This window comes from Hermetia illucens, chromosome 2 (assembly GCF_905115235.1).
Source record: "Hermetia illucens chromosome 2, iHerIll2.2.curated.20191125, whole genome shotgun sequence".
Classification (NCBI taxonomy): domain Eukaryota; kingdom Metazoa; phylum Arthropoda; class Insecta; order Diptera; family Stratiomyidae; genus Hermetia; species Hermetia illucens.
This window is the reverse complement of record NC_051850.1, coordinates 163,056,074-163,200,252: the sequence shown is the minus strand read 5'-3', so window position 1 is coordinate 163,200,252 and position 144,179 is coordinate 163,056,074. Positions and strand designations below refer to the sequence as shown.

Here is a 144,179-nt window from a genome sequence, read left to right as displayed (position 1 = left end):
CGTAAACATACTGATTTCCACCAATATACATAGTACCTGCTCGAGAATTAGAAATAAAGAGTTTTGGCCAATTCTAATTTCTTATTATTTCTAATTTGCAAACGCTTTTGTTAATGACCAAAATAAAGTCCGTGATCATATTTCAAAAGAGTTTCATTAAGATTAGAACTTGCAGAAATCATTCATTTTAGCCTTTTGCCAGCTTTCTATCTTTTTTGGTGGAGGTGGAAATCTTAAAAAGACGCTGCTGCGCCAGGTTGCACCAGGGTGTGAGATTCTCACCCACCAAAAACACCCCCATTTCTCCGCCCATATTCCCGCGGGACTAAGGTGAAGTATTTCTTCGCAAGGAGGACTGTGGTTTATACTTGCACAACTGAGTCCCTCTTTCATTCGCGAATTTCGGACAGTGGAGCATAACACGCTCCGGATCCTCGAGCGTAGCCGCGCATTCGGAACGGTGTGAGGACTCATCCAATCCGAAACGAGGCAAGTACTACGTGTCCCCTAAGGAACTATGTTAGGTGGTAATTCAATTCTCCATGTTTGCGCTCGACCCATCTCTCAAAACACGGGACCTTTTTGGGAATTATCCTACCGTTGCTGCCATCTCCTTCCTAGTGCCCCACAGTTACTTCGGCCGGATTCATCCTCCTTCTCCGATGGAGACAGTGTGTCTCATTCGGTAGAAGATTCAAAGGAATCATCCTCGCAATGACACACACTGCCCCATTAGATACCATCCTATATGCATTGCACACCCTCAGCGCGATTGGCCGGTATGCCGAAATTACCTTCCCTGGTTCACTGGGTTATCCATACCATATCAAAGAAGTCTCTCCGAAAGGTAACTCTCGATTTTCCGAGCTAAGTAACGAAGGGCACCCAGTTTAGCCAGTGTGTCCTGAATCCAACCGCAGTAGGCCGAGTTTAAGGCATTCCTGACATTCAGTGTCACCACCTCGCAGCACTTATCAGCGGCCGATGCCTCCCGGGCAAGATCTACGACTGTCGCAATGGCATTGACTGTGAATCGCGATCTGGAAAACCCATACTGCCGCTCCGATACACCTCTCGCTAGCTCGACGAACAGAAGCAGCCTGTTTCAAACCAGCCTCTCCAAGATCTTCCCCATAGTGTCTAAAAGCCAAATAGGGCGATATGGAGAGGATCCACGAGGTGTTTTTTGGGGCGTCGGTAGCAGAACCAATCGCTGTCTTTTCCATTGCGCGGGAAACACTGCTTACACCATGCACGATTTAAATGTGCTTCTGAACCATGCGGCTGCCAACTTTAGGGATTTGTTCATACAACCCCAGAGCCTTATTATCTCCAATTCGCCTACAAATCTCCCCTAGTTCCTCCTGGATAACCCCGGGGATTGTGAAGACGTCCTGTTGCACCGTTGATTGAGGTCGACTTTCTTTCTGTTGTGGGAAAAGAATTGCGATTATTTTAAACAAGATTCGCGGGAACGTCACTTGGGGGATTTTCGTCCTCGAATCTTGTTCATTACAACCTTGTAAGCAGCGTCCCACTGGTTCGTATTTGTCTCAAGTAACAACTGCTTCTAGCAATTCCGCTTACTCTTCCGTATAAATTCGAAGATCGCGGTATTCCTTCTCCGACTGCCAATGTTCAGGCTTCCCGCTGGTATTTTGGCAAAAACTCCTCACTCGCAGCCACGATGCCCACAACAGCGCGAATTTATGGTTCCACCGGTAGTTTGGTTCGGTCGCGGCATTGTAGAGTCGCATACCTTAGTTACCGGTTGACATAATTGACTCACTTTTTCCAGCGTCATTTCTTTCGGGTCCTAACCTCCTTCTAAAACCGCCAGAAATATCTTTTCCTCGAAAGTTCCAATAGACCACCCAGCTATCCTGGTTTTTTGGTTCTGTTGCTCACTCGACTGTCACCCCTCCCTTTGCAGGTGTTGAGAAAGATGGCCTGGTGGTCACTGTGGGTGTAGTATTGACTCACCCTCCAGACCACCACTAACCAAACCCATAAAGCCCTCTCCCCAACAAGGTACTGAGGTAGGCTTAGCCCTCTGCCTCGAAAAGTTGGCACGCATCCAACTTTGGCTAGGATAATGTCCAGCTCCGCGAAGGTTTAAAGCAAGACTTAGCCCCTGGTGTTCGTTACTCGACGCCAAGCCGTCCAGCATCTCCTCATATTGCGCTAATGTTGCACTTGGAGGAGCATAACAGCTGTAGATGTGGACGCCGTTGACTTTTCTCCTTACAAAGCCGGCTCCTGGGAATGCTAGTTCCTTAAATGACTTGCCGTCCAGATGCCCATATCGCTGCGTTTCCCGATGAGTCGTTCATCCACGTAGCACTAACGTAATTTCGGTAAGGTTTACATATTATCGCCACGTCCCCATTCGACTTTCGAATGGTATGCGAGAGCAAGTATTGAGCTGCCTCACAACGGTTAAGGTTGATTTATATCAACCTCATTTAGCCCTACGGTTCAGTTCCTTCCTTTATGTCGGGCACCTGTCATCACTTGCAACATTCCGGTTGTCCACTTCCTTTTTCCCTTTGCACAAGACGCGTCGTGGACCTCCCGCGCAGTCTTTGATAAGATTCACACTTCCTACACCTTCTCGACCTATCATACTCACTAATACATGCTACGGCAAAGTGACCGAAATTGAGGCATCTGAAGCATCTCGAAGCATCTCTTGAGAGATACTTGCTCCCTAAATCGGCACACGACCCAACCTATTCTTACCTTGTCCACGGTAATCAGTCTAATCTCTGATTCCACCGGCAAGCTAATAATAGCGGCCTGTATACCTCCATATGCCTTCTTCATCCTTTTGATGACATTTTCTTCTATTTCGCTAAGGTTGAATTCTTCCCTCGAAGCACAGATATCTTCTCGTAATGTGACCTCGTCCAGCTCTTTGGACTCGATCACTATCTGTTGCTTTCGAGCTTTCACGTTAGCTTGCTCACTTAGCACCTTTTCCATCTGACCCTAAAAACTATCCACTGTCTTCTCCCTAGATTTGTTTAGCTCAAGCATCAGAAAGAGAAGAAGTAATCTTACTTCCGTGATTGCCAACCATTAAGAACGTCAGAAAACGACCTATGTACACTTCGGAGTCACCAAACTTGGTAAAAACTTCACGCTCAATCGGTAAGCAGAAATGCTTTCATAAGTTTCTCGTAGATAAAACACAGGCCAATTTATGAATTTACAATAATGCGGACCGGGAAACAAAGGAAATGATCGTTGTTAGCCGAGCGGTCCAATAAAAAGATCTTTATGATCAAATTGGAACTCGGTTCTGTATCGACTTGTCAGAAGCCATCACCATTGCATACAATATGTAGCACGGCACGATTCGCGGTATTCGAAATTTATTTCCCCTTAAGTCCTCACCCACTTCTTTCTCCTACTCTCTTAACGGACATTCCTTATCCTGTTTAAATTCCACTCAAGACCTCGGAGTCACTTTCGACAATAAGCTCCGCTTTGACACCCATTGCCTCGAAGTCACCAATCGAACAGCAAAATTGTTAGGCTTTATACTTCGCTCCTCCTCTGATTTTGACTATATCCAAACCTCCGTAGCTCTCTTCAATTCCCTCGTGAGGAATACCCTCGAGTACTGCTCCGTGATCTGGTCACCTTCCCGTAACTGTGATTGTCTTGCACTTGAAAATGTGCAGCGTAAATTCACCCGTTCTTTCTTCTTTAAGAAAAGCTTCCCTCGTGTGGACTACCCCTCCCGCCACCGCTTTCTGAACTTCCCCATCCTACAACAGCGTAAATCCTATCTGGATTTATGCACATTTTTTAAACTTTCCTCGGGACTGATAGACGTTAACGACATCGCCTGCCATCCTACGTCTTATAACACATGTAACGCAGACATTTTCAATATGCCCTTCCTCGAAGTCTATTTCCATTCCCCGACTTCTAGGCTTTGACGAAATTGCAATGCACAACAGCTTGCGCCGTTTAACTTCTCTACTTTGAGTAGTTTTAAGTATAAGATAAGATTATTGCTTTCTCCTCCTCCTGAGGACAATAATTAATTAGAGTTTACTCTGTTTGTTGTCCGTTAAATACATAAATATCATAGATACGAAGCACAAACTGTTTGGTTTCCAGAATTTAGGTGGGGACCAACTTTGGACTATAGCCAGGAATAGGAATAGGAGACAGGAAGAAATTACTCTATTCATCCATATTATTGAGACAGCATAGAGCACGTAAATAATTGTCCACCCAATTATTGATTAATTATTAACGCTTTTTCCGCATTTCTGTTTGTAGTTGGTATTTATCTTAAAAATTTAAAAGACCGGAGTCGTAAACCAACGACCTGTGTGTGCAGAATTCAACTGTTAAGAAGCATGTAGACAGTATTGGTCAATTTGCTGAAATTAAAAATCCGCAACTGTTCTCTAACAAACTTGATTTACCCTCGTTTCGCCAATAAAGTGATTCATCCATAAACCGCGAATTAACAACCGATAATCCATTTACTTACAACATCAAACAGGCCATCGTTCCACTGCACTTGTCCTATTTCGTGTAGGTCATCCTCTGCGAGCTCTAAAAGGTGAAGTGTGCCTGCACCACATAATCCATAATATTGACTGGAAGCCACGACCAAGATATCCGGATCAAAAGGTGAATATCGAACACTGTAGCCATGTCGGTTTGCAGTCGTGAAAGAAACCATTTTCCAAGAGTGTGCAAGACAATTCCGTAAACCAAATGCGTCAAAGGTGGGGTGTACTCGCCTAGAAAGAAAACATCCTTTTATATAACACAGTCAATAATCGGCTTTTACTTTTATTTAGAACCAAACCCATAAAACCAACCAAGAAAACAAGACATAATCGAATTAATTTGTCATATTCGATGTGTTAAATCCAAGTTCGGAAAAACTATCTTTTAGGGGAGGAAGAAAGTTCAGTCCCAGTTGTTGCCTTTGGAACATTCTCTCGGAAAAGGCCTGCACAGTAAATGAGAGCAAAGACCAAATTAACCTTTATTGCCACCGGCTTTGGGAAGATAACGACACTTTTCACTATATCAGCTAAATGGGAGCTCAGTAGAAGTCGGAAGATTGTCTGAAAGGCTTCCCTCCTGGACAGCCGCACTTAATCCGAAAATCGATCATGAAAAAAATTTCCTTCATTGTTTGAGTTCAATTGCTGTGACTACCCGCATGAATTGAAGGCATAGAAGTTCAGATTCAAGGGAAAAACTGTTATGATTTTGTATTTAGGGAAGTTATTATTGTCCATTATGAGCAACTACTTTTTAAATGAATTCCCAAGAAGGAGGGTTGGAAGTGTTATCTATTAATTAGAGGGAATAGAAATAATCGGAATAATTACGATTAACTTTTTACTATGTCCTGTTGCCATTTTCGTTGCGGGATGAGCTTCATTGCTTCAACTAGTGTCGTTTTCAAGAATCATTCAGCCATGGAGGAATTGCTTTTCTGTGAAAAGGATGGACGGATGGAGAAAAACCGTGCTAAAGTTAACTTCTCCAGCATGGGACTATTCATTTGCGACTACGAGCAGCTTAGGAAGTGCAGAAAGGTCTTCATCATAACAACATTAAATCCTATTGACTAGTAGCTCTCCCGAATGGAGTAGAACCACTGAATTTTACTTTTGTCAGCAGAATTATTCCAGGCACCTTTCACCTTATTTTGAAATCCTACAAATTGAATCCGCTTCCGGGAGATAACAACGGCCTTGCGGATGGTAATTTGTGAGTATACTTTGTACCATCAACACCTTAAGAATTATGAATTATGAATTCAGCAATATTTATACCATGGCTTCGTCTGCTATTTAGTGATTTCACCAATGCTTGGAAGACAACGTTAGCACCTCCCAATACTGGTCTGGTCCAGTTGTGGGAATGACTTTTATTAGCGTTGCGTTGGGCGGTCAGAGGGTAGTATAGGTCCCAGGGCGAAACGAGGGTTGGTACCCACGATGCAGCGCAAACCTGGGAAACGTCTGCTGAACCAACACCTACAGCTCTACTACCAAACTCTATCTCCACGTAGACGTGGTGACCTCTGGGAGCGCCTTCTTAACGAAAATCTGCAGACGGAGAAGGATGAAGGCGTGTCTCCTGCGCCTAAAAACGGAACAAATTGTACCAACTGGTCCTCCAGGTTGGAGGTTGGGTAGGGCTGGCAACCCTACAAGGAACGTGGTCTCCATGTACAGAGATGGAGCTGCCAAGCAGCTAGCCGATACCCTGTCCCAATATAGGGCTGATGTAGCAGCGATACTAGAGATACTTTGGACAGGGACCGGTCAATACACGAGATATTATTGTGACCATCCAGAAAATCATGTGCACGGAGTAGGTTTGTTAGTCAGCCAAAAAAATGAAACCTGCTGCTATCGGCTTTGAAAACATAAGTGAACGGCTATGCACTCTGCGCTTGCAAGACCAATTTAGAAATATAAGCCTCATTAACGTTCACCCCTCTACAGAGGAGAGTGTAGAGTCGGAGAAGAATACCCTCTACTAGGCAATAGAATGAACCCTCGAAGCCTGCTCCAGGTATCATACTTGGGGATTTTAACAGCCAAGTAGAGACGGAACCCGTATTCAGGCGATACGTTGGCTCCCATAGCTTACATCAAAATACAAATGATAACGGACTGCGGATTATTCAATTAGTAGTGTTACACGAAATGGTTGTTGGAAGTACCTGGTTTGCGCAGAAAGCGTTCTACAAACATACTTGGGCCTCTCCAGACGAGACCACTTTCAACCAGATTGAGCACGCGCTGATCGAACGCCGCTACCTCTCTACCTTGATGAATGTAAAAACATATAGGGGGACCAATATTGACTCGGTTAACTATTTCGTTGGTATAGTGCTCCGGGCTCGAATAACAAAATCAGAATTTTCTCTGACAACCAGATCAGAGTTAACACTACAGCCATCCACAGAACAGCCCCCCGCAACACCTATAATTTAGTGCCGAAAATCACAACCGATAACAGCTATGACGATGAAATCCGCGCACGGTTGTTGGCAGCCAACAGAATCTATTTCAGAATCCTCCGAAGAATTTTTGGTCCCCTACATGAGGATGGACGATTGCATGGTCTGCATAACGACGAAATCTATGAGCGATACCATGACCTTCAAGTAGTGGATAAAATCCGGGTCAATAAGTTACGGTGGGCGGATCCGGGTCAATAAGTTACGGTGGGCGGGTCACTTAATCCATATGGATGACGATGATCCAGCCCGGAAAGTCTATAAGGATACCATCTATGGTAGAGAAGGAAGACGGGGCAGACCCTGCCTGAGATGGAGGGATGGCGTAGGCAAGGACGCCAAACAGCTTTTAGGGATATCAAATTGGTGGACCTCGGCGCAAATCCGGGATGTCTGGAGTTCCTTATTAAGGCAGGCCTAGACCGGATACCGGTTGTTGCGCCGTTGATGATGATGATGATGATGATAATTAGGTAAAATCTGGCATCTGCCGAGATTATGATAACTCGGAAATAATAATCATTGGTGCAACAATCCAGATTGGATCAGGGCCTTGAAGTGTGTTAGAGCACTTCATTCAAGACCGTAATAGTTCTCTACAGCACACTGTAGGTGCCAATGTGGTTAGCATTGCGCTCGCCCGAGATTATTACCCTGATTTGACTCAGGTACTGGTTCACAACTGAGTCGACAGGTATCCGACGTCAAATACAAATTACAAATTTCACTGCCGGCAGTGATATTCGAACCTTCCGTATGACAGTCTAGCCCTCTAACCACGCAGCTATCCGGACACTGACCACCATATTTTGAAAATGCTGCGAAAATTTGATCAATACATAATGAGAATCTTATACCTTCTTGTTTCAGCGCCAATACCCTTCGAACAGTTTGCAGTCATGCTGTTGAAACTGATGGATGGATCTTGTATGATGACATCAATCTACCAAACTACAATAGTGAACATCATGAACAGCTTAAGATGAAACTTCTCTTGGCAGTAAGTATACATGTCAAATTTTGTCTCAAATCGGTGGGTGCACACCGCAAAATGTCTTTGTTAAACTGTGCCACCGACGACATTAGTGGCGCAGGTAACACTGCTCCTTCTTCAGCAATATGTGGGAGGGTGCGAGGCTAACCGTGAAAATGTTGGCAGCTACTATTTAACAAAGGTTAAAGGTGTGAAGCAGAATGACGTTGAGGTCTACAATAATTATTTGTCTAGAACAATCTCAACATCATCAGTTGAATGCTGCTAAATAATAGATCGACAAAAAGAGCTTATATGCCGCATGCAAAAGGGTTCGGAAAAATGACTATCATATTACCCCCCAGAGGAGATACAGTCCAGGATAGCAAATTCCACTGGCTGTGATTTTTGGGAGGGCATAGCCTGAAAGTGTAGGCCAGCATCTGAATGAAGTTCCGGAATTGGCAGCGGTCCCTTACTCGACGCACAACAACAAGATCAGTGCGACAACTACTAAGGGAGAAGTAATGTGGGCAGTGGAAGATAGAACACCAGAGGATAATATCATTGTTAGAACGTTCCCAATTTCCTGGCGACTAGAGCCGCGCAGGTGTTCAAAGAAGAGTTTATTCACAAAATTTAATCCTATTATAGAACATATACATCGTTTCAGGGGAAGTAATTTTTTAGAATCAAGCGAGAATTAACAAAAGACTCGACTCCATCGAAAATTTGTTGAAATTTTATGAAAACGGAAAAGCCTTGCACACGTTCGAACGTGACGGGAGTTTCGCGAACAAAATTCTTCTTATAAGTGTAGGTGTTAGTGCCGTGTATGGGATATAGTACATTGGTGTGGACCCAGGTGATTGTAAATACATTGCTGCGGGTCACAACACTACATATTGCACAGTTGTTTATAGGTTCCCATATTCCAGCGGGAACCAAAGGCAGAGCTTCCTTAAAAATTTATTTCGGATTAATGTTATTGGATCTTGGAGAAAGATGCTTTTGTCTATGGGAAGCTTAGTAAAGACACGGCAATAGATCCAAGTTTGCTCTCCTAGGAAATGAGGAGGAATTAAGTATACGCATCAAAATCATTATTTTCTGCTGGGATAAGATGAAGAAATACACACAAGAAAACCATCCCTCCGGCATCGACACACTGAAGGGTGCACAATGAGATTAAGTGCCCTTTTGCGCTGAAGTTGTTCCTCCTGTGTATAACTTTCTTTGGGTGGTATATAGTAGTAACCGGATGGTGAATATCCGGGGATGTAGAATCATCTTTACTTTTCGCAACGAAGAGAATTAAGTGCCACGTTCTCCAAACGGAAGTAGAAAAGAATAGTATCTATCTAATTTTTGGTTTAATTTTTTAGCAATTGCGATCACTGAAGAGAAACCACTTATACAAAACTCTTGAGCTTGCTGCCATGAATAGATTTAGTTGCTCCTTTAGTAATTTTGAATATTCCTTGGTGGAAAGAATGATTCATGCCCAATTAAAGGAAAGAACTTTTGAATACCTAAATCTTAAAGACTATCAACAAGAGAAAACCTAATTAGAGCGTTCTTTAGCAGTCGCAATAGCAATAATTGTAATCTTGGAATACTTTGGACGCAAGAAATATTCTACTCCCTCGCGATATTAGATGTCCTTCAATATTTGGTTAGTTTGATCTTACCCTTTTCTCTATGGAACGAAATATATATTGAACTGAAATTGTAAATGACTATGATATGAGCAAGCCGCAGGAAATCACACCATTCGAATCTGTTAGGGACAATCAATCGGCATTATCAAAACCAAACTGCAACAATTGTTTCTAGCCAATTATTATAGGGTTGGCATCAGTTACTGCTGAAATTGGGATAACTCAACGAGACGGTCCTGATATGTGCACCAGGGCACACTGGTAATATGGCCTCTGGCAAACTAGCTGGCCAGAGATCTCACTCCGAACTAGAGCCGATTTTTAGTGTTAAGCTATCAGCTGTCTTCTCTGACAAAAAGATAACGCAAAGACTGACGCTGACAAATGCTGAAATTTAAACACATGCCGGCAAGCAAGGCTGCTTACTAGAGCGCAATTTATTCGTCCCTTAAAAAAACATAAGTAACCTAATCGTAATTTTAAAGGGCGCTGTTCCCTAAACTGCCTGTTGAAGAAAATTAGGGTGGTATTCTTAGTTTTATGTAGCCAATATGGACATGATAGCCCTGATACCATAGACTAAAATACTTTGAAAAGATTTTCTCTACCAAGAAATTTGCGCCATTGGAAGAGGTCCTTAAATTTGCAAAAGCAGACAGAAGACAACAGTGGAATGGACCTAATATTATAAGGCCTACATAACTCGAGTTGTGGTTCCTCCTTCTCCTCAGCCTAACCTAACCTAACCTAATGATTAAGCGTATTACCACCGATGATAATATTTCATTCAATTTCGTATCAGCAAAAGAAACTTACCCTATCCTCTATGAAAAATAGTGTTTCATTGTTGCATCACGGTTTATCGAGCAAATTGAAGATACCCAAAGCATTTATTCGAGTATTATTTAAATAAATATAGAACCACACCATTGTTGCCCTGATAGTACCTCAATGAAGGAACGCGTCACCTTAATCCCATTAGAACTTCTATGAGCGTAAGGCGTTAGAAAATGCAGAAAGTAGACGAATGGAAATCCTACAAGTGCATTTTCCACAAAAGGTATAAAAACTCGACAACTCCTCAATTTAGCACACTTCTGATATTTCAGTTGTGGAACGAACTTTAAAATATTTTTTCCGAAATCAAACATATAAATTAAGTTAATTATTACAATTAAGTGTTAAATTAGTGCTTCTTTGGTTCTAATCTAAACACCCAAAATGGTTGTGTCTGTGAAAGTTTTTAAAAAGACTACTCCAAATGGAAAAGTTACGTTCTACCTGGGACGCAGGGATTTCATAGATCACTTGGATTATTGTGACCCGATCGATGGCGTTGTCGTCGTGGATAAGGACTACTTGAAGGAACGTCGCGTCTTCGGACAATTGATTACCACCTACCGATATGGACGCGAAGAAGATGAAGTTATGGGAGTTAAATTTTCCAAGGAACTCATCCTCTGCAAAGAGCAGATTGTTCCTTTGGTTAATCAGAATATGGAAATGACTCCACTCCAGGAGAAATTGGTCAAAAAATTGGGACCCAATGCATTTCCATTCACCTTCCAATTCCCACAAGGTGCTCCTAGCTCAGTCACTTTGCAAGCTGGCGAAGATGACTCAGGCAAACCTCTCGGTGTTGAATACACCATCCGCGCTTATGTCGGTACCAATGAAGATGACCGCCAGCATAAGCGCAGTCAAGTCAGCTTGACCATTAAGAAACTACAGTATGCTCCAGCATCTCGTGGTCGACGTCTTCCAAGTTCATTAGTTAGCAAGGGATTCACCTTCTCGCAAGGCAAGATCAATTTGGAAGTAACATTAGATCGAGAAATTTATTATCATGGGGAGAAAGTTGCGGCTACAATTCAGATTACCAACAACTCAAGGAAGGCCGTGAAGAATATCAAATGCTATGTCGTTCAACATTGCGAAGTTACTATGGTCAACGCTCAATTCAGTAAACATGTTGCTTCTCTGGAAACTCGTGAAGGTTGTCCAATTACACCTGGAGCTAATCTGACCAAGACTTTCTATCTGGTTCCATTAGCATCCAGTAACAAAGATCGACGAGGTTTGTATTTGGTTTTATTCGATTAGTAGAACTAGTCCTGAATTTTGATTGAGTTATGGGGACTGCTTCAGAATATTTACTAAAATTTCGGTGGAAAGTATTGTTCGAAATTTAAAAAATGATTTGATATAGGTATTGCTTTGGATGGACACTTGAAGGATGAGGATGTGAACCTGGCCTCCTCCACTTTGGTCGCTGAAGGAAAGTCAACCGCTGACGCTATGGGTATTGTGATCTCCTATTCCGTTCGTGTTAAAGTCAACTGCGGAACACTTGGCGGTGAATTGGTTACAGATGTACCATTCAAGCTGATGACTCCAGCACCAGGTAATTTTCGCTCTAATTATGGAAAACTATTTCCAAATCACGAATGAATATTTGAAGGCATAAAAATGCTGACTGGTCACCACTCTATGCACTACACTGACCTTAACCTTAATCAAATAATCACTTTTTCGTTATAAAAACACTCCCAACGCCAATATAAACCACTCCTTATTTTTTCAGGAACAATCGAAAAGGCCAGAGTTAATGCAATGAAGAAAATGAAATCCATCGAGGCTCATCGTTATGAAAACTCTCACTACGCCGACGATGATGATAACATTGTTTTCGAAGACTTTGCTAAGATGAGGATGAGCGCAGCGACTGACTAAATATGGAAGGAACCACTCATAAGGAGATAATTAACCTCACGAAAATGAATAATGCATTATAAAGAATCTCTACGAAATTATTAAACTGCAAAGATATAATTTTATCGGCTTCAATGGACCAAGAAGCAAATATAGGAAAAATAATACGAAATAACCTCTACTCTATGGATTGACTGTTAACGTTATCTACTAAAGATTTTATTTAAATGTTAATGAAACACAAGTGCATATCTGTTAAGCAATCTGAGGAAACTGCAAAGATTGAATAAAAGAAATTTTCAATATATTTACTATACGACGGTTAAATGGTTTTCGTTTTTCATTTCAAGTTATTAACCTGGACAGACAAGGAAGAAGCCAAGATACTGGATTTGATGAATGAGTAATTAATTGGCGTACATTTTAGTCAAATTATCGGAAGTTGGACTCAGTCCTCAATAACATAAGTGTTAATTACGTAATTGCTTTCACTAAAAATCTTAAAAATAATATACACACCTTACACGTAAAACTTTCAAGACTAATTCGTAGACACTTTTCTTCTGTAATTAAGATTATTCTAAAGATTTCCAAAAATGATTTTAACCAAATTTCAAGCTTTATCACAAATTCCCAACGGTGTTGAAACCAAAACAGTCAGGAAGTGACTGAGAACTTCTCATAAGGAAACCCTTAAATCTTCTTTTCTACCTGTTTTTGGCCACGTACATAGATATCAAGGTACATGACCTCACAGAAGGGTGCAATAACGAAGGGTTTGGAATCCTAGCCAACCCTCGTTGAAGGGAGGTTCTTCGATAGTAAATAAAATACATTCACGCCGGGGAAGGATCTGAAAGCCGTTGTACGCATTTATACGTATATGTGTTATTTCTTGGAGGGAAGCAATGTACATTTATGTAAATTGAGAGACATATTGGTCAATAAGAATATGGAACTTCTCAAATTTACTATTTTGCATACGAGTGGTCTGAATAGCATGAACGTTGCAATATCCAGTATATTCTTAACAAAAGCCTTTTGAATGTTTAACGGTTCAAGAAGACTCATTGAGATATGAAAATAATATGTATTACCTTTCAACGGTCATAAGATGTTTCACTTGGTTTTTTTATCTCGATCCTTATATCTTTGAAGTTTTTCAGATGACCGTTATTTTCCTATATTGAAATAATTCGAATAACGTGATTTTGGTGGTCGGATCATTATAAATATTTTCGGCAACTCATTTCAGTTAGCAATGCCACTTGCAAATTAGATCATTGAACCAGTTGAGAATCAAAAGATGAATATTTTAGGCATTATACTCATCCTCCCTTTATTTATTCAGGATCTTGTCATAGCAAAAGTCATATACTCATTAGCGCATTAAATAGCTCTGCTGCATAAAATATCTTAAATTACAATGGATCGAACTATTGGTGTGCAAGGACAAGGGACAGAGTACGAATCAGCTAAAAAGATACTCCGCGCCGTCATAAATAAAATATGGGCATTAATCGCTGTGCATCCTTTCAGCTTGAAACAGCCTGAAAGAGGAATAACAGAGCTGGAAAAAGTAGTCCTCTTTATGGAAAATAATAAGGTGCCTGGACTTAACCGTATTCAGGCATAGGTTTTATAATCGAATTTACCGAAGGAGCGCTTTATTCATTACTATTGAAAGCTGGCAAACAACGATCTGATCAACATACTACCGTGTATGCTAGACCCAGCCGATAAAGCGCTCGAAAAGCTCATCAGGGGTAGTATTTTCCCCAAGGCAGTTAAGTGGTTGCAGTTTAACGAACTGAGGCGTTTAGCCGCCGATTTCAAGAGGCAGTGTTCCTCGTAACGCTCGTTGTTGCAAATGCCTCTAAGTTCTTAAAGTGGACAGATATGTTAGACACAGTGAAAAATTATTTCCACACTGTCGAACGGGTGCCCATGGTTTTAGTCTTACGTTCAAAAAACAGCGGCGATTCGAAAGACGCTGCCTCATCTGATAAGTTGCCTCTGCCCTGGTACGCAAACGTGAAGCCATCTCTTACTTTTAGAAACTTGGATACTAACCCCGAAAGGCAGGAAGGATTTCTTTCAGAAACTTGGCTGCTAAGCTCGAAAGGCAGGAAGGCTTCCAACTCCATCGTTCATATGAGTTCACCTTATATGGCAATGACGTCATAAATGTCTTAGAGTGGGGGGGGGGGGGGGGTTTCGATTAAATTTCTAAAATGTGGGTAATATGCTACTTTTAACTTTATTTAAGCAGATATCGGAATGGGATTCATTTTGAGGGCTAGATTTCGTATGAGTGCTCCATTGTGATTTTTTTAGATTTTACATTTGAACCAGACCTGTTACACTTTTGGGACACACATTTTCAGCCTCTACTCCTCTATGTTTCAGCGGATATGAAAAATATCGTCAAATTCGTAAAGTACCAATTGAGTCCCTTTATTTGACACCCCACAGGATCACGACCCGCCTTACACACATATTGGGAAACTCAACAGAAAATGGTGCCACTTCCTGTATGTAAAGGGATTCACAGGCTACATATTCTCACCCAATTTTGTGACGATTGGTTTAGCCATTTCTGAGCAAATCGGGGGTGGCAAACAGATAGACATCGAATCGTTTCTAATAAGGTTTTGTTTCATATAAAACATTAAAAAGAATCCCTTCCCATTTCCTAGCGATCGTCGAGGTAATTTAACATTTAAGTAACCCGCGGTGCAGGGTAATGCCCTTAGCAAAGGGATGTATCGACAGCGCGTTCCACAAATGCAGAAACGGAGGGCTTTACGGTATCTTTTAGCTACCGTGCTGTGATTTTGATCACAAATTTGGGAAATTTGGGCCAATAACTGGACCAAACACAAGTTGAAACTGATTATTTGATTCCTTACTCAGCTTGTTCTGGCAGGCTTTCAATCTTCATCATTAACGGCGCGTCATCCGGTCTAAGCCTGCCTTAATAAGGAACTCCAGACATTCCGGTTTTTCGCCGAGGTCCACCAAATCGATATACTTAAAAGCTGTCTGGCGTCCTGACTACGCCATCCCTCCATCTCAGGTAGGGTCTGCCTCATCTTTTTTTCCTGGGCTGGATCAGCCTCATCCATACTGATTAGGTGACCCGCCCACCACAACCTGTTGAGCCGGATTTTATCCACAACCAGGCGGTCGTGGTAACGCTCATAGATTTCGTCGTTATGTAGGCTACGGAATCATCCATCTTCATGTAGGCGGCCAAAAATTCCTCGCAGGATTTTTCTCTCGAACAAGGCCAAGAGTTCGCAGTTTTTTTACTAATCCAGGTCTCCGGAGAATACATAAGGACTAGCAAGATCATAGCCTCTTACAGTAAGAGCTTTGGCCCTATGGTGATGCGTTTCAAGCAAAACAAGTTTTTGTAAGCTAAAATAAGCTCTGTTGGCCGCCAACAACGTATGCAGATATCATTGTCATAGCTGTTATCAGTTGTGATTTTCGACACTAGATAAAAGAAATTTTCAAACGGTCTCAAAGTTGTAGTCTCCTATCTTTATTCTTTTCATTTACCCAGTGCGATTCGATGTTGTTCCTTCTTTGGTTTTTGGTGTTAACATTTTAGCCATGTACTTTGTCTTGCCTTCATTAATGTCCAGTCCGAGATCTGGCGTCAATCGCCGCCTGCTCGATCTGGATGAAGGTAGGCTGTAGATCTCGGGTTGTTCCTCCCATAATGTCAATATCGTCAACGTAGGCCAGTAGTTGCGTGGACTTGAAGAGGATGGTGCCTCTCGCATTTACATCTGCATCGCGAATCATTTTCTCTAGGGCCAGGTTAAAGAGGACGCATGATAGGGCTTTCAATCTTACCGGCATAAAATCGTTAAGGCACCATCTTTGATTGTTCGGTCTCGTAAAGAAGGCGACTTTTTTAGCTTACAACTTTCTTCCTCTTCTGTTTGTGCAAGGAATTGCTTGACTAGAAGCAGGGTAATGTGCCAAGCGGCCCTAGTTAGGATAATTTTCTGATGATGCTGAGATGTTCCCTTGGGAGTCTTACCGTTGTGAAAATCTAATACAGGATGAACAAACAAATTCATCCAGTCCACAAAAGAATAAATAAAAAAAAATTGCTTACTTAATGGAGAAAATGGACACTGTTAATAGAATTTAATGATAACGTAGGCAGACATCATCCATCCAAGAAACTCGGTGAACATCAAGCACCGTTTTCAATCAAATATATGATGATAATGACAGTTTTCCTAACCCATCCCATCAGAAACATCGTTCTTCACCGAGCTGACGCTTGTACATAATTTGTATCGAACACAAATCGGGCATAAATTAATAATAATTAAACAAGTCGGAAACCGGAAGCTCAGTGCTTCAGGTGTGAAACGTATTTTTTATTCATAAAGTGAAAGAGTGGATAAAATCAACAAAATTGAAATTCAAACTTCTAGAGTACATTTTGAATTGAACGGTTGAAACTTCTTACCCGGCACATGACCATTGTCCGCCCCTGCTGCGTAACTCATTCCACTTTACAGTTGATATGTAGATATTTCTTGAATACCTCTTTCAGGAGCGACGACGAACATCAAACAAGATCGATACGAGACGTCACGGCATGCCTGTCGGGCTCTCCTGTGTTTGTGTTTGATCATTTATAAAAAAAATGTTTACCAGTGATGAAGTAGCACAAAAAATTCTCAGTCACTGCCTAAAGAACCTGTGAGCAACAACCGTTGACAGAGCGTATCAACGCAGACACCTACTAGCTTTTCTTATCTCCTTTGGGGTGGTCGGTTGGCTGAATTGTTTTTCATTCGAACACCGGTCGCCTGAACAGTCCAAACTGACAAACCAGCTGCATCCAACCCACGTACCAGCCGCCGGTCCACTATGGCCTAACTAGACGGAACTGATCGTGGATGGCGGCCTTTAAGCACACAGTGTTGCCCCAGAGCCCACGCTACTTTAATGCAATCAGTGCTAGGTGCAAGGGTAGTTCGGTAGGTATCAGGGGCTCCTAAATGGAGCCCAAGTAGCACTGTGGTGCGCCGTTTAGATGCCACAAACCCCATAGAATGTGACTGCTGTTATGAGAGCAAAGAGAGGAAAGTCCAGCCGGCTCAAATCTTCAGAGCAAGTCTGTAGCATTGCCAAAGGAAAGCAGCTTTTCTACCCTGCAACTAAAAATCTCTCTGAAGTTCCTAAAGAATGGCTTACCTAGTGTCCGCATCCTGACTTTAACTAAAGCTGGGCAACCGCAGAGGAAGTGCGGATTTCAGGGTATGCTGATTTCAGGGTATGGTGAGCCTGGCGGCATGGTTCTATATTGCAGACCGCCGTAATCTTGTATGTATTTGCACGCGTCTGGCACAAGACCAAGCAATAAGCAGGCCAATTCCTCTTTGACTTAGTACAGGTAGTGACCCTTCGCCATCTGACGTCCGCGGCTACCAAGTAGTGTGATGAAATCCGCCGGAGGACTGCCTAGAGCAGAACCCCGCCTGGTCAATCCGTCAGTCGCTCATTCCCCCTATGTTCCTATAACCGGAAACCCAGAGGAACGTCACCTTGAGCGTGCCGCTCCGCATCCGAACTCACGTAGTCCGACGGCGCATCCCGCTACCGCGTATTTGTATATGAAGATCTAGGGGGGGGAGATGCAGGAGTACATGGAGAACATCTGCAGGCAAAACTGCAAAGCCCCGGTAGCACCTGCACACGCGGTTCTTTGGACCCTGTTAAAATTCGTTCCATTCTACTTTCTGCTCAAAGCCTGTCACCTTTCAATAGACCTGACTTCAGGATGGGGCGTACCACAGGTGTGCTCAGCCGGAGACTTCATGTCTTTTTAAAGATTCCCCATCTTAACCCACAGTTCGATGTTCAGCGTTCAACCTTTGGATCCTGCCGTTGCAAAGATAATAGCCAAAATAATTCTGAAACGCATCAGAGAACACCTCGCTTCGGATCCTCCTGTATTCACTACATTAACACCGCGCGAATCATTTTGGAACAGTGCATGGAGTTTAGATCTTCGCTTCACATACTCTTCATCGATTTCGAGGAAGCTCCCGATAGTGTGGACAGGAGATATATGTACGTAAGAGGGGCATTCCGGAGAAACTAATATATATTATCAGAGCGACATATGATGGCGCAAAATGTCATATCAAATCATAGATGATTTTAAGGTCAAAAGCGGAGTCCGCCAGGGTTGCGATATTATTTCTTCTTGTTATCGGTGACGTTCTTCATGCTGCCTTGTCCGGAGAACATGAAGGAGTTCAATAGACTATGATGTCTTCTCTCAAACATCTCGTCTATGTTAATGACATCTGTTTGCTCTCTCACCGAGTCATGGACCTTTGCCAAATGGCTCTAGATTTAGAAAGAAAATTAAATTAAAGATTAACATCAACATAACCAAGATTCTCAGTCTGACGAATCATCACACTCTTTCTATCTGCAGAGCACTAAGAACGCTAGATCCGCTTTCGCTGCTTTGTCTAAAATCTGAAAATGCCGTTATCTCAACACCAAAATCAGGTTGCGACTGTTCTACGCTAGTATTTTCTCTTTGTTCGGGTAAGGGGGTGCAAAAGCTGCAAGCCTTCGTCAACATCTATTTGTGCCGGAGTACCTGAAACAATAGTTTGTAATAACAAACGAAAAGCTTTTTCGGCGCATAAGTCTGGCACCCGTAAGCGTTGTGATCAGTAGGCGTAAGTGGCAGTGGATAGGTCAGACATTAAGAAGAGGCGGCCATGCTATGCAGTGGAAGCCACTCTTCCAAGATGGCTGATGAGTGGATCGCCCCAACAGAACTTGGCGCAGAACAGTAGAAAAACAATACAGACATCTCAGGAAATCGCGAATAGAGATAAAGGACATTTCTGGTAACTGCGAACGGTGGTGCGTAGGTGTGGTTGACACACTATACCCCACCAAAGGGTAAAAGGCAACCATATATATGCTCATCGGATACAGCATACCTTTGATTAATCCAATTTAATATTAGCAAGTAAGGTATACTCAACATACCATATGGTGGCATACATATGGATTTACCAGTTTTTTAAGAGCTGGAGCTCCCCATTTAACAATTACAAGTCCTGGTCTCTCGGGAAACGTATCATCCAATCCATGAAGGGATAATAGTGCGTCCCAGCTTGTACTCGATTATTATAATCAAGGGAAAGACAAATATAAATTACGAATTTGTTTTTCCAAAAATCATAGTTATCAGGAAGATGGACAGGTAATTGCTCAAATCAATCACGTCATTATCACTTTTGAAACAAAGGAACTCTTTCAAAAAGGAACTGCGGGTTTTATCTTTCATTTATTTTAATCGGGGCCATTTTAAGTTAGGTAATTCTAATGTGAATAATATCTTAAAACAATTGAGGATGCAAAGTTCATACATGTGCCAAATCCCAGTAATGCTCTCCGTATCCTCCATTTTTGTCTGCCCATTTCACCTATAATGAAGAAAATTAATCCCATTTGCTTTTCAATCCGAGAAAAACGTACTTTCTTTTGGAATAAGTTGAGATTCTTCAAATTTTTTTCAAATGATTGAATATTATGATCACGATTCCCTTTTCCAAAACCGAAAGCAAAGGATCCATCACCATAGTTGTTAGCAAATCTTAAACGGCCAAATAGATAGAAAATTATTTAATGAATTTAGGATAGTTTAGTACTACATTGACATCACATTATGCTGTGAAATATAATTTAAAAATATATAATATATACATAATTGATTGAGTGCAGATTTAAATAATTGCCGTTTGCGAGACTAATTAGTTGAGAATCAAGAACCATTTTTTTTTATAATTGAAAACAATTTACTTTGCCCTGATAACGATTGTCTTGCATGTCGTTGCGTTCATAACGAATTTCCCAACCACAAGGAGTTTCCATGATATGTCCAAATTCGATTTTATTCGGAGAGGGTTTTTCAACCAAGATGTCTCTTTTATGAATTTTATTTTATTAATGTAAATATTAAGTACAAACAATTAACTTATTTTTAAAGAAAACTCACTGATAGTAACGCGCTTCCCTGTTTAATACTTTAAAAGGACTTGGCATCTCTGCGGAAATACGAGTTGGTTTTGGTGGTAGAGCGGTTGGAGGATTTTGCATTTGTTGCTGATTGGGTATAACTGCCATCGACACGTCTATAAGGATTTCATACACATTCTATAGATTCCACTTTTCCATTTATAAAAAATTCTCCTGATCTACAGAATGCATAACGAATAATTCTAAATTTACATTTAAAATTCTATTCCTGGCGGCGCCTGTAATAAAACTTGGTACAAGATTCTTACCTTCCTCACCCAGGATCATTCTTCTCATAATTTGAACCGTTTCTGGATTTTGAAGGATATCTGAAAAGCGGATGAATGCACTTTCTCTCTTTTGAAACGGACTTTCATTGCGGGGCAACAGCTCAACAACAAGTGCGGCAGGGTATGCTGGTATTAGATAATGATATGCGAAGTTCTGGGGCACTACATATTGATTGTAAGGAACTCTTGAGTACGCTGGGAAAACTTCTGGTAATCGCCTTTTTGGTGCCCGTTCTATATTAAATAGTTTCAAAGCTGAAATGAAATGTTCGTTGTTTGCAAACGGTAATACAGTAATTTTGAAGAGAATCTTTCTTACGGAACTGCTGTGTATAACGACAATCCGGTTTCGCACCACTCGAGGATAAGTCAGCAGGTTGAAACTCCTTCGGAACCATTGTTGTAGTTGGAGGACTTTCAGTTTCTGCGTCACTTTCCATCCAATTTACCATTGAAAAAATCGGTGAACTTTGAACTTCTACACTTAAGATGCAGAATAAAGAATGAACGACAAAAATCTGCATCTGCATGTTGATAACAATGAGTTTCCAACTTACTTAGATATCAACGGATCTAGGCATGGTATTTATACTTTTAAGATGCTAACACCACGCCATACTGATAAAACCACTGACTTAACATAAGGAGAAGTTTGATCATGCGTTAAATGACTTCCCGATAATAATATCTTTTCATGGCAAAGGCTAGATTAATACATTTCTTTTGTTCCGAACTAGTGAAAAGATTCCGTTATTTTTATGTTCCCTACAAATTTCTAGAAAGTAGATTGGTTTTAACCTCTGCAAGGCATTGCTCTTTGATATGAAATGGAAGGAACTTGTGAAATATGTAGCGAATCTTCCATACAGTGAATTTAACGAAAGTTGTACGCTGATACTACAGGCCTACTTCGACTTGATTTGCCATTCCTTAAAAATTGGAATATCTTTTTATTGCAGAACATTAATTAATGCCCAAGCACAAATTGTGAATTGTTACGAAGTGCGCTTTTCGCGTGCGTTTCTTTGTAAATTCCAAGAATGAGCCCACATCAGACTTAAGTATCTGCATTATGAATGCTACTGATCGGATAAATAGCAAGAGAAAGTTTATATTTAATATTATTTAATCTATGAATCTATCTATTCCAACATAAAATGCGTGCGTAGGTATTGTAGCGCAATTGATGTTAAACGAAGTGTTCTTGTAGCATGGAAAAATATCCGAACCTAACTTCGGAATAAATTAAATAGAAAAATACATTCTGCAAACCAATGAAGTGAAACTAAAAAAAATTATAGTCAGTTTTTATAATGTTTCCATTATTCTCAGTTTTATCTTGCATTCAAATTAAATCTACTATTTCGTATCTCGTTGGCTTATAAAATAACAGTAGTCGTTAACCCAAAGGACTAACAAACATGAAGCACCGCTTGCTGATCGAGTTAATCCTGTGTCTATGGATCAGTATCACATTAAAAGCAGAAGATATTTTACATATAAATGAAGGAGGTAAGTATTGTATTAAAAATTGAAAACTTTCTATCGAAACTATCTCTATCCTAAATCCTTTCAATTAAAGCTCCTCGGAATTTATCTCGGACTACGGGGCCGGTGTTTACGTATGTGAAAACAGACCGTCAAGCCAATGTGAAATGGGGTGTCCGGCATTATGTCGGAAAGAAATATCAGTGATTGTGAGACTCTTATATAAATCTCGGCATTTGGAACTTTTTTTAAAAGTTATTCATTTGTGTAGTTTATAGCATTGAAAATAATTTAAGGTTTTTAATGAATTAAAATATTTCTACAGTTTCGATTTTCCTTTGATTTGTTAGGACCAATCGAAATCCGAATTCTACGAAATTCGCGTAAATTATAAAGTTTAAAGTGAAAAACTATTCCTAAAGTTAGGTTTTTTGTTTTGTGGTTAAAAGGACATACGAACGAATTTTCTAATGAGAAATATAAAAACTAACATTAAGCGACCCATGTATCATTTTTTTAATTACTTGTATTAATCAAGGAATCAATATTTGCAAGTTTTCTATCAACGCAGGTCGCAGTCACTAGTGAAAACTGAGACCGGAACCCAAAACTTCACACGTCACGTCACCATGCGTGGGAACATTAGCTGTTGCATTCATTTCCGTAGTTAAAAAAAAGTCACGGTGAATCACGTTACGTCACCTCACCAAACTGCCCCTCAACTTGCGTCCGACCTATGCGGCAGGATACTGGGCAACAAAGTCTTATGGTCATATTAACATCCTAGACTACGTATTTCCAACAGACGACACCAAACTCAAGCTGAATTTAATTCAAAAGTTTATGATAGGGTATCTAACCAGGGCAGAGTGGAGGATCAACTATGTATTACGCGATTGCGATACAATATTCTTTAGCGCATCAGGATCGTCTGCGGAGTCAAAGCAGGAGTATTCTCAGATATGCTTAGTGTAGTCGAGTCATACGATCGGTTCCAAGATACGCCAATGTATTCTAAGTGGATGACTGAGCATGATGTGAGCCCCAACCGTAACTTAGTCGTTCTGACAGACATCTAAGCCAGCGTCAAGACCAAGCGCTCAATGACAACATCCTTCAGGCAGGTCAGGTAATGCAGACTTGCGCTAAGCGGCCTGGATGACAAGGCCTGGTCTCTCGACTGATCAGGCGAGCTCCATTCTGGAGAGTCCTTCGGCGGGAACAGTCAGCATCCCCTGCGACTGTGAAGATTTAAATCTGCTTACACTGCTGGACAGTCGCTGACTCCAGACGTCGAAAGCTCACCACCTGCTCTAAGTTAGGAAAAAATCTGCCCGTCCTACAGTGAAAGTCGGTCTAGAAATCTTTTGGGCTAGGCATGAGCAAACGGAGAACAGGATTATGACTTTTCGCACAGGATACTAGCCTATGGGGACCATGCCACTAGGATCAGCATACCCTGCAATTTCCATTTTTGAAGTTGAGGAGAGCATTAGGAGACCCTTATGCATACAGTTGTAATTGCTCGACTCTTGTTAGAGCTAGACTGCGGACACTATGCAAACAATTTTTTTTTGGCAATTCACGGTCAAAAAGGGGCAATATAACGCCAATTGGGCTCTTTCGAGGGGTCGTTTTGCCCACCTATTAACTGCATGTATTAGTATTGTCAAAATTTCAGTTCGTATTCTCTTGATCAAACGGACTCGATTAAATTTCGAAAATCAATAAAGCAGCAGTTTATAGAAATTGTTGACGTAATAGCGATGTCAAGACGTGAGCAAACTAGTTCAAATTATGAGAGCCACTACCATTGTCTGCACCGGATCCGGAATAAATTGGAGAAACTTTTCAGAAGGGACGTACGGACATCCGCGCTTTAAAAGAAACAAGTTCGGCCCACCAAGCATACAATATGATGTCCATATTGCCATTAGACCGTTAGTCAAACAATTTGAATTTGAAGATCACTATCACTATTTATAGGTGAGGAAACTAGGCGAAACTACTAGGAATATAATAGTCCACGGTGTTCATTGATGATACGAGGGGATTTTTACACCAAATTTTGACCACCTTCAAAGTATTCGCCTTTGTCTACAACGCACTTCTCCAAACGATTCTTCCATTGTTCAGAACATTTTTTAAATTCACTCATCGGGATGTCCTTTAAGCCTTCCAGCGATTTTTGTTTCACCTCCTCCACAGTGGCAAAACGCTTTCCTTTCATATTCCTTTTGAGTCGTATCCATAGCACCGCGATTCTTCACCAGTAATCACCTTGGAAAAAATTCAGGGTCCTCTTCGAGCTGATTTTGAAGCTCAAAACATGCCTGAAGTCGACGCTCCCTTTGCTCATCTGTGAGAAGGCGCGGGACGAATCTAGCTGCAACCCTTCTCATGTGCAAATCTTCGGATAAAATTCTCTGAATTGAACCCCATGACATTTCCGACATCTCACAGAGTTCATCAATGGTTCGGCGATGGCCTCCACGAACGAGGGCATTGATTTTGTCGACGTTTTCATCAATAGATATTTCTCCATTTTTAAAACCAATCGTAAACTCTGGTTCTACTTAAGGCAGCATCCCGATAAGCAGTCTTATGCATTACAATAGTTTCCACGGCCGATTTGCCTAACAGGAAACAAAATTTCACAGCCGCGCGTTGTTCTCGACAATCTGCCATTACGTTTTCGCCGAAATGTAAAAAGTTGTTTAACTAAAAAAAATTTCACAGGCGAACCGATGCACTCACACCGACACAACTTCGCACACTGACGCAGGTGGCATAACACTAACGGACATGTGGTCAAACAATAGGTTCCCCCAATCACCCTCCCCACCACAGCGTAATTCCCGGAACTTATGGGTCCCCCCTCGTATGATCACAAGTGCTGACAGGATTATTTAAACCTCACCAAGAGGAGCCTTGAAATCACAGTGGGTCACTGTAGGCTAAATTACTGTCTATGGAACGGAGTATCTGCTATCTGAAAATTGTCAGGAGAGTGAAAAAACTTTCATACACACTAGATTAATATACCCGTTATACCTGAAACTGAAATACCTAGAATTAGAGATGTCATCGGTTATAGGCTTAACTAACATACTATAGCTAATAAGTACGCTATAATCATTAAAAAGAAACGCATAATAGTTCTCCTCGCCGAGCTACCTGCTTTTTCTGCGCCGTATTGCCGTAGAGCGGCCCACTTGTCGACCATCCTGGGACAATAGGTTCCACTACACGACATGACTAGAATAAAGTTGTCATCTTTTTAATTTTGTAGCCTATCCACTGTCTCATTTACCTTCTGGTCAACATGTCTACAGGTATCTGGTGCGTATCCAGTGCAGTTCTTCATTTTTTATTATCTGAGTACCCCGGTAGCATTAGACAAACAATATCATCCCGATAGGATACTCCTCCTACGATTAGCACTCCAGATACACTTCCTGTTCATAATGTTGAAAGCTTTCTCGAAGTCAATGAACAATAAGTGAAACGGAGATTGTAACTCCATGCAATGTTCCATACAATGATTCAAAAGCCATTAAAGCAGAAGGATTTTCAGAGCGGTAACCAGCCTGGTCCCTGTCAAACAAGCTTATGAAATGCTCTTTGGTTTGTTTCAGGATTCCTTTACCTAGTACCTATGAGAAAACAGGAAGCAAGCAAATTGCCCTCCATTTGTCGCCCATCGGATAACCATTAAAGCGCCTAATTTATTCCGTTTGAGCTTGTGGATAGGAAAAATTATTTCACTTTTATTTGAAAGACCAGTCCATATCCAAATGTTGTGAACAAACATTTCATTTACGGGAGGAGCGGAATGGATGTTATATGCTTATATGCTCGACCGGACCATCGGAAGTTTTGTGACTACCAATAAGTTCTTTCATGATGCGAAAACAACAACACCGAAAAAACAATGGTATAGGCAGGGAATTTAGTATGACAGCTGTGATCAAAAATATTATACTTTCCCCCACTTACGACCCAAAGGCAATAAAGTCTTCACCTCCTTACCTTCATCACTCCGCTACCAAAAGTCATAGGCAAGGGTAAGCAACTATTTAGTGGTAACCTTTTTTGAAGTCTGTGTCTGTGCTTTTCGTAGAAGACAACTATGCCGTTTGCGTTACAGTCACTCTAACTAAATTTTCATTGCCAATCAGTTGAAATCCAGAAACCTCACTGATGTTGTGGCTGGCTCTGTTATTCAAACCACTAACCACCATCCCAATATCACCTTTAGCAAGCTTCTCTTGGACTACTGTTGCTGTTACCGGCCGAAAATCCGGGGTACAGTGTCTATTACTGTAGCATAAAATAATGCAAGTTTTGTAATAAATTTTTAATCCCCAATTCACTTGATAGTCACTAGCTCATTGTGGCGACTATTTCCTGGCTTAACAGTAAATAATATTAGCCTGGGTGAGGAGTACCCAACATCTATCTTGATACGCGTAGATATATCTTGAGATGTCCACATGTTGTTTTCCACGTCTCGTCTTTCAAACAAGCTCGGAGAGATCTATCAGGAAATGCATTAAATCTTAAACCTACTTCTTTTTAAATGTATTTTAATTTACCTTGAGTTCTACGATAACTAATCCATCATCAACGATACGAACGTTTTCCTAGTAAACTGTAGAAAATGACCAAATTTGTAAGAGATTACATTGAAAAGCTAAATTTATCATTGGGATGATATCGGAGCGAATCTGATTTTATAGATTTGAATAGGCTTTTTTGGAAAGGTATAGTTTGTGTTAGGATTTACTCAAAGTAAGGAAATATATAAGTTTCCAACCGACTGAATACGAATGGGGGATCCCTTGACGAATACGATTTTCGGTTCTAAGAAGAAAAGAATCTTCATTGGTGGTTAACATATAAATTCTTTTCCGTAAAATTCGTTACAGTTTAATGTAGAATAATTAAATCATTATAGCACTTTGAAGTGGAGAAGGAACTACATATTTCAATTTCTATAAAAGCGACACTTCGAATATTCCCTTTCCAAAGGTGCCAATATTATCGAACATAATCGCACAATAATGGCACACATTCAGTTATTTTGTCAAAACTCATTTTAGTGTTATCCTTGGAAATATTCGCTTGGCGTTACGAACACTTAGTTATAACGTCACGTTGCATTCACTACCACTTTTAACACTTTTAAAAACTAATTATATTATATATATAATATCTTCTTAAAATAAAACATCGTCCTCATGAACTATATATTTTATGAAGTTAAAAACAGTAAGTATTATTGACCATAAGATTGCAAATTTGGACTAAATCTTAAAAAACATGAGGTGAAAATTTCAAATAAGTTCATGCAAGTTCTTATTCCTAAAATGAATTGAAATTGATTCAGAAAAAGAAATGGATGAACGACTGCATATTTACATAACAAGCATTAAAAAACCAAAGGTCCGATAATGAAGGAATTTTTTTCCAGACACTACCCCACTTACGTTCTATTTTCCAAATGCCCATTTTCCCAGACTTGTCTTGTACCATGCAAATTCAAAACCTTCAATCGTCCGTTCTCAAGTCCTAACAAGAAATTATCCTTTTCCTTCATGGTCAATATTCCGGTCAAACCGGTTTGCTCTTCCAATTTTGCATATATTATGACCAGCAAGGACTTCGGACGACTGACAACAAATATCAGGGATACCATTTGTCTTCCTATTACGAATGATTGCATGGGAACGAGCTTTAAAAAGTACACACAATCTTATCAAGGTATCCTGCTTCCTATCTGATGGAATGTTGGTTTTCGAATGACCCTTTCTTGCAGGCATAAAAAACCGGTTCTGGACAATACTCCGAAAGTGACCCAGAACCCTCATGTAATATGTAACCATTAGCATTTCACTTGCACTGCTATTGTCTCGTGAATGCCTGAACTATGTGTGACTTCGTACGGTGCAACTCCTGAAAAGTACTTGGAACTGACCATTAGCAACTTATATGCAAATATTCTCCATTCTATTTTCAAAAACCTTTCTAAAACATTCCAATATATTTTAAAATATTCCATAGTTATGCAACCCTTTCGGTTGTCTTATCTCCATTACAAAACATACTCCTTAATATGCATATGCATGCGTGTATGTATGCCGGAAGGACAGCAGGGACATTTTTCGGGTCATCGTTGTTCCACTGAAACAAGTTTGCTGTGAAGAGCTGAGAATTATTATCCTTCCGCATTGACCTTTCTTGTGCGGAAGGGTGAAAACTGGACTGGCTACTTTTCGTGGGAAACTGATTTGAATATTATCATATCTTCCTTTACAAGAGTGCATTCAGGAAGAAGGACTTTGACGTCTTGAGGAAGGGACATTGAAAAAATAACAGTGTTCAAATTATGATATGTAGCTGAGAAGATAATCCATGCATTCTTTGCAATTATAATTTATGGTTAAGGCTCCGAATGGACTGCTGGTTAATTCATTAAATTTTCAGAAAGTCACGTTTCTGCTGCTATGAAGGGGTGATAAACATTCACTTTTGTTTTGGATCAATCCAGAGTTTATTCGGTAAGATTTCTATTCTTCTCATTTCCATTCAAACGCATAGTTTATTCCAATTATAGTTCATATGTCAAGATTTAGTCAAGTTTTGAAAAAAGGAATATTCGCATCATTACCAAATATACCATTCTAAATTATGAAATAATAAAGAAATGAACAGAAATCGTTTGCACAAATACGACACAGAATCTTTCATTTTAATTCATCGAGAAAAGTATCCCTTAAATATTTCGGCGCATAGATTTTTCTCAAAAAGAAATAACAAATATAATTTTTTCAATATTTATTTTTCGTAGATTTATTACAATTCGTGACTAGGACCCATAATATAAAACCGATGAAACATGTTGGACTATCATTTATGTAAGTGACAATTCTGACTAGAATTATTTTTTTTTATAATTTCCAGGATTTCACCTATGACTTCTTTTTATTTATTCCATTCTATTATAAATGAAACATTATTTTGAAGCGAAATAAATCCCTTTACTCGAAATCCTCGTGAACATTTCCCTCCTTTACCACTATTTTGCAATAAATTTCGGATGTTGATTCATATCCAATCATCGTTGTACCTCTAGTACCCTCATGTAGAGATGTTCTAATCCAGTGTGCAAACTTACAAGAAAAGTAAAGAAAAAACTCTAGAATTCTTTGCTGTCTGTCTTTTTTTTTTATAGATGGAGGTGAAAATGCAAATTGTAGCACTGTATGGGAAACTCACCCAATAAAACCACCCCCACATTCTCCTTCTTCCTTCCCCACGGAGCTGCCGCAAAAAATTACTTCGCGGGGAGGAGTACGCTTTAAGTGACCAAACCTTCCGTTCTCCGCTTCTCCTTACGCGCACCGCTTTTCCAGGTTCCTCCGGTATACTTTTGATTGCGAAGTTCACCGTACACTAGTTTCCCTCCGACTTCAGCATTTCCACGACGATGTTCTGCGGGCTTACGTTGATTTTCAGACCGTGTCCCATCTGAATTAAATTGTGGAAAGTAGAACATAACATGCTTCGGGTTCGCAAGTGTGCAACCACATTCAGGCCAAAGGGGAGAATTATCCAAACTGAACTAGTGCAGATACTTCCGGTAACCACCGTGCCCTGACAGGAATTGCATCGGCTGGTGCTGCCAGTTTTTTGCCGCGTTTCGGTATTCTGTATCTTTTTCAGGTGGATTCAATCTCCTTTTCTTAGCGTGCCTCAGTTGCCAAAATGCCCATCTGCAATAACACACGCTGCCCCGTCTGCTATTGTTCTGAAGACGCTGCACACCCTTAGTGCCAGTAAGTGGGAAGACATGTTTACTCTTCTCCGATTATTCTCACACGCTAGTGATTCCTCCCAAACTGGTGCCGCGTATTATCGTGTAGAGCGAACCACTCCGGCCACAAGTAATCTGCGACTGTATCTTGGGCCTCCAATATTAAGCATCATCCACGCTAATAATACGCTGGTATTTGCCGCTTTCTCACAGAAATAGTCCAGGTGTCCCTTGAAATTGATTTTAGCGTCAATCATCAACCCCAAGTATTTGATAACCGGCTTCCTCTTCCTACGATTGGTAATCAAAACTCCTCCTACTTTCGTTCTGCAAGGTCAAGTTGAACTATCTCCAGCTACGCTTTTATCGCGTTAATGGTTCCGTTAGCGTACACTTCAACGTCTTCAGGTTATTTCACAACGACAACCGAAACCGATTATCATGGCCTACTTTGGCAAGGGAAGGGCAGGGACCCCTTAATACTGTGTATTTCTTGGATTCCTCATTCGTATCGTATCAAAGTGTCCTCTCCTAGAGGTAACTTTTGAGGAGATTAGTCAAATAACTGAAGACACTCGTTTTAACCAATCAGTTTTTTATTCACTCCCAGGTGACTGAATTGAAGACATTTTTGACGTTCAACGTCACCACGGCACAACCTTTATTAGACGATATCGCATCTCGAGCGTCGATCGTTGAGTGGGCTTTTCGAAATCGAAATCGGGCGGTATGAAGTCTTAGTTACTTATTCGACTTCGGAAGCAAAACTAGTTTTTGCCTCTTCCAACGAGCAAGTAAAACTCCCTCTACTATGCTCTATCCGGGTCTGATTGTATGAGTATAATGCTTTCTGACAAACCATGCCATTCTCCTCGCCAATGTGGTACTCACATATGTCAGATTGGCTATTGAACCCGACCCTGTCCCACGAAAGGTGGACACATTTCCCGTATGTGCAACTCGTAGTTCAACTGCCCCAATCCACAACTCAGGCGTTGAAATCACCCGCTATGATCTTGGGGTTTCGACTTCTTGCATCCGAGACTAGCATATCTAGCATTCCCTCGAAGTTTGCTATCGTCGAGCTTGTTGAAACATAACCACTATATATGTAGTTGCCAGCCATCGGATCGGATTTGACGTTCCTGAGGATATCGGCTGGCTAGTCTGACCCTGACCAATGTGCGAGGCCAGATAAAAGCAGCAGGATCACTCTCAAGACCATTCGACATCAACAACGGTCTACGGCAAAGGGATGCCCTATCATGCGTCCTCTTTAACCTGGCCCTCGAAAAAGTGATCCGTGATGCTGAGGTAAATGCAGGAGGTACGATCCTCTTTAAGTCCACCCAACTACTGGCCTATGCTGACGATATCGACATCATGGGAAGAACCACCCGAGACGTACAAACTGCCTTCATCCAGATCGAGCAGGCCATAATTGGCGCGAGATCTTGGGCTGCACATCAATGAAGGCAAGACAAAATATATGGTGGCAACGTCAGCACCGAAAACCAACCAACTAACAACATTAAACCGCACTAGTCAAACGGGAGAAATAAAGACAGGAGAATACAACTTTGAGACCGTTGATAATTTCTCCTATCTAGGGTCGAAAATCACAACCGATAACAGCTACGATGATGATGAAATCCGCGTACGGTTGTTGTCAGCCTATTTCAGCTTACAAAAACTGTTCCGCTCGAAACGTCTCACCATAGGGTCAAAGCTCTACTGTACAAGACTATAATCTTGCCAGTCCTCATGTATTCCTCGAAAACTTGGGTTCTTAGCAAGAAAAATTGCGAACTCTTGGCCGCGTTCGAGAGAAGAATTTTTGGCCCCCTACATGAGGATGGACGATTCCGTAGCCTACACAATGACGAAATCTATGAGCGATACCATGACCGTCCGGTTGTGGATAAAATCCAGCTCAATAGGTTACGGCGGCGGGTCACTTAATCCGTATGGATGAGGACGATCCAGCCCGGAAAGTCTATAAGGGCAATATCTATGGTAGAAAAAGAAGACGAGGCAGACCCTGCCTGAAATGGAGCGATGGCGTAGGCCAGGACGCCAGACAGCTTTTGGGTATATCGAATTGGTGGACCTCGGCGCAAAACCGGGATGTGTGGAGTTCCTTATTAAGGCAAGCCTAGACCGGATGCCCCTTGTTGCGCCGTTGATGATGATGATGAGGATATCGGCACATGTCATATCACCTTTTTTAAAGATGTTAATCAATTCGGTCCTTTGACGTTTTGCATTCTCTTTCCGCCAACTTTGGTTCCTTTTTGGAGCTTTACCTCGCTTGGTTTGATTGGAGCTAGCGCGGCTGTTTTCACGATTTTGGTCACTTTGTTTGTCTTCCTCACTCTACTCTTTCTCTGATCTAACACTTTAAACTCTAAGGGCATTTAACCTCGCCTTAAATGTAGTTTATAGCATACTGAAGAAAGCAGAATCTGGTTCCCGATATATCGATATATACTAAAAGTAAATAGACCGTGTTTGTTCCTTGATATTGAATTATTTATTGTTGGCAAAGTAAAACGGCGAATCTGATCTGAAAGTAAAGCCGAAATTCCGCCGCGGTGAAACTACAGTTTCTTGTATTCTTAAAAAAAAAATTCAGTCAATGCAGTCAAAAGAATCCAATAAACCGGCTAACTAAAGAAAAGTAACAGTCGTCAAGATATATTATTGATTCGTGTAGTAAAAATTGATCAAAAAGTGACAGGTGCGGTGTCGCCTGGTAGGTAAACGATCACCTTGGTTTTTTTAACAACTGAACCGTAAATCAAACATTAAGTCGTACCGCATTATACATTGACTTGTTCCTCATATGATTTTGTAAAAATTCATCAACATTGGATAATTAATGAATAGAGTAACGCATAATTGAATTCGTCACTCAAAATTAATTTGATAAATTACAAAGCAATTCGCTGGATAAAATGAAGATTGGCAAAATTGAAAATGCAAATTTCATTAAACTCTATTATAAAATTGAGTCGATTCCATGCTTAGATAGTTTTCTAAGTAATGATCTACTCTAATATCATAGATGAACAACGACTGCTAAAAATTGTCGTAAGTCGTAGCTTTTCTCCTATCTTCCGTTTTTCGCATGTGGATTGATGCGCTCACTGATTTGACCACATCCCAATCCTCCTCGGATGTAGTATTCTCCTCACCACATTTTCCGGTGTCAGTGCTTCACCTAAAGTTCCCTCGAGGTTTCTCTTCTCGAACCTAAATCTTGGACAATGGACGAATACATGCTTTAGCTCTTCGGGGGCTCCCTCACAGTTTGGATAATTGAGCGAATTGTTCAATCTGAACCTATAGAGGTACTGGCGAGAGAATAAAATTATAATTAATATCCCCATGTTGTCTCCCTAGCCACACACCAGTGTGTCCACCGGCCTTGTCCCGAGTACTCCTCTCATCTGAGACGGTTCTGAAGGCATAACACACTCTTAGGGCTGTCTTCCTATATACCGCACCCAGTTTATAGGCATTACAAGATATGTAAAATGGTTTCCCTCAAATATCTGTGGCATCAAGCAAGATCGAGCTCACCACCCAATCAATGAGTAAACTAGAAGTATACTCCTCCCTCAACCTTTCGACATTGTCCTTACCAGGGCCATACTCGTAGTGGATCCCTTCTCATAAGCATACTACACGTGTTGTTTGTTGCTTAAAACTTAACTTCGTATCTATCATCACTCCCATGTATTTGATAGTTTGGAAATGATGATATGATTGCCAATTGTAATTCGGGAGTAATTTCGCTTCTGGGATTTTTCCCGGCGGTTTGTGATAAGGACCGCTTCTGTTTTCTCCTTCGCAAATATTAGTCCACTGCTAGACAACCGGGCCTTAACAGCACTGATTGTTTCGCATGAGTACACGACAACATCCTTTTGATGATGAATGACTGGGAACAATCTATTATAAATTGGCCGCTCCACCATTTTTCCCATAGTGTCTAGAAGACAACTAACCTAGAGCTTTGCCAGCTTAAGCCAACAGAAGCAACTTCTCTCGCCCTCATGTTGTAGGGAGTATCTCTAGGACATGCACGCTTCGAAGAACCAGGCGAACATGTCCAGTCTATTTGTTATTCCGTCCAGACCCGGGGCTTTGTTGTCACCTATTCTACTGCAAATCTCCAACAGTTCGTCTATGGTTACTGCGGAATTGCCATCATATCCAAAATTCCCTGAGTGATGTCAAGAGCAGTAGGACACGTGATTTGCGAGAAGGAAAATAGTTAGTCCAAAGAACCACCTGCCGATCCTTTCACCGGTTGAATTTAATCTTTTTCGCACTTGATCTTCGTAACACGGTCCAATCTATCGATACTCCTTAGCATCTCTCTGACAATGTTTTCCAGAGAGAGTTCCTCTATGTATGCATAAACTTGCTAACAAGCCCCATCCCACGTTCCACAAGCAAAAAAGATGTGGCCGGCGCTATCCGCCATCCCATTGCAAAACACATAGTCGCAGAATCGTGCCTTCTCAATATTGAGCAGATAAGTCTGAAAACCTCCATGAACGGTTAGAAATTAGCCAAGGAAATAATCAATGTTGCCATGCTTTCAGTTAAACTATCATACTGCAACTGTTGCCGTTCCTCAAGAGCAACCACTTCACTTGAGTTCTCTTCCTTAGACTTGTAGATGACTTTTCACGTTCCTTACTAAGAACTGCGATCACCATCAAAGCCGGTTCTGAGACAGCGCGATAGGCAGACTTTTCTCGCAAAGCAAATGTACAAGATTGCCCATAGTATCAGTCCATACTTTCGGGTTGTAGGGCAGAATGGGCTTCGTCGTACTCATGAGAATACGTCTCCTTTTTTAGATAAGACCCCAAGCGTTAGCCATTAGCGGAATTTGGATGGATGGAGTTTTATCAGCTGCTGCTTTGATTTGCTTGAAAAATTCACCTTTGCGTCGAACGTCACTCCAAAATACTTAACCATTTCTTTGACTCTAAAATCGCTCCCATCATTATGGGTTGCAGGGCCGAAATTCTATTTCTGGTCAAGATGGCTACCTCAGTTTTTTTCTAGCACAATGCTGAAACCATGAACGGCCATCCATCCGCTTACTTGTCTCATCAATATGCAGAGTCTGCTTTGAGCATGTTTAACTATGCCTCCGAACGGCTCGTCTAGCATATTTAGTCTTAGTAGAATATTATATGATGTGTCTCACAGTTTCAGCACTAAGATGGATCCTTGTGCTGCGTGTATGTGTGTCTATGTGTGTGTGGTGGGGGAGGAGCTCCATTGAGCACTCAGGCCATATTAGGCCATTGTACTCGCTACCCCCATCTAGCGGAATATTCCGGATTCGTTAACGTATCGCAGGATTTCCGTTAGTGGATGTGATGCTACCCATCGCAACTGGAGAACATCGGCACCAAAGATCTGATGCCTGATACGTCCATAGGCGGGGCATTCACGTAGGAAATGCTCTGTGGATTCCGCTTCCTCATTACAGGAGGGACACGTATCATCTTGAGTAATTTCTATTCGGAGCATATGTCCAGCTAGTGAATTATGGTCTGTCAGACTGCCCACAACACTCCTGCAAGTCCTCCTGCTTTTCGACAGGATAAACTTTGAGGTACGCATGTTCGATTCTAGTAGGAAAAGTTTGGTGTGTCGGCTCTGCCACCTGTCATTGTGGGAAGCTTGTTCCCAGTTTTTGAAGACAGCCTTAGCCAATGCTACTGATACTCCAATTGCTGGTTCCGGTCCCGGTATAGGGGAGATTGACCCCTCTTTTGCTAAAGCATCGAAGATTTCATTTCCCTCTACGCCACAGTGACCAGGTACTCAGAGTAGTTCCACCGTATTGAATCTAGAGATAGAGTTCATACGGTTTCTGCATTCCTGAACGATTTTCGAAGTGATCAAAGGACCACTCAATGCCCTCTCGTTTTTAGTTGAAAGCTAGTACTCCTCATCTCAGGGAGGCAAAGTCCATCCAGTTTTCTTCCTTTTGTGAATAATACCATTGTGGTTTTATTTGGATTAACTGAAACGCCATGCCTGAGGTACCAACTATCTATCAAATCAACGCCACATTGTATATTCCTGCACACCGTTCCAAGATCCTGCTCTACAGCAAGCACAGCCACGTCATCAATATAAGCTTGAGCGTGTATTCGCAAATTTTGTAGTTCGCATAGTAGTGAGTCGATCAGCATACTCCACAAAAGTGGCGAAAGTACACCTCTTTGGGGGCAGCCCTTCGTTGCTTCTGCAGTCAGACAGCGATCGACACCCACCTCAGCGCACAGCAATCTCTGCGTTAGCAAAGCATGGATCCACCTAATTAAAGCATCATCAACACCATGCTCTCTGGCGGCATCACAAAGTTTTTGAAAAGGCGCACAGTCAAAAGCCCCTTCAATGTCCACGAACACCCCCACCGCGTACTCACAATTCAAAGTTGCATCCTCTATCTTAGTAACCAAAGAATGAAGAGCAGACCCACAGGACTTTCCACGCTGGTAAGCATGTTGGTTTTCATTAAGTGGGTGCGGCCTAAATGCGTTTCCATGAATGTGACGCTCCACTAGTCTCTTCAAACTTTTCAGCAAAAATGAAGTCAAGCTGATCTGTCTGAAGTTCTTTGGATTAGAATAGCTATCTTTCCCAGGTTTTGGTATGAAGGCTACCTTAACCTTTTGCCAAGAGGAAGGCACGTAGCCCAGAGCAAGACATCCTCGAAAAATATTTCTTAGAGGTTGCTCTAAGTACTCCATACCCTCCTTTAGTATTGCCGGATAGACGCCATCCATGCAAGACAGTATGGCAGTTCTTGTGCTACTCCCAACGTGATCTCCTTCCTCCACTGGCCATTCACCGACTCATAAAGCGGGAAGCGATCTCTTAATATCCGCAAAAGGTAGCCCTGATTCAATTTTGATTGCTTCTCACATTCTGCCCTTCTTACGAAGTTGGAAGTATTCCTAACTCCCTAGCCAGCATATCAACTAGATTTCTCTGTTCTAAAATTTGTATTAAGTATTGCATTAGTGAGTTTACTCTTAATGAGCTTTTTGACCCCTTTTTGGTTCATTCTGTAAGAATGGTCCTTATACACACTGCAGCTCAGGGTCATCTTTACCTTTGATGTCAGCGCGAATCTCAGCACTTTCCAGTAATAAGGGAAAATTCCCTTTTCACGGGAGCGCTGAATGCTCCGAATAGTATGACTGTCCAATGGTGAAACACCAGTTCAAGCACCCACCAAAGTGACCAAATCTCAGCGCTTTCTGAACTCGCTGCCCTTCTGTCAACCACATTAGTGATTCTGATGCGAATATTACTTCGAAAATCCTTACTTCGCAACCTGGGTACCGGAACATTTGTTGGATCTGCTGTTCAAGAATGTGAGTTTCATTTTCGATGGCATTTCGAGGATCTCCTTCCCTTCACCACCAACCAGGGCCCGTCCATCCGTGTCTAAGGCAGCGTCCTCCAGAGGATAGAGCTTGCCTCAAGGGTCCGGTGTTTGGTAGACGCTGAAAAATGTTATCCTTAAACTCGAATCGAGATAAAGCCTTCCCCTCGGCTTCATAAAAATATAAATTAAAAACTGGTTTCCAATTTTCAGCCCAAAGTTACATATGTATGCAGGTCATCTGCGAATCCAGATAGATCAGTTTCTACTGCTTTTTTATGTACCCATGTTTAGGTTTGATACTATGATCAAATTTGTAGAAAGGTATCAGTGCACATATCTTACATCATCTTAATTCATCTACATAATGCAAATACACATTTTACACATTAAACACTCAGCACACAGTGGAAAATACCTTCGTCAATGTAAATTTTGGTATTTTTGTATGACACGACCTGCATTGGCAGTGAATACTTTTATTATTCAATTTCTCGTAAGACCTGTTGCCATTACATAATAACCGCCGGCCAAGCCGACGAAAGTTGCAATTTGACTTTATTAAAGCACTCATTCGCGCTCAACAATTGAAATTGAATTAAGAAGGCAAACAATTAATCGTTTCGGTAAGCCGTCATGTAACCGTATCAATATTAAATCTTGCGGTTCAGAAAATTAGATCGTTTTAATTGTGGAGTAAGATTAAGATTATAACGTGTTGTGGCACGGAATCGCCGTTTCTTCGGCCCTAATAATCAATCCGTGAGAAATTATCTGGAACGAATGGAGTAACAGGACGGACCTCCCCCGCCCCGTGACGATAGCTCGAATATAGTGTAACTATCGCCAAATAATAAACAACCTTGGTTAATACCGGCTCTGAATACCAGACAGTAACTGAGATCCAGCTAATTTTGTGATTTATCGGAAAGTTGCCACTAATCGCATTTGACTGCAAACATTTAGAGTTTGGAATGGTAACCTCAAGCGAATGGGGTAAGCTCTTTGAAAATTATGAATTCCTATTTGGGTGTGTTAGACTATGACCGTGCTGCAGACGTGGAAAGACTGACATGCTTCAAATAGATAGTGCAAAAAATATACAAAATTAAATACAAATTTTACACATTTAAAACCATTAATCACCTTTAAACTGCAAAGTGCCAGTGTCAAAACGAACGCAATGTTAACAGGGAAGCGATCAATGCGATGGATTAGATGCCACATGTGCCATATGAAGTTGGCCTAACAATCTAATCTCCGAATCGAATAGCAAAATTGATAATTGAGTTATACCTGCCTACCTAGGCAGTGATCTTTAAAACTTTTACTTAACTCGGAATGACCTTGTATTTAATAGTGTGTCTGCACAAAGGCGTAAGAAGTACATGCCTAAGAGATTTTCTTAAAGTCAAGCGAGTGAAGGTGTGGTTTTGCTCCATTGTACGTATGTACTGGGTACCATTAGCACATAGCAAAAGATACAAGGAACTCCTGAGAATTGCAACGGAGATTTGCAACGTTTGGATTATGATGATTCATTATTACATAGACATTTATGGTTCCAGCTAGAATTTTGAGAATCGAGTGTAATGAGGCCATAATGTTAGATTTTAGCTTTCGGGGGAATATGTAGATATGCAAGTAATGTACTCGCATTTCAAATATGCGGCGCAGGTCTAGGGAAATTCATATACATTCGAGAGTATAGATAATAAATGAAAATATTTTTTTTTCTATCATGGATCGATTTTTCGAAAAAAAATAAATATTTGTTTTTCACACATTTTATAACTAACTGTTACATAGTGACCAAGGAACTGAAATGGAAGGAGGTATTGAGCCAAATAGAATGCAAATTAAAAATAGTCAATGCCAATTGGCTACAAAGTTATTACGGAAACAGAACAATTGATCTACAGGTCAAAATTGAAACTCCTGCATCATAATTGAAATATTAGTTTCCGCCTTTACGGGCCTACCATCATGTTTCAAAGTCTCGTACATTCACTCTAAGAAACAAAAGTTTAATTGCATCATAAACTTATTTATTTCTGAAACCAGGATATTAGTTACAACCTCCAATCATTAAATGAAAATAATAACGAAAATGGAATAGGGGCCAGCACACTTGGTACGCTGGAGGGGGTTTGAAAGCCTCGAAATTGCACCCAGATCAGGCATTCGATAGAGCCAAATGGTGAAGCCAATCCCGACGAGCCGACCCCGCTTGTGAACGGGGCAAAGGCTGAAGAAAAAAAAGAAGAAGATGCTTGAAATAAGCCTTCAATCGCAACATTCGAAGTTGGACAGATAAACTTGTTAACTGTATCATTCAACAAATTTCGGAAATTTAATATTGGAAATAAAATCTGAAAGGTATTAAAATAGGTTACTTACTGAATAAATAGCTAATATTCAACATGGAGTTTTGTTCCTGATTACAGATACATTGTAGTCCTTTCTTTGCATGTACGCACCCACATGCAGTGAGCAAAAATGAAAGTTGGATACAATGCAAAAAAGATTAATGAAAAAAGACAAAATTAAACCCTCGCTGAGGGCGAAAAACAAAAGAAACTCTATTTCCGTATGCAAAATTGAAATCTGGACAGTGCCAAAAAATCGTAATAATGTCATTAGAAACTCAAATAAGTCGAAATGCCAGAAGCTGGACACTTTGGGTATAAAAGTTTTGTGTTTATCTTGTGGCGATAAACTCTCGTGAAATACACAATTTCGATCTTCTATAACTTTGTTAATAATAGTTGTATTTTTATCAAACTTTCCAAAATTATGCAATATGTTATTAGTTGTACTTCTATGATGAACTTAAGGGAGGCTTCGTGGAAATTTAAAAAATATGGTAATATTCTGTTATTAATTTTATTTAAGCAGATATTGGGATGGGATGTATTTCGAGGCCTAAATTTCGTATGGATGTACTATTGTCATTATTTTCAGATTTTTCGGTTGGATAGGTTCTGAAAACATGACCGGATACACTTTTGGAGTTTATATTTTAAGTCCTCACTTTCCTATGTTTGAGCCAATATGAAAAATATCATTAATTTCGAAAAGTACAAATGGAGTCATTTCATTTTGCTACCCTACGCGACCATATACTGCAAAAAAAATAGCACCCCCCTTTCACGTGCATTGGGAAGTCTATTTCATATAAATCTGCTGGTCCTCAATAATACGACGATTTTGGTGAGGTTTTGAATAGCTCCGGAATTGAACTCAACCGCATGAATGTTTTTCACACTTTATGTTTTGGGTCACTGTTTCAGCGTATCTTGAATGTTTGACGAAAACCCAATTTCTCTGCGTTGGCATGTAGATTTTTTAAAATATCACCGTACATATTCGCATCCATACCCCCCACTACGAATGCCACATTTTTCTACCCAGTAACAGACACCCTAGCATAGACTTTCCCTAGTCATGCATTTCACGAATAAAACTTATGTTAAAGAAGTCAATCAAGGAAAGTGATTTAAGTTTACTCAGAACTATCTTTTGTAGTGGGGTGATGTCGCCTTTGTCGACGAGTCCTAATTTAATGGTTTCTCCAGCGATGGAAAAATAAAAGCGTAGAGAAATCCTAAGACAAAACTGGAGCCAAAAAAAGTGTTACGGCGCGAGCGGCGTGGGAAATGTGGCATTGATAGAGGGGAATATGAATGCGAATATGTACATTGATATTTAAAAAAAAACTCTGCGTCGTAGAGAAATTGGGTATTTGTCAAACATTCAAGATATCCCGAAATAGTGTCCCGAAATATAAAGCGTAACAAACACACATGTAACTTAAGTACTGAGGAAGAGAGTAGCTCTCGAAATACGTATTTACTAACTATTAAAATATATTGTAGTGGGAGAAAGCTACCTAATTTTATTTTTATTTAGAATTTAATAACATTTTAAAGACCTATTTGTTTATCCTGAAAGAGGAAGAGGTTTTTAATTAGTTTTTAAATAATGATGAATAGCAATTGCCTAGATCTGAATTCAGTCTAGTGTCTACCGGCTGTTTGCTAATGAATAAGTTTTCATTGGCGTCCAACTGGTTAGTTTTCCTTGCCTGTTTAAACACTTTCAAATCGTCGGCGCTTATTTTATGGCCGTATTCCACCATATGTTTAGCCACCATAGATTTTGCAGGTTTTCGGGAATACTGAGTAACCAACTCTGCCTCCTTCGTATGCTCCCTAAATCTAGTAGTTAGGCATTTTTATATATACCGCTCATCTCCTCTACCGTTTTTCGATCCTTTTCTCTAGCCAGCAGGGATTTCAGCTGGTAGATACGACTTGACTCTACTAATTGTATATCGAACCTTTTCAATGTCCGCTTTATATGGTTGGATAGATTTGAAAAGGTGATACTTGATCTTTTTACATCGCTACACTCTAAAATAACCTTCACTCATGAAATTGAAGTTAATAACCAATTGCCTTTCTTAGATATTTTAATCAAACGTCAAAACGGACAATTTTCCTTTTCTATTTACAGGAAACCCACCAGCACCCAGCGGACAATCCCGGTCACTTCGTTCCATAGCTACCAGCATAAAATGGCAGCTTATGGCACGATGATCCACCGCCTTCTAACAATCCCACTCACAGAGGAAGACTACCAGAGCGAAAAACTCCACATTATGGGCTCTGAAAGGAAGAACGGGTACACCAGCACTACCATAGACACGATGATGAGGAGACACGCACGAAGAATAGAACGTAGTAATCTCACTACACTGTAAACCCAACAACCGACTTATAGCGCATTAAAAAGATCAAGTATCACCTTTTCGAATCTGTCCAACCATATAAAACGGACCGTCAAAAGGTTCGATACACAACTGGTAGAGTCAAGTCGTATCTACCAGCTGAACGCTGAACGTCACATTCATTTTTTAAGGTTTTGTGTGAAACAAAACCTTATTAGAATCGATTCGATGTCTGTCTGTCCGTCTGTCTGTCTGTCTGTCTGTCTGTCTGTCTGTCTGTCTGTCACACCCGATTTATTCGGAAACGGCTGGACCGATTGTCACGAAAGTTGGTAAGAGTATGTGATCTGCTGTTCCCTTTACATGCAGCAACTGGCACTATTTTGTGTTAAGTTTAAGGGGGGCTCCCCATACAGGTGAAAGGAGGCTACAAATTTTTTTTTCACAGAATGTAGCCATGGGGGGTATCAAATGAAAGGTCTCAATTAGTACTTTTCGAAACTGGTTCAACATTTGATATTGGGTGAAACATAAGGGAGTGAGGGCTCAAAATGTGACCCCCAAAAAGTGTAACAGGTCTCGTTCTCAGAACCTATCCAACCGAAAAATCCGAAAAAAATCACAGTAGTGCATCTGTGTGAAATCTAGGCCTCAAAATATATCCGGTTCCGATATCTGCAGAAATAAAGTTAATAATAGTATATTTCCATATTTTAGAAATTTACCCGGCACCCCCCTTATGTTCATCGCAGAAGTACAAAATTTAGCATAGGTATAATGAAGGGCATGGTGCACAATTTGGTCAAGTTTGAAGAAAATCCGACTATTATTAACAAAGTTATAGGGGGTGAAACTTTACAATTTTTTGTGAATTTCGTGCACTCTACAACCTGCATGACGTCATCATCACATGTCAATTCGTCAATACCACAACGAAATGAGTTCTTATGGATGGGGTCGGCAAGAATTATTTTGTTTTAGTTTTTTAGTCATTTGTATATGAATATCAATTATTCCAACGGGACATGTGTGTATGTAGGTATATAGTATATGCGTGCTAATGAACTTTGCGGGAGGTGCCTAATTCAGATAGATATAAGAAGTAAATCGGAAATATGGGTACGATCAATTTATATGCGTGCATATATGTGTACAATATTCGGAAATAGGCAGTTTGTTTGTTTAGGGTGAGCGCAATATCTACGGCTGTAATATGGACGTATGTCGCGTAGTTTGGAAAAATATGAAGGAGTATGTTGGATTTGTAACTATATACGGATAGAAAAATGTGCGTTGAAATTTTTTAGATAAGATGAACACAAAACCTTTATACCCGAAGCGCGAGCTTCCGGTATTCCGACTTGTTTTCCTTCTTAATGGAGATATTCACTTTCTCTAAAATTCCAATTCGCTCGCATTCTAGCCCACAAAATAACGCTATCCCCTAGAGTCTATGTTGGATTTTTTCGATCGGTGTAGCGTTCGCAACACCATAGCATATAATACGACCCGTGGTAGGAATCTTCCAGCAAGATTCGCAAACCCAATGTCAAGAGCATTCCCTTACACGAATGTTCCCCAGAAACGTCTTCTACAACTCCAACAAAAAAAATCGACCTCCTGAATATGTATATAATACAATTTTTACCTTTTACTGTATCACGGTAGTCTTCATTTGAAATCCTAAAACCATCTATCTCTTTTCTGATCAGTAAGGCTATTGATTCTCCGTCAGCCGATCGATCCACCAACACCAATCAGCGCGTGTAACCGGCGTAATGACCAATGTTCTATGCCAGCTAGGCTCACAGCGGTACGTACACATATACCTGAATATTGGCTTGATCCAACTGGACTTAGGCATAATGCGCGTAGTGCAACTTCTATAGAACCAACCAAACTAAACCAACTAGTTGCATCACAAAATGTCAGCATCTAATTCTTTTATCAAAAGGAATGAAAGTACATCCTCGAAAATGCATAAACATAATATATATGGATACAATAGAAGCATCATGAACCAAATTAAACAGAAGCTACGTCAAACGTCCACACTCCCCAAAAAGGAAAACATGGAACCGCTTCTCACTACGCACAAAAAAAGAGCTTAAGCTCAAGTTATTAGCGCCACCGAGATGATCAGCACCTTAATGACAAAGTATCAAACGTTGGTGACGGTTACTGTGCAGGAATACCACTCAGCTCCACATAAAGTTCCTCTCCAGAAAAAAGTTCTTTATGGTTGAAAAGGTTCATATAGCCTCCTGAATTTTTAAAAGGTAACAAAACCGGTTCGAAAGTTGCACAAGCCCAAAATAATAATAATAATAATAATCGTTGGCGCAACAATCCATATTGGATCAAGGCCTTGAAGTGTGTTAGAGCACTTCATTCAAGACCGTAACGAACTCAAAATTGGGCAGCAGCATCAACATGAATACCAACAATTAGATCAGCGATATTTTAGAAGCCATATACTTAGATCCCATAGACTTAACAACACCGGCTCATTGCACAAAAATAGTGGAAAATTTTAGGGAACTTCCTTTCACCAAACCTCCAGAATGGTTTCTACATTCACTAGATCTGAGGTTAGTGTATACCATTTGAGAAATTTGACAGAGAAATTTTTGCGCTAAACCTTACAGTTTGGCGAAGTAGACAAAATCGGCCAAAATGTGCTTCGTGCCCAAACTAACCAATTCTCGTGACTTCTTAAAGCCTGTATTTAAGAAAATTAAGTAATTTTAGAAAATGCCAGTTTCTAAGTGAAATTTTTGTGTGTGTTTCTGTTGGGAGAGAAGCTATAGCTTCTGAGCACTCAAGTTGTGGTGACCCATTGTGCTCGATATCCTCAACTTCAGAAAATCCCGGATTCATTAACGTATCGGAGGATTTCCGTTAGTGGATGTGATGCTACCTATTACAACTGGAAAATATCGGCACCGAAGATCTAATATCTGATGCGTGCATAGGGGGGGCATTCACAGAAAATGGTCCGTGGATTCCGCTTCCTCATTACAGGATTAACACGTATCATCTTGAATAATTCCTATTCTGAATATATGTCCAACTAGTGAATTATGACCTGTCAGAATGCCCACAATACTCCTGCAAGTCCTCCCGCTTTTCGAATAAACTTTGCGGTATGCATGTTTGGTTCTGACAGGAAAAGTGTGGTGTATCTAGCGGCATTTAGGCTCTGCCACCTGTCATTGTGTAAAACTTCTTCTCAGTTTTTGAAGACAGTCTTAGCCGATGCTACTGATACTCCAATTGTTGGTTCTCGCTCCGGCATGGGGGATATTGATCCCTTTTTTGCTTAAGCATCTGAGATTTCATTTCCCTCTACGCCACAATAACCAGGTATCCAGAGTAGTTCCACCGTATTGAATCTAGAGATAAAGTTCAAATGGTCTCTGAATTCCCGAACAATTTTCGAGGTGATCAAAGGACTACTCAATGCAGCTTGGCTATTACTGCAGATTGCGATGCGCCTGTCCTTCAACCGCTCGTCAATCATCGAGTTTGCCGCCCTTAGGATCGCATATACTTCGCCCTGAAAAACCGTTGCCTATTGCCTCAAAAGAAAAGCCCACTTCTCATTTTTATTCGAGAGATGGACTCCGGCTCCAGAGCCCTCTTCTGTTTTTGAGCCATCGATGTAGAAGATTTCCGTATATCCAGCCACGCATTCCTCTGGGACTTCCCAGTTCTCTCTACGCTTCTTATCTTCTACCAAACAGATGTATGGGAACACGAGAATCGGAAGGAAGTGTAAGAATTGGATTCAGTACTCCCAGTATTTCTTCCAATGCTCTGTGCCCCCTACATCCGTTGTTTCCCCATAGATCTAATCGAATTAGTCCATGAGCTGCTCTCACTGCAGTGCTTGCAATATATCCAGGGGCTGCAAATTGAGTAGCGCATTTAGAAGTACTCCGGATGGCATGCTCATGGCACCGGTAATACTCAGACAAACAGATCTTTGCATTTTGGATAGTTTAAGGTGAAAACTTTTTTGTTGTTGAAAAGTTGTACCCTTGATCTCTGGGAGGTAAAATTCATCCACTTTTCTTCTTTTTGTATATAATACCATTGTGGTTCCAAGATCCCGATCAACAGCAAGCATAGTCACATCATCATCATAAGCTTGAGCGTGTATTGGCAGATTTTTCAGTTCACATAGTGATGAGTCGATCAGCATACTCCACAGAAATGGCGACAGCACACCTCCTTGGGGGCAGCCTTTCGTTGCTTTTGCTGTTAGGTAGGGATCGACACCCACTTCAGCACACAACAATCTCGGCGTTACCATAGCATGGATCCATTTAATTCAAGCATCATCAACACCATGCGTTTTGGGGTCATCACAAAGTTTTTGAGAAGGCGCACAGTCAAACGGCCCTTCAATGTCCACGAATACCGTCATCGCGTACTCATCCTTTAGAGTTGCATCCTCTATTTTTGAAACCAAAGAATGAATAAATGCCTTCCCACGAATGTAATGCTCAACCAGTCTCTCCAAACCTTCCAGAAAGAATGAAGTCAAGCTGATCTTTTTGAAGTTCTTTGGATTAGAATAGTCATCTTTCTCAGACTTCGGTATGAAAACTTCCTTAACGTTCTGCCAGGAGGTAGGCACAGATCCCAAAGCAAGATATGCTAGAAAAGTATTTCGTAGCAATCGCTCTAAGTGCTCCATACCTTGCTTTAGCTTTGCTGGATAGATGCCATCCATGCCAGGTGCGTCGAAGTGTTCAAAAGACAGAATGGCATATCTCATCTTTTCGTTGGTAACAGTCGCTTGCGCAGTGTTCCAGTTTACTTTGCAACACTTCCATGTTGGAAGGGTTCCAAGAACCGTCAACTTTCCCCGTACCACTTCCCACACTTGTTCTCCCGAATAGTGTACTTCCAGGGGGTCTGTACTGATTCCAGTCTCGTAAAAGTATCATCGGGTTTTCTAAGAGAATCGAATTTGGCTGACTTATCTCTCTTCAGAACTCTACACAGCCTCTGAAGTATCTCTTTCGCCTTCCAGTTCTCCACAGTATGCTCAAAAGGAGTCTTGTTTCGAACACTTAACGAGCCTCTGATATTCGCGCTGTGAGTTTCGAAAGCTTAACCAGTCTTCGTTCTTATTGCTTTCACAAGCACAGTTTAGAAGTCACCTGGTTGGTTTCCTGAGTTTTTCCAGTTCCCGGTTCCACCAAGGAAGACTTTTAGCACTTTGGCCTCGGAAAATAGGACAAACCTTTTCAAAGCACTCTTAAAATGTACAATTCAGAGTTTCTAATTCATCTTCGAACGCCAAAGGAGTCCTTAGTCGCCTAGGGAGTTGCACTTTATCACCGTTCATTGCGCTTTGTCAAATCCGTTTTCCTAGGGTTCTGTTTTTGTATTATAAACTGTTTGCCTGCAATAGTTAGAGTAAATTCTAGGTATCGGTGATCTGACAGTGAGACTTCGGGTAGCACCCACCAGCGTGTAGTCAACGCTAACACTTTTGAAGTACAGATTGATAGGTCAATTATTTCACTTCTTCTCGGTCCCACGAACGTGGGGGCGCACCCTATGTTTGCCGTCATGAGACCAGCTGAAGTGAGGAAATCAAATGGCTTTTCTCCTCTAGGATTGCATTTGCTACTGCCCCAACAAGTATGTTGAGTAACCGCATCGCAAGCTAAGTGAAATTGAATTCAATTTGTGTCAAGCAGCTTTCCCCGAAGAAGGCTGATAAGGTCAGTGTGCTGTCGAGGCAACACTTTCACAAGACTTTTCTCGTCAGATAAATCAGAATCACCTTTACAACTTCAGTTACTGCTTCGTGCTGGCAAAAATGTATGAAGGAACCACATGCCAAGAACTCATTTTAAGAAACTCTGACAACTTTACCTCAATTTTCGATAGTTAAATCTGATTAGACTTCCTGTTGAAAGCAGCATCAAATCTTTTTACCGTAGTTGATCATACATCATTACAGTTTCACTACTGATGATATAATTTCTTTTCTAATTTCTATTTTTTGTCGGTCGCCTTTCTCTTCAAAGCACCTCTACTCTAATAGAGAGCCATTTTATATGTCCTGCAAAAATCTTCCCACATATTAGACATGGTATATTTTCTGTATCTTAGGGTCGCATGCGTTAAAAACAACTCTTGTATAAACGAAACATATTCACCATAACTGGTTTGTGTACCTACGAGTACTTTTCGATGTTCTTTGCCTCCAATGCATGACCTGCCTATCCTCTGGCCTGATTATACTCTGGTTTGACTAGATGCTGATACTATTGGCTTGGCTAATCGAAGAGTCATCTTACCATAGAACATACAAAATAATTTGTATGAAACAATTACTGCCATAACTATTATCAATTCGGCTAATATCTCCTACATGCAGTAGATACACGTTCTTCGTTCCTCTCAATTTTTTTTCATCGATATGTACATATGTATGTATGTCAACGACAGCACAAATCGCTCACTCTCCTCCACTTTTCACGTACCTCAGAAAACCTTAAAAAATCATCATACACTTTAAATCTATCCTGAACTAATCGAGCCCCACTTAGGACTGGTCTAAACCCGTCACATGTCTCCCCAATTCGCGCTTGAACCCCCAACAATTGTTCCATATACGTAATACAACAACAAATTTTTAGCTAGTATATAAGGTGAATAAGCAACTTCCAGCCACTGTCTAGCGATCTGTAACGGAACCGGCGAGTGGCTGTGATCAATACGCAGTTTTCCATCTATAACCATAGTCGTACTAACATTTGTATTCCTGTACTAGTGCACAGTGAAATTGAAAGTGATCGTTCTTGTGCTGTTTGTGTCGAACTAAATCGTGAACTCCGCATCTATTAAAATGCGATTCATTCAGAAGATCGTGGTTGTAGGAACCCTTATTTCTACCCTATGTTATGCCCAAGAAGGGGTTGACCCTGCCTACCTTCAACAGTACTACCAACAAGTAGCATCTCAAGCAGGAAGGGCTGCTGCAGGAGCGAAACAAGATGCCACTCCTATTTTCGAACCCAATTCGGATGTATCTCCACAATATGTACAGCCAGGACAACAGCTCAGGGTGAGGGATAATGTACAAGAACAGGTAATGGGATGAAAGTTTCTCCTTGCCAGTCACACCCTACGGTGATATTTGATATACGTATGTAATTTGTAACTTATCCCAGGTAAGGGCGCAACAACAACACCAACAGGCGCAGGCATATGTTGCTCCTCAAGTGAGACAGTACGTCCAACAACCTCAGGCTCACCAGGTAAATATTATACAACATCCCAAAATCTTGGGCTATCTATGAGGTGTTGGGCTCGTTTTTATGTATCCTTCGTTTAATCAACAGGTTCAATATGTTCAGCAGCCTCAAGCTGCTCCCAAGGCGACACTTCTCCGTCAACCACCACCCTCTTATGCCGCACCGGAAGGAAAACTGAACAAGGAAAGTCCTGAAGACTATGATGTAAGTTAGAAGATGAAATTGTTGATTAAGTTCCATCGCGAGATTGTTGCACTGTTTAGTTACGCGCATTTTTCATCCTATCTTTGCTCTAAAAGATCCTTTACGATCCCCAAGAAATTTCTCAATTCTTGAATTCCATTCGAATATTATAGAGGCAGCAACATGGCTCAATTAGTAGCCTTGATATATGAAGTGGCATACGTTGAGCATAATTAGCGATTATATCATTTTAATTATTCATGTAAGTGCTGTCTTCCCCGTGTAATTATTGCGCTCGTTATGTGAACCGATCCGACATCTCTATCGCCAGCGATTAACTTAAGAAGTGAATTGAATGAAAATGATTCACGCATCTAAGGTGGAAGTGCACTTTTATACGAGCATCTGTATCTATGGAGATGTCCATAGATATGTATAAGAATGTACGTGTGCATTTGAAACTGTGCATAGAGTTCGGTGATCAAATGGGAAGAAGTTGGCAAAGATCATATCGAAGAAAGTGCAAGGCCGTTGAACGTGCAATCGGTTTATGGTAGTCAATAAAGTTTAATACTGACTACCAGGGTAGGAACGCTTATAACTACTACTCATTGCATGCAAATAAGTGAAAGCATGGAAGAAGCTGGATTCAGATACTGTTTGAAAGTTGATGCACTCGTTAGAAACGAAGAGAATGAATTATGCTTATATACGTATGTATGCGAGCATACCGGTATCTAAATTGCATGACTGCGAAGTCAAGATTATCCCAACTGCGAGTATTGAATAACTAGCGACTCAGAAATGCCACAGCAGATCACATACTTCAGATATTTGTATCTTGGGCTTGAATTTATTCTTAATTGCCAAATAAAGTATAATTAAAAATATTAGCTCTTGGCAGGGATCCAAAGATACGTGTCAAATATTTGGAAAAAAGGACATACAAGGTATGCAAATAAGATAAATCCATTCAAAAATTTAGAAACTAATCAACCAAAAGATTCAAGTATTTGTAAACCTTGGGTCTGTCTAGTGTTTCACGGGATCTTTTTCACTGCGAGGGAGGTAAATTTTACAATTTTAACTGTTCAAGTGACTATTGCAAAAGTGTTAGCTCCAGTTAGGTTGAATGAGGTTGATGGTTTGATTTGGTAGTTAAAATTGCTGTTTACAAGCACTAACTTCGCTTAACAATACTATCTGAGACTTTTGCAAAGTAAAATTACTGTTTATGCACGTAACATGCAATTACAACAATTATAGATACAAAAACAATATCGAACATCTGTACTTGCGCTACGAAATACACAGTTTACTCTTTCGGTATAGCACCACTACTATAGGCAGTATCTGATGGATTGGAATGATTTACCTAAGGAAAGATGTTAAGTCCATTCATCTTCCTCAGTTCGACTTTTGCCTTTCTTTTTTATTGTTCGGAAAAACATGCATTGCATTCATACATTCTCGTAGATCTGCAAAACCAACCAGGTCGGTACCATTGCCCACAACACCGAACCACTATCTGCGATTGTTACATTTAAAACATTTACCTATGTTGCAATTGCCATTGCGTATGCGACCAGGTAAAAGTAGGAAAGTAATTTAAATGTACGGAGTCAAACTCGTTTGGTGAATTTATTGGATAAATGATATCTTGAATCGAAAAGCAGTATAATGACGTGATGTAGAGCACACGACCAGACAGGCACAAGTGACATACAGAATATCTAAAAGGCGTTACGTGGTACGTACTTATGAGAGGCAATTTCGTTACGCATTTGCATAACACAATTAATCAGATCCAGTTTTGAAGAGAGAATGAAGGATGCCAATAGAATCCGTCACATAAATTCCATGATAGCGTGTGGTTTCGTATGTAACATGTGGTTACTTAGATACCAGTTACACTTTCTTTCGTGTTTGATGATAACAAATAAATAATAACCACGATCACATTGCTAATTAGCAACACATTCCTAAAGAGTTCCAGTTGAATGATTTTAACGAACTGGGAGTTATTCCGTTGTTCGATCAAATTCCACTTATTGCTGAACTATGAATCGATTGCGCTGGGAACATAAGAAAGTGAAACCAACAAATAACAATTTCTCATAATAATACTTTCCACCATTTTACCATTTCATTCCAGCCAAATCCATCATACCAATTCGGCTTCGACGTAAAAGATGATGAATTCACCAACTACCAAAATCGCAAAGAATCTCGGGATGGAAATGTGATTACAGGAAGCTACTCGGTCGTAGATGCTGACGGTTTCATCCGAACTGTTAAATACACAGCCGATCCAAAGGAGGGTTTCAAAGCAGAAGTTATTCGAGAACCAACTGATATTGTTGTCAAGGTTCCTACTCCAGCTCCACAAAGTGCAGATCAATATTTGAGACAAGTATCACCGCAAAGATTCCCCTCACAACCAGCACCACAAGCAAAACCATCACCACAACAATATCAATACCACCAATGAAATGACTGATATCCCCGTCATATTCAAATTCTCATATAGATTAAGTTGTATCTATTTAGATTTCCTATTTTACGTTTTTAATATTTAATTCAGCTTGTTGTCAAAATTTTGCAATAAGAATAAATGATACGTATATGAAATTAGATAGAGTTGTTGATGTTTATTCTGTTGAATATCTTAGGATTTTTTTCTGAAGACAGGAGGCTTGTGAATACCAATGCTTCCATGTGAAGATTGGAAATCGGACAGCAAGTCACAATCTCCTCAAGATGTTAGAAGAATCAATATCAAGTAATCATCATCAACGGCGCAACAACCGGTATCCGGTCTAGGCCTGCCTTAATAAGGAACTCCAGACATCCCCGTTTTGCGCCGAGTTTCACCAATTCGATATCCGTAAAAGCTGCCTGGCGTCCTGACCTACGACATCGTTCCATCTTAGGCAGAGTCTGCCTCGTCTTCTTTTTCTACCATAGATATTGCCCTTATAGATTTTCCTCATCCATACGGATTAAGTGACCCGCCCACCGTAACCTATTGAGCCGAATTTTATCAACAACCTGACGGTCATGATACCGCTTATGGATTTCGTCGTTATGTAGGCTACGGAATCGTCCATCATCATGTAGGGGGCCAAACATTCTTCAAAGGATTCTTCTCTCGAACGCGGCCAACAGCTCGTAATTTTCTTTGCTAGGAACCCAAGCCTCCGAGGAATACATGAGGGCTGGCAAGATCATCGTCTGGTACAGTAAGAGCTTTGACCATATGATAAGACGTTTCGAGCGAAATAGTTTTTGTAAGCTAAACTAGGCTCTGTTGGCTGACAACAACCGTGCGCGGATTTCATCATCGTAGTTGTTATCGGTTGTGATTTTCGACCCTAGATAGGAGAAATTATCAACGGTTATAAAATTGTAGTTTCCTATCTTTCCGTTTGACCAGTCCGGCTTGATGTTGATTTTTGGTGCTGACGTTGCACCATACACTTTGTCTTGCCTTCATTGATGTGCAGCCCAAGATCTCGCCCCAGTCGCGGCCTGCTCGATCTGGATGAAGGCACTTTGAACGTCTGGTGTCATTCTTCCCATGATGTCGTTATCATCAGTATAGGCCAGTAGTTGGGTGGACTTAAAGAGGAAAGTAACCCTGGCATTTACCTTAGCATCACGAATCACTTTCTTCAGGCCCAGGTTAAAGAGGGCGCATGATAGGGTATCCCCTTGTCGTAGACCGTTGTTCACGTCGAATGGTCTTGAGAGTGATCCTGTTGCTGTGGGTTCGCACATTGGTCAAAGTCAGCCTAGTCACTCTTATCAATTTCGTCGGGATACCGAATCCTCTCATGGCCATGTACAATTTTACCCTGGCTATGCTATCATAGGCGGCTTTAAAGTCGATGAATAGACGGTGCAGCTGATTTTCATATTCCAACAGTTTTTCCATCGTTTGCCCCAGTGAGAAAATCTGCTCTGTTGCTGATTTGCCTGGAATGAAGCCTCTTTGGTATGGGGACGTTCTGAGCGTATGGGGCTATCCGGCCTAGCAAGATAGTGGAGAATATCTTATAGATGGTACTCAGCAACGTGATACCTCTATAATTGCTGCACTGTGTGATATCCCCCTTTTTATGTATGAGACAGATAATGCCTCTCAATCGTCAGGCATTGATTCGCTATTCCACACTTTGAGCTGATGAACCACTGGGTGTAATTGATCACCTCCATATTTAACCAATTCGGCTGTAATTCCATCGCCTCCTGACGACTTATAATTTTTAAGCTGATGAATTGCACGGACTGTTTCTTCTATACTTGGTGGTGGCAGTATTTGTTCGTCGTCTTCAGTTGACGGGACCTCCAACTCGCCGATGTTCTGGTTGTTCAGTAGTTCATCAAAGTACTCAACCCATCGAGGTGTGTAAGGGTTCATCCTGCTGATTTGTTGGTAAAACTTCCGCACCTGGTGCGGTTGCTCCCTGTTATTTTCGAGTACACAGACTTGTTGGTTCTCCCAGGCTTCCTTTTCCGTCTGTGAAGTCGCTTCTCCGCTTGCCGGAATTCGTGGTAAGGCTCCGCGCTTGCCCGCGTCCTTTGAGAATGCAGCATTACTCAGTATGCAGCATTCTTCCGTTCCGTTGCTAGCTTGCATATATCATCAAACCAGCCGTTCGGCCTCTTTTTGCGGCTGGGCCAAGTATGTTTGTGGCCGTATTTACGATAACGTTCTTCAGGTGATTGTGAAGATCATTTGTTGATGCTTCATCTCCAGGATGTCTGTTGACTGCGGTTACTACGGCATCCATTTTCTTCTTATAGGTGTTGCGGAGGGCTGTATTGTGGATGGCTTCAGTGTTAACTCGCACCTGATTGTCAGAGGGGATTCTGGGCGGTGTTTTTATTCGAGCTCGGAGAACCATGCCAACGGGATAGTGATCAGAGTCTATATTGGCCCCCTATATGTTCTGAAATTCATCAAGGCTATGAGATGGCGGCGTTCGATTAACACGTCTGGAGAGGCCCACGTTTGTTTGTGGACCGCTTTCCGCGCAAACCACGTACTTCCAGCAACCATTTCGTGTAACACTGCTAATTAAACAATCTGCAGTCCGTTATCTTTTGTATTTTGATGTAAGCTATGAGAGACAAGGTATCGCCTGAATACGGGCACCGTCTCTACTTGGCTGTTAAAATCCCCAAATATGACTTTGATACCATATCTGGGACAGGTTTCGAGGGTTCGTTCTACTGCCTCGTGGAAGGTATCCTTCTCCGGCTCTGCAGTCTCCTCTGTAAGGGCGTGAACGTTAATGATGCTTATATTCCTAAATTCGCCTCGCAAGGGCTTATCTTTTCAAAGCCGATACAGCAGGTTTCATTCTTTGGCTTACTAAGAAACCTACTCCGAGCACAAAAATGACTGCTATTATATATGGTGTAGCAACTCTCTCAACCGGGCCCTGTCCAACGCATTTCCTGCAACGCTCTTACATCAGCCCTATATTAGGACAGGGTATCGGCTAGCTGCTTGGCAGCTTCATCTCTGTACAAGGAGCGCACGTTCCATGAGAAAATGCGCAAATCGTTATTCCGTTGTCGTTACCGGGTTCGTCGTTGTAAAATCCATCCAGTCCGAGGCACTTGTTGTGACTTCGTAACAAGTTGCTTTCCGTGTACCCTTTGACCACCTTATGGCGGCCGCAATACGATCACCAGTGGAGATAGAACTGTTTAGCTGCACTTATGCAGCTCCTTAGAGCTCGGATTGGGTGTAGTCTACTGTTTAAGAAAACAACTTCACTAAATAGTTTCAAATGCTTCGTGTTTGGACACTTAGCAAAAGCATGAACTAGTGGCACCAACTGCTCCGCTCCGCACGATGCAGGAATTGGAGGATAAAAGGACGATATTGTTAAATAGTGCAATAAGAACCCCAAATAAATATTGTGCGATGGAAAGGATGGGCAGAATAATAGACATTTTACCGGAAATCGCAAATTTTGGTGTGTCAAGCAGCATTTAGGCTTCGCCACCTGGCATTATGGGAAGCCTGGTCCCAGTTTTTGACAGCAGCATCATCCAATGCTACTGGCACTCGAATTGTTGGTTCCGGTCCGGGCTTGGGGGAAGTTGAAGCCTCCTTTGTTAAAGCATCCGAGATATCACTTCCTTCTACACCACAATGACTAAGTACCCAGAATAATTCCACCGTGTTTAATCAAGAAACAGAGTTTAATCGGTTTTTACATTCCTGTACGATTTTCTAGGTGATCAAAGTACTACTCAACGCCCTCAATGCAGCTTGGCTATCGCAACAGATTGCGATTTGCCTGCTCTTCAACCCTCATGTCGAGACAAAGGTCCGCCTACACAGTCCATAAGCTGTGAGGGCTCGTTTCATCTTTACCTCTACATGTTTTTTTCCAAAGAAACTTCTTGTCTAAGATAACTCCCAGATATTTCACTTCTTCGAAGAGTTGAAGGGTTGTACCCCTCATCTCTGGAAGGCAAAGACCATTCAGTTTCCTCCTTTTTGTGAAGAATACCATTGTGGTTGTATTTGGATTTACTGAAAGGCCATGTCTGAGACATCAACTGTCAAACAAATCAATGGCGCGAGATCTCGACCAACAGCCACATCATCCGCGTAAGCTTGAACGTGTATTGGTGAATTTTGCAGTTCACATAGTAGTGAGTTAATCAGCAAACTCCATAGAAGTGATGATAGCACACCTCCTTGATGGCAGGCTTTCGTCGCTTCCATTGTTAAGTAGCGGTCAACACTCACTTCAGCACACAACAATCTCTTCGTTAGCATAGCGTAGGTCCAATTTCTTAGAGTTTCGTAAACACCATGCTCTCTGGCGGCATCACAGGGCTTTTGGAAGGGCACACAGTCAAAAGCCCCTTCAATGTGCACCAACACTCCCATTGCATAATCACCCTTCAGAGCTGTATCCTCGACCTTTGAAACCAAAGAATGAAGAGCAAACTCACAGGACACAAAGATAAGCATGTTGATTTTCATTTAGTGGGTCCGATCATAGCGCCTTATCACGAATGTGACACTCAACCAGTCTCTCCAGATATTTCAGCGAAAATGATGTTAATCTGATTTGCCTGAAGTTTTTTGAATTTGAATAGTCATCTTTGCCAGGCTTTGGTATGAAGACTACCTTCACCTGCTGCCAAGAGGAAGTCACGTAGCCTAGAGCAAGACATCCTCGAGAAATATTTCTTGGAAATTGCTTTAAGTGCTCTATGCCCTCCTATAGCATCGCTGAATAGATGCCATCCATTCCAGGTGCTTTGAAGTGTTCAAATGATAGTATAACAGCTTTCGCTTTTTCATTGGCAACCACCGCTCTTGCAGTGTCCCAATTCCCCTTGTAATATCTTCGGGTTGAAGGATTTGCAGTAACCTCCAATTCTCGTGTTCCCACTACTGAGACCTTTTCTCCCGGGTGATGCACTTCCAAGAGGGTATGTATAGACTCAACTCTGGAGTTCGAGAAAGTACCATTCGGTTTTCTAAGAGAGTCCAACTTGGCCGACTCATCCTTATTAAGGACTCTTCACAGTCTCCCTTATATTCCCTTATTTTGGTTACTACCGGCAAGCTTTACTAGCATATACATATACATACATATGTCTACCTGTTTTAATTGACACTGGAATGTATGGAAATGACTAAAAAAGTCAAAAAAGCAAAATTAAAACGTTCTCACGAATTCGCCGTTCATATAAGTTCACTTTATATGATGACGTCATACATGTCTTGGGAGCTTAAATTTACCTAACTTTGACCTACTATAACTCTGTTAATAATAGTCGGATTGTCTTCAAACTCTTCAGGATTATGTCCTATATTGTCGTCTATACTGATGTCAAATTTTGTACTCCTGAGATTAACTTAAGGGGGGCTTTCTGGTAAATTTCCAAAATATATTGTAGTAATACACTATTATTAACGTTATTTGTGCAGATATCGGAATGGGATGTATTTTGATGCCTGGATTTCATATAGTTGCATCACTGTGATTTTTTCAGATTGTTCGGTTAGGTAGGTTCTGAGAACAAGACCTACTTCACTTTTGGGGCATACATTTTGTGCCCTATCCTCACCCCTAGGTTTCACCCAATATTAGAAAAAAAATCAGTTTCGAAAAATAGTCGAATAGTAATTGAGTCCTTTAATTTGATATGCCACATGACTAAGTTCTGTGAAAAAAAAATTACATCCTCCTCTCCTCCATCCTCCATGTATGGGGCTCTGCATATAAAGGGACGCACAGACCACATGTTCTCACCAAATTTCGTACCAATCGGTTCAGCCACTTCTGAGTAAATGGGGTGTGACCAACAGGCAGACAGATGGACAGTCGGCAGACAGACATTGAACCGATTTTAATAAGGTTTTGTATTACACAATAAGGTTTTGTTTTACACAAAACCTTAAAACCGGGAAAGATTGAGAGGATTCGATCTGGAAATAATGATCCAATGGCGTCCTAGGAAGCTTTTAGCCATTTTGTATCTTCCGAAAATGCAATATGTACCTATCAGTTTAAACCTCGAAATAGCGGCTGCCGCGTTGAATGTTCCTTATCCTTAATTAAATAATTAAGTAAATTTTGGGGAGAGACAACTGCAGTAGAAAATAAAGTAATTAAAACAATTCAGGAGGCTGCCGACTTTTCCCTTAAATCGGGTAAGTGTTTGAAAGTAATTAGCAAGCCCGCAGTTTAAACTACTAAATACTTGGCAAGACCTTTTGATTGTCAGTGGACATTATTGAGGCTCTACACGAAACGGCGAAGTTAATTGCAGTCATAAGTACACGATTTTATATCTTGAAGTCATGAGAAACAGCAAAGATTAAGAAGATTGCGTTTTTCCCTAGACCATGAAAACAAACAATGATAGAAAATTGACGGGCAACTAAGATTTCTCTCACTGCATAAGCTGCACCCTTATCCAGTGGCAAAGTGTAGGTATAAAACCTTATAGTGGTACCTTGAAAAATGTTTGAATTTGAATTGAAAAATTCTGATTTTGGAATGAAAAATTCTGAATTTGAAATTGAAAATTCTGAAATTAACCTGGAAAAGTCTGAGATCAGTTTGGAAAAATCTGAAATTGTTTGCAAAATTCGGAATTTGATTTGGAAAACTCTGAATCAGACTTGCAAAACCTATATATATGCTAATATTTTATTATTTGAAGGAAGTGAAACCGAATGAATATATGCTTCTCGTATGATATGCTGAGACCAAAAGGGCAAGTTAAAGAACTGGCACATGTTGAACTATGTCGCAGTTACCACATAGCAAGCTGGATAGCTTTCAAATATCAAAAAGCAGTTACACAATATTATGCAAGTTGTGCATTAAGTAGTGTCCCATTTATTATCTTCAAAAATAGTACATTGTTCAGGATTTGTTTAGATTCAAGATCACTTTCATTGTTTTAGCTATATCGCCTACGAAATCTGTTTTCGCTAGGATTCGATTTCAGATGAAAGCCACGATCATCCTACTTGGCCTAGTTCACGTGAATTCCAATTGAAAGTTCAACATGTGCTTTCGTAATTATCTAGAATGCATGTATTTTCGGAGAAAATTTTGAGTTCATTATGAAAGCCAAGAAGCCAAGATAATTTTCAATTGAAGCTTACCAAACTTAGGATCATGCGCTGTACATTGAATAAGTTTCATCAAAACGGAATTGTAGAAATTGTAGGATATTTTTCAGAATGCAGTGGCTTAAAACATTCGAATAAAGCATGAACATTTTGGGCTTTGGAAGATTTCTATAATTCAAACATGTTTTCCTGCCAGGTATGGAATAGACATTTTGCTACCATATTGTGAAAAATGTTTTTATTTCATTGAGCTAATAAAATTGTTCCTTATTGAGTTTAAATATAGAATTCTTTAAATTAGCTCTCTTATTTAATAATTCGATAGGTAATCCTGAAAAAGCATTTTATGTTATAGTACAGGAAGAATTATATATTACTGTATAATTCTAAAACGGATGGAATATAAAATGTAACCTGAATTCATTGAAGACATTTTCCAATCAGATACATATCCTAAACGTCTTCAATTACCAATGTTGATTGCCCCCGATCACTAAGTTCTCTTCAAAGATCAGTAATTCGAATATTATCCCTACGTACGTATATGCTTACGTATACGAATACAAGAACGAAAATCTTTCCTAAAGTTCGCTAGTTGCGGATTAAGTTTCTTTTCCTCACATTATCTACAAATACGTTCAAAGTGGTTCCTCAAAACGAAATTCTTACTCAAGTTTCCCATTTTACTGCATCCGTCATAAAATTAATCTATTGCACGCCGAATAACGAACAAACTTAATTGAATTTGAATATCTACGCGGTGTCAGGAGGCTTATTCAGGTGTAGTGGTCCTTCACAGGTGTTTTTCGTAGTTTAACAGATTGCATGTGTGTATATTGAAATAATGCAAAGTGATACAGACTACGATTACGGGAGGCCAGCATTCTGGAGATTACCTAAAACCAAGGAGGATCGGTTTTACATTAGAAAGAAGAAAGTTCGATTTGACGATGAGGTAAGTGGTAATTCGTAGGTATTGCGTAATTTTTAAAATTACTTATTTTCCCGCTTAATTTTCTCCAAAAATAGATTGACCAAGTAGATCATGCAATAAAACATTAGAATCAAGATAATTGTAAAAGCTTTAGCCCGAGTATTGGTCTGTCTGGGTACATGGCGACGCAAATGAACATGCGGTTCCAATTATTTTCGGTGAACTTTCAATCATATTGCTTGGCAATAAATCAATCTTGTATTCATGTTTGTTCCGTAGATACTTTCTTCCGGTTCATGTCTTCTCGACTGCATATAAATTGGGAGCCAAATGCTACTTAATTAAACTCTTTGAAAGGACGAATTTGAACCTAAAAACAATTTTAGGCATTTTCAAAATTAAGATTATCTATGGAGTTGCTTTCTTATTGCCGAGCAATTGCAAAATATCTAGATTAGAACTTTTTCTCAATTCTATATCTTTTAACTTTTCCATTAAATTGACGTAAAAATGGTGTCAGATCGACGGATAATGTATTAATTATAGCGCAGCCGTCGCTGGCCGTAAATGTTTTTTAGCTATATGCAATCTTATATATCGTTGAACCATGTGGGATGCAACTGGCGCCAATTAAGTCTGTGTTATATCATAAATATGAGCCGTATTGGAAAGGTGATGAAAAGGAGCGGCAATCCCGAGCGATTTATTGCCTATACAAATGTGGGGATCAAACTATACAAAATTCTTCCTATTTAAACTTTTCCAATGTGTAGTGCCACGGAAAGCCTAAGGAGTCTACTATAGAAGACACAGCAGCATGCAGTCTAAGCAACTTTCAAAACCGCCATAAGTTCTATCTGAAATAATCAGAGGCAATTATGACAGCAGGTATGCAGTTGTGTCTGCTTCGAAAACCATTCTAGTTGAACTTGACCAACCACGACAGCCGCCATAAAAGGTAAATTCGGCCTGTGAGATACGCCTGAACAGTCCGCACTTGGCCGGCGACCGGACCGTGGATGGGTTATATCATATCATGGATGGGTTGTAGCTGGGCTATCAATTTCGACTATTCAGCCGCCCGGTGATCGAAGGAAAACCGACTTGACCAACCGGCCACCCGAGAGCTAATAAGGAAAACCTGTTCGGCTGTGCGTTTATGCCCCTGTCGACAGTCGTCGCACACAGGCGGTTTACGCAATGAAATTCATGTTGTTCCTGTTTGTTTAGGCTGTGAGAGGGAATTTTATGAGCATCTTCATCGCTGGTAAACCTTTTTAACTTTTCAACAAAACCTTATTAAAATCGATTCACTATCTGACTATCTGTCTGTCCATCATTCAATCTCTCTGTTGTCTCATGCACTTTTCTCAAAAACGACTGTACCGATTGACTCAAAATTTGGTGAAGAGGTGAGACCTGTGAACTCCCACATATGTAGTGAATGACATTGTTGCACGGTGAACATAAGGCGGTTCCCCATATACCCAAAAGACTTGTGCAAAATTTTTTTCAAGGGAATATAGCCCCGTCTGGTATTAAATTAAGGTCATCCTGTGTGTCAGATCCTCGGAATCGAATTTTTTTTTGGCATCAATTGTATCTAGATATAGTGTAGAATATATGATCAAAGTGATTTTTTGATATTCGGAGTCGTTCGGAAATTATAGTGTTAAATACGTGATAAGTCATATGCCAGATTTATGTCGAACGCCGTAATAAAGCTCGTATTTATCGGTCCGACTAACGTTCAAATGACTTCGCTAAAAGGAAAAGAATTGAAGCCAAGGCTGTACATGTGTTTCTTGAAGAAACCTAAGGTTTAAGGATTAGGTATAGCAAATTAATTGTCAGTTAAGGTTTTAAAGCTAAAAATCGTATTCTACTTTTTAAATGCCTTTTTCTCGAAACCGCATATTGAAAATCGGCTGCCACCATAGCCCAAAATTTATCAAACGAAATTCTTTGAAATTTTTACGATATTTCTACGGTCCGCAAACTAGGATAATTGCGATTCAGTCAGTAGTTTTTTTTTTTATTCATTGAAGAAGCCGTGAAAAAACATCAAAATTCTCAGAAAAAAGTTTAACACGGCACCAAAAATTTAGCTCTCATTTTTTAATAATCCTAGTTTTCGGATTGTAGTTAAGTCTGTACTTTAGAACGCCGTTTACGTTTTTCTTTAAGATGATCACAGCGCCATCTAGCGTGTCAGCAGAAAAGCACCTTTTTTTGGAGATGAGTGAATAAATTGCTCTGTATTTCAATAACGAACTATGTGATCGGGCACGCTCAAGATATTAATAAGTCTATGATGAAAAATTCGTATTTGTATATTTATCTAGTTCTTCACAAAAAAATTCTAAAAAAGCCAAAAAAACCCGCCTTCACACGGGATGACCCCCTTAAGGGCCCCGATTAGTACGATTCAAAGCAGATATTAGTTTCACCATTAGTTACAAAGGAGGAGAGTGCGGGGGTCCGAAAAGGTCCATGTTCTCCGACGGATGAATTCAGCTTAAGACTAATGCAATCGTCCGTTCAATTCCCTGAAGAACTTTGTTGGAATAAGAAACGTATTTCAAGCCTCACTCGGCTATTCCGTACATACAACGAAATAGTAATGAACCGTGGCTCATAGAAATAACAACCTTTTTTTTTATATGCTTTTTGGGTACGTAATTATTGTATATATGCATTGTGTCCGGATAGCTGACTGGTTAGAGCACCAAAACAAGCCGTCACACTCCAGACAGTAGAATCCATCATCCTTGCCCGAAATAAGAAAAAGTCAACCGACCCTGACCACATCCCTATTATCATTCTAAAAAATGCGCAAAAACCCTAAGCCCTTTCCTCTCTCAACTCTTCAAGCTATACCTCCTATCTGCACACTTTCCCACTCCATGGAAAGAATCCCACATTGTCCCAATCCTAAAAAAAGAACCTTCAGCTCCCCCGGGCAGATACCGCCCCATTCCCCTCCTCAACGTGACATCGAAAATTTTCGAGCACGTCATCCACGATATCATGCTCCAGAATGATGTCACGTTGAGGAGGGAGATAGGGCGGTAGCTGCCCGGGGAAGCTGAAGGTTATTGTGTTAGAACACATCACTGACCACACCATTATTCCCCCATTCCAGTTTGCTAACAGGCGCGGCCACCGCACCTCACACGCCTCCTAGTCCTCAAAACTGACATTCTCTCCCAGTTAAACAGCAACATCTCCACCACTTACTTGCCTCCTCGATAACCAGAAAGCTTTCGACGCCGTCTGGCACGAAGGCCTCACCTACAAATTCACCCACACATTCAAATTTCACCCGCAACTGCGTAGTTTATCCTGAATTACCTTCCAATCGTCAACCTCTAGTCCGCACCGATGCCGCCCTATCCGGCCTATACAGTCCCCCTGCAGGCATCCCTCAAGGCTCAACTCCCCCCAAGCTGTCAAAACCATTCAATACGCTGACGACTTGATTCTCTACACCTCTTCCCGAAGCATCCACTAAATACCTGGGAATAATACCCGCTTACCACCCCCCCCCCTCATCCTCAAGAAAGACACCACCATCCTCCCCAAAGTCAAACTCTTCTGCTATAAGCAGCTTATCCGCCCCTAATCACGTATGGATTCGTCGCATGGTGCGACGTCTCCTCAGCCCAAATGGAGCGTCTACAGGTGCGCGAAAGGAGGTTCTTCCGCCTGTCCCTTTCCCAGTCCAATCTCCACTCCAACCAAGCCGTCTATGACGAGATAAATTGCTCCCGCATAGACCAGATCCTCCTTACCTCACTAACCAAATTCCTCATTAAATGCCAGTCCCACGGAAATTACCTCATCCAGTTTTACACCCACGTACGCAGCCATAACAAGTACCCCTCATACCGGCACCATTCCCTCCCTACAGATCTCCTAACCCTTTCCATGCAGAATAGCAGCTATCGCGACGATAAGCTGATTATATTCAACCGCCCATACGATCAACATCGTCCTGGCCTCGTTTACTCCATCGCCCAATAACACCACCGTCCTTTATATGTATCCTTCCTCCATCCGTTCATGTATCCTAATAATTTCTCTGCGCAAACAACAATATAAGAGGAGTTTTTCCTGACTTTCCCCTCTATAGCATAAGTTCTAAGATAAGTTAGAATTACTTTTAATTAAGTCTAGTATTAAGCCAAATGTTACTCTCCAGGTAAAGCTAAGCTGTTAGAGATAAGTCTAGTATTAAGTTTAGTCATAAGCTATGTGTAACCATATAAAGAAAACAAGTCGGGAAACCGGAAGCTAGATGCTTCAGGTATGAAAGGTTTTGTGTGTTTCTTTTATAAAGAGATTTGAGTGTGCATTTGTCTCATTAATATGTAGCATGTAATACAGGGTGCGGCAGCATAACTTCCTTTTTTAAAATGCGCGCCACTCAGTTAGTTGATGTCATAGCGGAGCGCTAGTGGTCTCGTTCAAGAGGGGATACTGTAAACTTTTGTCCCGACACGGTTCAGTCGCCATCATGCGTTGGAATAGTGAGGAGCGTGCCTTTGCCGTTGAGGTTTACTTTTCAAGCGGATGTTCGGTTATTGCAACACAACGTGCATTTCGGAATCGCTTTAATTTATCCCCGTTGGCTCCCGTCCCAGACCGCAAATCAATTGTTACATGGGTCACTACATTCAGACAAACTGCAAGTGCGACAAAAGGAAGAACTAGAGTCCCTCGGCCCGTTAGATCACCTGAGAACATTGAAGCAGTGAGAGCGTCAATGTTGCGATCGCCACGGCGTTCTGCGCGCAAACACGCATCTGCCCTTGGACTATCCGATCGTTCTGTGAGAAGAATTCTTCGTGATGATCTTCATTTTGATCCCTATAAGATGGCGATAGTGCAGGAACTTTCAGAACGTGACTTCAATTCTCGCATGAACGCGTGTGAGCTTCTTCTTGATGTCGTTCCCGAGGGTGCTATTGTTTTTTTTAGCGATGAAGCCCATTTTCATTTGTGTGGGTCGGTTAACAAACAAAACATGCGCTACTGGGCTGGCATCAACCCTCGAGAATTGCATCAAAAGCCTTTGCATTCACCTAAAGTCACAGTGTGGTGTGCAATTTCCTCAGCTGGAATTATTGGTCCCTGGTTTTTTGAGGAAAATGAGGTTACAGTGACAGTGAATTTGGAACGGTATGTAAGCATGCTACAGAATTTTTTTTCCCACGGCTAGAAAATTTGGATTTGGGGGACACTTGGTTCCAACAAGACGGTGCAACAGCACACACTTCAAGAGCATCGATGGCTGTTTTGAGGGAACACTTTCCAGAGCGCCTTATCTCAATTAGAAGCGATTTTGAATGGCCGGCACGCTCTAGCGATCTGTCCCCTTGTGATTTTTTTCTATGGGGTTTTTTGAAATCCCGTGTTTATGTGAACCGTCCAAGAACCCTACAAGATTTGAAGATCAACATCCAAGAAGAAATTGCCAACATAACACCTGCTATGCTAACAAGAGTCATGACAAACGCCAGAAATCGGTTCACGCAATGTATGGAGAATGGGGGACGTCACCTAACAAACTTGATCTTCAAAACAATGTAAATAACAACTTTAGACATGTACCTACATTATAAAAAATAAATAAATATTTTCCGATGCATACAATAGTTTTTATTGAGTTTTGAAAAAAGGAAGTTATGCTGCCGCACCCTGTATATACATACATTATGTGCAAATATCCAATTTCAAGTGATATTGACATTCAAAATCTTGAATTTGCACAGAAGCGACACCTTTGACCTAGCATAACTTTGCTAGTAATGGGGCAATTTTCGCCAAATTTGGCAGGATCATGCTCTATGCTTGGAGATTCTAGGGTGGACTTAAGGGGATTTTTCTGTCAATTACCAAAAATTATAGTAATTATAGTAACTTTATTTGAATAGGTATCGGTAAGGAGGGTATTTCGGAGCCTAGGCACCATATAGTGGCAGCCTCTTGTTTTTTTTTCAGATTTTTCGGTTGGATAAATTCTGGGAATAGGTTCATTCAAGAAATGATCACTTTCAACCCCCCGCACTCCCCACCTTTCCAACAAATGTCAAAACTAAGATCGACTTTGAAAAGTAGTAACCGAGACCATTAATTTGATACCCCACATAACTATATTTGATGAAAAAAAATGTACACCCCCCTTTTGCATGTATGGGGACCCCCCCCCCTTAAATTCGACGTTCGAGCGTTCACATGTTCCCACCTTTGTACCAAATTTGGCGTCAATCGCTACAACCGTCTCCGAGAAAAATGCGTGTGAAGGACAGACAGACAGACAGTAAACCGATTTTAATAAGGTTTTGTGTTTACCCAAAATCGAATCTTGATGGAGAGAAGATAATCTAAGGATATAAGACATCCATTAAAAATAGGAAAGCAATTATACTTATCATCAAAAAGACATTCAATTTCGTCTACATATATAGTGTATAGATTTATGTCTACATACTCGAATGAACATTTCTACCCCATGTTTTTAATTGCAAATGGTATTCAACCGTATTGCAGCGCATGTCTGCATCTGCTGTCGCCAAATCTTGTTATATCAAAACAATCTTAAAAATAACTTGATGTTTTAAACATCTATGGATTGAGACAGCACAAAATCAGAATGTTTTATACTAAACTTATGGAATATGAATACGAGGAAAGATATTTTCCCCAAAAGATACAAAATGTGAATTTATGGGGTTATGCCTACACAAAATGGTAATGTCGAAAAATGAGGACTGTAAACAAAATTGTATAAATAAATGCTTATATTAGCTATATCTGTAACGCTGCACGAGTAGCCCACGCTGAATGTATTTGTGGATATCCAAATATACAGATTTTGTATATTCGCATTAATCTACGCATACTATACAACGTCGAAATCAATGTAAGCACTACCTCTGGTAAAATCTGTAATTATAAAGATCCCTTTCTAAGAAAAAGTTGAAAACTACATAGAAGCTGTCATCGCCAATATTTTTTAAATTATTCTATTTTTCTATCAAATCAAATATAAATTTCGGCCTTTTTGAAGTTTTCCATTTTGTTTCCTTAAATTTTCCTGTATTTCGGATTGGAAAAAAAGATACATGCTTGAGATGACTCAATCGAGATGAAAGTCATTTGAAGAATCCGCACGGATCGAAGTCAAAATGATACTATAGTTGCCCTGAACCGCACATAGTAGCGCATGTCGTAGAAGAATACAGTCCTGTATATGCAAATCTTCTAAAGTAGCACACAGTTTCTTAAATTAGTACTTGGGCAGCACTCAGTACGAATAAATCCGCTAATTAAGTTGGACGATAACCAAAAAACTCTAGTACGAGACTTATTCGAAATAATCGATTCTAGCCTTGCAAGTGTTTGTTGAACATTACCCCGAAAAGTGTTTATAATATTGCATATATCGTTATTAAAAATTTATGAATCGAATATAAACAATTGCGAACTAGTGCTCTGTGCTTTCCGTGAAGACTAGTCCGAATAGTTTCGAAGCTCGGTTTCAAATCCAAACGGGGTTCAAAATGAGCCCCAAACTACACGAATTCGTGGTTGTGCTACAACGTGATGGACAACAAACGCCATGGGGAATCCGGCTTGTAGGCGGCAGCGATCTGGATACACCGCTAATTATCACTAAGGTGAATAATCTTGTGGAAAACATTTGGTTTTATATGCTGGGAAATTAGAACGGAAAAGTGTTTTTTATGGATTCCAACACATTGTATTTGTACGTACCAACCATACACCGAACATAGATACATCCCAAGAAAATACCGTGAAATTCGAGACATTCAGCACAAGATCACTTGGTTTAATTGAAGCGGATTTTTCTATTTATTCTGGCGATACTTGCCAAGTTGTTTTGCTTAATTTTGGCATTGATCTACTTAACTTCACATCTGCAGCTTGAAATTTCACTAATGCAGTATATAGCATTCTTCATGCAAATGTAGGACCCGCCAATTTCCTGATTTATCACTTCAATCGCATACAGACAGAGTACATCCTCAGATGATAATCGTTGCTTCCTTTGAGGAATGCTCACTTCAAAATGATTACATGTTTAAAAGTAAAATTTATCGATTTCTGCTGGGTTTTCTATTTGCTTTTTACACTCTATTAATAAACAATTCCTTTTATTTAATTGCCGATGGAGCATCTGTTACTTTCCATCAGCTACTCTGCGAATCTCTTGATTTTAAATACTTTGAGACTAAAGATTGTTTAATTTTTGAGTAACTTATCTTGTCATTTGTTTCCGTCTCTAAGGTTAACAGCAAAATCTTTTTTTAACAAAGTTTGCCTAGTTTTCGGGAAGGTGTTATTGCACCCAATTGTATTTTGACAAAATGTCCTTTTTGTTTTCCTAAATGCTGTTTTTAGTTAATTATTTATTTAGCTATGGCGCTTCAGTTTAAAAGCGTACTTTGACCTCCGATAACGTCTCGTACCTTGATCCTCCGACTGGGTTCTCAAGCTGCGGATCTCCAGTACCGAATTGCTAGTACTTCGGAAATTTTAGTGACCGTTTTGCTTATGTTTGACCTTTTAGTAAACGTCTGGGCATCCTGTTCAGTCCCACCATAATGCCCCCTCCAGCTTGTCAATCGTGATTAATTTGGATACCGATGATTCATCGTATACATATATATAGATTGCAACTCTTTGTTGCACCGAATTCTTCACTCCCTCCGTTCCCTTATGAGTCGGAAAATCCATTCCACCAGGTTTTGCTGTAACATAAGAGTTTTGTAGATTTAAAAATTATTATTCCTGTGCATCTTGCTGGACTTGACTGAATAGTATGCTTTTCCCCTTGTGCCAATACGCTGTAATAATATTTCACAGCTTTCGGGTTCATTTATAATGAAAGTAGATATTAAGGGATTACCCATGTTGCCATTTACGATAGCCTATAATGAAGAAAAGCTATCCCCAAAAAAATCGAAACTGCCAAAAATTGACCGTTCAACTCGATCAGCGACTAAAGCAAATTGTACCACCATTTTGGGGTTGGGTAGGGCTGACAACCCAATACGGAAAACCGAAGTTACGAAGCCACAGAAGGAGCCTCTGACTGGACTGACAATACCACGACGAACCCGGCAATAACAACGGAATAACGATTTGCACATTTTCTCATGGAAAGTGCAGAGAAGGAGCCGGCAAGCAGCTAGCCGATACCCTGTCCCAATATAAGGCTGATGTAACTACGATGCAGGAGATGTGTTGGACAGGGACCGGTTTCCTGGAGAAGTATCACAACACCATATATTATAGTGGCCATCCAATAAACCATGTGCTCGGAGTAGATTTCTTAATAATAATAATCGTTGGCGCAACAATCCATATTGGATCAGGGCCTTGAAGTGTGTTACAGCACTTCATTCAAGACCATAACGGTACACTACAGTATACTGTAGGAGGCAATATGGTCAGGTTTGCGCTCGTCCGAGATTATTACCCTGATTTGACTCAGGTACTCGTTCACAGCTGAGTCGACTGGTATCCGACGTCAAATCACGATACAAATTCCACTGCCACCAGTGAGATTTGAACCGCGACCTTCCGTACGACAGCCTTGCGCTCTAACCACTTAGCTATCCGGACACCTGCTGTTATCGGTGCCCCCAGTATCGCCCGAAAAGTCTATAAGGACAATATTTATGGTAGAAAAAGAAGACTAGGCAGACCCTGCCTGAGGTGGAACGATGGCGTAGGCCAGAACGCCAGGCAGCTTTTAGAGATATCGAATTGGTGGACCTCATCGCAAAACCGGGATATCTGGAGTTCCTTATTAAGGCAGGCCTAGATCGGATATCGGTTGTTGCGCCCTTGATGATGAAATATTACTTCTTTTATTGCTATCCCACAAAAGCCATATGATTCTTCTGAGTGTGCTTGGAGTTTCCTGAGATTTAAGTCAGTGGCGTTATAATAGAAATTTCCGAAATGCCTCTGCAGATGCGCCCATAAATTGGAACTGTCTTGCCCTGTCCTTCGTTTGTTTGTTGTTTGAGGGTTCAGGTCTCGTTGGAAAACCTCCTTCAAGTCTTTGGAATATAGGTGTGCTCATCTGGAGACTGAAAGGTTGTGCCATCTGGCTTTTCGGGAACTGTGTCTCTTTTCATTCATGCCGATGACAGTTCGTTTTGTGATTTCTAACACCTGGTTACAGATCTCTTGTTGCAAGGAGGAAGTTTAGGTTAGAAACAGAGGATTGTAGCGAGGTACTTAATTCTTCGTATCCTATTAGCTCCCTGTATGAAAACACGGAGGAAATTCAGACATACCTTCTTCTGTTTCCGGTTAAAGAAACGAAGAAGGTCTAGGCATTATTTTGCCCAGCAGTCTCTTAATGCTTCTTTCCTTCTAGTTTCGAACTTTGGAATATAGAAGAAGAAATGTTCGCATTTCACCGCGTCTTTTTTCGCTGTCAGGACGGTTAGAGACGAAAGTTCCATGCATCGCAAATGCCTAGCTGACCTCAATAGTTTGTTTTTTTTTTCTCTTCACATTATACAGTGGAATCCCGTGATTCGTACATCAATTATTCGACTAATTCGTGCAAATTTGCGGTTACTTAGAGTTAATTTTCTTTATTTTGCAATACCGATATTTCGTACCAAATCGTCAGTCCCTTGACCATACGAATTATCAGCATTATACTGTTTTAGGTTTCTTTTAACCCTACCAAGTTTCTAGATAAACAACATTCCGTGGCTATCTGGAAGGCCTTTCCGATAAATGTCACTCCGGAAGTCCGACTGAGCGCCAGCTTTGGAACTCTCTTTCATAGTGATGAAACGATACATATATCCTTCTGATTCTTTATAAAACGCTGCAAATGTTGCTGAAAGAGTCGTATTCGATTCTATTTTTATTCCATTGTTACCAAATGTGGCACCCATGGTGCATGTAGCTTTTTGAAAGACAAGTTAGACGTAGATCCATACGTCTATACAACATCTACCTCTGCTAATAAATCGGTGATCTTTCAAAACCAAATCCTGTTTTTTTGCAAAGCATTCTAGTGTTAATGTGATCTCTGGGCATCCTTATACACTTTGTGCAATCGTTCAGAAAATGTTATCATATTTTTAAACTTCACACCTATTCATCCTGCGGTAGTACCATCTGGTGCGTAGACGTGGTGGGTGCGCTATGATCCACCAAGGGGTGACTGGCAACCATATATCATATTAAGATTGTGGGGTCCTGAGGCCACAGTTGCTTAACGATGGACCGCATCAAGTAGCGGAAAAGAACGTTGTCTCCCACTTTTTGGTTCGCGGGTCTCTCTTTTTGGACTACTACGGACCCAACTTTTTAAAAAAGATGATTAAACGTCTAGTCCTGAAAAAAGACAGCTCTTCAAACGCTCCCTTATCTCTCCCTTCCTAGGAACAACGTGGCCGCAAGTGATTCTGATATACTGATTGCTGCCTTATATACAATAAATTCACAAACACGACATGTGTACGCTATTATCTATTTAACATATAATATGTGTAGGCTTAACCTTGGCCGAAGCCAGTTTTTGTGTCTAAGAAGATCCGTCCAGTCCTCTTTTTCAAGTAATATTTATAAAAAGTCCTTCCACCTATATTGGGAAATTGTGGTGAGGCTATCCAACCCTTTTGTCATAGTAAAGACCTTTCCCGTTACAATGATAGATTGATGAAAAGTCGATAAACGGATACCTCTCTTCAGTAAGGTAATTTCAGAGTCCAGCATGAAATTCAAATGACTCAATATAATTACAATATCATATTAATGGAGGCTTTGTATTGAATTCCTTCCATGGGAGGTTAACACTGCTTTCTTCTAACGACCAGAATTTCTCCATCAGGATCCTGTTTGAATAGACATTTGTAACACTCAGAACCTAGATTTATGGTTACTTCGCTAAGACTTCTCGAGGTACAACTATATAGCAACCGTTTGAAAGCAAGTCTATTCTCTGAAACTCTATAGTTTTCTCTCGCTTAAGGGGGTTGCTTGTTTTTGTGAAAATTAATAATAACTGAGAGAGGCTGTTAGAATCGCACAAATCAAAATTCTGAAATTTTTTTTAGGACAGCATAAAGACATCTCTATTGAATATTGGAAAAATTGGAAAAATTATATAAATATTTTTAGCTTTTCTATAAATACTTCTAGTAAAAGACATTCCACGCATTTAAAAATCAATGAGAATGAGAAAAAGATTAAAGAAACATACAAATTTGATCTGCAACATTAGCACCGTAAAACTCTTCATCTTCATCATCAATAGACCCTATGTGGCTTTGTTTCAGGTTTCTCATACTTACAAGGAAAAGTATATATTTACTGCGCTGTAAGCAGTATAATCGGAAGTGGTCATGCACGTCCTCAGCTTGATCCGGTTCATCACCAAGTGGATACGAACTAAGGACTCCCTCAATATAAAACGAAATCAAATTTGCTACAGTCGGTTTAGGTCAAAATGTCCAATATAATTCGCGCTCGTGTCGAATATATTGCTTGCCAAAAAAATAAGGTCCATAGGTGAAAATTGTGGGAGGTACTTTGGTCACCCCTTTTATCAAATGGAGACAGACGCAAAACTTCCTCAATCCAGAACCCACAAATTGATCGATAAAAATGAAGGTATACCTATAAAGCTCGCGTATCTCACCTAAGGGATCTTTTTTCCAATCAAGATTCAAGTCCATTGTTTCCAGTTTTGCACATTTAATGTTCCTTTCTTTCTGACGAGAAACGTCAAAAGTGGTAGTTTAAAGAGCAATCTACGTGAAGTTTTGTCGTCAAGGTTAAGGAACTTTGACTATCAACTCAGTTTATTGTTTATTATCAATCTGAGTTTTGACAAATGGACAAACCAAAACTTAAGTTGCGGTGAACAAACCGCTATAGGTACAGATAGGCCACAGAATGGTTCAAGCTGCTAGAAAAATTGAAACAATGTCGGAGCAGCCTGATGGTATCGAGCTGCCCCATTTGGTAACTCTCTACACTATTCGTTAAATTTGATCCTTCCTCTCTTGTGATCCACGGACCCTACTTTTAAGTTAAACACCTAAGTTGTCCCTTTTATATACAATCCCAAACACGACATGAGTGCAAATTGTATTATATATATTATATTCTAGACATACCTAGTGAAAATAATAACACGGCTCCTCCACATTTTGGCTCAAATTCATGACTATCTCCTTGCATATGCGGCTCCTTTTTAAGGTTTTGTGTGAAACAAAACCTTATTAGAATCGAGACGGTGTCTGTCTGTCCGTCTGTCCGTCTGTCCGTCTGTCTGTCTGTCTGTCTGTCTGTCTGTCTGTCTGTCTGTCACACCCGATTTATTCGGAAACGGCTGGACCGATTGTCACGAAAATTGGTGAGAGTATGTAATCTGGTGTTCCCTTTACATGCAATAAGTGGCGCCATCTTGTGTTAAGCTTAAGGGGGGCTCCCCATACACGTGAATGGAGGGTGCAAATTTTTTTTTCACAGAATGTAGCCATGTGGGATATCAAATGAAAGGTCTCAATTAGTACTTTTCGAAACTGGTGCAATATTTGATATTGGGTGAAACATGGAGGAGTGAGCGCTCAAAATATGACCCCCAAAAAGTGTAACAGGTTTCGTTCTCAGAACCTATCCAACCGAAAAATCTGAAAAAAATCACAGTAGCGCATCTCTACGAAATCTAGGCCTCAAAATATATCCGGTTCCGACATCTGTACAAATAAAGTTAATAATAGTATATTTCCACATTTTAGAAATTTACCCGGCACCCCCCTTATGTTCATCCTAGAAGTACAAAATTTGGCATGCGTGGAATGAAGAACATAATGCACAATTTGGTCAAGTTTGAACAAAATCCAATTATTATTAACAAAGTTATAGGAGGTGAAACTTTACAATTTTTTGTGAATTTCGTGCACTCTACAACCTGCATGACGTCATCATCACATATCAATTCGTCAATACCACAACGAAATGAGTTCTTATGAATTGGGTCCCAGAGAATTATTTTGTTTTAGTTTTTTTAGTTATTTGCCAGCCAGACATGTGTGCATGTAGGTATATAATATATGCGTGCTAATGAACTTTGCGGGTAGTGCCTAATTCAAATAGATATAAGAAGTACATCGGAAATATGGGTACGATCAATTTATATACGTGCATATATGTGTACAGTATTCGGAAATAGGTAGTTTGTTTGTTTAGGGTGAGCGTAATATCTATGGCTGTAATATGTACGTATGTCTCGTAGTTTGGCAAAATATGAAGGATTATGTTGGATTTGTAGCTATATACGGATAGAAAAATGTGCGTTGAAATTTCTTACATAAGATGAACACAAAACCTTTATATCCGAAGCGCGAGCTTCCGGTATTCCGACTTGTTTTCGAATTGGCTTTGGATTTGGCATTAAGTCATTTCCTTCTTAAAAGTAAAAAGTTTAAAGTTATGTAACTGCGTACCCTGCAAGTTCTTTCTTTAGACTGTTAGGCAAAAACTTTAGCATTGAAAATTATATGACCGCCTCTACCCCTAAACGGAATCAAAACGTGTCCGTCACATCTACGTGTTATCGCTAATAGCTCCCTTAAATGTATTTCATCTTTATCCAGGACTTGAAGTTTACAATCCTCCTTAACTGTTCTGCGCCATGTGATTCTGTGGCCGTTTTTTAGTGGCTTTTTTCTCTGGCTTTCGAAAGCATTTACTCATTTTAGACAATTTTCTTATTCTTTGGCGTATCTCATTAAACGTGCATTTAAGGTACACTTGGCTCGTTTGCATGCACAGCTCCACAACTTGTTAGGCTGAACACATCTTAAGCTGACCTTAAACGGTCAGTATTTCATCAGTCTGGCGTTAATATGAACGACAAAATTATGGCAAACTGACGGTCTGACTGGCTGGATTTGAGTGTAGATTGACTTATGGCAGACTGATGAAATACTGATCGTGTATGGTCAGACTTAGCTTTGTAAACAATTTTGATACAGATTTGCTGTTGATATTGAGCTAGGACTATTTTCAAACTAAAAACGTTGCTTCGTATCGCGACAGTTTTTACCTTAGATTAGTATCCAGATATTTTTCTGTCTTTGTTTGTCAAATGCCATACCTATTCTATACAATTTGGCAAAAGGGTAAACTTTTCTATTTCAGTTGGCTTATGTTCACTACGTTTTTTGCAATTCCTCTTCTCTCTGCGCAGTCAAGGACCTTCTCTTTTACATTTCCTTGTGAAAGAATGGCACTTATTGAAATATCAGATTCTTATTCCATTTGCTGCACATTGAAACCCATCCATGTTTGATATGATACCAATTAAGATTCGCTTGGTCTTGTTGAACTAGTCAACTAAGTAATATTTCTTTTTCTTTAAGGGTTGAGGCGTGGCTTTTAAATTGCATTTCCAAATGAAAGCCTCTACTGTTCTATGGTATCAAATATGTCTGATACATACATATGTTAATGGCAACCTTTGCCCTGGGAAAAGTATGATAGAGATGTTTGCCAAATACTACTTGCTCCTCTATAAACAATCCAAAGTTGGTCTGATCCGCCATCAAGTGGATGGAGACTTATGGCTCTCTTAAACAGAGACTGAATCATATACGTTCCAGCTAGCTTAGTCCGAATCCAGGTGATCTTCGCCCAATATATCTAATTCGCAGCCATATCAAATTCTTCAATATATTGAAAAGGACATCCAATACCTGGTAACAACTGCTTTTTTGTCCAACAACAACAAAGGATCATGAAAAAAAAATGAGAGGCAGCATCCTCCGATTGATCCGATCCATTACACAGGACTCAGGACTCCTTCAATTCTTCCATTCCACAAAATTGGACAGTTACTTATCAATGAAATTGAACCTATAGCTCGCATCTTCCTTAACCAATTTGAAATGATATTATTTATCCTGTAAATAACAAAAATCTCCCATAAGGGAGATTTTTTACAACTGCAATTCAAGTCCATTGTTTCCAGTGTTTCATACCTAATTTTGTTTTCTTTCTGACATGCTATGTAGCACTACAAAAAGCAATCTGTGTTTTGTAGTGAAACTTGAGTGATTTTGAACAAACTGCTATCTTTAGGCCTGGATCCAATATGGATTGTTGCACCAACGATTATTATTATTACGACCAAAAAGGACAAAAATTATGGAACAGGTATTGGCAGGCCACTAAATAGTTCAGGTTATTTAAAAAGGAACCATATGTAATGACCAAATAGGATTATTTATAATGACAAAATGTGGTTGCGATGGTCAAAAGCCATTCTAAGTGGCCGGAAATTATCAAAGGCGGAGAGTTATCTCAAAAACCTAAAAAGATGGCTACATTGATCGTGAAGGTCCGCACGAAATTACGGAAGTTACATCGAAATGCTCCGTCTACACGTCCTTGCATGTCTCTGTGCTAGCCATGCTCGGCAATGTGGAGGTTGGAGGTGGTTTTTGACCAATTCGATCCCTCATGTGTCATTCTACAAAAAATTATCTTGTCTCTCCGTCTGGATCCTGATAATTCCACAAACAGCGCGAGACTACCGAATGACCATCACGCGAGCTAAATCTGAAAAACCAGAATAAAAAAAAAAGTAACGGTTCAAGCACGCACATGAACCCGTAAGACTCCGGACCCGGTTGTCGAGGTTCCCTCCCTGCTTTGGCATATCCCGGCCATTCAGGATGTCATTAAAAATGGCGCCCAAAGTGGGGCCTGAATCTAGGAAATGTTAGTCCCCACATTGGGCGCCATTTGTAAGAAGAGATATTTGAAAATTGAAACAAGCCGCCTGCCTCCCTTCTTTTAAATTATCCTTAAATATTTACTTACAAGTCTAACTTTTGAATAAACAACGTCACCGATTAAATATTCACTGCTACTTCCTATGTATGTGTACATGCATATAGAAAGAAGACTAGCAACAGACAGAAATCTATCTACAATGTGTATTTTCTTTGTTCAATCAAGTTGAACATTGATCACTAAACTATATATATACGTAATTTTTGTAAATTATTTTGTAGAGATTGATCTAAATTTAATCGTCATTAGGGTATTATCTAAAAATCTAAACTATATATAAATGATCGCGATAAGCAATTGAATATTTTCAAGTTCAATTGAAATTCGTAGGGAACACTCAGACCAGGTAGTAGTCTATTTATTGCTATCTATCACATTAAGATATTGCAGACTTAAAAATAGATTACCCAAGCATAACAGTTGATACAGTAATGAATTACTCATTGTGAATTGTTTATAAATGTCCAACATTTTCAATTTTGCACATGTGGTAAATGCGGTTTATAATTACTTCATATACCTTTGAGTTTGTTTAAATTACACAGCCTAATGTATACAGTACATCCTTATGATACGATCGTACATATAGGGTGGACAGAAATATCTGCTGATTTTGTCGGGAAACACTTTTGCAGGACGTTCCATACATCATGTGTATAACAACGACAAAATATACTGGAAAAGATGAAAAGATGAGTTTTTTGAAAATTAAAAGTTATTACTTATGAAAATTTGTCAGGTCAAATTTAATCCATCTAATCAATTGACGAAGCACTAGATTTTGCCTTTTGTTTAGGAAAGGAAACAACCTTTTCGTAGTCAATATCAAAACAATCTGTCTGCGAAGTGTTCACCTATTTCAAGCTGTAGTCTTCAAAATACATAGCTTTGTTTACCATATAGTACATATAGCCAGCTTCTATTTTCTTGAGAAATTTTAATAAATTTCCATTTCTCAATTGATATATCTTATGCCGCTGTCTATAATACTTGACCTTACTGGAAGATCTTGAAGTTTATAATTGGGTTCTTTTCATCGCCAATTTTAGGAATACTTCTTATTAAACTTTGTTCATTACATACGAGGCTTTCCGTTCCGCTAAATTCTAGCTTCTCCTTTGCTTTTATGTTGTCATCGAAGCACAAAAATTTAGGTTAACAATTTTTAGACCCCTTTGATATTGTACCCTAAGTAACAACTTACAAAAACTAGATGACTTTTTCATCTACCCAACGCACAAGTTGAGTACTTTCCGAAAATAAGTTCTACTTCACTTTCAATGTGCACATTTTGGCTCCTTACTCGGACATTTTGCAATCTAAACTAATATAAGTTTCGTAAAGTACCAATCAAGACCTTTCGTTTGATTTCCCATATGACTATATTCCGTAGAATCGAATTTCACATCCCCTTTTGGATGTATGTGGTGCCTCCTTTAAACTCCATGTAAATTGATGTCACTCACTTTATGCGCAGGATTCCATAGTTCCCATATGTCCACCAAATTTCTTTTGAATTGGCGTAGCCGTTTTGGAGAAAAGTGTGTGTTGCAGATAGACACACACATATAGGCATTTTAGGTGTGGGTTGAGTGCATAAGAGTTATACGACGTAGGGCACATGCAGACAATCAGGGATTGCGAAAGGTCTGCTATTAACTTGCTACGGTCGACAGGGTTATTTTCTTCAGCTAAAAACTTTTTAAATTTAATTTTTTTTTACCCATATTCTACCTGGTGTTTGTCTATGTTATTCGAAGCTGCGTTTAGTTTCTTTAGCCTCCATTAAAGGATACCGCGAAGTGTTGGTGACGACCGATATTCCGGCCTGGGGGCAGGAAGAAGGAACAAGACCTTGAACCAAACCGCCAATCCGAAAAAAAGAGTTCCCTGAATTTGACAACTCACTGCCTAAGTATTCAACACATTGCACACCATCAGAAAAGTGGTTGCCATTTAACTGGTATAGCGCGTCAATGACACCTACGCTGTCATCGTTACCGGTTACTTGAAGTGCGCTTTAACTGCTCCCACGAATTCCTGAGGGGCGGAGTCGTCAAGCCCAACGGTTTTACTCTATTTGAGTGCATTGATTGATAGGAACAGTCAGTATCCACATGTTACTGTGACTACCCATTTCACCCACAAGAGGGAGAACCTCCCCGGATGTATTACCGATACCGATTAGAACCGTGTTGTTCTTTCCACCTCTTCAGTTGCTCGTCGTCGTGGAAGAGAAGTCGGCCGTTAACGATCTTCACAGGACCATCGGAAAATTTATGATTACATGCAAGTGCCTTCGCGATGCTTTACACACTTTTAAAATCAATGCGCTCTGCGGCATCTTCCGCTTCCCTGACAAGCGCAATAACAAATTTCCTTTTTTTCATGACGTGCACTGCAATACTTTGAAATTCTCGGAATATCACTCGGTACCGGAGTTCGAGCGCGTCCCGCCCGCCATCACTCGTAGCGGCCAATATAGCCTCCAATCTCTTCCGTCTATGAATCCGCTCCCCTATTCCACAGTCAGCCAGATCACATGATGCGCCTTCGAGACATGACCGACGATCGGCGTAGCACAGAAGAAAAAAGCGTTTTTGATGGCGACCCAATGCTCATTGACATTCTCAGGTAGGTTATTCAATGTATCTGCCGTTCCATTAATACGATAGTCCTCCCAGTGCCGAGCGACAGCCTGATCACACAAGCAGTCGATGTTGAACTTGGGGGGTCAATGCTCCATAACCCTGCAAGAAGTGACGGACGCAACACCCAAGTGAACGCTTAAGAAAATACAAAGTATGAAAAAGAATACGAGGCAGACGTCAAAAAGCTTTTAAGGATATCGAATGGATGGACCTCAGCCCAAAACCGGAGTGTCTAGAGTTCCTTACTAAAGCAGGCCTAGACCGGATAGCGGTTGTTGCGCCGTTGATGATGATGAACAAATTCATTATTATTAGCAATTTTACGAGTAATTATGGTAAGGACTGAATTTTCCACCCCATCCTCGGATCGGTGGGAAGTTTATATAAAGTAGCTTATGGCGGTCATCTCATTAAAAAAGTATGACGCTGCTGGAAAAATTAAGGCAGTTATAAGCTATGGTACTTCACATGGAAGGTATTTTAAAATCAACATTGTAAAATTTAGTTTGTCAATCACCCTCCCGGCTGGGAAGGAGGTAAAGAGAGTATGCAGGAGAAAGAGATGCCCTGATAAAACCAGCTGCCACTCCCTTCTCCCGTCCACCCGGGCGTAGAAAATGGTGGGGGAAGTAGCGGCCTCCCGTTTCAACCTCATTTGAATAATTGTAATTGCAATATATTAATATATCTTGTAAAATTCTTCAAATTAAACAAAAATCAATCAATTGATGAACACGGAATTATATTCGTGAATTTTCGCTAAACTCCAATTATGATTGAATCAAATGCAAAAGTTTCCTTTCGGTGTTAAAAATGAGCACCCAATAGACTCACTGCCTTTACCGTACCAGAATCAAAAATGTTGAGTGAAAAAAAGACAAATCGCGCCATTTTGATTTTTTAATTTTTAAATGAAAACTCATAATTCTGGTGAAGAATATAACTTCACATGTGTACAAAAATCCCTCAAATCCCCCCCCCCCCCCAAATCCGTTTACAATCATGTAAATCTCAAGAACGTAGGTTCGAGAAAACCGACTTTAGAAAAATGATTTCAGAAGCTCGTAATGTGCACGCGTTCTCAAAATAAGCGTCATTCACATATCTACTGAACTCACAGCCCTACATTATATATCATCGTCAGCATCAACGGCGAAACAACCGATGTTCAGTCTAGGCATGCCTTAGTAAGGAACTCCAGACATCCCAGTTTTGGGCCGAGATCCATTAATTCGATATCCCTAAAAGCTGTCTGTCGCCCTGACCTATGCCATCGCTCCATTTCAGGCAGGGTTTGCCTAGTCTTCTTCTTGTACCATAGATATTGCCCTTATAGACTTTCTGGGCAGGATCATCCTCAACAATAAGGATTAGGTGACCCGCCACCGCAACCTGTTTGGCCGAATTTTATCCACAACCTGACGTTCATGGTTCGCTGATAGATTTCGTCGTTATGTAGGCTACGCAATTGTCCATCCTCATTTAGGGGGCCATCAGTTCTTCGGAGGATTTTTCTGACGAACGCGGCCAAGTGTTCGCAATTTTTCTTGCTAAGAACCCAGGTCTCCAAGGAATACATAAGGACGGGCAAGATCATTGTCTTCTACCTACTGTACAAGTTTTGACCCTATGGTGAGACGTTTCGAACGAAACCGTTTTTGTAAGCTAAAATAGGCTATGTTTGCAGCCTATTGGCGTGCGTAGATTCCATCGTCATAGCTGTTATTGGTTGTGATTCTTCGTATGTTCTTTGGTTTCTGGCGCTGACATTACCACCATATACTGCCAGGTTTAAGAGGACGCACAGTCACGAAACTGATACTGTTGCTATTATCTGGCCTTGCACATTGATCAGAGTAAGCCTAGGCAGTCTTGTCAATTTTGTTGGAATTCCGAATTTTTCCATGGCAGTGTACAGTTTTACCCTGGCTATGCTACCACAGGCGGTTTTAAAGTCGCAGAGAGAAAATCTAATCTATTGTTGATTTGCCTGGAGTGAAGCCCCTTTGGTATGGGCCAATGGTGTCGTATAGGGCTACCCGACCTAGCAAGATAGCGTACTCAGCAACGTGATAATTATAATTGCTGCACTGTGTGATATCTCCCTTTTTATGTATGAGACAGATAATGCCTCATTGCCAGTTGTCAGGCATTGATTCGCTATCCCACACCTTGAGAATCAGTTGATGGATCGCATGGTGTAGTTTATCGCCTCCATATTTAACCAATTCGGCTGTAACTCTATCGCTTCCTGGCGACTTATGGTTTTTAACCCGATGGATTGGATGGACTATTTCTTTTATGTTTGGTGGTGTTAACAAAATACTCAACCCATCGCTCCAATATGCCCATTCTGTGGAAAATCAGTTTTCCCTCTTTGTCTCGGCAGGATGAGGATCGCGGTGTATAAGGCTTCATCCTTCTGACTTCTTGGTGAAACTTCCGCGACTGCGCTTTTCGAGTTCGCAGATCTGTTGATTTCCCCAAGCTTCCTTTTTCTATCTGTGAAGTCGCTTCTGCACTTGATGGAGCTCAACGAGATAGTGATCCGAGTCTATATTGCCCCTCCCCATATGTTCTGGCGTTCAATCAGCACGTGGTCAATTTGGTTGAAAGTGGTCCCGTCTGGAGAGGCGCACGTATGTTTGCGGACCGCATTCCACGCAAACCAGGTACAGTCAACAACCATTTCGTTCAATACCGCTAACTGAATAATTCGCAGTCCGTTATCATTGATATCCTTACGTAGGTCATGGGAGCCGACATATAGCCTGAATACGAGCTCCGTCAATACTTGAGTATTATTATAAAATCCCCAAATATGATTTTGATATCATACTTGGGATAGGCTTCGAGGCTCGGGCTCAGCTGCCTCGTAGAAGGTATCCTTCTCCGACTCCAGTCCCCTCTGTAGGGACGTGAACGTTTATGAGGTTATTATTTCTAAATTAGCCTCACAAGCGTAAGGTGCATAGCCTTTCGCTTATATTTTCAAAGCCGATAACAGCAGATTTCATTTTTTGGCTGACTAAGAAAACTACTCCAGCGCATGGTCTACTGAATGGCCGCTATAATATATGGTGTAATGGCTTCTCCAGAACCGGTCTCTGTCCAGCGTATCTCTCTCAACGCTGTTACATCAGCCTTAGATTGGGACAGGGTGTCGATTAGCACATAGCACAATCGTAATTCTTAACGGACTCATATCATTTTTTGAAATTCCTCCTTACACAAACTGCAAAAGTTCAGTCTCAATTTTTGAAATTATCGATAATAAAAATATTTACGATCGAGCTTACTCAAGGAGCAATGATTTTACAATAAATTTTGTGACCAAACTCAACACATTTCGAATTAATATGTGTATGTTTGGGTTCGAGTACAAAAATTATTTGCGACGAAAGAGCAAGATTTCATAAAGATTCTGCAAACAAGTCCCCTCGTCATCTGAATCTCATAGTTTCAGTGCCAACAACACTTGAAGCTTTCAAAACATCTATTCATGTGGATACATGATTATATTGCAAAATGTGAGGATTTGAAGATTTCATAATCACTTGCTATGTTGGGTTACACATTGATCCTAAAAATAATCAATCACAAAGTTGGTGTTCCGTGAACAAGCATATGTACATGTTGCCTGAACACATTCAATTACTCCTGGGCATAGCTCCGGAAAGTTTAATTTTCCGATATGATTCCTTGCAACATATTCCGCCTTAAAATCTTTTGACACAATTACGGGCAGCTAAATTTAACGATACATTAGATATGTCGATGGAACATGGTTAGCAGGTTGCGTTTCCATACACAACATTTCAGTTTTCAGCACGAGGGCTAATATCAAATAAGTGTGAACAGGTGCCAGCATGGCAGCCACCATATGATTCTCAGCAAACTTTCAGTGGCATCATTCAAGGTGGTAGCTAAATTAAGATCTGTCGCACCCGCCCGTCCCTGTTAGAATCATCTACGACAACATGCCAGCCTCAAGAATATTTTCGTTATTCAAAATGAGAAGACGCTTGAGCTGTTGTCTGGAAATTTATTTTGCATTGTGACGTGAGGAAAAGTAATAATTCAGCGCGTGCCCTTTAATTTTGATAGCAGCTAATAAGAAATAAAAAAAGATTTTATAAATATAGAACAGTAAATTTAACTTTCTGCAAAGGAAGTTCAATCTGAAATATTGCTGAACGGATTTGAAAAATATTTCCCGCTCTTCTCTAGGTCAGAGAACTGAACTATCTGGTACATAAATTTGATCAGTTTGAGCTTAGTTGAATTAAAACTTTATCAAACAAATCTCCACTGGAAATGGTCCGATAAATTATTCACCTATATCTATACTCTCCAAGTATAAGGAGAATTGCCCTCATTGATCAACAGTCTATTCAATTTCTGAGAGTATAGGTCCATAATCGCTAAGAAGTCAGCCAAATAGAATTGACTTCTCCTTTGAAGTCAACAGTTCCAGGGGGAGGAACTTGAAGGACAACTTTTGGTAAACAAAAATATTTTATTTGAGTTGTTCAAAGTTATTGCACTTTGAACGTTTTATTAGGTGGTCAAAATTGAGTGTTTTGAAAATAACGATGATGGATGAGAAAGATTACTTCAAAGGAGGCACTTGGCAGGGTAAAATGACGCAATTGATGCTTCTGAACGTGGCAAGGCTGAGGAAGATTATGAAGAGTTTTTACCCCGAAAAATAATTTCATTAAGCAAAATCCTTAGGTGTATCTCCGCAACAAAGTTGTAGACAGAAATCCTTAGAATGTAGCTTTTTACTTTTAGATAATAATGTTTAAAGTTTCAATATAATAATATCATAAGTATCTGTTTTTGCTTCAGGAAGACTCTTCCTCGCTCTGTCTCTGCTTACAATTAGAATAAGTCGGAAAACCGGAAGCTTGACGCTTCAGGTATAAAAGGTTTTGTGTTTCCCTATGTGAGGAGCATAACGTAGTTCTCCATTGGCTGATAGCATTGACCCCAGATATTTAAATCGCTCAGTCCTGGGCAGGTTACTGCCACTGCCAGAACTGAGCGATTTAAATATCTGGAGGGGCAGGTCACTGCCATTGCCAGAACTCGCAACTTGCTTCACGCATTAACAAAATCTGGATGAGGTGGCATTCCACAACTGGTGTTCTTTGTGATCGACGTATCAGCATACGTCCCAAATCTAAAATTTACCGCAATGTCGTCCGTCTGACGCTCTCTATAGTTCTGAGTGTTGGCCGATTATAAAAGACAATGAACGGCGTCTTGTGGTAATGGGGACGAAGATGTTGCATTGCACTGGTGGCGTGACACGTCTGAAATGAGAATATCCGCGATCGATATGGTTTTGCACCGATCATGGAAAACTGCGAAAGAGGCGTTTTCGATGGTGTGTTCACGTAATTCACGCTGAAGAGAATTCCCTTACCAATATTGAACTGAACATTAAAGTGAATGGTAAGCAACCAAAAAGTCGGCCGAGAAAACGGTGGCTTGATACGCTGGATGGGGATTTAAAGGCCTCGCCATTACATCCTGATCAGGCATTTGATAAAATAAAATTACGAAACCGATCACGACGAGCCGACCCCGCTTGTGCGCGACAGCTCGGTGTCACATAGCTAAAAATTCATTTGCCCTCTATTTTTTAGAAAGCGTTTTAAATAAATCATTTGGAAAATCATGGAAACCCCTGTATTAATAATAGTCAACCTCATACACTTCCCACTCTGAGTGTAATATTGTTACCAAATGCCAAGAATGTAACCTACATCAAATATAAAAAAAGGCCGGGGAGAATTAGATTCTTCTTGAACGGAATTTTAATATTTCACTCGAATGTCGATTATTCTCGTTAATTATGACGTCAGCATCTTATTTGCATGGCTTTGGAAGCAGTTAATTCATGCGAAATTGCTAAGTTTGAACTGCTATAACTTTGGCGTTAATGGCTAGATTTCCATAAAATTTAACACGTATATACGAAATATTGTTTTCTATGTTGGTGCTCCTGCTGGAAGTCCTAGGATGAATTTACTCACGCACTTTGCAAATCACGCCAATACGAAAATCAGTTTCGGAAAGTACAAATGGAGACCTTTCATTTGATACCCTACACGACTATATCCGGTAAAAAAATTTTTTTAATCCCTTCTTTGCATGTCCCCCTTTCAACTCCACCTAAATTTATAGATTCCATTGTTCCCATCTGTCCACGAAATTTCGTTTGGATCAGTTTAGTCGTTTTGGAGGAAAGTACGTGTGACAGACAGATAGACATTGAATCGATTTTAATAAGGTTTTGCTTTACACAAAACCTTAATAAAAAATCGCGAGGGGATGAAAAGTAATCGTGGCTACACGGTTAAATTGACAGCAACTATTGTAGTTGCAGCTACGCAGTACAACTTGTAGTCGCTAGATGTCCAATCGCAAGTCGTTTGAAAAGTCGATTCAAAGCCAGAGAGATGACACTATTGACGCGTATCGAGGACATATTTAGTAAGTTGCATATCTTGGGAGAACACACGAGTCGTTTCTATCAGATCGGTCTATTTCTTTATGTTTGACATTCGTTTGAATCGAGGAAGTCGAGTGATTTTCAAAAAATGGACGAAACGTGCGTGTGGTGATACGCCTCAAGAGACTAAAGAGAAGTCAGATAAACATTATGGTGACTAAAACGTAACACCGTCTCCGTCGCTAGTAGGGATTATTTTATTAAGCAAATATCGATATTTCGGGAACAACTTGTTCCCTTCTTCAGTGCACGGGTCTACTACACTAGTTTCACTACTAGCGACGGAGATGGTATTACGTTTTAATTCGCGAATCACACATTGATTATTATGGTGACTCTGCACCTTCCATAAAAATAGTTTATAAGTGGATTCAAAATTTTCGGAGTGGCGGGATATGAGCACAAGTAACACTGAAATTTCAGGATGCCCTGTTGAGGTTACTACTCCAGAAATCATTGATAAAATCCATGATATGGTAATGGATGACAGAAGATTGCAGTTGTTTGAGATTTCTAGTGCTGTGAGTATCTCGAATGAACGGGTACATGTTATTTTACATACACATTTGGACGTGAAAAAGCTAGCCATAAGATGGGTGCCGAGATTCCTCACGCTTGAATAAAAACGAAACCTTGTGAAGTGTTGCAAGAATGGCTTGCAGCTGTTCCAGAAGAATCCGCAGGACTTTTAAGTATTGTTTCGTCACTGTGGATGAAACGCCCACGATTGACCCTCAAAAATGTTCTTTTCCATCACCGCAACGCACCAGCTCCCGCCTCAACAGTTGTGGTCACAAAATTCATGGAAATAGGGTTCCAACTCATTTCACACCTTTATTCGAAGACTTGACTCTCTCCTATTATTCAGCAGGGATCAACAAATTAGGGCAGCGTTGGACATATATTTTTTTTTAAATTGTACAGTGTTTTCTCCCTTCAAAAGCATTTGAATAATTTCTAACAAAAAAGATATAACGTTGTTTATACATTTTAGCAGGCCATAACGGCTTGCACGGTCATTTGAGGCACCTGTCTACTTCTTATACAGGGTGCGCATCCTAGACTTTCGGTATTTCAACACTGAATAACTCTGGACCTTTTTCAACTAATTTTGAGAAATCTGCACGATCCTAAGGATCATTTTAGCTATCAGTCAATGCACACAATGCTTATCGTAAGAAATATGGCGCCTTTAGTCAAAACAATTCATAGTTTAGTGAAAAATTTCTTTGAGTATGGGTCTGTACTCACAACATCTCTTCCCATAAAAAATGCAACTTATTCAGGGACTATTGCAAACGGAGAAACTGCATCGTTTACAATATGGAAAAAACATCATGCCTGATTTCCGAGACAATATTCTTATGATCGACGAAGCCCATTTCAAACTCTTGTGAAGTAAATGAACTGTCGAATTAGGAGAACACAGAATCCACAAGTTTGTGTTGGACGTAGTATGGCCAGAAACTATCACGCTATTGCTGAATGTCGGTACAATGTGTGGAAAAGACACGAAGAAAAGGCAACTTCCCGAAGCAAAGGTAAAGAAAGCGTTCTATGAACAATTACACGCAGTTCAGAACAGGCTTCAGAGATAATACAGTAATAGTGAAAGAAAGTGAATCCAAAGGTGGGTTCTGACAAAACTTTGCTAAGGCGTGCGATAGTAACGCATGGCCTTGGTGACCGTAACAGCAACGATGAGAGTTGTGGATTTTCAGAGCTTTCGTTGTTTGGATATTGTCTGCATGAAAACTACCATAAAGCCAATTGGGTTCCCTATAAACCAACCTAATTGACGTGCATCAGTGGAGGGGCTTGTTTGCAGCTTGGACGACAGAAACAACCCACCCGTGGATAATAATGGGTATTGGATAACCACCAAAAGTTCTTCGTTCTCTGATGCCGGTGAAGCTGTCGGCCACGTCCCAAAAGGACGTTACAAGACCTGGCTTACTACGGAAACTGAGAGGTAGATTATTGAACGGTAGAAGCTAAGAATTCTGTTGATGGCTGCTAGTTGGAATGAATGGGTGGTTACAATGACAAGACGTAGGAAATGCAATATAGCCTAAACCGTGACAAAAGGAATTCCACCATTACTTTGATCAGGAAAGCAGAAATTGCCGCAAATAATCTAGATTCACTACCGTATTACAAAAAAACTTGCAAGTGTTCGTCAGCTTTTTGATGGTCCTGTGAAGGATATTAATGGTAGGCTTCCCATCCTGGATGTTAAGCAGCTAAAGAAATGGAAGGGGCACTTCCACACGCTTTTGAATCATACATCATTGCGTGAAGTTTCCCTTCTTGTGAATGATTTAGCAAGCTACCGTAAAAACTGTTCCCCTAAACAAAAGTGTAATAATCTTTCCCACGAATAAAACTGCCGGTCTTTACGTCTCCCTTCGGAACTTTTCCGTGCGGCCTCTGTGGACTCTGCAAGTTGCTACTTACACCCATACCTAAATCCTGAATTTTTGCCATTTTTCCCAATGATCGGAAGGGTGAGGATGATCTTCAAGATTTCGAAAAAAACTTGGCTTCAGTGCGAGAACTGGATGGACATTTGTGTGCTTACTGTCATCGCAAAGAATATAGCTAAAATAATGCATCAATGAATACCTGGAAATCTCGATCTACATTGAACAAATTAATTTTCGTTCTGGATCTTCCTATATCGGTAAGAATGGCGCTTTCGGATAATTATGGAGTAGTGTAAGGGGTCAATATCCGCACTATACATGCTTTGGCCGATTGAGTTAGAGAAGGCTTCCGACAGCGTAAAATGGGAATGTATCTGAAATGCTGAAATGTCACGTGATGCATCGAAATGAAACCTGGAAGGAATTTATAATGTAATACAGAGTCGGTTGTGATTGCATTTTTTCCGATATTTTTTCTCGTGATTTTTCAAGTGATTCCCGAAATATCGGTTTTCGCAAAAATAAAAATATCAACACCAGCGAATAAAAAAAACTTGTTTTTTATTATTTCAAATAATTAATCGCTGGAAACACCGCATAATTACTCTTAGATCAATATAAAGATTAATTTCCTCAAAACACGCGAATAAATAACAGTCCAAAATAATAAAAGGAAAAGATCCTTTATGACCTCTGTGTCTCATTAAGTATAATCCCTTCTTACAAAAATGACACTGTGTGTATGCAGTGTAGGAAAAAAAGTGTCCTCGAAAAGGTTTTACAAATGTTTTCTTGTTAATGAAAGAATGTATTTTTAATCTTCCTATAAATTTTTTTGTTTTGTAGCATTTTCTATATTGAAGGTGCGTTGTCTCTTTAAGGTTTTGTGTAAAATAAAACCTCATTTAAATCGGTTTACTGTCTGTCCGTCCGTCTATTTGTCAGTCCGTCTTTTTTTTCTGAGGAGGTGGAAATCTTCAAAAGACACTGGTCAAGGGACACCAGTGTCTGGGATTTTTACCCACTAGAAACAACGCTGACTTCCCCCTGCCCCGGGGAACCACCATAAGGTATTGCGTAACGGGGCAGAGTCAGCTCACTCTAGCTTCGTCACCTTTCTTCAATACGTGGCGTACGTGACCACGCTTTTCGCAGTTTATTCTGGATAGAAGCGATCATAGAGTTGACCGCACCCCAATCCTCTTGAAGCACTACCATTTTCGGCACCAGATTTTCTGGTACCACAACCTGTCCTAGGGTCTCCTCTAGATTCCTCCTCTCTTCCACAAATCTAGAACAGTGGAGGAATACATGATCTGGGTCTGGGACTCCATCGAAATTTGGACAGTCGGGTGAGGTGTCCACTTTAAACCTGTGCAGGTATTGGCGATATCCTCCGTGCCCCGTGAGAAACTGGGTGAGACTATAATTAATCTCACCGCGTCGTCTCTTCAACCACTGTTTGACAAACGAAATGCATAAACATTACCAACTAAATACAAATGGGGCAAATGGCCACTTAAATATATTTATATAAGAAATATACAAAACATTTCATAACTGAAGCGATAAGTTTCCGATTTCCCGACAGATGTTCATGCAATCGTTGGCCAGCCAACCCCTCGTCATTCGAGCTGTGAGCCTCAGTCGATTTCCTCGGACGTCCGCTACCATTCTTTATTGCAACGCAGTTCGTGCCACTGAATCGAACCGCGAAACGCCGAATTCCTTGGCAACTAATCTCAACTTGAGCATTTTGTACAGCCTTAATGATAAGGTGCTTCAGCACCTCAGATAATTGTTTTCTAACAATACGATAAATCAACGATAAACTAACAAAATTACTTTGAGCACCTTTTTATTCGCTCAAAAAAAAAAAAAAAAATGAGAAAAATAGAAAAGGACAAAATTGTTACTTTATGACATTCTCTTTCAAAAATTGAAATAATACCTCTTATTCTACGTAAAAAATGCTGCAAATTCATATATAATGTAAATATGGTATAATATAATCATTAAAATTACATTCGTTCATCTTCAAAAACTTTGAGGACGTTCTTTTTTTGAACTATATATGAAAAGCCTTTTTTCCGAAATTATTATTATTATTCTAAACTGGAAAATATGTAAACTTACCAACCAAAGCGTCAGGGATCAATTGCTATAACTTCTATCCATCTTTGTACCAAATTTTGGATATCACAGTGGAAGTTCTCAGCCTTAAGCCTTAAGGGCAGTCCATTACATCTTCGTAAAAATTGAAGCGCTGTTCGAAAAGTCTATAGTACATCGAATGTAATGAACACAACAGAGGGATGAATAATTCCCCCAGCCCATCATTTCCAATAATTTCTAAATCGGGATGAAAACCACTTTGCAATCTCTATGAGATCATTTTTCACATTTTTGCTTCTATGCTAAGTAGTTTTTTATATTATCGTGTCTTTTTCCTTATATTCGTATGACGCTCATTTTCTTCATAGCCAAGTCTTGGTATATAAACGCTTAGAAATACTTATTTGTTCAACTTGTACCGCTTCTGAAAATTGTTTCATTTGACTCGAATATTCATCCGAAATCCCTCTTGTTAAAGCATTGAAATCAACACCCCGCAAATGATAGTCTTCACCAGAAGAACTATACCAAAGTTCCCCAAAAAATCAACTAATTGGGTTCTGAGATAGATATTTTCGAAATAGCAAAAATTATATACATACATTGTCTAGACTTGGCATATGGCATATTCCGATTAAAGGGAACTGACTGGCACTAAAAGAAAACATATTTGTTAAATATCAACATCCCAGCATAATTTTAAAACGTTGTCTAGTACTGAATTCACAGTGTCTTAAGGATAGACCTCATACATATAATCATTTAAAAAAACTGATTTAAACTAACCTATTTTATATATAAGTTGTTGGATAACTAATGTAATGTATATATACAATCAATACAGGTGCAATGCGGCAGCCCAGCCTATGGCTCTTTGCTCAGAGGTGATATCATCTCCAAAATCAAAGAGTATGACGCCAGAGATTTGCGGCATGAGGACGCCCAAATGTTGTTTAGAACAGCTGGAAATGAAATCAAATTAGTTGTACATAGGTACGAAATAGTTCTCCCTCCAATTTCACAGAAATCATCTTACAATTTTTACTGTTTACATTACTCAGAGACAATAAAATTGCACTTACACAAGGCCTTAGTAACGAATCATCGAGATGTTCATCGACTATACCACCAGTGAGTCCTGTCAACTGTTTGAATCCTGATCAACCTCACAGGTAAATTAGTATTTATAATCTTATATTACTTACAAATATACATACATAATACGTTATTATTGCAATTTTTCTTAGAGCACCGTCACCTTTCTTACCAGGACCAGGTCACTATGAAACAGCTATGGCGGCTCCAGTCGACACGCTACCGCACACAGTATTCCCGAAACTTAATGAATCTGGAGGGTATGTTCCTCCAGCAAGACCAGATTCGTCTGCATCATCCAGATTCAGTCCAATGCCAACAAGAGATCATCAACAAGAAGTTCAGGAAGAAACTGCTGCTATTGTAAAACAGGTAAGGAATTGAGTGTCCCTATATTTCGTCTTCGAGATGAGCCAGAAACCCACTATATTTTCTAATAGACCAAGGACCCCTACTGGTGCAGTTTTTTGCAGATAAACCTTTTAATTTTAGAGTAATATCTTAGCTACAATACAACGTTTGTTCCAATATTTTGAGTTTCGTAGTTTTCGAGTTATCACGCTTTTAAATTTGTAAAGAGTTTTTTTCCAGAAATTAAAATACCTGTGCCAGCTAGAAGGTTACGAAATCAAAAGAATTACTTAATACTCTTTGCATAGAATTTTATGAGAAATAGCCGGAAATACAGCTTGACCAGTAATTTTCAAACTCCCTGTATACTTCACTTTGCAAATGCCTGTTGAATGGGCAGGACATTGTCTATCCACCACCCATCATTCAACAAAATAGTAGGTGTTCTGCCCAACGCGTCAATCAAAACTGAGGTAAAAATGTAATCATGGGGCCGACAAAACGAAAAAGAAAAAAATAATCGACTTGAGCACTTAGAGCTAAATATCTCAGTACCTAGATACTGCGTATTAGTATTAGCTGAAAATAAGACGATGATTCTAGAGTTCCCTCTTCGCTTTAATATTTGTAGTCCTGATTATATAGGGGAGCGCCTTCAAATAAACCAAACCAACAAATAATAAAACAACCCCCAAAATTCAGATTAAAGGGAACTTGAGCTCGAATAAATAAATTATGAAAAAAATTTGCTAAAAAGTAATCAAAGCAATTAATTCAGACAAAAAAAATATCCAAAATTATTATGAAAAATAAAATGAAACTAAAAACAATTTAAGATAGTAGGAATCACAAGGAGTCCTTCTAAAATAAATATGGGCAATAGCAAAAGAATAAAAGGTTTGGAGAAAAAGCATAAGGGTGACATTCTTCCCAAAATGCTGTTATAGAAATGTTCAAATAAACAAAAGAACTTATTCTAGTATATTGTTCCACGTGCAAATTTGGTTTGGGGATTGGAACTGGGGTTTCTGGTTTGTAGCATTTGATCATCAATGTTGATAAAATAGTCGAAATTTACAAATCACATCCTTCACAGAACCCAACGGTTTATGTGTTGGGTTAACGCAAGCACAAGCGTAAAAACTTAGGAGAGTACTTGCAAGTCAGCTAACCCAAACTCCATTATCCTTGCCTCAGGACCTACTCACATCTAGCATACCACAGGTACTGGAGGAGAAAGTTAATAATTGACATTAATTTTTACTTTGGTTTTGACCAAAAACTCAGAGGACACTCCAATTAATAATTTGCCCTCCATCCCCAGTTCGAATTCCCGCATCAAAAGCAGTCTCCATTAACCAGAAATAGTTAACCAAATCCAAATAACCGTACTCTCACCACAATTTTACTGGTTGGACAAGCCAAGTAAAAATCAATAACCGTTATTCCTACTTTGATGCTCCCCGTTCCAGGAATCGACTGCGAACTGCCCTGACCGTTGTGTGTCTTGCGAATGCCATGTAAATGAAAATTCATCAGCTCCTCCATTGTTTTTTAGTCATATACTTTGCTCATCTACGGAATACTTGTTTTCCAACACTCAGCACAGCACGTCCAACTTCGTTTACAACCTGCTGAAGAACTTTATTTCCAAGAAAAAAAAACAATGCTACCTCATCCTCGTTATAACCGATCGCTTTCATTTTACTAAACACACCCAACTCGCGTTCAACTCTCCACACAGTTGAGTTGCGTTTAAATCTATTTGCATATGTTGTCTCGTATGTCCCATCTAGTTGCCCATAGTGGCAGCAATGGCACAATAACAACAGCAAAGAATTGAAGCTTCAGTGTGGAGTGGAAAGAGTAGAAATTTAAGATAAAAGGGGTGAGCATGTTGTAGGAGAGAGGTAGATGGGAAATACTTCGGATATGCTTTCCTCCAAAGGAGATCGGTGTTAGAATGCGAACCTCTTATGGGCAGAAAAAGAAGTGGAGCCCATATGCCAATTTATCTAATTGGTTTGAATAAAGATATCCTTTCCTCAAATTCATGCCTGAACAAAATAGATTCACCCTTTAGCAATACTGGTATATCAAGATGACCCATTAACTGGTCTATTAAACAATTTTAAATTTAAACTACAACACATATGTATTGCACCTTTCACGACTTAAAACTTTTCTCCATGAGAAATAGAACTTGAAAGAACTTCTTAAGGATGCTATTGTTCCCCATATTCTACTTCCTCACACTTATATATTTTCCCATACACTAATTTTACTACATAAATGCCAATTAAATCTTCTGGCTCGAATTGGGATTCTAACTTACTCCACTATTAAGAGGTTGTCATTTGCACAGGATTAAAAGTAACGGTGATGACACTTGTGCACAGTTTCATTAAAAGTGAAAATGGAAATAAACAAAAATGATAAATATAAAACTGTGTGCAAACTGGGTGCAAATCTCTTTTCCACTGAATATGGCTATGTGGAGTATCAAATGAAAGAGTTCAATTAGTACTTTCCGAAACTCATATGAATGGGGGATAATAATATCTATGTCTGTAATATGTAAGTTTATCTTGTAGATTGGAAAAAATATGAAGGAATACTTTGGATTTGTCACTACATATATACGGATGGGAAAATGTGTGAAAAAGTTGCTCATATAAGAGACAAAACTTTTATAACCGAAGCGACGATTTACGGGAATTCTATCTTCAAAAATAATGAATCGGCCATTATGAAATTTGAAGGTATGATTCCTTACAAAATTATGAAGAATATTTACATTTGAGATGATCCATATTTTAAGGGCGCTTTTTTATGGTTTTGTTGTCTGTCTGTCTGTCACACCCGTTTTACTAGGAAACGGCAAGACCAACTGTCCCTTAACATATAGCAAGTGGCGGCATTTTGTATTGAGTTTAAGGGGAAGGGCTCCCTTTACATGCGAAAGGGGGGTGAGTTTTTTTTTTCTTCAGATCAAGTGACAGGGCTCAGTTAGTACTTTTTAAGACTTCTGATACTTTTGATACCCGGTAAAATTTAAGGGAGTGAGGGGTTAAAATGTGTGCCCCACAAAGTGTAACAGGTCTTGGTCTCAGAACCTATCCAACCGAAAAATCTGAAAGAAATCACAATGATGCATCTATACGAAATTTAGGCTTCAAAATACATCCCATTCCAATGTCTGCTTAAATAAAGTTAATAGTAGTATATAACCATTCTTTAGAAATTTATCCGGAGACGCCCTTAAGTTCATCCTAGAAGTACAAAATTTGATACAGTAGGTAATACAATAACGCACAATTGTGGAAAATTTTAAAAGAATCCAACTATTATTAACAAAGTTATGAAAGGTGAAAATTGTGTATTCCACATGAATTTGTCGCACTCTAACACGTCTAAGAGGCGTTAACATTATATAAAGTGAACACATATGTATTTCAAGGAATATTTTGAATTGGATAGGAAAGGGGGGGGGAGAGGGAAATGGGAAAAAGTGAATACAAAGTTTCTCACACAAAGTGGACACAAAACCTTTAAATCCGAAGCATCCAGCTTCGGGTATTCCGACTTCTTTTGCGTACTGATTGGAAAAAAATGGTGAAAATTAAAATATTTTTTGAACATCTGCAAAATTTTTGATTTTGGCTATTTACAGCTGCATTGAGGTTTCTTAGAAAGTAAGTGAGTGATGTGAAATTAAAAGCTTTTTGGTTTCACAGTCGCGACATATCCCGCAGTTGTAGAATCTTAGTAACGACCTTCAACGGAATAATGTCGCGTAACTCTTTTATTTTTGGCTTACATTTTTCAAAAAAGTTCTCGAAAATTGCTTGAATTTGGTTTACTTCCAAATAATTCTTCCCGCTAAAAAGAAATCTCAAAAGACCTTCTAATTTGGCTTCCCCCCTTAATGAAAATATGGACCTTTGCAAATTATCCATCGTAGTTGGAAAGGAAGATGAGAATTTATAGCAAAAAAAATCAGGATTTGCGATTCAAAAGGGAGCAGTTGCGATGGATTGCTTTCCAGAGTGATACTCGCTTTTACCTCAGATTACAACAAATTAATTTCCCACCTCGCTGAAAGCGCTTCAGAGACTATGAAAGATGATCTTTTTGTTTTAGTCCCTTATATGGAAATATTTATTTAACTAATATTCGGGAAATAAATTTCTGTACATATACAATAATATTGGAAAAAAATGAATTGAAAAATATACATTGTTACAGTTAGTTTTTTAGCGCATAAACGTATAATTATCATTATACAAATATACATGGATTCAAACATACATATATTATACGTGGATTGCTTATACGCAGATAATTCTGTAACGATAAAAAATAGAGTACCAAGGACCAATTTTCATCAAACAAGTGGTATTATGTACCCTTAAAAATTATACTATCATAAGCGGGACACCCCGTATACAGGAGGAGTAAATCCAGCGGAAAAGAGGAACCGAATCTCATTCAGTTCCTTTCGGGTGGAGAGGAAGTAGGTAATCGGCCCGTGACTCATGTCGATATGTCGTTGTCGCCTAGATGGCTTTCTTGTGTGTGTTTCCCCATCTTATCCAAGCAGGAAACGGATGCATTGATCTACCTATGATGAACATCTACCTAATTCCTCCAAACTTCCTAGGAGAGGATCGATCGAGAATTGATTGAGTGATTGAGATTGTCGAGAATATTAACTGTGTTTGCTTCCACCAAACTTCCAATAGAAGAATGTTTGAGCATCATTCGCTTAATGATTCCCTTCAGATCCATTACCATTAATCCAAAATGAATTTTTAAGAAGTTTTCGCAAGGATGTGGAAAGCTATAAACAGCTGTGTAATCGGTCAAAGTGGCATGGTATTGATAGATAGAATGAATTTTGATTATAGACAAGCAAGTACTTTTTTGCCGACATGATTTTTTCCATTTGTAACCCCGTGAGCGTATACCAATGCACTGCATCACATACACGGCACTAACAGTCTTTATGCCGCGAAATCATGGTCGCGCAACTCCCATAGCGGTCGAGGATGTGCAATGATATTCCGTCATCATAAAATTTTAAAGAATGCGTTGGGAGTTGAATATCCTGTATATGGTATTCTTGCTGCGTAGATTCTCACTCCATTTTCATTCAATAATAATAATAATAATCGCTGCCGCAACATTCCATGTTGGATCAGGGCCTTGAAGTTTGTTAGAGAACTTCATTCAAGACCGTAACGGTACACTAGGAGGCAATGTGGTCAGCATTGCGCTCGCCCGAGATTATTATCCTGATTTGACTCAGGTACTCATTCACAGCTGAGTCGACTGGTATCCGACGTCAAATCATGATACAAATTCCACTGCCACCAGTGGGATTTGAACCGCGACCTTCCGTACGACAGCCTTGCGCTCTAACCACTCAGATATCCGGACATTTTCATTCAAGGAACTCAGATTGTCGCTAGCCATCGCGCGTTTAATTGGAATTTGCTATTTGCTATCTTAGAAGGCAATTTCTTAAGTATCAATAAAAACAATAAATGCATTGCACATGAGAAGAGGGGCTTAGAAATACACTGCAAGACGTTCAGAACACAAAAAGGACGACATAGCCAAAATATTAGTGATTTCATTTTTGATCGATATTCGATATTATATGTAATTCCTTGTTATCATAGACATCTCCATGAAATAGTAGAAGAATAATGACTCACCAGAACACCACGTCATGATAAGAGATGCAGAACTGAGCAGACTCGGTCAAGACCAACAGTTTTGCTCCGAAAAGTTTGGAAAGTTAGGCAGTTACCGTTACAGTTTTTTACTGTTATTATTATTTTATTGATGTTATTTTTAACAGAAAAATAGTGATAAAGCCAAAAAATGTGCGCTTTGCCAAGCCAAAAAAGCTTGGACACTTCAAATTTAATAAAAAGAAAATAAATTGTTGTCATCAATTGAGTAAATTAGTATTTGGTATAGTGACCATTAGCTTTTAAAACTGCGAGAAGTCTTCCTTTCATCGACCCTATAAGTTTTTCAGTGACTTCCGCAGGAATAGAGCTCCAAAGATCCTTTATGTAATATCGTAAGTCCTTTTTGTTCTCTATCTCCTTTTTCGTTGCTTCTTTTTGGAGTGTTCTATCGGATTTAAATTCTGGCTCTTAGGTGGACGAGGAAAGGTGACATGGTAAAGCAGCTACTCCGACGACCATGGCTGTGTGTTTTGGGTCGCGGTCATGAACTAACATGATATCTGATGATATCCCCCCCCCCCCTATTATAGGTAACCCACTCTAGTAAGGTTTTCCTGGATTATATATAGGGACTCTGGTTCTTCAGATGCCACAGCACCCCATATCACGATGCTGCCACCGCCGTGTTTAACTGCTGGTACACTGTTACCGTCTTCTACGGCAGTGCCTATTCTTCTCCACACCAATTGCGGGCCACCAAATTTGTCTTTATGTTTGTTCCGACTGAATTTTCGCAGGTCGACCAGTACCTGTTTTGCAATAAATGAAAGCATTTTCTTTAAAAAATTGTATGACGTAAACACAGTGGACTTTTCTATTATTTCAGCTACTTCCCGTACCCTTTTATTATTATTGAAATATTTAACGATTAGCACTTTTAAGTTACGAGACAACTGCTTATTGTCCTTTTTGGGCCTTGACCGCGCGATATTTTGAAGGAATTAATCATTGCAGTAGATGCTAAGAAGCCCAGCACTCCTGGACACAATACGAAACATAACGGTACTCTTTTCGAACCCCAACCACATTACGTGTTGCCGATATGAAATGAGAACTCAAAGTGTCCAAGTTTTTGTTTGGCCACGATAAATGCTAACTTTTTTTTTGGCGATTTTTCTGTGCAACATAAAGTAATAAAAATAATAACGGTAGAAAACGCACATGAAATATTATTGTTTTCTCTTTCATAACTCATTCAAAAATATCGACTGGTTTTCGAGATATTTGACTTCAAAGTGTATTGCCGTAACTGCCAAACTTTTTAATTGGTTGACTGTATATATGGAGCTATTATTATACATAAATTTGTATTTGTTCCCTAAACTCCTCATCCCGATTGGCTATATGTACATATATACACAGTATATATCTCATAGCCGATTAAATTAAATATTTACATCATATTTGAATAAAATTTGCAAACATCCACAAAACCGAATTTCCCTTTCGTTGAGCTCAGGAAGAATTATAATTAGGTCTGAAATTTAGGAAGGCCTCGAATAAATATGCCAAATTGATATATAATACATACATATAAAGTTTCATGACATATGTTATACACAAAATTAAAAGCAGCAAGCAATGCAATGGTTATGCATTTCGCTGAAAATCAGTACACCGCGACTGACAGACCCAGGCAACTGAACTTTTTCTGAAATTAAAATTTCATAATGAAAGTGAAGCCTCTCCTAAACGCCAATTGAAAAATGAACTATCCACGATTCATTGAATTGCGAAAATGTTGAATATTTCAAATCGCTTATGTGACATATTGAAAAAAAGTTTTTCAGAACCTCAAGATTGTATGTACAAACACTGGTATTCGCCCATCTTCATCCCTCTATACATATGACTATTTAATAAAAATTGATGTGCTAATTTTGCGGTGATTTGAGGGATTTTATCTCAAAATTCTCTCTGAATGAAAACTCTTCTAAGCAATTTATTGTTAACAAGATATTATTTTATTTTTACTCGGGGGGAGAGAATCTTTTCTGGCCCATATCCAATAAGTGTGGGCGAAAGGCATTTAGAGAAAATTCGCCAAGATTCGGTGTTCGCAGATCGTCCAATGATTATTTATATAAATTGTTGATTATTTAGTATTTTATTTGACTGTGTTTTTCGTGAAATTGAATATAAATTCTCAGAATAACTTCTCATATATTCTGGAAAATGAACTGTGGTTGCTGTGTGATGAATGGTTTCAAGTTTGTCAGTCTACACTTCATGGAGGCTGGGCGACTGAAAAAAAAATCGAATATTCAGTTTCATATATGTTGTTGGTCGAATGAAGGATGTCTCCTCGAACATCGGAAAATGTTTCATACTTTGCTTTAAATTGTTCGTGAAACTCCCATGTTTCCCTTAGGCGCTTAACTCCAACTGTTTCAGCTCAGATCGTCCTCCAATTTCTTACAGCTAATAGCATTTCACCGTCAGCTGCGTCTTCCTATCTTCTCCTCGGTTTTCCAAGTAGTCTTCTTCCGTCAATATTCAATACCTTGACTACCTCGTCCATACTCTATAGATGACCAGCCCAATGCAACCCGGTCGTACCATGGTCGAGATTTCTGGCTCACAACAACTCTCTCTCATCTCTGATAAACCCCTCATATCCCACGCGAACTGCTGAACTGAGTTATGGTCCACGCTTCGCTGTCATTGATGATCATATTGTCATTTGATGATCATATTGTAGATTCGCAGCTTTGTCTTCCTGTGTATGAATTTTGACTTTAGAGTGTCTTTATTTCGTTAACTTATTTTGCGTCCTTTAATGGTTTACTTCCTTGGTATGAAAATTGACAACATTTTCGAAATGATATTAACCTAGCTGGCGTCCTTTTTCTGATTTGCTTCATAATCTTCGTTTTGTCTTCGTTTATCCTGAATCCGACTTATCCAGACCTACCAGGATTTCTTTTGTACCTGAAAAGGATTGGGACAAAGTGTTAACATCGTCAACGCATGCCACTATCTGAGAAAACTTAAATAATAGCATCCCTCTGTCAACCGGAAGCTTCCTGACTACATGATCGAATACTAAATTGAAAAGCATAGAGACCAGTCTGTCTCCTTGTTTTAACCCTGTTTGAGTGACAAAGAGGCCAGCTGGGGCATTCTGAACCTGCCGTTGAGTGATCAATTTTGATTAATACCGCACTAATTTCACTGATATTTGTCAGTCAGGTTTTCAGCGTAGGGTCGAATTCTCTTCTCGAGAACATTGGTGAATACTTAGTAGAAAGAGATGCCTCTGTGGTCTCCAGATATCAGTTTGTTGCTTCTTTTGTGGATAAGATTAATGATACTTCGGTAGATCCTCTTCGCTCCATATTTGTCGGATGTATCTTACCACACAGCAACCTACACCATTTAGGAGTTCCGCCGGTATGCTTTTACTATCCGATGCTTTGTTTGATTTTAGGCATTTAGTAGTAATATCCGCCTCCCACAGACGGAGGATCAATTGCAACAATGGTGAGGATTCAGTAGCCCTGAAAACTAGGACAATCATCTCTTGTTCATTGAATCGCTCCCGTTAGTTATGCTTCTAACTTTGTCTCCACAGATGGTAGTTTTTACTTGAAACCCATTTTTAGACAATCTGCTGGTTTTCCGCCTAAGACCATAGTATTTTTCATCGTTCACTCTAGTAGGTCGTGTTATCGGTAGATTTCGTTTTACTCTTGTTGTGCTGCATTGCGTTCGCCATCGAACAAACCAGTCTGGGCTCTATCTTCCTCGAAGATTTGAAAAGCTTAGCTTTTCTCCATGCGTTGTAGATGCGCGATATCGATAGGCGGTTTTCACTAAATAAAGATCCGAGTCACAGTTAGTTCCTCAGAATATGAAAACTCCAACTACACTTTGTCGCTCCAAATGTTACTTAATTACTGACTTTGGCATTAAAGCCACCAAACAATATTTGAAATCATGCTGAGACAGCAAGCCATAAAGGCGGCTGTAAAATTTAACCTCTATTGCTTTGTTTTTATCTAAATGAGCATTGCTGAGCCACACCTTCATTCGAAGCTTGATAAGTTTGAAGGCTATGACTTGGGGCTTCAGTTTTGATCAACTATAATAGTGGCCTCAAACTTCCAATTTCCCGAAGGCTTCCCCCTCTTTTGAAGACCATATTCGGTTTCACTTACCCAATTTCACTACCAGAGGTCGGGTTTTTTCAACTGGAACAGTATTTAATGTGTATTTTTCTACCTGTTGTAACATAATATAGCTTGTATTTCCACTGGTCTGAACAGGACTTGCACGTTCCAAGTTTTAATATAATAAAATAACCCCAGATGGTTACCGTTGACAATCCATTCCGAGAGCTTGTACCAGGTTTCTGAAGAACTATTTTTCTTCATGATGACGAGCTGCTGCCTTGTTGGCCAAACTCTTACCTGGAGAATCAAGTCAATATCTTGTTAACCTCCTTAATAAAGTGATGAAATCAGGTAGGATTTAATATAGTGAAATTATTCCAGCTATGCTCAGCGTCAACCTATGGTTTTTTCATCATTTTCTCTGATCTCTGCAAATTGCACAGAGTAGCATTAGAAAGGTTGCCTCAAACCCTCTTTCTTTATTTGGGCTTGTGACCAGCGTTCACAGTATGACGAAGTGAAGAATGGTTTGACAAATAGGGCAAACCCCTTAAGAGAAAACAGCTAAGAAGTGGCGATCGTCTTTTGTTTTTTTCAGCGTTCACAATTTAATATCAAAGGAAAGATTGTGCTGAATAGCTTTTTGATATAGACTAATGGAAAGACTGATACCTTTGCAGACATTTTTTTGGCAGCATTGGTCGACAGCAACCCAATATCCGAATCCCTCGTATGAGAGACCGCAAGATTGGGCCACCCCTCTATTTTTGCAACTGCAGGCATGTCAAGCATACTGTACGGACATTCAATGTTGAAAGAGGTGATTCCTTGATGGTATTGGCTTGACTCCTCTCCAAAACAGTTAAAAAGTAGAATCTCGATAATACGTATAGTCAAGGGACTGACGGTTTGGTACTAATTGTTGGGATTAACTCTGGGGACCGGCAGATTTATAGAAATTAGCCGGAAATACAAATTATCGGGATTCTACTGAATTATATTGTTCAGTGTTGTTCAGTGCGTGGTCAGTTATTCGTTGTTTAATTCGAACTCATTCCAAAAAGAAAAAATATTTGGGTGATACTAGAACTTTTTTTATTCGACTCCTAAAAATGCAAACAACTTTCCCCAGAATTTTTGCATTTTGATCGAAATCTACGTCTAAGAAAATTTTCAGCAAAAAAAAAACCGAAATTATCCAAGAAATGCTTTAAAGAAAATTGTCGTTTATCTTGCCAAATTTGACATGCGACGACACTAACGGCATTTAGAATGATATGCAACCATTTATCTTTGAAAAGATAATAAAAAAACAAATCTGAAACCGAAAGCTGGGCGCCTCAGGTATGAAAAGTTTTGTGATTTTTCTATGGTATGATACTGATGGTTTAATACTATGGCGAGATTTTATGATTTTGTTATAATAAACCCACACAAAAAAACGGTTTTAACATGATCAACCTAAGGTACTCTCACTTTGATAATTAAGGTAGGATCACAACACTTCTGTGCCGAATAGCCTGTGGCTGACCGCATCTCCGCTTTAAATGAGCCTTTGTCATCAATAACCACCACATACTTAATCATCGATTTGGAAAAGACCTCTTAGCAACCTAGATATAGCTAATACTCTTTCCCGCGGTTGGTTAAACGACTGAATGCTTCTTCTCATCTATCAGATATAGTTTAATCATCCGCAACCCTGATTTTATAGTGTCAGTGGGCTACTTTGCCTTCGTTATGCTTCTCTAATCCATCTACAGGCAGGACGTCTGCAAGATTAACCACCGTTGCCTCCTCGGAAACGCAAAGACCGATTACTTCGTCATTCATTCAGTTCTAAAAAACTAATCTCTATAACGAACTTTGAAAAATTTTATTTGACCCTCCATCCGTCTCATATCATAGGAGTGTCCCAAGAGCTAGTTATCGACAAACTCATTATGTCAACCTCCTCAGCCGAGTTTCGACGACTGGCTTACTTTTTCGTCCTTCCTACCGTTCACGAACATTCATTCCACGTCGTCCTTTATAATTTCCTCGTTCACAAGATTCTTCACCAGACTTTCATAATGTAGTTCCATTACAATCCAATGTAAATACAATGCAGTATTTCTACCTCCTTCTTCTAATCCGCTGCTTCACAATTCTCGATATCCTTGTTTAAGTCTCTTTTGATCGGTCTCCCGCGTACCTTTCGACAAAATCCATAATAATGTTCTAAATGAGGTAACTTGGAAACACTGACCATTCCCAATGGACTTCGCCACATGCAAGCCGAGCTTCACGAGGAATTTTGCTGTGAATTCAACCAGGGCAGAGTGGAGGACCGACCGACCATCCTACATCCGGATGGCTCAAGAGGTTAGAGCGCTGGGCTGTTGTAGCATAGGTTCGCCATAAAAATCTCATCTCAGATACCAGTCGACTCAGCTATGAATGAGTGCATAAGTCAAATCAGGGTAATGAACTCGAGCGAATGCAATGCTGACCACATTTCCTCCTAAAGTGTACTGTAGAGTACCGTTACGGTCTTTAATGAAGTGCTCCAACACGCTTCAAGACCCTGATCCAACATGGATTGTTGCGGCAACGATTATTATTATTAACATCCTCCAGACTGGAGAGGCAGTACAGGAAGGCTCTGAACACCCTGGGCAGTACGTTCAAATTCAGTTTCCGATCACTGAAACATAGGAGAGAATGAGCAGGCTGACAGAATTACCAGATGAACCCTGTGTTCGGTATAGATTCTCACTGGGCACAGTCAACATCTTGCTAGCGACTGTTAAAAACGGAATTTACTCGCGCTGCTTAATAGCTGCTGACGTCAGATGGCGAAGGCTCACCACCTACACCAAGTCATGGAGAATTTGGCGCACTTATAACAAGACCCGATTGTGAGAGCTTTTGAGTGAGACACGTGCAAATGCGTACAAAATTGCAGCTATCTACACCGGACATTGGCCTATATGGGCAAACTCGGCATACCTTACAATTCGTATTGCATAAACTGCAGAATGGTGGGAACAACCTTCCGGTACTTCTTTTGCAAATACTGCACTAAGTAAACTATTCTTTGAGGACTTCAAAGAGATCTCTAATTGCAGTGTGGGAGAGCTGCTATGCTTGTTGATTACTTGGGGTCGGTTCTGAGGATGGCAGCCGGTTGGACTCTGCTGTCCTTCCTTTTATCATAGCAGTAGTAGTCATAGGAGTTTATGGCTGCAAAACAACACACCACAGCACTAATTGGGCTGCTCGGAACGGCCGACGAAACTGTTCTCAGGACATATTTTTAGGGAATTTTCTCTGATCTGGTTTGAATTGAGATATTGTCGAGTTTGCACTTTTAGTAATTGATCGAATAAGTAATGGCTTCCATCCAACATAATATGTTGGAGATCTTAAGACCTCTCCCTATCGAACATCATATCAAGATGAACATATCTAACACACTGGTAGAAAAGTTGTGAAATAACAGTAGGCTCTTTTCGAGGGCCCCGGCCGGTGTATAAATTGAAGAGGAAATGAATTACATAACTAATCAGAGATCGTAAACCACAATTCCATAGAAAATATGGTGACAACTATGTATATATGGTTTTCAATATTCCCTGGTCCTGGCATAGCGCATAAAGGACATGCCATCGTTGCCTGTTCGCCAAAAGGTACTTCAGCCCGCTTCAAGCCGTCTCGAAGAGCCTACATTCCGCGTTTACGATTCTGCGCCATGTATTTCTAGGGTGACCTACTTTTCTGTCACTATGAAATAGTGGTGGACTTTCTTAAGGTGTAACCGACACACTGCCACTTCCACCTTCTAATCAACACGTCTATGGACAACTGGTCCGTATCCCGACGCAACTCTTTGTTCCAGGTTGTGTCGTGCCAGCGATTATACGGCAAAGACAGATGATAACGAAGGCTTGCAGCCTTTGAGTAGCAATGAAGGTCACTTCTCATGTGCTACTCCCATATAACAGCACAAATAGAACGTTGGCTTGGATCTAGTACTGTTAATGCGACGGGTGACATCAAGTGCAGCGCAACCCTTAGCAAGAGCAACATTTACAAGGTAGGCAAATTGATCTACGTTCTTCATGTTTTTCCCGTTAATGCAAATATGAAGAGTGAGATGACCAGGAAGGCTGAGACCCTTGGTTTTGTTAGTGTTTATCATCAGTCCGACTCTGCTGGCCTCCCTTTTTAAAAACCATTTAACTAGGATTAGTGTAGTTGGGGTGTTTGAGGATTCATTCATTCACTCGAGATCATGCAGTTACAGTCAGAATAGAGCCATCCTAAGAATACAAAAAATAATTGAATCCAATCGTATGTGAGGTACCATGGTTGCTTTAATCATCAACCGGAACGGACTTCTAAAGGAATACCTAGCTTTGACAATTGTGTCACCGTAAATGTAAGGGAAGCTTATAGTAACAGGTAATACGTCTCAATGGAGGGAAACTGGCCTGTGTAGATTAGTCCTCGACAGATTGGATAAAACAACTATACCTACAAACGATTATCTGAAAGATATTTAAAGGTAAAGGTTGAATTTTCAACCCCATTTTCGGAGATGGCGCATCAAAGCGGAGGTATTTTTAGGGACTAAGCAGGCACGTAGGATGAAAAGGAATAGCCTTATCTCTCTGATCTCTTAAAGAATTGCGGCGATCACTCCTCTCTAAAAATACCGTTCACATCAGAGAAAAGTTAACCCTTAACCTTAAGATTTCAAAAGCCCACTCCGAAAGGGTGGAAGAGGGAGGTTTCCCTTTAAGGCGCAATAACTTTTCAAGAGAGTGTGACCAATGGGGATGGAAGGAAGGCGCCTCCCACTTCTCCCAACTTGTCCTCTACGAGAATAAGTTTCAAAATTAACCTACCGTTGTGATACCCCCACTATTAGGCTGCGTAACTTTTTGAGAGGGGGACACCACAACGTTTCAACGGAGAAGAAAAACTTTTTCTTCCACCTATACCTACATGCCGCATCCTCTCCCCCTCGAGCGGTGTGGCTGCAAATTCAGACTTTACCGGGATTTTACCAAAACACCGAGCTGAACATTCAAATCACAATTCAACATCACAAATCTGGTTGTTTCCTTTGAGAAACTGCAGCTGTTTGTGACCCAATGTCCTTTGCCCCCAATAAAAAAAATCATATTTACAAAGTGTAGAATTCCAGAGAAAAAATGTATGTCATCACAGCTCTCTCATAATAATGACTCCAAAAAAGAAAGATTTCTTTCAAATCAGAATTGCTAATATTAATTTGGTATTCAAATAAAATTTATAACACCTATGCAGTATTTTTTTCTAGTCAGGTTCAAAGATTTAGGTGAAGGGCACAATTAACGCTCACGTTCGCCCATGACACTGATCAAAGAATGCATGGCGATGTAGCACCGCCAAGATTGCCTCTCAGTATCTCATTTTTCGTTTTCATTCAAAATGCATTTTCATCCACAAACTTTTGACAAACATACGTCACATTAGTTCGGTTAAGAATACATTATAAATGTAGAATATTTCCCAGAGGACATACTTATACACAAAGCAAAAATAGTTTTCAAAGTTATTATAAGCCACTGTATGATGGCCTCCAAGAAGTCTCTAGTTCAAATTCAAAAGAAAAAATAAAACAAATACCTACGAATACACATATTTTATTATGCATACTTCCACGAAGAAATTGTGTATTTGAAAGTATACGAAATCGCTCACATTCGGCTGACGGAGAGCCATTAATTTCAGCATTTAAACGTACCGAAAGGAAAAGTCCAAGTTTTCGGAGCATTTTTCAAAAAGAAAAAAATTGTGAAAAATCCAAAGTTGAGCTCTCTTGATCTCATCGAAATATACTTTGCCAGGAAATTAGAAGAAATTTACAAAATCAGTTGCTTTCGGAAAATTGCTGAAAATACATCTCACTCTTGAACGAAAACGAACGTCGGGGATTTTTCAAAAGAGAGGCGGTGAAATATCTAAGGTTTATAACTTTTTCGCTATAACTGTTCATATCAAAAGTCGCATTTAGTGCATTTTCCTTAAAAAAACGTGGGAAGATAATTTTTCTGGATTACAACTTTTTTGTTGTTGTAGTTTACCAATAATTGTGGACAATTGATTATATAATGTCGTCAAATATCTAAAAATTCTATTTCAGAACACTAAGTTGATTTTTTAATAAACAATTTTTATATGCGCAGTGATAGTGATCGAACCGACTGGTTAGTGGTGATAGAAAAGAGATACCCGCGATTTACATATTTCACGACCTTTTGCACTTCACTAAAATTTCAAAATGCCCACCTACCTACAATTCAAAAACGGAACTCCACACTACGTCAGGGACAACGCCGAAGTTAACGAACCTCTTCAATACCAAGTAAGATCCTTGAACTTAATGGTTTTCGTGATAAATTATGCAATTTGAGAAGTGATGTCCTAAATGTTGGATTCAACTTTCAATGTTTGTTGAAAATATTTGAATAAGGGGCGTCTAGGGCTAGTGGCTTTAGAGATCCTTTGCACTTATTCAAATTTTGACTCCCTTTGGATGAATTACCCAATGTGATGTTGGACACCTGTAATTTGGGGTTTGCGAAATATTTCCAACACTTGTTCGATGCTAATATAAAAGAAATGAAATCCCCACCAAAAATATGGTCCAATTCGCGTACTGAATGTATCATACTCCGTTGACTAATTTGCTCTTAACCCCGAAAAGCTTATTTGTGGATTCCTCTAGTGGCATCACACATACACAATCTGGCAAATATTCACCACCACCACATCTTATTTATAAGTATTACATCAAATCCACCCGGTACCGTCAACTGTGGCTAGCGCAAGAAAAAAGCTGGAATGGCGTCCCACAAGGATTTATTCTAGCCAATTTTTTTTTCAACGATACGCTACAGCTATAGCGGATATATTTCACCAGTGGCATGTTGTTTGCTGGTGAAACCTTTCGATTTCGCAATCCCAATGTAAACAAACATTTTCTCGCTCCTCGTCCGATCGAATTGTGGTTTTATAGCCGCTGCGCAAGATTCATAATATATTAGCAAGCAAGCAACATTGGAAAATCTATTTTCAGACAGAATCTGATTTTTCGAGAAAAATCTATAGCACGCGAATGTAGCTTGCTGAGATAGATTTCATGAGGTTTTTCTTTAAGATTTGTGGAATATCTGAATTTTGAGAAAATGCTGAGAATATTTTGTCTGCAGGAAAATTTTAGTAGGGCGAAGTTGAGATAAAAGTTCTTGGAGAACGGAACGGCATCTATTGTACAAATTATCTCTGATAAAATAAACATGGAGAGGTTTATTTCCCTGGAATTTAGTCTCGTTTTATTACTGGACAGATTTAGGATGGAACGAGCTGGCAGCAACCCAACTTGGAGAACGCATAAAAATCGGTGGATAATCTAAAGAAAATATATGTCCGTTCATAGTTTGTTTTTCACCGGAAAAATACTCAAATCTGAGACAAATATTTCACAGGATCAAAACAAAATCAATTAGGTCACTTTTTGTCCACCGTTACTACTAATTTAATATACTATATGTACATATGTAAGTGTCTGACACCTGTCGACTTTCATTCATTATATTGTGGGGGTTCTAATGTGGTGTATATTATCCGAGAGAGCATCGTTCTTCAGAAAGTTACTAGCAATTTTCACAAATATAAAGGAAGAAACAAATATGGATGTATGAAGCCAGAATATAACGTTTCCTTCTCGTAGTATCTTTTACTTAGTGAATATGTAGGAGCATGAATGGGGTACTATAGGAGTGCGTAGGTACCTACAAGCGAAGGTCCAGCGAATAATTCTTATTCGCAACAAAAAGCCAGCACACTACTATCGAAGATAAACAGCTCGAGATAACTTCTGCTTTACAGTAGAAATGAGGAAAATACTGTGAAATCTTCAATTAAAATGACAAAATCTCTTGAATATTCTCAGTACAAAGCAAATTTCTGTCGCCAGTTCATGGATTTGTGACATCTACACAGTCTTTATGATGTTATTTTTTCCTCTATCTGTGTTTCACTTTAATAATCATCACTCTTAATACTGTGCGAGTGATAAGCCTACAACCGTGGTATAGCACGAAGCCAAACATAAATATCCATGACGACCAAAATCCAAAAACTCAAGACAACCAAATTGAATGACTAACGATCAGCCACATCAACCATCGCCATGCCAGCGAACAATTTTCAACACGAATTATCACTTAATGAAACAAATAAATATAATAAAAAGTGACCTCCAATCAAGGGGACTTATGTATGTCTATATCGGTATGAGAATGATAATCTCATTGACGAATGGAGGACACCTTGCTTTATTGATCTACATAATCCTCTTTTTATACAGTAAATAGAAATGGAAGTCATGACTATGCAAGTTACGCCCCTTTCAAGTGGTTGATATGTATATCATAAGAGTGGGACCAAACGTCTACTTAGTCCTCTAAAAACGAAGAAAGTTTGGGTTTTATAACTTCCTCACCTACATCAGGGCTAAAGAGACTATCTTCTTATAATTATTGAAGACATTAGTAAACCACTTGTCATCGGTTCCGGAGCATGTAGTTTAATTCACCCTGTTTTAATTCAATTTCTCCCCACCCTTGGGGAGAGAGAGAGAGAGAAATTGACAATTTCCATAATTCATATTTGATGTCTTAGGGTGCACTTAATTCACACAAAAACTACGGAATTATAGTAGGATTTGCATGAACCTCTACAATCTCGCCTCTCAACCATGGTTTGTTCTTCCGCGAAATTTTGTACCCCTAACGTAAACTTAACTTTATTTCAGCAGATATTCGCAAGGATTCATTGAGGATTATTTGAAGAAAGTATCGAGATAGCTCGACAAATAGAGCACAAAACTGTCTTATGGACGGTTGCTCAAATCTCACTGGTGGCAGTGGGATTTGTAACGTGATTTGACGGATTGCAGTCGACACAGCTGTGAATGAGTACCTGAGTCAAATCAGGGAAATAATCGCTGACGAGCGCAATGCTCTCCAAATTCCCTCCTATAGGGTACTGTAATCCTGTAGTGTACCATTACGGTCTTGAATAGAGCACTTCTAACACGCTTCAAAGCCCTAGTCCAATTGGATTGTTGTGCCAACGATTATTATAATTATTTGAAAAATAAAAAATTGTTCATCCCCCTTTAGCTGGTGTTCCACGGTTCTCACATATTCGAAAAATTTATTGGCAAATAACTAGCTTCAGCTTTTTTGAATCAACCATAATTTTATTAGTAATGGTGGGAATTTTTCAGTTTAAATTTTCAGTATCGTGCTGCATATTTTTAATTTTCAGTATCGTGCTGATATTGGGACAGAAGGTGTTGCTTACATTCAAATAACTCAACTTGGATTTATGTCACATCGCATAATAGATTAGCCGACTCCGTCAAGGTGGCTCCAAGCTGACTTGGAAAATAGGTTGAGGCTGAATTGGCAAGGAACACTGATTGCTAGTTACTGTAACATGTGGATATAGAGTATTTCTCCAAACATAAATAAAACCATTCACTCATCCACGTACTCATGTCATGAAATGTCCGGTTGACGTAGCGGTTACATCACTAAACTGTAACAACGGAAGTTCGCGGTTCAAATTTCATTGCTGGCCGATGGATTCGTTTGTAAGCTGGCTGTTGCATATCAGTCAACTCACCTGTAAGTGAATGTCACACAAAGGCAATGCTGACCACGTTGTCTCCTCCTAAATATTATTATTGTTGATGTCTCCGTAGAACTGTCCTTTGCAGTCTAAAAATGTCTTCTTCTTATCCGAAAATCCTGGAAATATTATATCATTGAGAGGAAATAGATGAGGAGGATGATCATTATGATTTCCATAATTGGAAAGGTGTTTATGTACTCTCTACTATCGCAAAGATAGTAGAAAGAGCTACAGTAAGAGATCACCTCCAAAGGTTAATCAACAGAAAGTAGGCTAGTTTCCGTTCTGGACCTTCCTGTACTGACCATATTAACACTTTGTAGGCCACTATGGAACAGTGTGCGGAGCACAAACTTCTGCTTCATCTGTCCTTCATCGAATTCCAGGATGTTCTCAGAAACGTCAATAGAGAGAGTATAAGGTAAGATTAAGCAAGGAAGCAAAAGGTATATACAGCATATTGCTTTCTAAGCCTACCCAGTAAGAGATTTTCAACATTTGAGATTGATCCAGAACTGGAAGTTGTATGTAATATTAACAAACAACATTATTTCCAAACGTTGCTAATAGAAAAGGTCGAAACAGAAATTGACGAAGATGGATTTTTTTTTTGGAGTGGCTCCTTCGGAATTGCATAAATGAAGGCAGTTGAAGTTCTTTTAAAAGTGATCGCTTGAAACAATGGTCTAAATCTTTGACTAATATCGAATTGATATCTGTTAGGATAGCTTATTTCGCTTCGAAAATAACATACTTTATGTTTCTATGTAATGCTTTCGTTAAGCATCAGATTTATTTTCTTTAATTGGATCAAATTGTTAATCATCATCATCCAGGCCTAAAGAGAGGAGAGAGGAGGATTTTCCACGAGCCCGAAGTAGAAGTTTCAGTGAAAAAAAGGGATCATGTAGGGGCCCACATAATTTTCACATCAGACTTATATAATTTTCTCCGCGGGCCCAATTCTACCGCAATCGAAATTTCCAGACTCCCTAGTTTCGCGCCAAGTTCGTGAAATTCGTTACTCCTAACAAATTAATGTCACTCTATCGAAGATAGGATCTACCCCGTCATCTCTCCTCGTAAATATTTCCCTTAGAAACTTTCTGTTGCAGGATCTCCGTTCATCCGAATTAAGTAATATGAAAATATTCAAAACCTATACGTATTAATATAGTATTATCTTGGTCACTCCATCTCTAAATTTACACCCAGAAAAGTGCTGTGGAGTTTAGTTGACTCCTGAGATTAAGGCTTATAAAGGACCATTCACCTGGAAGTCATCTTTTTTGGAGATGAGTGCCCACAACCGAGAAAGGTACTGCTGGAGCCAAAGTCCATGTAAACCTCTACTGTGCCGAGTTATGAGTCAGGACCTATGCAGAGCATAAATGGACTGCTTGGGAGACGATGATATCTTGTATTTACCACCCATATAATAGGGTTGCGTCTTTCCGCATCTAGCCTCATAGCTTATCAATTAAGAAGCTTGGAAACAAGTTCCGGATTAGTATGCTAGGAATTGGTCGTACTTGAGGCAAGCACTGAATCTGACACTTTCCAACTACAGGCACTATTTAGAAAACTAGCTTGTAGTTTTTCTATTAATAACAACATACGGAGTGTAATGCCAGCGATATGTGTAAAATGATGTTGCATTACGCAGACCAAAGTTCTGCGTCCTGTGGCGTCACAAGGAAGCGCTTTTTCTGCCATTTGATCTCTCCTGCCTTAAGAGCTGGGCAATGATTGTTTGGCACATAAATTGATGGACAGTACGAAAAAAGCCCTGAAGAACTTTACTATCTTATGGGCATTATTTTCACTAGCAGCATGGCACAAAGGTTACTTAACGCAACATAGAAATCGCGCATAACCACCTCAGCTTTAGCATGTATGTCTGCTATTCACTTATTTTAGAGTATAGGCTATCCAAACAGTGTATCACTTCCAGATCAAGTTTCTCCCTATGTTCACTATGAAATCGACGCCTAATTTTGGACAGTTAAGTTAATTAGGAATAATTTTCCTTTAATGTGTATAATGTATGTCTGCCGTTTGTGTGCTATTTTTCCTAAGATCAAAACAAGGAACTTTGCGGCAATTGCTGTTGATTATCTCAAAACCTGGACTTAAATTTCGACTTTAATAATCACTATGTCAGTATCATCCGATATATTCCACCAGCCTTAGTTCTCCCGTTGCAAACACACCTTATATAATCAATGAGTGTTCGCGGTATTTCTATCAAAAAGATTTAGCAAATATCGATATTTCGGGAACAACTTATTCCCTTCTTCAATGCCAGGTGTCCTGTTTTTTTTTCGTTTGAAAAAGCGCTTCATTGTTTGGAACCCTTAAACCGGCTGCGCAACCGAAGTACAACTCCATCGGAGTACCGGTGAACATCCATTTGCAAATGGCACTGGCAAGTTCAAGGAGGTGCGCAAGGTCCTTACATTACAACTACATTTTTTACAATATTGATGTGTACTACCCCTGGCACCTCGCGATTTACACCGAGACGGCCTTAAATTTTGAAGTATATGCGAAGTCAATATAAGGATGACAATTAAACCCACTCCCAGCTATCCCATTTATTCCTAGTAATGGTTTTCTTTGAATGCTTCGGCAGATACAAGAAGCCCAGAGTATACTCCCTAACATCAAACGAGCAACGGACTAATAAATATGCTGTTACTGAGGGATGTTATGCGGTTTGATACGTATATTTGTAGTCGTACACGTAAAACATACTAGTAATTTAGAGGTTTACACTACAGAGGCAATAAGGTCTATGAAATTCTGGCTAGAATAAGCTGAACTGTTTCTGTCGGAAAGGAGTCCTAACGAGAGAGTGATTATCAAATACTATGCAAACGGTGGCCCTTACCAGAAGGTTGCCAAATGTTGGTGGGTCAGGACACAGCTGGTGATTAGGAATATGCCACCAGTTTGATTGGAAACGTTTATAGACCTGCAAAATTAATGAAATCAAACTGGTTACTCCGGTATCGAGTGCACTACAATGACTTCGGAAGAAAAGCAGCTGTTAAAGTGAACGGGGTCTATTGGACTGATTAAAAGATCTCGGATCAATGCTGTCAAGCAATGATGAACTGCTTTACGAAATTGCTTCACACATTAGTGCAACCTTGATGAAGTGACGTTCCACAAAAATGTTACGTTGGACTAGTGGCGTAACATGCCGTAATCACGTCCGAAATAAAGGTATCCGTAATCGATATGGGGTTGCACCGATCGTGGAAAAATTGCGATTCGGCTTCGGTGGAATGGTCACGTAATTAACGCTAACGAGAATTCACTTCCAAAGATTGGTCTGAATATCGAAATCGATGAGAAACGACTAAATGGACGATACGCTGGATGTTAATCCGAAAACCTCGCAACTGCATCCAGATCAGACCTTTGACAGAACAAAAGTGACGCAACCGATCAAGATGAGCCGACCCCGCGTCTGAATGGAACAAAGACTGAAGAAGTAAATTCCAGAGGAGAGAACCCAGACTTGGAACCTGCTCAGCTGCCTAAGGTTATGTCCGGCAATTGTTCTGCAATTCTGCTGAAAGACGAGCTGATGGGAAAACAGAGAATTTCCTTGCTGTGATGCCATGTGGACTAAAAAGATATTACAAAAATTCGAGCCTTAATTCTCTGAATTTCGCGATTGTTTTTTGTGCTAGGTGATGCGTAATTTTTCACCAAGGCATTGGACAGGATTATTTTTTTCTTCAGTAAACTACGTTTTTTTTTTCAAAAATTTGTACATTCATCTGCTCCAAAAAGTTAGAATAACAATCTGAGTTTATTGTTTTACCGATTTGGAAGTAATCCACGCGCATGATTTTTTGGATCCCAAAAAAATTATTTTAACATCTTCTTAGTCGGCTTCTGTACCCTTCTTCGCACTAGAGCCGATATACTAGACTCACATCACTCCTTAATTTCTTATTTTGATTTAGATTCAAAGTGGTTGACCCAAATCTCAGTCATAGTAAAAACAAGTCTCCTTAAATATTGCTGCGAAAGTCACGCTCAAATATGCTTCCGTTCCATTGTTAGCGAATGCAGAGCCCATTATGAACACAACTTTCTAAAATCGAGAACTCTAGACAAAACATTGCTCATACTGGCTAGTGACATGTCTAGGGCTTACCTTAAGTAATCGGTGATTTCTTGAAAGCATGTTCTTTATTTTTGCTATGATTTCTGATGTTGATGCATATTATGAACTATCTTTAGCAATTACGTTTAAATTCAACAACCTTCAAACTTTCCACTGAACCATGTAAATGAATGCAAAGAGTTCTTATGCAATTTCACAAATCGGTCATGAATTTGCTTTATTGTTACACATTCAAAAATAACAATTTTATCATTGCACAATATTCAATGTTCATCGTTGTAAAAAGTAATAATCTTTGAACCGCTGCAAATATACAAATGAGTTGACAGATCTACATGAAACTTAATACGTGTCCATTAAAGAGTAGTAACATCTTTAGAAACAAAACAAAACTTCAGGTATAAAAGTTTTGCGTTCATCACGTTTCCTAATTCCAATTCCAAATATTATTTAATATACTTATGTATTTCCAAACTCAAAATCCGCCGTTCATATGAGTTCATTTTATATGATGATAACGTCATACACATATTAGGGTGCGATAAATTCCCGTGAAATGCACAATTTTGACCTTTTATAACTTTGTTAATAATGGTTGAATTTCTGTCAAACTTTCTAAGACTATGTATTATATTACGACTACGACTATGCCAAATTTTGTACTTCTAGCATGAACTTAAGGAGGGCTTTTTTTAGAGTTTTCGATTGGATAGGTTTTGAGAACGAGACCTGTTCACATTTTATACCCTCTACTCCCCTTGTGTTTCAGCCGGCATCAAAAATAATCAATTTCAAAAAGTACTAACTGACCCCTTTCATTTGATACCCTACACGACCACATGCAGTGAAAAAAAATTACACCCCCACTTCACATGTATGGAGGCCCCCCCTTAAACTCACCAGAAAATGGTGCCACTTGCTCTATGTAAGGGGATTCACAGGCTACATGTTCTCACCAAATTTTGTGACAATTGGTTTAGCCATTTCATTTCTGAGTAAATCGGGTGTGACAGACAGACATCGAATCGATTCTAATAAGGTTTTGTTTCACACAAAACATTAAAAAGCAACGAATGTAGTAGTTCGATCTTATATCGAATGACAGTAATTATTAAACAGTCAACTATGTTCAACGATTCTACATAATAATAAATTTCTATTTAGCAAAATTATAGGACCTTCACCACCCGCTTTTCTGATTGCCATTATCAGAGAAACCTGTCAAACTTGAATATCTTTCTAAGATAAAAAATATGTAAGATAAGAATCACGATTTGCGTATATTTCAACCCAGCCCCCTCCCCTCTTTCATCTCAGTCCATAGATTTGGCAAATTAAATTAAATTAATTGACTTTTTTATAGGCTCAAGCTATGAATGATTGCAAGTAAATTGAATAAAGGACTTGCACAAATTTCACTTTCGTATACAGGGTCCAACCAATACAAATGTTCAATAAACACGTTAAATTTCGCAAAAAACAAAAACAAAACAAATTCTCGTCGTTGGACTGCAACTATTATATTTTGGCCATAATCGATCCTAATTTCAATGAAATAATAGCCTCAGTGAGTGTAAACTTTTCCGAATTTTCATCGTTTCTGACCTCCAAGGGTGACCACACCCTTCATTCCATTGGATAGAGATCTGGAGAATTGAACGGTGATCCTGGAGACGTGATGGAATCAGGAAAATGGAATAATAGTAGTACTCTTCTGAGGCTTTCGTTTTGTGAGCTTGCGTTGAGTTTCGCTGAAAAGTCCATCTTGCATCATCAAAGAGCTACTAGATCTACTGCCCACTCCTGGATTTTTCGATTCTCAAAAAGAATGAGTATCTAGCCACCGATATACTCGGAAATTTCGGTTCATACTAAGACTGACTGCAGATTGTGTCGATGCTTAATCGTCACAGATGTCCATACCATGAACCTTTGCAGACTAGACTCAGACACCAAGTCAACGTTTGGATTGGCGACATCTTTGAAATTGCACTACTTGTTTCAACTGGTAAAAAATTTAATGGCTTGAGGTGAAGCTCCTTTTTGTCCATTCAACGGACTGATATGTCCCTGATACCGGCCTCATGAGGGATTTTCCTCATGGAACGCCTTGGATTAGGAACACCGAGCTAAACAAATAGTTTCTCATTTATGTTTTCAATGACAAAACAGCTCCAAAAATGCGGAACTCTGATTTGATTAACTGGTCAATCATCCGTAAACAAAATCCGTAAAACAAGATTGTACGAAAGATCCAAGAAACGAAAGAAAGACTAAATTCCAAGTAATTCAAATAAAAAAAATATTATTTTCAAAATAATAATAAAATATTTAACGGGGTCATCCCGTGTGAAACCCATTTTTTTCGGTTTTTTTAAAAAATGTTTGTGAGGAACTGGATGAAGATTCAAATACGACTTTTTCACCATATATTTACTAATATCTTGAGCAGGCGTAATAATTTTTCCAGCACGATAGCGTAGTTCATTATTTAAATACAGAGCAATTTATACACCCATCTTCAAAAAAAGGAGTTTTTCTGCTGCGATCATCTTGAAGAAAAAAGCAAACGGTATTTTAATGTACACACTTAACTACAGTCCGTAAACTAGGATTATTAAAAAATATTAAAAGCTAAATTTTTGGCGCCGTGTTAAACTTTTTTTTTGTGAATTTTAGTTTTAAGGCCTCTTCAACAAACAAACAAAAAAAAACTACTGAATGAATCTAAAACTAGTGTAAACTAGTATAGTGTTTAGGGCTCTGTCAGCACACGAACGGCAGACTATGAAATTTATTTATTTCCAATTATTTACATTAAATAGAAAACTATTAATTCAGTGTCCCATATTTTTCTTTACAGCCATACCGCACAACCCCTCTAATCCTTCCAGGGGCCAAAGTCAAAAAAGATGTTATGCCAACGGAATCATATTTGAGACATCACCCAAATCCAGCTGTACGGGCAGCACCATCACACGACTACCATGATGTGCTGATGAAACAAAAGGTAAGACCCTTTTCAATTCATACATCCACTGGAACATGCCTTATCGACATTACTCGCACGAATGTGAATCAAATGCTCAATTGCAAATATTCAAGATAAATCGATAATCAAAACAGGTATCTTTTGGGTTAATGTTGATAGGATACATGCTTGTGAATAGATTCTACTTTCTAGGAAAATATCTTAGTACAATTTTATAAAATAAAAATCATTTGAAACGTTATACGCAAAGGTTGCCGACTCAGTATTGCATCGAGTTGTTGGAGAAGATGCTGCAAGCGGAAAGGTGTGCTTTATTACAGATTACAATATATCCAAAAATACACTAATTTCAACTATTAACTGAACAAACGAATCCACATATGCAAATGTATCTATTTCGTTATATTACACTGTTCCATAATGTTAAATTAACACCCGAGTCTAATCCATTCCTCTTCAAATGTGGATGAATACTATATAAGTGAATCCCTTTCCCTCAATAAACATTTTTTTTTTGATATTTAACATTAAATAATTGGTAATAACATGTTCCAACCCCTAACGTCCGGTATGCACTTCGCGGTGGAAGTACTTTTTTAGGTAATTAAAATAATATTTTTGTTATTTCTTTGTTTATTGGACCCCTAACTAGTTACTAGCTCCTCGACTAACTAAGCAAAACTGAAGTTCTTTTCTAATGTTTATTTCCACTCAGGTTGCTCACAGACAGTTCAACTCACCAATAGGACTTTATTCAGACAGCAACATCGAAAACACAATCAGGCAAACAGTTCCGTAAGTATTTTAAATTTTATCCAGAATTTATCTAAAAAAAAAATTCCGTAAAGCTCGAAAAGTGTATATAAGCCTAAATAATAAAATGTTTCTGAAGATAATGAGTGTTAGCTTCCCATTTTCCTTCGATCTTCAGACATACTCCATCCTAATTTTGCAGAAATTATTTTAAGTATCTGCTTTTCATGTATAGGAATCAACTAAATTTAAGATAAGATTAGCATAAATTCACAGAGCGAGCAAAATAATTGGAAAACAACTAATATTAATTTTATTTAAATTGTCTAGATTGCAAGGTAGCCCTTGTCCTAGTCCTATAACGCGAACATTGCCATCCAAAATTGAAGGGTAATAAAATTGTAAAAAAAATAATTCAAGATATTATATATATTCACGTGTATTCACGGCACATATAATTGAGTGATATAGTTTCGTAGTAATAATTATTTAGTTGATCATTTAGAACTTTGCTATTGAGTTATGTAATTACCCCATTTGAATGAAACGTAGAATAGCAAGTTCTCCTTTGACGATGAACTCTTTCTTCAATACAGTGGCTGTTTTATGACGCTTACATGAACACGTAGTCTATACTTTCCATTCATTTATGTTACATTTGTATATAAAACTCTCGAAGCACAAGCAAGACTTTGTGCCATAAACTACACAATTACAAGACTATGTACACGTATAGTTTCACCAGCAACTACGATTATTGGGGCCGTTCCAATAGATATTGGATTTATGTTAACATGGTTTATGGATAATAAGGCAATTACATGCTATTTATCCAAAGTCGAAGATAATTAATTTTGAATACTAATGGAAATCGTTAGCACATGGATTGCATGCAAACTTCCTGCAAAGTAAGTTGTTTCCCAGCACCGATTTTCCATTTAATACATTTGGGGTCACAAAGCAGTGAGAGTTTATTCAGAAAAGATAAGAAACTTATTTCTCATTTTCCATGTGTTACTAGTCCACTCCAGGGAATTGAATAAATTTTTATTTTTTGAAAGGAAAATATTATTAAACTTTACTTTATTATGTGCTTGGTAAGGTCTAACAAGATCAAAACGAAACTACAATTTTCAAATTTAAATAAAATATACAAATATGATTTTTATATCAAAAAGACAACGTAATAATCAAACAAAACTAAAATTCGCTTAATTCTTGAATGTTTAATTTCGTCACTCTGGGAAAAGATAAAAAAAAAATAACCACAGGCATCCAAAAAGGTTTGTCGTTCTAATGTTCTCTTCTCTTTGGTGGGACTGTAATCCGAATCGAACCCTTGCCTCCCCAATGCACAACTTCCATCCAATAACCGCCTCCTGCAGTTAAAATTTTTTAAAAGCGTTCAGCAGATTGCATCAACTGATCGCTATCAACGTTTCCTTGGATGTTCTTTCGGTCGGATACCATGGGCTCTGTCTTTAAACACTCGCTTGCGAATGATTCCTTCCTGGATTTGCTGGATGCGGCTAGCCCTTTGCAGTTTCCGAAATTTGACTAGAGTCGATGCTGGTAGGTCCTCAAATAACAATGCTGTTTTTCTCACAAAAACTTTGGGACGACTTTTGCTTTTGTTGCTGGGTGGGTACAGGAGAAATTTATTTTGTGCCAGTCACATCCTTTTTTAAAGGATCAATACATTTGCTATATCAGTGATTTGGACTGAATCAAGAGGTCATATAAGTGATTGCTATTTGTGGTTGGCTCAAGTAAGAGGCTCTACAACTAAGTCCGTACACTGAAGACGGGGGAATTTGGGTCTTTAAACGCCATAGAGTCCCTTATATGACGATTTTAATGAAATGGCGAAAAATAGATACAATGAAAAAAATTCTCTTCCTGTATAAAACAAGTTCGAATTCCTTTTTCAGCCTAGTTAGAACAAATCCCAAACACGCTAAATACCCGGTTTGCTATCCCTTAGACCAATCCAACATAGTGCCGAATTGTTTTTGCCCAAGCCAGAGTCATAGCGCGAAAATCCCAGGCCAAGGTGAAAATGATGTGTGATCTTTACTTCCTTCGCACGATCTATTGATTGAGCAAGAATATCAGCACCACCAATTACTCCGATTTTCCTAATATCATACATGGGGTATCAAATGAAGCCACCTTGTTACAATGTTTTGAAGTTCTTAGCTAAAGAATTTGTGGGTGATACCATCCTCTTACTTAAATCCTCACTGTATTTGAAAAGCATCAATTCACTGTGAATTTCGACGTACTTGCCATTTGTTTTTACACATTGTGGCTTCCACTCAACATTTCTAGCTCAGTCATCATACTGTGCAGACAATTATAATCAAGGTGATCGTAAATATGGCAAAAGTTAACAAACAATTGGACCGATGTCATATTCCCAACATTTTTCGCGTCCTTCGATAACTTTCAAAAATTTGTTGTAACATGTACAGTTTGGTCTTTATGGTTTTACGTGAGTACCCCCCGAATTAATTTGAATACCACAATCAGAGCCCAGCCCTGGTAGGTACTGATTTATACTGAGTACAAGCTCAGTGTTCATAACCGTGGATGCGAGACCTACCTAACACCTCCACTGGAACTTGAGCCTAAAAGAACCTCTGCCCACGATGTAGGCACAATCACAGCCACCGTGAAACTTTCACTAGGGGACCAAATGTAAATAATCGGGCCGAGGACACATCGCTCAGGAATTATCCTAATACAAATGCTACCCGGGTTTCCATGGTAACAGATTACGTTGGTGAAGCTTCATGGCAGACCCCACTTCGGATCAGTCCGATACAGACTCAAGTCTGATAGCCCTACGAGGCCTTAGAACATTCGTTTATCATATCACACGACTAGCGAATCAATGTGAACGCATCGTTCTCCGGTGTCACCTTTGGGATTCCTTCATTTGGTGTTAACTCAATCGACAGGTTTGCTGATCCGTATACCTCCTCGCCGCCTATGAGCACTCATCACTTGTACACAACAATGAGATCTCTCTGTAGTTTTCATACCAAACAGTTGTCCTTTTGTACACTGCACATATAACAATCTTTCTCACCGGTGCCCAGACACTTGCTCGGTCCTCCAAATTTGAATGGTTAGTTTGTGATTTGGACTGGTGGGCACAGTTTCTCCGGGGTAGAAGCCGGTAAAATCCACGAAGTCCACCCGTGAACCGTGATTGCCGAGGTGTTGCGTGACACGTCAAACCAGGCGGCTCAGCTGCAACAAGCAGTGACAGCGTTAACAGTCACCGTTTCTAAGTCGGCAAATATAGTCGGTGCTTTACGTTTGGGAAATAGGTCAAGATTACACTCTAGATCCGGCTCCTGTAAAAGGTGATCGGGTAGAAGGTCGTTAACACCCTCGAGTACTCGAACAAGCTGGTACGATCCAAGTTTTGGCAAAAGGTCACAAAATTTACCAGCCCCTACACTGTTTTTCACGACTTACGAGTGATTACAATTAGAGAGTCTTTTCTTGGTTCATGCAGGTTCAAATTGCAAAGCTCAACTGTAAATGTTCCGTGTACCTGAGCCCGCAGACATGGTTCTGGTTCCTGTCGCGTACATCTTTTATTAAAGGCTGCAGACACGCTTGGCTGCTTCCCTTTCCACCCCAATTGAAGTAGAAAATCGTTAGATTGAACGGTCCAAACACCGTGGGAAGTACCAATACCAACTACTACGACGGCACGGCCTACAATTCACTCAGAAACGACACTTGACAGACACAGTTGTGTCTGGCGGGTGACTAACCAGTTGAGTAAAGGAGGGCCGGTTGGAAGTAACGAGTTGGGTCAAATGTTACAAGTAAAACCCAACCCTGAATTGGCCAGGGATCCTAAGTTATTTCCATAATCTTGGTATACTTTTTTAGGTCCATCCAGTCTTGTGATCATTTTCCTACTCCTGATGTAAACACGCAATTCCCAACCATAATACTGTCTTCTCCGTTTTAATAGTCGGCGTCAAAGACAAGAGTAAAATGCCAAGTGAACGGTGAAAACTTTTAAGGGGGTCGCGTTTTCCGCACACTCAAATTCGACAAATCCCTGGATAGTACGGCCAAGGAAAAGTCACACAAATCACCCAACGGGCGCGAAAAGCATGCGATACTACTATGCCCAGAAGGGGACTGTTCCCAGTAGGCAACCCAACTACTGATGGAACAACGAAATCGCAAGATTGCCGTCCGCATTTCGGGGCAAAGATGCTTTACCAGAGGCTTAGGGGGAAGCCCGACAGCGACGGCCGAGAAGAGACAGCTTGGTTCACCAAGGGCTTGCATCCAGAATGGTGTTACCTGTTTCAGCGTTTGGTATTCGACCTCCATTGTCAAATCTGCCCTGAAGGGTGAAATTGCAAGGATTCACCCAACCAAATGAAGAAATTTGAATTCCTGCCGGTGGGCGAAAATCTTTGTGAAAAGACAGACATTTTTATTGTCCCTTACGAAGTGGCACATGAAAATTCTGGTAAGGCTTTTAACGAGATGTTTCGGCTATATGTAGCCAATTAAAGCCTTTCATTCCCAGCCTGCCAGTTATATCTGAATTTGCCCGGCGGCCGTAACGGGAATAGAAGGCTCTGGGATGTTAGTTTGGACTCTCTAAGCGACTGGTGGTCGAATCCACGGTAAAGATAACAAAAATATGAAAATAAATCGGCATTGTCAAAGGAGCTTTAAAATACGATTTGATATTTAAAATAACATAATAGCAGAAAACTCAATTCATTCGATCATACATTGTGCAATTTAACGCCTATCTCACAGTACTATAATCCTTATAACAAGCCTAGCGAAGGGCAGATGAAAGGGGAATTCCCCGCTGGCTCGAATTTTTCTCGACAACTCGGAATATAAATTTCCATGAAAAGAGGGGACAATTAAGCGGGAGGGCTTAAAATTTTCAAATCCTTATAATATTCGTTCCGGCTCCGGTTTATTTGCAGGATTTGAGCCCCCAACCGGGATTTATTCTCTGTTGCCCTGCCTAGAGATAACAAAAAAAGTGGATTGAAATTGATCAATACTTGTTTACAGATCGAGTTATAAACTTGCTCTTTTCCCGAAATTTGACGCGACACGACTACAAATGTCCTATTTTCAATTATTTTTGCACATTTATAACGCCATGCATTGCTTTAATTTCCTACTCATAGGATGGCAAATAGTAAAGTTCAAAAACGTATGGTCTCACTTTTCATACTGGAACATTTGCTAATAAATGTTTCATGATTTATGATCTTCCATACAAACATCTGAAAAACTCAGACACTATCCATCTTCTGTTCTTTTTTCTAATTTATTCGAGACCTAAGGAGATATTTTTCAACCCATCATCAAAGTAATTTTTTCTACAAACCATCTACCATTATACTACCAATTTTTATCCTATTTCCTAATTTTTTTAAATTTTATAAATTATTGCTTGGCTGCATTCTCTTCCTCATCGCGAAAAAGTAAGGAAGTTAATCCGACGTCCATTTGCGAATGAGATGTTGATTACTCAGAACGAATACATAAATGTAATAAAAATAGCAACGAATAAAATAGAAAAAAAAAATGAGAGACTTTATTTTGCCAAATTTTCGGCTGCGGTTAAAAATAGAGTGATCGTCCAGAATAACAAGCGGATGAAAAACAAATTATATTGTGTATTTTGACGTTCTTAGTAATGCCACTATTACGTTCAAGCGCTATTACAGCATAAAGTTATATAAAACTGAAATGAACTTATGAACTTTGAAGAATAGATTGGTAGAAAAATATTTAGTTATTTTCAGTCGAGACTGAGTTTATTTGTTTTGGTACCACAGCAATTCAAAGGTGAATTGTCAGACTCATCCATTTGGTAAACATATACATAAATACACTCTAATATTAGGTCCACGAAGTAATTATTAATGGATAGGTTGCTGTATAAAGGAAAATAATATATATATATACATTCAATTAGCTGTAAGGAAGGAATTCACTAAAAATATCCTTAAAAACCTAATTAAAAACCAATTTAACCATCGTAAATTGAATATATTTTAAAACAATCAAATAAAGAATGTTGCTACACAATTAACATTAGAATTTTCATCGATTTATCTTTCCTGGAACTTAAACAAAAAATATTGGAGCAACAAAAAGAAAAGCAACTGCGAGAACAACTCGAGAGGCAGCATCGGCGCTATTTCTGATCGCTATAATTTTGCCAAATCTAAAAGAACGCAAACAAATATCGAAAATATCAACAAAAAAAATGAAATTCTCCCCCTCATATTTCATCTTTATTATATTCATTTAATATAATCATCACTTCCAAAAACCTTTGCGTTTCATACTTAAAATCTCGAAAAAAACTATAATATTGACTTTTAATGTTGTTTTTCCCCCCAATATATTTTCAACTTCGATGACATGAATTTAATATTTTAAAACCAAAAATATATTAATATATTATTAATATTCTAATGGCGTACATCGATTAATTATTTCTCATTCTATATATTTATTTATAAAATAATGTAAGAAACTATTTATCCAATTTTTCGCGATAAACTGACCTCACTTAATAGTTTTGTTGATCTTTACTTGTTTGATTAGTTGATTAGTTGTTGTTAGAAATTTGTATTATTGAGTGGTGTGATTTAATACCATTTATCTTCATAAGTTCATTTCACTCATTCTCTTAAAAAATACTTTAAACTAAACAATGAAAATTTCTACTTGTGCGAAAATTAATAAAAACAAGTACAGACAACAATTTCAAGATTGTATAATTTACACTTTACACAAACGCGACCTTACACTAGAAAATCGTTAAGAACGATATAATAATTGATATAATTGAAAATCATATAGAGCTGACAAATTTTTGACCAACTATAACAAATGGTGAAACGATCGACACATTTTCATTCGTGAATAAATTGAATTAGTAGTTTGGCTAGGGACATCTAGAACTGAGTGCGATCGTTCTATCATTGATGAGTATATTACCTCGTATTGCTCCTTTCGGTGCAAGCTGACCCTGTTCTTCTTTCTCGTATTCATTTGAGGCGTCATTACCATTTCGAACAGTCTCGTAATATAGTGAAATAAAGTATCCCCTAAATTCAGAAATGGATTAAAGACAAAAATTTAACTTAGTATTCCTAATTGTATTATTTTCTAAAAAAGAGATATTTTATTAAACATGATCGGACAACACGTCTTGTATGCAAAAATTGATTGCACGTTTCCATATATGTATTTATACAATTTTTCTATCTATTTTTGACTGTCATAGACATACGGTTATGTCCTTTCACCTTTCTGGGAAGTGCGTCAAAAACTGAAAATATAATCCAAAGATTATTTGAATGTATTTTCAATTTTTTTTTAATCTACGGAGAAAATAATTTATTATATTGATTACATCCAAATTGTTCTTTCTAGTCAACATGGTTTTGACGTCTCACTATGTGTTTATAATTTTCTCATAATGTACATATATTTATTTCTATGAATTCATCACAATTGCGACACTGTTTCCGTAATCATCATCATCATCATAATTTGCATCAATTCATTGTTCTGTACATGTAAATTTGGTGCATACTAAACTTACTTCTTTAAACAACATCCATAATATGAAAAACAACATAAAATTGTGGAAAATATGAATCCAACTCCAATTTGTTATTGGCAAATGCAGCTATAAACGTACTGTCGTCTACGATCCCTCCAAGAGTGAGACTTACAGGGCTGTCCAAGAAGAAGGTTACGGCGATCGTGTAACAGAAATCCCGGTTCCCGTTCAAACTAAAGTTTTCCATCCAAATCGTATGGTCCCTGGCAAGGTAGGATTAAAAAAATAGCATTTTTTATATCAATATTTTTAATTAATAAAATGTTTAAATCATTTTCAGAAACCCGTTTCTCCTCGCCCAATTCCACACCCAAATAGCGGAATTTATTCACATGTAAGTGCTTGCGATTATCTCTACTGGCTTATTTTTTGAAACTGGATCAAAGCTCCAATTATCTTTTACTATTTAGCAAATGTAGAACTTATTATATTATATTATTATAATTGTACTCTGCATGTTTATATATTATGGGGCAAATATTTTCCAAATTATATGATCCAATCAAAATATCGGCCAGAATATGAACAAAAACAAAGGATAAGAAATAAAAGAAAATATATATACAGGCATTTGGACGTGGTGCACGATACTAAGCCATTCACACGACAACATTAAACGCAAATATAAGTACATATCAATTGTTCACACTTTTTACTTAGTATAAACTATAAATAAACAATAGAACAACACGTGCAACTCACTAAACGCTAGTATAATAAAAAAAAATTAAAATAAGTTTAAACTGAAAAAAAAAATTATATAAATATTACTTTTTGTGGCTTGTTGCTTTTGTATCCTGAAACTATTATCGCTCTGTACTTTATTTCTAGGTAAACACTATGGGACATAATGCTACCGATATCCCCCAAAGCGGCTCATTTAAACGTTTAATGTACAGTGTTTTAGGCGAAACTGATTATTAAACAACCAATACCATGAATTCACTGAAAATTAATAAAAGAGCAATTACTCATATTTAAATAGAATGGAATTTTCAAAAATGTTACACAAATAGAAAAAAAACATCTGATACATCAAACGAGCACGTGTTCTTCATGAATTATAAAAATATCTAACAATTGAAGAATGAAAGGCATTAAAAAACATTTTTTCTTGTTTTCTTTCATTATTTATATTATTCAATGATAATAATATATTTACTTGAAATCAAAGTTTCTTTTTCTTCTTGCGTATATCAAAATTAATGATTATGTATTGTAAAAGAACAAAACAAGGAAAGAACTTGCAAGTGCAGGCTAAAATTTAATTTTTAGGACAACTTAAATCTTCCGAAATGTAATCAATAAAAAATCAAATTCGAAATGTAATAAATTATTTTAATATTTAGTTGATGTTATATTTTTATTTGCAAATTTTTCGAATTGAGTGAAAAATCTAGTCAGAAAATCTAAGGTTAAATAACTTTAATCTAATTCTAAAATATAACTATTGTTGATTATTGAAAATCAAAATGATAAACTAAAGCAGGAATGTTTGACATTTCCAACCAATTTTTACTTTAATTTCAATTCAGAAGGGATAAACAAAATATATGAGAAAAGTGCTTCTAAAACTACATACATATGCGTTTCAGAATTTGAATAGGTTTATTATAGTTATTATTATCTAACAAGAGATCACTTGAAAACGATGAAAAATGAATGACGCTTCTTACTTGCATCCTAGGTTAATAATAACTATCTATAAATGTACGGTTCATTGAGAGAATAATATTATTTATTTTAATCCTATTTAAATGCATATTACTTATGGAATTACATATATTTTTGCTGCGATTTATTTAAATATATTATTTGAAATAACTGAGCTTTTCACTGATGGATGGAGAAAAGGCTTGAATTTAAAAGCTAGAAAATCATATCTTTGGAACAAGTTAATCTCTATATTTTGATAATTCATTTATCCATTAGAAATGACAATCTAAAGATATTAGTTTTCAAGTTTCACAGACGGTCACCAACAAACTTAATATTCAAAATTAGGGGTCCCTAAATAGTCAGAAAAACAAGTCGCCAGTTTTTGCAGCACTGACGTTATTAAAACACCAAAAAGTTTAAATATATTGAATTTCTCTTTCAATGAAAAATGCCGACAGGGAACCCTTCCTACTAACATTATCTTTCGTTATTTTATTTTTTAAGGTTTTGTCTGTCTGTCTGTCACACGCACTTTTCTCCAAAATGGCTAAACCGATCCGAACGAAATTTGGTGGACAGATGGAAACTATGAAATTCCACGCATACAGTGAGTGACATAAATTTAGATGGAGTTTAAAGGGAAGCTTTAAAAAAAAATTCACCGGAGATAGTCGCGTAGGGTATCAAATGAAAGGTCTCGATTAGTACTTTTCGAAACTGATATTATGAATTGCAAAGTGCGTGAGTAAGGAGTCAAAATCTACGCACTTAAAGTGAGAGAGGACTCATTTTCGGAAACTACCATACCCAAAAATCCGAAAAAAAATCAGGAAAGTGTGCTTAGTTGAAATATAGGAATCAAAATATGTCCCATCCCGATATCTGCTCAAATAAACTTACTGATAGTATATTACCAACTTTTAGAACTTGACTGAAAAACTCCCCTTAAGAGATATTTATCGCTCAGTTCTTGGCAAGTTACTTGACAGAACTGAGCGATTTAAACATCTCCACTCAATGCTATCAGCCAATGGAGCGAATTATAAAAGGGGGTGGATAACACCTGCGAACCGCTCCGGTCGCACTGCAGAGGTGAGGCAACGTCTAAAAAGTTGACTTTGCCCTGGTATGAAACCGTAAGCTGTTTTCAATGCCCGTTTAATTTTTAGACAATAAAAAAGCACCAAAAAGTATACATTGACAAATAATGAGGATTTCAGCTTGGATTTAAGGATGCTCAGAGGCAATCACCCTATAATCCCTCGTACATTTCCTGGAAAGATTGAAATTATATCAAAACTAGAGCCCCATTTATGAGAAAGAAGAACAATAATGGTCTTTATCTAAAAAATTTTACACTAAATTGTGACATTTTTAGAAGACTTCTCAAAAAATGAGCGTGGGAGATAGAGCATTGATTGGCGAAACCTCTCTATATAGGTTCTCATAGAAAAACGTTACCTATTAAAACCTTCAACCTATCTGTTGCAGAGAAAGATGCGGGAAAAGTAGGGCTAAACTGACGTGACATAAGTTTGTGGGATCAGATCTGTGCTGACCAAGCACCGAAACGAAGAGATGGTGCTCAATCGAAAACAGAAGAAAACTTTGCGTGAAAAGGTTAGACTCCTTGTGAATTACGGCATGGGCGCAATTCTCAGAGAAATCGAACGTAAATTTGACTAATTCTTCGGCGGTAAAGTGGTAAAGGAAGCTTGATGCTCCCAGTATGATTGGGTGCGATACTTTCTCAAATTTCAGAGGTTACTTCCGACTTGTCACAATCTCGGCAGATATTGGATTTTACCTAATACTAGCACTTAGTGCCAAGCATTTAGGCGCGGACGATCCTACTTAAATTATGAAGGGACGCAGGTGGTAGCGGCCGGTGGTAGGTCAATGGGAGAATCCGCCGTGAACTTCCCGCAATATCGAGCACGTATGCAGAATGGTGTACTTCTGCATGATTTGAACCATATCAATTATATACACGGAGCGACCCATCTTGTCAACTAACAGTACGTCAAGCTTGTTATGTAGAGTATGGCGATCAGTCAGAACTTGCCGGTCCCAATACATGCTGTGAGCAGAACTACCAACTACTGCTTGCGGCTCATATCGGTAAACCAGACATGTTTCCGCATTGCCTTCCATTTCCATTTATCGATCCGCTCTTGGACCGACTTCACCCCACTCAGAGAGTTGAAAGATCCATCCGTAAAGTTAAGTGGAGTCGCATGCAAGAGACTCGCCTGCTCTTTGCTGTAAAAATAAGCGCGAAGCGAGTCGACTTGGCGATGATATTGTGGGGCCATGTCAACAACGCCCCTACCTCCGATGTCACGAGGCAGGTCCGTCCATTCCACGGCAGAGTTTGGATAATGCATTCGGAATTTGGACAAAGTAGTCCGTATCCGCCCCTGGACGTTTTTCAGGTCGGTTTTCGTCCACTTTTAGCCAATAAAAAGGAAAACTATCTTCCAAGGCAACCTTTCATTTTAAGACTTCGGTTAACAAACTACCTCCTAATTTAAACCATGAACAGGACAAACAAGTCAGATAAGGAGTTCAATAATCTAAATAGCAAGCATCAGCGAGGACATTAGGTTCCCCAAACGGTGTATCAAACAGAACGTTGCACCAGAAAGCCATGCAATCCATATTTCATCAGCCCTGCCCAACGCAAAACTCCAAAGCAAGAAAATGGAAAGGATGGCCACAACACAAAGCAATAAGTCACTTTACGCGAGGCTAGAACATAACACACTCCATGCTTACTCCGCACACTTAAAAATCAGTAAGAACATCCATGGAAGAAAGGACATCATGACCGACATATGGGAGGAAATCAATAGGGCCTACACCTGCGAAAAGGCCAGAAAAAGGAGCATACTGGAAAAGAAATTAAAGGCGCTCGCCACAACACAAGCGGACCAGGGTGCAATAGAGAAACCAAAGGAACAATTCATATCCAACTATGAAATCAACAGATCCAACGAACACTTGACCCCGCAACAGCTTTCACTTCTCAATAAACACATGAACTTCGCCATAAGATACCCCACTTTCCCCAAAGAGGACATCGTAATTGACATCGAGGCAGGAATCAAATATGCATCACAAGTAGAAAAAGTCGGCACACGAGAAGAAATTAGGCGACTAGCGACCCCCACCAAGCGAATGACCACAAGGAAACAGAGTATCGTCCAACCGCCACAAAACCACTAAAGAATTGAAAGAGAAATCCGTTTTCAACTTACCAGCAGACAAAGGAAACGGAGTGGTCATCATGGTCTAGGGAGCATATGATGACTTAGTACGCAAAAAAATAGAAGGTAAGCTTCACATCACCCGGAAGGACCCTCGGCCAGATTCCGCTAAAAGAGTGGAAAAGGCTCTGGCTGAATGCAAACCCATTATTAAGAAAGCAGCCGAATTGAGAATGCCTAACCCATCGCTGCCCAGAATGAAATGCCTCCCCAAAATACATAAAGAAGGTAATGAGGTCAGAGAGATAATAGCAGCAACGAATTCACCGACCCAATATATTGCGAAGTAACTCTTGGATGAAGTCAAAAGGTTAGGCCTAAAAATAGGAATACGCGCAGTGGGAAACGGTAGAGAAGTCATTGCCAAACTCAACGAGGCCTGCGAAGTAAAAGCGTTGTTCGCAAGTGTACCGATGAAGGAAATCCTACATTTGTTCGAAGAATAGATCACAACACACGAAAACTCATCCGAATGGAAGAAGACACTGTAAGAAACTATATTAGAAACTGACCTTCACGTGTATGAGTGAATCCTATTTCACATTCAGCAATAAATTTTATAAAGCAACCTCCGTGGCAGCAATGGGCGACCCACTCTAACCGCTGCTATGCAAGGTATTTATGGAGAACTTGGAGAATGAACTCGAGGAAGCAGGGGCACTCTTGAGATTTAATTAGTACATAATCTAGCAGCTGCTTAATACTTTCAAAAAAAATAACAATGGTGCAATGTTTTCGGTGCCCCCCATTGAATGGTGGAGTTACTCATAATGAAAACGTAAACTACTATTTCACATTTCTCAATAAACAATGAAACACCTTCAATTTTTGATAACCATTTTATTTTTCATATAAAAACATTCGAATTGGCATTCGTATAGTATAAGGTATGTATAAAAGGTAATCAAAGTCTTGAACTCTTATTGTGTTGGTTGAATCACTTCATGCTTCCTCCATGAAATTGATAGAAAATTTACAAAAAAAAAAATTATTAGAAATTATTAAAGAGTCGTTTGATATCATTGCTTTTGTCTTAGACTAACGGCTTTAGAGAGTACAATGTTGATATCCATTGGGGGGAAATTCTGCAATAGTTTCACATTTGTACTGAAATCATTTTCTAGTATTTGATCACGTAATAAACTGAAAACAAAAATAAGGAAGGATTCTTAGAAAGAAAGTTTATTGATGTATGTGCTTACTTACACAATCATAGCACAGCACACGTCTATAAGAAAACTGAAACGGTTTTCATCCGAGAAAATTGAGTCCCACATTCGCACCACATCTGGTAGAGGAAATTCTTGTGAAAGAATGAGCGTAAGCCATCTGGGAACAAAATTTAGCAAGAGTACATTCACATTAATTCTCTATGAAAACGAGACTTAATAATTTTGAAGTTACGATACGACAATTTTTATCCAAAAAGAAAATGAACCCTACATACAATCTCGCATCAACCTACGGATATTTTAAATAAATAATGGATCACTACGCTTGTTGCGTAGTGCAGTAGATGCTAATATGATAAGTCTTTCAAGAAATTCATGATTTTTATAATATTTTCTTTAGCCAACGTCATATGCTGCTTGGTAAATAAAGATATACACATCTCTGCACACATAAGCTTAATGTCAGCAACGTGATATAATATATATTTTTATTCAGCAGAAGAAATGCTTCTCACATTCTAGCTTTGACTATTTACTCCACAAATATATTAACCAATGTGGCCTTTAAGAACATGAACGCCTCCAAAATTACTAGCATAAAATACAATATATGTCCAAATTGTAAAACTTTACAAAATCAGACCTACGAAGGCATCGCCATAATGTTGGCTACTGGGTAATTGAGCCTCATTCGCAGTTTTGGGCGGATTATATTCCCTACCCGGATGATATTAAATACTATCCAATGGAATATCTTTCCGTAAAAATAGATTGAGCGTTTTTGTAACGCTTTTCAGGACGCATAATGTTGTTATCGTTCTTTATGTCCAAATAAAATAGACTAAAAATTTCACCATTCCACAAATCATGCCCATCAATCATATATAAAAAAAATAACATCAGTAATGACGTTGTCGGTCTTTATTCAATTTGCGAACTATCCACTGCCACTTTTGCGGTCAAGTTATCTATAGGTATGGGACAAAGATACGAATTATATTTTCGATAACATCGGAAAATTGAAACTTTAATGTGGATTGCCCTAAATATATAAAGAATAAAAGCAAATTGTTTTTTTTTAATGACAAATTCGGTATATTCTTACAAATATCGATATTTCGGGAGCAAATTGACGCTCTCATCTTTGTGAATAGACAAACTTGAATAACCTTAGGGCATGATCTGTGACAGACAGATTTTGCGACAATGGCGAGGCAATAAAAACCTTCAGAAATCTACAAACCTTTCACCATTATTCTTATGGTCATCAAGAGTATACCTCCCCATCGCGTGGTCGAGAACGGTATTGTCAGAGCAGAGTCTTGACATACAAATCACCTCTCACAAATACATTGTATAAATGGAAAACTGCGTTATGCTCCTCACATAGGGAAACACAAACCTTTTACAGCTGAAGCGTCAAGCTTTCGGGTTTCCCGACTTGTTTTATTATTTTCCGAATGGAGAAATTCTCATGAATATTTTGGAAAATTTTGAGAAGAATCAGGACAAAACTAATGAAGATAGAGCGGTTTTAACAACAACATCTCATACATGACTTGGCACGGACTCCTGAGGCGATGTGTCGGAGGTTCTACACATAAAAACAATAAGAGTTTGAACCAACTTATTTTGAAAGTTTCGCCAGAGCACTTAATTGGAATCTCTGCCATCGTTGAAATTGCAGCTTATGTGGCAGCCTATGTCTTCAATTAATGTTCTTTGCTTTACTACCTTTATGGAAGGCATGAGAATCTCCAGTGAACCAAGCGCCCATCAATGGGCACGATAAGCTGAGCGGAGCTGGAACTGAAAAACAGACTAAAGCAGACAAGATTTATCGTAGACAGGAGTAAGACGGTTCTTTAGACGTCATGGATGACAGCAACATGCTTTATGTAATTAGCATCGATAATTCAGTGTGAGTTAAGCTGATAAAATTCGTTTATGAAAGTTTTATTCCAATTTCTTTTAGTGTTTAAAACTTCAAAGCGTTTTTCCCACAACTCACGCTTTCAAAGTCGGTGCCTCTCATAATCCAATATTACAGCACCGATCCTTTTGAAATTTTGAACACTAATGGTCTTGATCAAATACGTCATTTTTTTCCATTATCTTGGAACACAATGACATTAACTTTATATTGGGCAGGATGTGGGCTAGCTACTTAGTAGCTCTTGCACGTTCTATCAGAGAATGCGCAAATCGACTCTCTGTTTTGTTTGCCGGACATACCGTTGTGGAAGTTGTGGAATCAGTCCAATCCGAAGTCCCTTCCATGTTTTTGTAACAAATAGCTTTTCCGGGTAGAGTTAGTTGCCCACTACTGGCACAATTTGTCCCGTCTTTATGGATGGTAAACTCACCTTCGCCTGTGTGCAGTTTTTCCTTCAGAAAGAACACGTGAAGACCATCACTTGTAGATTGATGTTGATGTTGTATTTTGCTTAAGAACTGAGGAGTCCTAAGTCCGCAACCACTTGATGACAGCCCGGACCAAATAGGGGTCAACTTACTCCTGTTTTTTCCACGGAACCCTCGTTTTGGGCCTAGCACCCAAGCTTAAAAAATAGTAAGCGAAGACCGGCCTACGGTTTTTGTTAAATTTCACTTTTTTACTTATAATACATGAGTCCTGGAAGAAACCGTCGTCTATTTTTGTAGAAACTTGGGTTGCAGTCCGGAAACAGAGGAAGTAAGTTACTCCCCATTTGGTCCAATCCGGCATCAAGTGGATGCGGACATAGGACTCAATCCTTAACTAAACTATTTCAGCTCTAGCCAAGCTTTGCCTTAAAGTATGGGCGGATTTATGCTGAATATAATTCGCAGTCGCGACGTGTTCTGTGAATTACATAAAGGAGCATTTAACATCTGCGAACCGTTTCGGTCACGCTGCTCCCAGGGCAAAGGCGAGACATCGTCTAATGGGTTGCCTCTGCCCTGGTAAGAAACCATAAAGCTGTCTTCCCTTAACATTTGTTGATGTTGGCTCAAAAAGTTCCATCGTAGGTACCAATTCGCGCTTTCGCTTTGGTACATATACTACTCTGTGACCCATTTTAAAGTATAGGTTCCACAAAATTTTGCAGGCTAGTCAATTCTATCCAACTTAACCTATAATCTTCAAGTCAACAATCTTATTTGAACGTTGACTAACACTTTTTTCTAAAACCAAAAAACAAGTTCATTTCTGAAGAATGCTAAAGAAAGATTTACCCGAAGTATGCTCAGTTGCATTTTTCCCTATCTTTCAGGAAATTTATGGATACTATGCCAGTACAAAATACTCCCCCTTCGCCGCTAACCAGTCATTTTTCTCGTATCTATCGACGAACCAAAGCGCTACTCAGCGAGTGCCTGCCTCAAGTGGTACAAACAAGTATCAATCGGAAGGAGCCAAGTCTAGTCATCAAGCGACATCTTCCTCGTTTTCAGCCTTTGTCCCATTTAGAAGCGACGTCGGTTCGTCTCGATCGGTTGCCTATTTTGCTTTGACAAAGGCCTGACCTGGATGCGGTCGCGAGGCCCTCGAATCACCTTCCAGCGTACCAAGCCACCGTTGTTTCGGCCGACCTTTTCGGTCGTTTCCCTTTGACTTCGATTTTCAGATCAAACTTGGTAAGTAAATTCTCGTTAGCGCGAATTATCTGGCCGAAGAGGCCTCTCTCGTAATTTTCCCACGATCCGGGCAACCCCACATCGGTCGCGGATATCCTCATTTCAAATGTGATCATGGCGTGTTACACCACTAGTCCAACGAAACATCTTCATCTTCATTGTCGCAAGACACCGTTCATTGCCTTCGTCGACACTGCGGTAAATTTTGGTTTTGAGACGTTGTGTTGCCCCTTTTGTATTCTGGTCATTTTTCAAACACCAAACAGTTGAAATCATCCAATTACTTCTAGCAACGGCTAGTATTAGGCCATGTCCTCCTGGACTCATCAAGCAAAGAGTATCTTCTTTCTTACAAAGTGATTCGATTTGACGATTGATGTGGATAGTGGCCCTGGGATCACACGCTTTCCTCGACTGCAATATGGACATCACTGCTTTTGAAATACCGAAACCACCTTTTACACGTATCTTGCGATGTAGCATGCTTACCATAAAGATTTCGAATTAATTGCTACGATTCAGCAGCAGTTTATAAATCGTGCAAGTGATGGAGCGTGACGCACTCGAACTCCGATACCGAGGAGATAATAGTTAAAGTAATCCTGGAATGGATTAAAGAACATCTCGCAAGCTTAATAGACAGAGGGCAGGCAGGATTCTGCTTCGGATCCTCCTGCAGTGACCACATCAACACCCTAGGGATTGGACAATGATATCTTTCCTCAAACACCTCGATTACGCTCTCATCGAGTAATGGACCTTGTGTAAAAATAGCTCTGGATTTGGAAAGAGAAGCAAGTAGGTTTGACCTGAAGATAAACATCAACAAATCCAAGGTTCGCAATCTGGCAGGTCACCGTACTGTTCCTATGTGCATAAATGGGCAGTGCATCGAAGGCGTCCATCAATTCGTATATCTAAAAGGTGTGGTTTCTGCTGCCGGTGACATCGTACTGGATACTGGCCAGCGCATTAACAACGCTAGATCCGCTTTCGCTGCCTTGTCTTAAATCTGGAAACTTATCTCAACACCAATATCAATTTCAGATTATTCTGTGCAAGTGTTCTTTCTGTGTTGCTATATGGGAGTAGCACATGGAAAGTGGCCCCCGTTGTTACTCAATAGCCCAAAACCTATGTCAACTACTGTTTGCCTCGTATCATGGGGTCCGCTGGGCTGACACTATTACAGAACTGGGTCGGTGCACAGGGTTGTTATTCGTACGCAATGTGGTCGGAAGACTAAACTGACAGTGGATAGGTCATACATTAAAAAGAGGCGACAATTGCATTGATGGCTACGCCACGCATTGAACTCTCCCAAGTTGCTTGACGAATGGGACGCCCCAAGGGCACATGGAGCATACCAGTAGAAATGTGCAGCCGCCTCAGGAAATCATGGAGGGAGCTGAAGCGTATTTCAAATAACCGAAAACGATGGCACGTTGGTGTAGTTAACGCGCTATACCGCAACAAGAGGTAAATGGCAACCATATACATATATGTAGCACAACTGCGTAGGTCTTGAAACAATAATGTTTCCTTACCGAAAACTGTAGTACTGTGGATACAATTCTTGTTGCTTTAATCTCAGCCAGACATCAGGATCCTTTTCATGCAGCATTTTTGCAAGTTTTTCCATCATAAATTTAATGCCCCCTTCTGAGTCATCTAAGGTCTTTATGAAAAAATCACGTATTTCCGCCATGAGTGCAGTGAAGCAGAAGAAACAATCCGCCTCAGCGTATTCTGCAACAAGAGTGCAAAATAAATACCCGCATATGAATTGAGAGCCTAATACTTACTTCGTTCTTCAACTACTGAGTTTGAAGCCATTATATAGTAAATTGGACCGACAATTTCATTCATTCCTTGTACATAACCTTGTCCAGGATTCAATTTTGCATATATGAAGAGTATTCTTTGAACTACTTCCCAGTGTGCTTCTTGACCTTCGTCCATTGCTTCGTAACTTTCAGAATTTCTTTTTCTCATTGAATTTATCTGGAAAGTACAAATTTCGCAAATTAGTGAGAAACCTGGATAAAATTCAAGTGCGAAGTGTACAGTTTAACTCCACCAGGTTTTAACTTTTACAAGATTTTTTAAATTATTAGACTAGACATTAAAAAAACAGAAAATCCAAATTGATTAAGTCTCTCCTTATCAGCATATTAACCGCTGCTAGACAAAAAAGCTCTACATAATATAAAACTACGGCTAAGTGGCTAAACATTGCATCACATTTATAATTTAACTTGGGTCGGGTTGGGTCATTCAATTTGAAATTTAAATATCAAACGTTCCGCCCCTAAATTAAGAACCGAAATCATGGAGCTGATGCTCTAATTTTAGGTGCAGAAACATGAACCGTTGATTCACACATACTTGCTGTTATCCAGAATGTTAGGAATGCATTGAGAAAAGTTATAATGAAATTGAGGCATATTCGCCCGAAACTCATTAATGTACCTTCGTCACTCCCAACCCTTTCCTTTCCACATTGGCTGAACTCAAAATTGATGGGACAACACGCTGGTGGAGCCTCCGCTCACCTCGACTATTCACAACGATATCACAGGGAAACTCTGTGGGCTGCTGAAAGAACGATATATCCGGACACAACCGCCTCACGTCCTTATCAATCTGCAGCAGAAATTCATTATCTTTGAAGAATGTGCTCCACGCGCTTTCCGGTCCCTCGCTGAGGGGGTGGTCGTGGCACTCCTCGCTGCTCTGCAGCCCGGGCGGCACTACCATCTCCTCGATGAATTGTCTGTAGAGTTCCCGCTTCCGTTCTAAGGTGCTTGACCATGAATCCTTTTTTGGACCTAAATACCCCAGCAGCAGCTTCCAGCATAACGGACGAAAGCCATTGCATTCGGGAATGCCTGAAATAATTGTAATGAAGCTACTGATTAACGAAATTTCGCAACGAACCCGCCTACCTACCATTGAAACATAGTTCACGTAGCCTTCGAAGGTCGATTTCTTCCTTGCTCAACAGGTCCTCGAACTCTTTAACCCTGCAGGATAAATATAGTATACAGTCTGTGGTTCGTGTGGGTAGAGGATGGCAATACACAATACCTCGCTTTGAATATAGACATGACCGATTTACGACAATTGGAAACAAGTATCGTCCCACTTTCTTGGTGACATGTATCAGCTGTCACCGTGTGAACACAGAGATTTGTAAATAAACCTTGCCCATTGTAATTGGGGTAATTTTGTAGTGTACTGTGTAGTCATGATGCAAACCGAAAGTTCAAAACGGAAAGAAGAATAGTTACAAACCCAAGCAAAGTCGGAAACCAGCCCATGTGCAAAGCTAGAATCTGAGTGCTTTTTGTAAAGGTTTGAGCTGATGTCTAAATCCTTGTGTCGCACAGAACAGAAACAGAATTACGAAATTCTGGGGTAATAAACAGAAATAAATATTATACTTTTGACTTTAATGAAATGAAAGCAAGCAAAATTTATTCCTGAAACGATCATTTATCCGAAGTAGTCTAAAACGGGCGTTCGCAGTTGTCTGTTATTATGTGAAACACAGAGAAACATTTACCCAAGCCAGATATAAGTTACTAATAGTGTTTTTAATATGCACATCTTACAAATACACTTGCCAATATTCTGGGGGCGTTAGCCTTAAACAATAAATTCCCCCCTCCCTAATTGCTTTCACTTTCTTTTAGTGTTAAAAAAATGAAATTGGAATCATAATTGTCGAGCAGTGCACTGCTGGATAGACTGACGTGGAATATAGCTCCCTGAGGCCGACCTACCTCTCTCTCTGAGGGTGAGCTGTCTCTCCTCTGTGTGGCTTTTCAGGGGTCAAGTCTCTCGTTTACCAAGACCGTTAGTGAATGGTGATAGCCACACTCTGTTGGAGATGACCACACTATTAACAAAACGCTACGGATCTAAACTGGGGAGTCGAAAAACACCTCCCCCAATCCAGGGTGTCATGCGACCCGTGCCCATTGGAGAGTTTGCAGTCGGGGGTAACTGACTGTATTCGAATGGTTAGACCTTACCCTGCCACGGGGGCTATGGCACAGTGGACCCAGTAATAAAAATAAAAAAACTTCAACCAATAAAGCGGGACGCCGTACCTCACACAAACTGGTTAACCAGGCGGAGGCACATCTCCGAAATACTGAGAGTGAACACACTTAAGAAGGAGGAAGTTGGGACGTCAAGCAGTGGATCCAAGGTCAACATTGGTATACTGCGTTGACAACAACCAACAAAAGCCACTGCTCAAAAAGCAGGGACTAGCAAAAGCACGTCTGAGATAAATATATCAGACGTTAGGAAGGAGACAGGTCTCAGTGGCGCAGGTACTAAATGGTACCTGCACTACCCGAAGGAAGGCCTGAAAGCAGAAGAGGTCCTTAAGAAGGCACATGATAGTCCTAAGCCATCTTTACCGGAGCCGAGAAAGAGGGGAGCAGCAGCGATTAGCCCGCATGAAGCGAATGCTCCCAAATAATCCAAACCAGGGGAGAAAAACCCGGGCAGATCAGGGGCATTCGACTGGCCGTACTGCCAAAAATGTTTCCCGAACAGATACTCACTCGAGAAGAGCAGGAAACGATAGCAGATGTGCAAGGGATGGACTGCGTAGCTTGTGTTCACCGGGATACGCTTTCGACCAGGTCATATACTGGTGGACTGCGCGACGGAACACACTGCAGAGTGGCTTAGGACCATAGTTCTTAAATTGCCAGGCTGGAAAGGAGCAGAACTGTCAACATGTATTAGGGATGATATACCAGGAGCACACTTGGTGACAGTTTTTCTCCCAAAAGTCGCGACAATAGAGATGGAAGATCTCATGGACCTCCTAATCGCTCAAAATGAGGATCTCCATATGCATTTATGGAGAGCCTTCAGAAGCAAGGTGGAGGGAAAGGGTAAACTCCTCACGATCGGAGTAGATGACCGATCCCTGGAGGCAATCAAGCGTCGGAGTTAACAACTATCGATTTGGCAACATACCCGTGCATGTGCACAAGGAAAAGCCGAGGGAAGACACATCGGAGTAGGAACTGGGTGAAAAGCATACCGAGGTCCCCGAAGAAGTTTCGAAAGCCATAGAGGTGGAAAGGACTGGATCAACCAGGGAAGTAGACCTTGTGCCCAGTGAAGAGCAGAAGCTGGACGATTTAGACCTAGGACGTCTACGGCTCAGGGTAGAGAACGCCATGTCGGAGGAGGAGGGCGATACTACGACAGAGGAGAAAAGCACCAAACAATAACGGAGCCAGCCAGCACTAAGATAGTCCAGATAAACCTCTACCATACGAAAGCTACATCTGCGGTAATTGCAAGGGCAATTTCCAAGGAGAACATTGGAATAGTGCTGGCTCAGGAGCCTTGGGTGTTTCCGAGTTCCTGACCGGGGACCTTGTGGCTGTCTAAGTCTCATTGGAAGCTGGAAGGAGCACTCGAGAGGCAGTTGTAGCATTGGGGTACTTGCCAGGAAACGAAATCCGGGCTCCATCGGAACAAGTCACTAAACTTCTCGGCTGCGATGCCAACGCCCATCACGAAATCTGGGGGAGCAGCGTCACCAATCGAAGAGGTGAGTACCCTCTTGAATTTATTCTTAGCAATAAGTTAGAAATATATAACTTAAAGAACACTCCAACTTTTATGACCAGCACTAGACAGGAGGTACTAGACATAACTCTAGGAAATACTCTAATGAATGGGATGGTCAGGAATTGGAGGGTGTCGGATGAACTCTCTATGTCTGATCACAGAATAATCAGATTCAACATTGAGAGTAACCCCAAAATAAAAAGAATAATAAGGAATCCCAGGAGAACGGATTGGGAATCCTATGCAACGCACTTGAGCAATAACATGGGCCACCTTCAAGGGGGCGGTGACATCAAGAGCGAACTGGAACTAGAAACAGTGGTGGAAAACCTCAACGCAGTTCTCATTTAGGCTTATGAGGCCAGCTGCCCGGCAAAGATAGTTAAGTCATTAAGGGATGTACCATGGTGAAGCAGGAACCTGGTCAGAATGAGAACAGAGGTACGAAAACTCTTCAACCGGGCAAAACAAACCAGGGACTGACAGAGGTACAAAAATGCACTGACTACATATAGCAACGTGATCAGGGAAGCAAAACGGTACAGCTTTAGGGAATTCTGTGAAGGGATCGAATAGATCACAAAAGCAGCCAGGCTTGTCTGTTTGAAGAAGGAAGATGGGACATTTACCGATAATGAGGAGGACAGGGTACACCTGCTTCTCTTGACTTGACTAACATCGTTCGTACTCAAAACGTTAGAGAAGGTCATAGACACTTATGTAGATTAGAACTAACGTTCTAAAGCATAATACCCTACATGAACGTCAACACGCTTACCGGGCAGGACGGTCAATTGAAACTGCTCTGTATCATGACGAATGTACTACGGGATACCATAGAAACAAAAGAAATAGCACTCTGTGCGTTTTTGAATATCGAAAGAGCATTCGACAACACATCACACACAGAGATACAAGAGGCGCTGAGCCGCAAGAGGGTGGGAAATGTCCTGGCTCTCTGGATGGGCAAAATGCTAGAGAGTAGGCAAAGAGAAGTATCGACAGGTACAAATTCTATTGTCATGAATACTACTCAAGGTTGTCCGCAGAGTGGGGTACTGTCGGCGCTTAGGTGGGGAATGGTAGTGGACGAACTCCCGGACATGCTTACAAATACTGGAATAGAGGTCCAGGGTTACGCCCACGACATTGTTTTAATTTGTAGGGTCCAATATGAAGATACCCTATGTGATAGAATCCAAGCTGAACTAAGAGTTACTAAGGTCTGGTGCAGGAAAGTGGGACTGCGGATCAATCCAGCCAAAACCACCATAGGTCTCACCAGATTCATACCCCCCTATAAATAAATCTGTAGAAGGCATGCTTTCTGACTCAGTAGAAAGCTTGCATTTAGTGCCTACGACGAAGCTAGCC

At 39.6% G+C, this 144,179-nt stretch overlaps 5 protein-coding genes across 19 annotated transcripts in view; 3 read left to right on the top strand and 2 right to left on the bottom strand.

The window, feature by feature from the left end:
* Positions 1-13,282, bottom strand: part of LOC119649657 (peroxisomal targeting signal 2 receptor) — a 14,305-nt gene extending 1,023 nt beyond the window's left edge. The window contains exons 1-2 of the mRNA XM_038051913.1: positions 12,890-13,282; positions 4,517-4,772 (exon numbers count right to left, since the gene is read on the bottom strand). Of these exons, the coding sequence (XP_037907841.1) occupies positions 4,517-4,711 (195 nt within the window). The 5' untranslated portion in view covers positions 4,712-4,772; positions 12,890-13,282. The remainder of the gene's footprint in view (positions 1-4,516; positions 4,773-12,889) is intronic.
* Positions 10,744-12,697, top strand: LOC119649656 (phosrestin-1). Its single transcript, XM_038051911.1, has 3 exons — positions 10,744-11,735; positions 11,868-12,062; positions 12,243-12,697. Exons 1-3 carry the CDS (start codon positions 10,880-10,882, stop codon positions 12,389-12,391), a joined length of 1,200 nt encoding a protein of 399 aa, XP_037907839.1. The 5' UTR covers positions 10,744-10,879; the 3' UTR covers positions 12,392-12,697.
* Positions 13,283-48,912: 35,630 nt separating the features above from the next.
* LOC119648656 (larval cuticle protein A1A) lies at positions 48,913-52,325 on the top strand. 4 transcript variants are annotated; one of them, XM_038050432.1, is made up of 4 exons: positions 48,913-49,342; positions 49,425-49,511; positions 49,593-49,712; positions 51,847-52,325. In XM_038050432.1, exons 1-4 carry the CDS (start codon positions 49,100-49,102, stop codon positions 52,180-52,182), a joined length of 786 nt encoding a protein of 261 aa, XP_037906360.1. In that variant the 5' UTR covers positions 48,913-49,099; the 3' UTR covers positions 52,183-52,325. The 4 variants fall into 4 exon arrangements, with proteins under 4 accessions (XP_037906360.1, XP_037906363.1, XP_037906362.1 ...); XM_038050435.1 differs by having other exon boundaries at positions 48,914-49,318; positions 49,596-49,712; XM_038050434.1 differs by having other exon boundaries at positions 48,914-49,318.
* Positions 52,326-60,139: 7,814 nt separating this feature from the next.
* LOC119647941 (LIM domain-binding protein 3) lies at positions 60,140-129,295 on the top strand. 11 transcript variants are annotated; one of them, XM_038049296.1, is made up of 12 exons: positions 67,542-67,944; positions 91,697-91,845; positions 91,914-92,024; positions 92,100-92,319; positions 118,927-119,073; positions 119,306-119,359; positions 119,771-119,850; positions 120,139-120,198; positions 127,538-127,682; positions 127,752-127,805; positions 128,039-128,099; positions 128,303-129,295. In XM_038049296.1, exons 1-11 carry the CDS (start codon positions 67,828-67,830, stop codon positions 128,063-128,065), a joined length of 1,164 nt encoding a protein of 387 aa, XP_037905224.1. In that variant the 5' UTR covers positions 67,542-67,827; the 3' UTR covers positions 128,066-128,099; positions 128,303-129,295. The 11 variants fall into 11 exon arrangements, with proteins under 11 accessions (XP_037905220.1, XP_037905226.1, XP_037905222.1 ...); XM_038049292.1 differs by lacking the exons at positions 67,542-67,944; positions 128,039-128,099 and adding an exon at positions 60,140-60,280; XM_038049291.1 differs by lacking the exon at positions 128,039-128,099 and having other exon boundaries at positions 67,544-67,944.
* Positions 129,296-133,400: 4,105 nt separating this feature from the next.
* On the bottom strand, positions 133,401-140,398 carry LOC119648184 (TBC1 domain family member 13). 2 transcript variants are annotated; one of them, XM_038049770.1, is made up of 8 exons: positions 140,283-140,398; positions 140,145-140,218; positions 139,665-140,083; positions 139,581-139,583; positions 138,998-139,196; positions 138,740-138,941; positions 133,606-133,728; positions 133,401-133,542 (listed from the first exon to the last, which is right to left on the bottom strand). In XM_038049770.1, the coding sequence occupies exons 1-8, from the start codon at positions 140,300-140,302 to the stop codon at positions 133,419-133,421; spliced, it is 1,164 nt and encodes a 387-aa protein (XP_037905698.1). In that variant the 5' UTR covers positions 140,303-140,398; the 3' UTR covers positions 133,401-133,418. The 2 variants fall into 2 exon arrangements, with proteins under 2 accessions (XP_037905698.1, XP_037905699.1); XM_038049771.1 differs by lacking the exon at positions 139,581-139,583.
* Between the last annotated feature and the right edge of the window lie 3,781 nt (positions 140,399-144,179).

Coding starts and splice junctions, on each gene's coding strand:
- LOC119649656 (XM_038051911.1), top strand. CDS start 10,880: ATGGTTGTGTCTGTGAAAGTTTTTAAAAAGACTACTCCAAATGGAAAA. Junction 11,736..11,867: donor CAGTAACAAAGATCGACGAG/GTTTGTATTTGG, acceptor GATTTGATATAG/GTATTGCTTTGGATGGACAC. Junction 12,063..12,242: donor GCTGATGACTCCAGCACCAG/GTAATTTTCGCT, acceptor TTATTTTTTCAG/GAACAATCGAAAAGGCCAGA.
- LOC119648656 (XM_038050432.1), top strand. CDS start 49,100: ATGCGATTCATTCAGAAGATCGTGGTTGTAGGAACCCTTATTTCTACC. Junction 49,512..49,592: donor AACAACCTCAGGCTCACCAG/GTAAATATTATA, acceptor TCGTTTAATCAA/CAGGTTCAATATGTTCAGCA. Junction 49,713..51,846: donor AAAGTCCTGAAGACTATGAT/GTAAGTTAGAAG, acceptor ATTTCATTCCAG/CCAAATCCATCATACCAATT.
- LOC119647941 (XM_038049291.1), top strand. CDS start 67,828: ATGAGCCCCAAACTACACGAATTCGTGGTTGTGCTACAACGTGATGGA. Junction 92,320..118,926: donor CTGCTGCTATTGTAAAACAG/GTAAGGAATTGA, acceptor TTTTCTTTACAG/CCATACCGCACAACCCCTCT. Junction 120,199..127,537: donor TTGCCATCCAAAATTGAAGG/GTAATAAAATTG, acceptor TGGCAAATGCAG/CTATAAACGTACTGTCGTCT.
- LOC119648184 (XM_038049770.1), bottom strand. CDS start 140,302: ATGTCTATATTCAAAGCGAG. Junction 140,219..140,282: donor ATGTCTATATTCAAAGCGAG/GTATTGTGTATT, acceptor TTTATCCTGCAG/GGTTAAAGAGTTCGAGGACC. Junction 138,942..138,997: donor CTCAGTAGTTGAAGAACGAA/GTAAGTATTAGG, acceptor CTCTTGTTGCAG/AATACGCTGAGGCGGATTGT.